We start from the raw sequence: 116,354 nt of genomic DNA on the forward strand, positions 1-116,354 counted from the left end.
TGCTCTCATTCGAGCCCGCAAAGTCAACCCAGTGGATTTTCACGATTACGTCATGTTGGATAGGGTCGATGATAGCACAGAAGCCACCCTTCACTCGGAGTCCACTTGTTTTGAGTAATGCATCTTTGTCATCCTTGCTTCGCATCTTCACCAGCCAAACGTGATTCATCTGGAAGGCTCCAATGCCAGTGATCGCCTTGATGAGTCCCACTTCTTCCAATGGGGCCCGAAAGTCTTCCAACCGATATGGTCTTTTTTCCAAATCCCCGTGCAGAAACACACACTCTTCCATACTGTCACCCGACGGCAATGTAGGCAACAAAAACCGGTAATCCGATGGTGCAGAAGGGAACCTAACACCGCGGCCAGCAGCGGCCGCCGAAGCACCTCGCACGGAGTGAGCCATCACACGTCCGTCTCCCACCGAAGCCGAACGCGGAGTCCTCGCCACTGAGTCCACTTAGTGTAGCCGTTCGCACACACGTGGTAGCATGTTTTGCTCGGCCTTCTGTCGATGCAGCACAAATAAAGAGACAAGTCATTGTAGACAGACAAATAAGTAGATAGACAGGTGAAAATATTAAAAAAGAAAATTTGACCCGGACGTGACTCGAACACGCAACCTTCTGATCTGGAGTCGGATGCGCTACCAGTTCGCCACCGAATTCGCTTAGGGTGGCTGTTCGCACACAAGTGGTAGCATGTTTTGCTCGGCCTTCTGTCGATGAAGCACAGGTAAAAAGACAAGTCATTGTAGACCGACAAATAAGTTGATAGACAGATAGTTGAAAATAAAAAAAAAGAGGATTTGACCCAAACGCGATTCGAACACGCAACCTTCAGATCTGGAGTCAGACGCGCTACCGTTGCGCCACCGAGTCCGCTTAGGGTAGCCGTTCGCACACACGTGGTAGAATGTTTTGGTAGGGCCTTCTATCGATGAAGCAAAGGTAAAGAGAGAAGTCATTGTAGACAGACAAATAAGTAGATAGACAGATAAAAATAACAAAAAAGAGAATTTGACCCGCACATGGTTCGAACACGCAAACTTCTGATCTGGAGTATGACGCGCTAAAGTTGCGCCACCGAGTCCCCTTAGGGTAGCCGTTCGCACACACGCAGTAGCATGTTTTGCTCGGCCTTCTGTCGATGAAGCACAGGTAAAGAGACAAGTCATTGTAGACAGACAAATAGGTAGATAGACAGATAGATGAAAATATTAAAAAAAAGAAATTAACACGGACGTGATTCAAACACGCGAACTTCTGATCTGGAGTCAGACGTGCTACTGTGTCGCCACCGAGTCCACTTAGCGCAGCCGTTCGCACACACGCGGTAGCATGTTTTGCTCGGCCTTCTGTCGATGAAGCACAGGTAAAGAGACTAGTCATTGTAGAATGACGAATAAGTAGATAGACAGTTAAAATAAAAAAAGAGAATTTGACCCGCACATGGTTCGAACACACAACCTTCTGATCTGGAGTATGACGCGCTAAAGTTTTGCCACTGAGTCCGCTTAGGGTAGCCGTTCGCACACCCGCGGTAGCATGTTTGCTCGGCCTTCTGTCGATGAAGCACAGGTAAAGAGACAGGTCATTGTAGACAGGCAAATAAGTAGATAGAGAGATAGTTGAAAATAATAAAAAGAGGATTTGACCCAGATGCGATTCGAACACGCAGCCTTCAGATGTGGAGTCAGACGCGCTACCGTTGCGCCACCGAGTCCGCTTAGAGTAGTTGTTCACACAAACGTGGTAGCATGTTTTGCTCGGCCTTCTGTCGACAAATCCCAATTAAAGAGACAAGTCATTGTAGACAGACAAATAAGTAGATATCCAGATAGATAAAAATAATAAAAAGAGCATTTGACCCAAACGTGATTCGAACACACAAACTTCTGATCTGGACTCAGACGTGGTACCGTTGCGCCACCAAGTCCGCTTATAGGGTTGCCCTTCGCACACACGCGGTAGCATGTTTTGCTCGGTCTTCTGTCGATGAAGCACAGGTGAAGAGACATGTCATTGTAGACAGACAAATAAGTTGATAGACAGATAGATGAAAATAATAAAGAAGAGAACTTGACCCGGACGTGGTTCGAACACGCAACCTTCTGATATGGAGTCAGACGTGCTACCGTGTCGCCACCGAGTACGCTTAGGGTAGCCGTTCGCACAAACGTGGTAGCATGTTTTGCTCGGCCTTCGGTCGATGAAGCACAGGTAAAGAGACAAAACATTGTAGACAGACAAATAAGTAGATAGACAGATAGATGAAAAATAATAAAAAAGAACTTACCATGGACGTGATTCGAACACGCTAACTTCGGATCTGGAGTCAGACGTGCTACCGTGTCGCCACCACGTCCGTTTAGGGTAGCCGTTGCACACACGTGGTAGCATGTTTTGATTGGCCTTCTGTCGATGAAGCACAGCTAAAGAGAAGAGTCACTGTAGACAAAGAAATAAGTAGATAGAAAGATAGATGAAAATAGTAAAAAAGAGAACTTGACCCGGACGTGATTCGAACACGAGACCTTCTGATTCGTAGTCAGACGTGCTACCGTGTCGCCACCAAGTCCACTTAGTGTAGCCGTTCGCACACACGTGGTAGCATGTTTTGCTCTTCTTTCTGTCGATGCAGCACAGATAAAGAGACAAGTCATTGTAGACAGACAAATAGGTAGATAGACAGATGAAAATATTAAAAAAGAGAATTTGACCCGGACGTGACTCGAACACGCAACCTTCTGATCTGGAGTCGGACGCGCTACCAGTTCGCCACCGAGTCCGCTTAGGGTGGCTGTTCGCACACACGTGGTAGCATGTTTTGCTCGGCCTTCTATCGAGGAAGCACAGATGAAGAGACAAGTCATTGTAGACAGACAAATAAGTAGATAGACAGATAGATGAAAATAACAAAAAAGAGAAGTTGACCCGGACGTGATTCGAACACGCAACCTTCTGATCTGGAGTCAGACGTCCTACCGTGTCGCCATCAAGTCCACTTAGAGTAGACGGTCGCACACACGCGGTAGCATGTTTTGCTCGGCCTTCTGTCGATGAAGCACAGGTAAAGAGACAAGTCATTGTAGAATGACAAATAAGTATATAGACGGATAAAAATAACAAAAAGAGAATTTGACCCAGACGTGATTCGAACACGCAGCCTTCAGATGTGGAGTCAGACGCGCTACCGTTGCGCCACCGAGTCCGCTTAGAGTAGTTGTTCACACAAACGTGGTAGCATGTTTTGCTCGTCCTTCTGTCGATGAAGCACAGGTAAAGAGACAAGTCATTGTAGACAGACAAATAGGTAGATAGACAGATAGATGAAAATATTATTAAAAAAGAAATTAACACGGACGTGATTCAAACACGCGAACTTCTGATCTGGAGTCAGACGTGCTACTGTGTCGCCACCGAGTCCACTTAGCGCAGCCGTTCGCACACACGCGGTAGCATGTTTTGCTCGGCCTTCTGTCGATGAAGCACAGGTAAAGAGACTAGTCATTGTAGAATGAAGAATAAGTAGATAGACAGTTAAAATAAAAAAAGAGAATTTGACCCGCACTTGGTTCGAACGCACAACCTTCTGATCTGGAGTATGACGCGCTAAAGTTTTGCCACTGAGTCCGCTTAGGGTAGCCGTTCGCACACCCGCGGTAGCATGTTTGCTCGGCCTTCTGTCGATGAAGCACAGGTAAAGAGACAGGTCATTGTAGACAGGCAAATAAGTAGATAGAGAGATAGTTGAAAATAATAAAAAGAGGATTTGACCCAGATGCGATTCGAACACGCAGCCTTCAGATGTGGAGTCAGACGCGCTACCGTTGCGCCACCGAGTCCGCTTAGAGTAGTTGTTCACACAAACGTGGTAGCATGTTTTGCTCGGCCTTCTGTCGACAAATCCCAAGTAAAGAGACAAGTCATTGTAGACAGACAAATAAGTAGATATCCAGATAGATAAAAATAATAAAAAGAGTATTTGACCTAAACGTGATTCGAACACACAAACTTCTGATCTGGACTCAGACGTGGTACCGTTGCGCCACCAAGTCCGCTTATAGGGTTGCCCTTCGCACACACGCGGTAGCATATTTTGCTCGGCCTTCTGTCGATGAAGCACAGGTGAAGAGACATGTCATTGTAGACAGACAAATAAGTTGATAGACAGATAGATGAAAATAATAAAGAAGAGAACTTGACCCGGACGTGGTTCGAACACGCAACCTTCTGATATGGAGTCAGACGTGCTACCGTGTCGCCACCGAGTCCGCTTAGGGTAGCCGTTCGCACAAACGTGGTAGCATGTTTTGCTCGGCCTTCGGTCGATGAAGCACAGGTAAAGAGACAAAACATTGTAGACAGACAAATAAGTAGATAGACAGATAGATGAAAAATAATAAAAAAGAACTTACCATGGACGCGATTCGAACACGCGAACTTCAGATCTGGAGTCAGACGTGCTACCGTGTCGCCACCACGTCCGTTTAGGGTAGCCGTTGCACACACGTGGTAGCATGTTTTGATTGGCCTTCTGTCGATGAAGCACAGCTAAAGAGAAGAGTCACTGTAGACAAACAAATAAGTAGATAGAAAGATAGATAAAAATAGTAAAAAAGAGAACTTGACCCGGACGTCATTCGAACACGAGACCTTCTGATTCGGAGTCAGACGTGCTACCGTGTCGCCACCGAGTCCACTTAGTGTAGCCGTTCGCACACACGTGGTAGCATGTTTTGCTCGGCTTTCTGTCGATGCAGCACAGATAAAGAGACAAGTCATTGTAGACAGACAAATAGGTAGATAGACAGATGAAAATATTAAAAAAGAGAATTTGACCCGGACGTGACTCGAACACGCAACCTTCTGATCTGGAGTCGGACGCGCTACCAGTTCGCCACCGAGTCCGCTTAGGGTGGCTGTTCGCACACACGTGGTAGCATGTTTTGCTCGGCCTTCTATCGAGGAAGCACAGATGAAGAGACAAGTCATTGTAGACAGACAAATAAGTAGATATACAGATAGATGAAAATAACAAAAAAAGAGAAGTTGACCCGGACGTGATTCGAACACGCAACCTTCTGATCTGGAGTCAGACGTCCTACCGTGTCGCCATCAAGTCCACTTAGAGTAGACGGTCGCACACACGCGGTAGCATGTTTTGCTCGGCCTTCTGTCGATGAAGCACAGGTAAAGAGATAAGTCATTGTAGAATGACAAATAAGTAGATAGACAGATAAAAATAACAAAAAACAGAATTTGACCCAGACGTGATTCGAACACGCAACCTTCCGATTAGGAGTCAGACGTGGTACCGTTGCGCAACCGAATCCGCCCATTGGGTAGCCCTTCGCACACACGCGGTAGCATGTTTTGCTCGGCCTTCTGTCGATGAAGCACAGGTAAAGAGACAAATTGTAGACAGACAAATAAGTAGATAGACAGATAGATGAAAATAATAGAAAAGAGAATTTGACCCGGACGTGATTCGAACACGCAACCTTCTGATCTGGAGTCAGACGTGCTACCGTTTCGCCATCAAGTACACTTAGTGTAGCCGTTCGCACACACGCCGTAGCATGTTTTGCTCGGCCTTCTGTCGACGAAGCACAGGTAAAGAGACAAGTCATTGTAGAATGACAAATAAGTAGATAGAGAGATAAAAATAACAAAAAGAGAATTTGACCCGCACATTGTTCGAACACGCAACCTTCTGATCTGGAGTATGACGCGCTAAAGTTGCGCCACCAAGTCCGCTTAGGGTAGCCGTTCGCACACATACGGTAGCATGTTTTGCTCGGCCTTCTGTCGATGAAGCACAGGTAAAGAGACAAGTTATTGTAGACCGAAAAATAAGTAGATAGACAGATTGTTGAAAATAATAAAGAAGAGAATTTGACCAAGACGTGATTCGAACACGCAACCTTCTGATCTGGAGTCAGACGCGCTACCGTTGCGCCACCGAGTCCGCTTAGGGTAGCCGTTTGCACAAACGTTTTAGCATGTTTTGCTCGGCCTTCTTTCGATGAATCCCAAATAAAGGGACAAGTCATTGTAGACAGACAAATAAGTAGATATTCAGATTGATAAAAATAATAAAAAGAAAATTTGACCCAAACGTGATCCGAACACACAACCTTCTGATCTGGAGTCTGACGTGGTACCATTGTGCCACCAAGTTCGCTTATAGGGTTTCCCTTCGCACACACGCGGAAGCATGTTTTTCTCAGCCTTGTGTCGATGAAGCACAGGTAAAGGGACAAGCCATTGTAGACAGACAAATAAGTAGGTAGACAGATAGATGGAAATATTAAAAAGAGAATTTTACCCGGACGTGATTCGAACACGCAACCTTCTGATCTGGAGTCAGACGCGCTACCGGTTCGCCACAGTCCGCTTAGGGTTGCCGTTTGCACACACGTGGTAGAACGTTTTGGTCGGCCTTCTGTCGACGAAGCACAGGTAAAGGGACAAGCCATTGTAGAAGGACAAATAAGTAGATAAACAGACAGATGAAAATAATAAAAAAAGAGAATTTGACCCGGACATGATTCGAACACGCAACCTTCTGTTCTGGAGTCAGACGTCCTACCGTGTCGCCATCAAGTCCACTTAGAGTAGACGGTCACACACACGTGGTAGCATGTTTTGCTCGGCCTTCTGTCGATGAAGCACAGGTAAAGAGACAAGTCATTGTAGACAGACAAATAAGTAGATAGACAGACAGAGGAAAATAATAAAAAAGAACTTAACGTGGACGTGATTCGAACACGCGAACCTCTGATCTGGAGTCAGACGTGCTACCACGTCGCCATCAAGTCCACTTAGGGTAGCCGTTCGCACACACGCCGTAGCATGTTTTGCTCGGCCTTCTGTCGATGAAGCACAGGTGAAGAGACAAGTCATGGTAGACAGACAAATAAGTAGATAGACAGATAGATGAAAATAATAAAAAAAGAGAATTTGACCCGGACGTGATTCAAACTCGCAACCTTCTGATCTGGAGTCTGACGTGCTACCGTGTCGCCACCACGTCCGTTTAGGGTGGCCGTTCGCACATACGCGGTAGCATGTTTTGCATGGCCTTCTGTCGACGAAGCAAAGGTAAAGGGACAAGTCATTGTAGAAGGACAAATAAGTAGATAAACAGATAGATGAAATTCATAAAAAGATAATTTGACCCAGACGGGATTAGAACACGCAACCTTCTGATCTGGAGTCAGACGTGCTAAAGTTGCACCACCGAGTCCGCTTAAGGTAGCCGTTCGCACACACGCGGTAGCATGTTTTGCTCGGCCTTCTGTCGATGCAGCACAAATAAAGAGACAAGTCATTGTAGACAGACAAATAAGTAGATAGACAGATGAAAATATTAAAAAAGAAAATTTGACCCGGACGTGACTCGAACACGCAACCTTCTGATCTGGAGTCGGATGCGCTACCAGTTCGCCACCGAATTCGCTTAGGGTGGCTGTTCGCACACAAGTGGTAGCATGTTTTGCTCGGCCTTCTGTCGATGAAGCACAGGTAAAGAGACAAGTCATTGTAGACCGACAAATAAGTTGATAGACAGATAGTTGAAAATAAAAAAAAAGAGGATTTGACCCAAACGCGATTCGAACACGCAACCTTCAGATCTGGAGTCAGACGCGCTACCGTTGCGCCACCGAGTCCGCTTAGGGTAGCCGTTCGCACACACGTGGTAGAATGTTTTGGTAGGGCCTTCTATCGATGAAGCAAAGGTAAAGAGAGAAGTCATTGTAGACAGACAAATAAGTAGATAGACAGATAAAAATAACAAAAAAGAGAATTTGACCCGCACATGGTTCGAACACGCAAACTTCTGATCTGGAGTATGACGCGCTAAAGTTGCGCCACCGAGTCCGCTTAGGGTAGCCGTTCGCACACACGCAGTAGCATGTTTTGCTCGGCCTTCTGTCGATGAAGCACAGGTAAAGAGACAAGTCATTGTAGACAGACAAATAGGTAGATAGACAGATAGATGAAAATATTAAAAAAAAGAAATTAACACGGACGTGATTCAAACACGCCAACTTCTGATCTGGAGTCAGACGTGCTACTGTGTCGCCACCGAGTCCACTTAGCGCAGCCGTTCGCACACACGCGGTAGCATGTTTTGCTCGGCCTTCTGTCGATGAAGCACAGGTAAAGAGACTAGTCATTGTAGAATGACGAATAAGTAGATAGACAGTTAAAATAAAAAAAAGAGAATTTGACCCGCACATGGTTCGAACACACAACCTTCTGATCTGGAGTATGACGCGCTAAAGTTTTGCCACTGAGTCCGCTTAGGGTAGCCGTTCGCACACCCGCGGTAGCATGTTTGCTCGGCCTTCTGTCGATGAAGCACAGGTAAAGAGACAGGTCATTGTAGACAGGCAAATAATTAGATAGAGAGATAGTTGAAAATAATAAAAAGAGGATTTGACCCAGATGCGATTCGAACACGCAGCCTTCATATGTGGAGTCAGACGCGCTACCGTTGCGCCACCGAGTCCGCTTAGAGTAGTTGTTCACACAAACGTGGTAGCATGTTTTGCTCGGCCTTCTGTCGACAAATCCCAAGTAAAGAGACAAGTCATTGTAGACAGACAAATAAGTAGATATCCAGATAGATAAAAATAATAAAAAGAGCATTTGACCCAAACGTGATTCGAACACACAAACTTCTGATCTGGACTCAGACGTGGTACCGTTGCGCCACCAAGTCCGCTTATAGGGTTGCCCTTCGCACACACGCGGTAGCATGTTTTGCTCGGCCTTCTGTCGATGAAGCACAGGTGAAGAGACATGTCATTGTATATCAGACAAATAAGTTGATAGACAGATAGATGAAAATAATAAAGAAGAGAACTTGACCCGGACGTGGTTCGAACACGCAACCTTCTGATATGGAGTCAGACGTGCTACCGTGTCGCCACCGAGTCCGCTTAGGGTAGCCGTTCGCACAAACGTGGTAGCATGTTTTGCTCGGCCTTCGGTCGATGAAGCACAGGTAAAGAGACAAAACATTGTAGACAGACAAATAAGTAGATAGACAGATAGATGAAAAATAATAAAAAAGAACTTACCATGGACGTGATTCGAACACGCGAACTTCGGATCTGGAGTCAGACGTGCTACCGTGTCGCCACCACGTCCGTTTAGGGTAGCCGTTGCACACACGTGGTAGCATGTTTTGATTGGCCTTCTGTCGATGAAGCACAGCTAAAGAGAAGAGTCACTGTAGACAAAGAAATAAGTAGATAGAAAGATAGATGAAAATAGTAAAAAAGAGAACTTGACCCGGACGTGATTCGAACACGAGACCTTCTGATTCGGAGTCAGACGTGCTACCGTGTCGCCACCAAGTCCACTTAGTGTAGCCGTTCGCACACACGTGGTAGCATGTTTTGCTCGGCTTTCTGTCGATGCAGCACAGATAAAGAGACAAGTCATTGTAGACAGACAAATAGGTAGATAGACAGATGAAAATATTAAAAAAGAGAATTTGACCCGGACGTGACTCGAACACGCAACCTTCTGATCTGGAGTCGGACGCGCTACCAGTTCGCCACCGACTCCGCTGAGGGTGACTGTTCGCACACACCTGGTAGCATGTTTTGCTCGGCCTTCTATCGAGGAAGCACAGATGAAGAGACAAGTCATTGTAGACAGACAAATAAGTAGATAGACAGATAGATGAAAATAACAAAAAAGACAAGTTGACCCGGACGTGATTCGAACACGCAACCTTCTGATCTGGAGTCAGACGTCCTACCGTGTCGCCATCAAGTCCACTTAGAGTAGACGGTCGCACACACGCGGTAGCATGTTTTGCTCGGCCTTCTGTCGATGAAGCACAGGTAAAGAGACAAGTCATTGTAGAATGACAAATAAGTATATAGACGGATAAAAATAACAAAAAGAGAATTTGACCCAGACGTGATTCGAACACGCAGCCTTCAGATGTGGAGTCAGACGCGCTACCGTTGCGCCACCGAGTCCGCTTAGAGTAGTTGTTCACACAAACGTGGTAGCATGTTTTGCTCGGCCTTCTGTCGATGAAGCACAGGTAAAGAGACAAGTCATTGTAGACAGACAAATAGGTAGATAGACAGATAGATGAAAATATTAAAAAAAAAGAAATTAACCCGGACGTGATTCAAACACGCGAACTTCTGATCTGGAGTCAGACGTGCTACTGTGTCGCCACCGAGTCCACTTAGCGCAGCCGTTCGCACACACGCGGTAGCATGTTTTGCTCGGCCTTCTGTCGATGAAGCACAGGTAAAGAGACTAGTCATTGTAGAATGACGAATAAGTAGATAGACAGTTAAAATAAAAAAAAGAGAATTTGACCCGCACATGGTTCGAACGCACAACCTTCTGATCTGGAGTATGACGCGCTAAAGTTGCGCCACTGAGTCCGCTTAGGGTAGCCGTTCGCACACCCGCGGTAGCATGTTTGCTCGGCCTTCTGTCGATGAAGCACAGGTAAAGAGACAGGTCATTGTAGACAGGCAAATAAGTAGATGGAGAGATAGTTGAAAATAATAAAAAGAGGATTTGACCCAGATGCGATTCGAACACGCAGCCTTCAGATGTGGAGTCAGACGCGATACCGTTGCGCCACCGAGTCCGCTTAGAGTAGTTGTTCACACAAACGTGGTAGCATGTTTTGCTCGGCCTTCTGTCGACAAATCCCAAGTAAAGAGACAAGTCATTGTAGACAGACAAATAAGAGATATCCAGATAGATAAAAATAATAAAAAGAGCATTTGACCCAAACGTGATTCGAACACACAAACTTCTGATCTGGACTCAGACGTGGTACCGTTGCGCCACCAAGTCCGCTTATAGGGTTGCCCTTCGCACACACGCGGTAGCATGTTTTGCTCGGCCTTCTGTCGATGAAGCACAGGTGAAGAGACATGTCATTGTAGACAGACAAATAAGTTGATAGACAGATACATGAAAATAATAAAGAAGAGAACTTGACCCGGACGTGGTTCGAACACGCAACCTTCTGATATGGAGTCAGACGTGCTACCGTGTCGCCACCGAGTCCGCTTAGGGTAGCCGTTCGCACAAACGTGGTAGCATGTTTTGCTCGGCCTTCGGTCGATGAAGCACAGGTAAAGAGACAAAACATTGTAGACAGACAAATAAGTAGATAGACAGATAGATGAAAAATAATAAAAAAGAACTTACCATGGACGTGATTCGAACACGCGAACTTCAGATCTGGAGTCAGACGTGCTACCGTGTCGCCACCACGTCCGTTTAGGGTAGCCGTTGCACACACGTGGTAGCATGTTTTGATTGGCCTTCTGTCGATGAAGCACAGCTAAAGAGAAGAGTCACTGTAGACAAACAAATAAGTAGATAGAAAGATAGATAAAAATAGTAAAAAAGAGAACTTGACCCGGACGTGATTCGAACACGAGACCTTCTGATTCGGAGTCAGACGTGCTACCGTGTCGCCACCGAGTCCACTTAGTGTAGCCGTTCGCACACACGTGGTAGCATGTTTTGCTCGGCTTTCTGTCGATGCAGCACAGATAAAGAGACAAGTCATTGTAGACAGACAAATAGGTAGATAGACAGATGAAAATATTAAAAAAGAGAATTTGACCCGGACGTGACTCGAACACGCAACCTTCTGATCTGGAGTCGGACGCGCTACCAGTTCGCCACCGAGTCCGCTTAGGGTGGCTGTTCGCACACACGTGGTAGCATGTTTTGCTCGGCCTTCTATCGAGGAAGCACAGATGAAGAGACATGTCATTGTAGACAGACAAATAAGTAGATAGACAGATAGATGAAAATAATAGAAAAGAGAATTTGACCCGGACGTGATTCGAACACGCAACCTTCTGATCTGGAGTCAGACGTGCTACCGTTTCGCCATCAAGTACACTTAGTGTAGCCGTTCGCACACACGCCGTAGCATGTTTTGCTCGGCCTTCTGTCGACGAAGCACAGGTAAAGAGACAAGTCATTGTAGAATGACAAATAAGTAGATAGAGAGATAAAAATAACAAAAAGAGAATTTGACCCGCACATTGTTCGAACACGCAACCTTCTGATCTGGAGTATGACGCGCTAAAGTTGCGCCACCAAGTCCGCTTAGGGTAGCCGTTCGCACACATGCGGTAGCATGTTTTGCTCGGCCTTCTGTCGATGAAGCACAGGTAAAGAGACAAGTTATTGTAGATCGAAAAATAAGTAGATAGACAGATTGTTGAAAATAATAAAGAAGAGAATTTGACCAAGACGTGATTCGAACACGCAACCTTCTGATCTGGAGTCAGACGCGCTACCGTTGCGCCACCGAGTCCGCTTAGGGTAGCCGTTTGCACAAACGTTTTAGCATGTTTTGCTCGGCCTTCTTTCGATGAATCCCAAATAAAGGGACAAGTCATTGTAGACAGACAAATAAGTAGATATTCAGATTGATAAAAATAATAAAAAGAAAATTTGACCCAAACGTGATCCGAACACACAACCTTCTGATCTGGAGTCTGACGTGGTACCATTCTGCCACCAAGTTCGCTTATAGGGTTTCCCTTCGCACACACGCGGTAGCAGGTTTTTCTCAGCCTTGTGTCGATGAAGCACAGGTAAAGGGACAAGCCATTGTAGACAGACAAATAAGTAGGTAGACAGATAGATGGAAATATTAAAAAGAGAATTTTACCCGGACGTGATTCGAACACGCAACCTTCTGATCTGGAGTCAGACGCGCTACCGGTTCGCCACAGAGTCCGCTTAGGGTTGCCGTTTGCACACACGTGGTAGAACGTTTTGGTCGGCCTTCTGTCGACGAAGCACAGGTAAAGGGACAAGCCATTGTAGAAGGACAAATAAGTAGATAAACAGACAGATGAAAATAATAAAAAAAGAGAATTTGACCCGGACATGATTCGAACACGCAACCTTCTGTTCTGGAGTCAGACGTCCTACCGTGTCGCCATCAAGTCCACTTAGAGTAGACGGTCACACACACGTGGTAGCATGTTTTGCTCGGCCTTCTGTCGATGAAGCACAGGTAAAGAGACAAGTCATTGTAGACAGACAAATAAGTAGATAGACAGACAGAGGAAAATAATAAAAAAGAACTTAACGTGGACGTGATTCGAACACGCGAACCTCTGATCTGGAGTCAGACGTGCTACCACGTCGCCATCAAGTCCACTTAGGGTAGCCGTTCGCACACACGCCGTAGCATGTTTTGCTCGGCCTTCTGTCGATGAAGCACAGGTGAAGAGACAAGTCATGGTAGACAGACAAATAAGTAGATAGACAGATAGATGAAAATAATAAAAAAAGAGAATTTGACCCGGACGTGATTCGAACACGACAGCTTCTGATCTGGAGTCAGACGTGCTACCGTGTGGCCATCAAGTCCACTTAGGGTATCCGTTCGCACACACGCGGTAGCATCTTTGGCTCGGCCTTCTGTCGATGAAGCACAGGTAAAGAGATAAGTCATTGTAGAATGACAAATAAGTAGATAGACCAATAAAAATAACAAAAAACAGAATTTGACCCAGACGTGATTCGAACACGCAACCTTCCGATTAGGAGTCAGACGTGGTACCGTTGCGCAACCGAGTCCGCCTATAGGGTTGCCCTTTGCACACACGTGGTAGCATGTTTTGCTCGGCCTTCTGTCGATGAAGCACAGGTAAAGAGACAAGTCATTGTAGACAGACAATTAGGTAGATAGACAGATAGATGAAAATAATAAAAAAAGAACTTAACACGGACATGATTCGAACACGCAAACTTCTGATCTGGAGTCAGACGTGCTACCGTGTCGCCACCGAGTCCACTGAGCGCAGCCGTTCGCACACACGCGGTAGCATGTTTTGCTCGGCCTTCTGTCGATGAAGCACAGGTAAAGAGACCAGTCATTGTAGAATGACAAATGGATAGATAGACAGATAAAAATAACAAAGAAGAGAATTTGACCCGCACATGGCTCGAACAAGCAACCTTCTGATCTGGAGTCAGACGCGCTACCGCTGCGCCACCGAGTCCGCTTAGGGTAGCCGTTCGCACAAACGTGGTAGCATGTTTTGCTCGGCCTTTGGTCGATGAAGCACAGGTAAAGAGACAAAACATTGTAGACAGACAAATAAGTAGATAGACAGATAGATGAAAAATAATAAAAAAGAACTTACCATGGACGTGATTCGAACACGCGAACTTCGGATCTGGAGTCAGACGTGCTACCGTGTCGCCACCACGTCCGTTTAGGGTAGCCGTTGCACACACGTGGTAGCATGTTTTGACTGGCCCTCTGTCGATGAAGCACAGCTAAAGAGAAGAGTCACTGTAGACAGACAAATAAGTAGATAGAAAGATAGATGAAAATAGTAAAAAAGAGAACTTGACCCGGACGTGATTCGAACACGAGACCTTCTGATTCGGAGTCAGACGTGCTACCGTGTCGCCACCGAGTCCACTTAGTGTAGCCGTTCGCACACACGTGGTAGCATGTTTTGCTCGGCTTTCTGTCGATGCAGCACAGATAAAGAGACAAGTCTTTGTAGACAGACAAATAGGTAGATAGACAGATGAAAATATTAAAAAAGAGAATTTGACCCGGACGTGACTCGAACACGCAACCTTCTGATCTGGAGTCAGACGTGCTACCGCGTCGCCATCAAGTCCACTTAGGGTAGCCGTTCGCACACACGCCATAGCATGTTTTGCTCGGCAATCTGTCGATGAAGCACAGGTGAAGAGACAAGTCATTGTAGACAGACAAATAAGTAGATAGACAGATAGATGAAAATAATAAAAAAAGATAATTTGACCAGGACGTGATTCAAACTCGCAATCTTCTGATCTGGAGTCGGATGTGCTACCGTGTCGCCACCACGTCCGTTTAGGGTGGCCGTTTGCACACACGTGGTAGCATGTTTTGCTCGGCCTTCTATCGATGAAGCACAGGTGAAGAGACAAGTGATTGTAGACAGACAAATAAGTAGACAGACAGATAGAAGAAAATAATAAAAAAATAACTTAACACGGACGTGATTCGAACACGCGAACTTCTGATCTGGAGTCAGATGTGCTACCGTGTCGCCACCGAGTCCGCTTAGGGTAGCCGTTCGCTCACACGTGGTAGCATGTTTTGCTCGGCCTTCTGTCGATGAAGCACAGGTAAAGAGATAAGTCATTGTAGAATGACAAATAAGTAGATAGACAGATAAAAATAACAAAAAACAGAATTTGACCCAGACGTGATTCGAACACGCAACCTTCTGATCTGGAGTCAGACGCGCTACCGTTGCGCCACCGAGTCCGCTTAGGGTAGCCGTTTGCACAAACGTTTTAGCATGTTTTGCTCGGCCTTCTTTCGATGAATCCCAAATAAAGGGACAAGTCATTGTAGACAGACAAATAAGTAGATATTCAGATTGATAAAAATAATAAAAAGAAAATTTGACCCAAACGTGATCCGAACACACAACCTTCTGATCTGGAGTCTGACGTGGTACCATTGCGCCACCAAGTCCGCTTATAGGGTTTCCCTTCGCACACACGCGGTAGCATGTTTTGCTCGGCCTTCTGTCGATGAAGCACAGGTAAAGAGACAAGTCATTGTAGACAGACAAACAAGCAGATATACAGATAGACTAAAATAATTAAAAAGAGAACTTAACCCGGACGTGATTCGAACACGCAACCTTCTGATATGGAGTCAGACGTGCTACCGTGTCGCCACCAAGTCCGCTTAGGGTAGCCGTTCGCACACACGCGGTAGCATGTTTTGCTCGGACTTCTGTCAATGAAGCACAGGTAAAAAGACAAGTCATTGTAGACAGACAAATAAGTAGACAGAAAGATGAAAATATTAAAAAAGAGAATTTGACCCGGACGTGACTCGAACACGCAACCTTCTGATCTGGAGCCGGACGCGCTACCGGTTCGCCACAGAGTCTGCTTAGGGTAGCCGTTCGCACACACGCGGTAGCATGTTTTGCTCGGCCTTCTGTCAATGAAGCACAGGTAAAGAGACAAGTCATTGTAGGCAGACAAATAAGTAGATAGACAGATGAAAATAATAAAAAAGAGAATTTGACCCGGACGTCATTCGAACACGGAACTTTCTCATCTGGAATCAGACGCGCTACCGGTTCGCCACAGAGTCTGCTTAGGGTAGCCGTTCGCACACACGTGGTAGCATGTTTTGCTTGGCCTTCTGTCGGTGAAGCACAGGTAAAGAGAAAAGTCATTGTAGACAGACAAAAGAGTAGATAGACAGATAGATGAAAATAGTAAAAAAGAGAACTTGACGCGGACGTGATTCGACCACGAGACCTTCTGATCTTGAGTCAGACGTGCTACCGTGTCGCCACCAAGTCCACTTAGTGCAGCCGTTCGGACACACGTGGTAGCATGTTTTGCTCTGCCTTCTGTCGTTGCAGCACAGATATAGAGACAAGTCATTGTAGACAGACAAATAAGTAGATAGACAGATAGATGAAAATAATAAGAATAGAGAATTTGACCCGGACGTGATTCGAACACGCAACCTTCTGATCTTGAGTCAGACGTGCTACCGTGTCGCCACCGAGTCCACATAGTGTACCCGTTTTCAGACACGCGGTAGCATGTTTTGCTCGGCCTTGTGTCGATGAAGCACAGGTAAAGGGACAAGTCATTGTAGACAGACATATAAGTGGGCAGACAGATAGATGAAAATATTAAAATAGAGATTTTTACCCGGACGTGATTCGAACACGCAACCTTCTGATCTGGAGTCAGACGCGCTACCGGTTCGCCACAGAGTCCGCTTAGGGTTGCCGTTCGCACACACGTGGTAGAATGTTTTCTCGGCCTTCTGTCGATGAAGCACAGGTAAAGAGACAAGTTATTGTAGACCGAAAAATAAGTAGATAGACAGATAGTTGAAAATAATAAAAAGAGAATTTGACCCAGACGTGATTCGAACACGCAACCTTCTGATCTGGAGTCAGACGCGCTACCGTTGCGCCACCGATTCTGCTTAGGGTAGCCGTTTGCACAAACGTGGTAGCATGTTTTGCTCGGCCTTCTGTCGATGAATCTCAAATGAAGGGACAAGTCATTGTAGACAGACAAATAAGTAGATATTCAGATTGATGAAATTAATAAAAAGAAAATTTGACCCAAACGTGATTCGATCACACAACCTTCTGATCTGGAGTCAGACATGGTACCATTGCGCCACCAAGTCCGCTTATAGGGTTTCCCTTCGCACACACGCGGTAGCATGTTTTGCTCGGCCTTCTGTCGATGAAGCACAGGTAAAGAGACAAGTCATTGTAGACAGACAAATAAGTAGATATACAGATAGACGAAAATAATTAAAAAGAGAACTTGACCCGGACGTGATTCGAACACGCAACCTTCTGATATGGAGTCAGACGCGCTACCGTGTCGCCACCGAGTCCACTTTGTGTAGCCGTTTTCAGACACGCGGTAGCATGTTTTTCTCAGCCTTGTGTCGATGAAGCACAGGTAAAGGGACAAGCCATTGTAGACAGACAAATAAGTAGGTAGACAGATAGATGAAAATATTAAAAAGAGAATTTTACCCGGACGTGATTCGAAAACGCAACCTTCTGATCTGGAGTCAGACGCGCTACCGGTTCGCCACAGAGTCCGCTTAGGGTTGCCGTTTGCACACACGTGGTAGAATGTTTTGGTCTGCCTTCTGTCGACAAAGCACAGGTAAAGGGACAAGCCATTGTAGAAGGACAAATAAGTAGACAGACAGATAGTTGAAAATAATAGAGAAGAGAATTTGACCCAGACGTGATTCGAACACGCAACCTTCTGATCTGGAGTCAGACGCGCTACCGTTGCGCCACCGAGTCCGCTTAGGGTAGCCGTTTTCACAAACGTGGTAGCATGTTTTGCTCGGCCTTCTGTCGATGAATCCCAAAAAAAGGGACAAGTCATTGTAGACAGACAAATAAGTAGATATTCAGATTGATGAAAATAATAAAAAGAAAATTTCACCCAAACGTGATTCGAACACACAACCTTCTGATCTGGAGTCAGACGTGGTACCATTGCGCCACTTAGTCCGCTTATAGGGTTTCCCTTTGCACACACGCGGTAGCATGTTTTGCTCGGCCTTCTGTCGATGAAGCACAGGTAAAGAGACAACTCATTGTAGACAGACAAGAAAGTAGATAAACAGATAGTTGAAAATAATAAAAAAGAGAATTTGACCCGGACGTGATTTGAACACGCAACCTTCTGATATGGAGTCAGACGTGCTACCGTGTCGCCACCGAGTCCACGTAGTGTAGCCGTTTGCAGACACGCGGTAGCATGTTTTGCTCGGCCTTGTGTCGATGAAGCACAGGTAAAGGGACAAGTCATTGTAGACAGACAAATAAGTAGGCAGACAGATAGATGAAAATATTAAAAAAGATAATTTTACCCGGACGTGATTCGAACACGCAACCTTCTGATCTGGAGTCAGACGCGCTACCGGTTCGCCACAGAGTCCGCTTAGGGTTGCCGTTCGCACACACGTGGTAGAATGTTTTGGTCGGCCTTCTATCGATGAAGCAAAGGTACAGAGACAAGTCATTGTAGACAGACAGATAAGTATATAGACAGATAGATAAAAATATTAAAAAGAAAATTTTACTCGGACGTGATTAGAAAACGCAACCTTCTGATCTGAAGTCAGACGTGCTAAAGTTGCGCCACCAAGTCCGCTTAGTGTAGCCCTTCGCAAACACGCGGTAGCATGTTTCTCCTGGCCTTCTGTCGATGAAGCACAGCTAAAGAGAAGAGTCATGTAGACAGACAAAGAAGAAGATCGGCAGATAGATGAAAATAATAAAAAAGAGAACTTGACCCGAACGTGATTCGAACACGCAACCTTCTGATATGGAGTCAGACGTGCTACCGTATCGCCACCGAGTCCACTTAGTGTAGCCGTTTTCAGACCCGCGGTAGCATGTTTTGCTCGGCCTTGTGTCGATGAAGCACAGGTAAAGGGAAAAGTCATTGTAGACAGACAAATAAGTAGGTAGACAGATAGATGAAAATAATAAAAAAGAGCATTTGACCCAGACGTGATTCGAACACGCAACCATGTGATCTGGAGTCAGACGTGCTACCGTATCGCCACCGAGTCCACTTAGTGTGGGCGTTCGCACACATGCGGTAGCATGTTTTGTTTGGCCTTCTGTCGACGAAGCACAGGTAAAGGGACAAGCCATTGTAGAAGGACAAATAAGTAGATAAACAGATAGACAAAAATAATTAAAAAGAGAACTTGATCCGGACGTGATTCGAACACGCAACCTTATGATATGGAGTCAGACGTGCTACCGTGTCGCCACCGAGTCCACTTTGTGTAGCCGTTTTCAGACACGCGGTAGCATGTTTTTCTCAGCCTTGTGTCGATGAAGCACAGGTAAAGGGACAAGCCATTGTAGACAGACAAATAAGTAGATAGACAGATGAAAATAATAAAAAAGAGAATTTGACTCGGACGTCATTCAAACACGCAACTTTCTGATCTGGAATCAGACGCGCTACCGGTTCGCCACAGAGTCTGCTTAGGGTAGCCGTTCGCACACACGCGGTAGCATGTTTTGCTCGGCCTTCTGTCAATGAAGCACAGGTAAAGAGACAAGTCATGGTAGGCAGACAAATAAGTAGATAGACAGATGAAAATAATAAAAAAGAGAATTTGACCCGGACGTCATTCGAACACGCAACTTTCTGATCTGGAATCAGACGCGCTACCGGTTCGCCACAGAGTCTGCTTAGGGTAGCCGTTGCACACACGTGGTAGCATGTTTTGCTTGGCCTTCTGTCGGTGAAGCACAGGTAAAGAGACAAGTCATTGTAGACAGACAGATAAGTATATAGACAGATAGATAAAAATATTAAAAAAAATTTACCCGGACGTGATTAGAACACGCAACCTTCTGATCTGGAGTCAGACGTGCTAAAGTTGCGCCACCGAGTCCGCTTAGGGTAGCCGTTCGCAACACACGGTAGCATGTTTTGCTCGGCCTTCTGTCGGTAAAGCACAGGTAAAGAGACAAGTCATTGTAGACAGACAAAAGAGTAGATAGACAGATAGATGAAAATAATAAAAAAGAGAATTTGACCCGCACCCGGTTCGAACACGCAACCTTCTGATCTGGAGATGGAGGCGCTACCAGTTCGCCACCGAGTCTGCTTAGGGTAGCCGTTGCACACACGTGGTAGCATGTTCTGCCTGACCTTCTGTCGATGAAGCACAGCTAAAGAGAAGAGTCACTGTAGAAAGACAAATAAGCAGATAGACAGATAGATGAAAATAGTAAAAAAGAAAACTTGACGCGGACGTGATTCGACCACGAGACCTTCTGATCTGGAGTCAGGCGTGTAACCGTGTCGTCACCGAGTCCACTTAGTGTAGCCGTTCGCACACACGTGGTAGCATGTTTTGCTCGGCCTTCTGTCGATGCAGCACAGATATAGAGACAAGTCATTGTAGACAGACAAATAAGTAGACAGACAGATGAAAATATTAAAAAAGAGAATTTGACCCGGACGTGGCTAGAACACGCAACCTTCTGATCTGGAGTCGGACGCGCTACCAGTTCGCCACCGAGTCCACTTAGGGTGGCTGTTCGCACACACGTTTTGGCATGTTTCGCTCGGCCTTCTATCGATGAAGCACAGGTGAAGAGATGAGTCATTGTAGACAGACAATTGAGTAGATAGACAGATAGATGAAAATAATAAAAATAGAGAATTTGACCCGGATGTGATTCGAACACGCAACCTTCTGATCTGGAGTCAGACGTGCTACCATGTCGCCATCAAGTCCACTTAGGGTAGCCATTAGCACACACGCGGTAGCATGTTTTGCTCGGCCTTCTGTCGATGAAGCACAGGTAAAGAGACCAGTTATTGTAGACTGACAAATAAGTAGATAGACAGATAGTTCAAAATAATAAAGAAGAGAATTTGACCCAGACGTGATTCGAACACGCAACCTTCTGATCTGGAGTCGGACGCGCTACCAGTTCGCCACCGAGTCCACTTAGGGTGGCTGTTCGCACACACGTGGTAGCATGTTTTGCTCGGCCTTCTATCGATGAAGCACAGGTTAAGAGATGAGTCATTGTAGACAGAGAAATAAGTAGATATTCAGATTGATGAAAATAATAAAAAGAATATTTGACCCAAACGTGATTTGAACACACAACCTTCTGATCTGGAGTATGACGCGCTAAAGTTGCACCACCGAGTCCGCTTAGGGTAGCCGTTCGCACACACGCGGTAGCATGTTTTGCTCGGCCTTCTGTCGATGAAGCACAGGTAAAGAGACAAGTTATTGTAGACCGACAAATAAGTAGATAGACAGATAGTTGAAAATAATAAAGAAGAGAATTTGACCCAGACGTGATTCGAACACACTACCTTCTGATCTGAAGTCTGACGCGCTACCGTTGCGCCTGAGAGTCTGCTTACGGTAGCCGTTCGCACACACGTGGTAGCATGTTTTGCTTGGCCTTCTGTCGGTGAAGCACAGGTAAAGAGACAAGTCATTGTAGACAGACAAAAGAGTAGATAGACAGATAGATGAAAATAATAAAAAAGAGAATTTGACCCGCACCCGGTTCGAACACGCAACCTTCTGATCTGGAGACGAAGCGCTACCAGTTCGCCACCGAGTCCACTTAGGGTGGCTGTTCGCACACACGTGGTAGCATGTTTTGCTCGGCCTTCTATCGATGAAGCACAGGTGAAGAGACAAGTCATTGTAGACAGACAAATAAGTAGATAGACAGATAGATGAAAATAATAAAAAAAGAGGATTTGACCAGGTCGTGATTCGAACACGCAACCTTCTGATCTGGAGTCAGACGTGCTACCGTTTCGCCATTAAGTCCACTTAGAGTAGCCGTTCGCACACACGCCGTAGCATCTTTTGCTCGGCCTTCGGTCAATGAAGCACAGGTAAAGAGACAAGTGATTGTAGAATGACAAATAAGTAGATAGAAAGATAAAAATAACAAAAAAGAGAATTTCACCCGCACATTGTTCGAACACGCCACCTTCTGATCTGGAGTATGACGCGCTAAAGTTGCGCCACCGAGTCCGCTTAGGGTAGCCGTTCGCACACACGCGGTAGCATGTTTTGCTCGGCCTTCTGTCGATGAAGCACAGGTAAAGAGACAAGTTATTGTAGACTGACAAATAAGTAGATAGACAGATAGTTGAAAATAATAAAGAAGAGAATTTGACCCAGACGTGATTCGAACACGCAACCTTCTGATCTGGAGTCAGACGCGCTACCGTTGCGCCACCGATTCTGCTTAGGGTAGCCGTTTGCACAAACGTGGTAGCATGTTTTGCTCGGCCTTCTGTCGATGAATCTCAAATGAAGGGACAAGTCATTGTAGACAGACAAATAAGTAGATATTCAGATTGATGAAAATAATAAAAAGAAAATTTGACCCAAACGTGATTCGATCACACAACCTTCTGATCTGGAGTCAGACATGGTACCATTGCGCCACCAAGTCCGCTTATTGGGTTTCCCTTCGCACACACGCGGTAGCATGTTTTGCTCGGCCTTCTGTCGATGAAGCACAGGTAAAGAGACAAGTCATTGTAGACAGACAAATAAGTAGATATACAGATAGACGAAAATAATTAAAAAGAGAACTTGATCCGGACGTGATTCGAACACGCAACCTTATGATATGGAGTCAGACGTGCTACCGTGTCGCCACCGAGTCCACTTTGTGTAGCCGTTTTCAGACACGCGGTAGCATGTTTTTCTCAGCCTTGTGTCGATGAAGCACAGGTAAAGGGACAAGCCATTGTAGACAGACAAATAAGTAGGTAGACAGATAGATGGAAATATTAAAAAGAGAATTTTACCCGGACGTGATTCGAACACGCAACCTTCTGATCTGGAGTCAGACGCGCTACCGGTTCGCCACAGAGTCCGCTTAGGGTTGCCATTTGCACACACGTGGTAGAATGTTTTGGTCGGCCTTCTGTCGACGAAGCACAGGTAAAGGGACAAGCCATTGTAGAAGGACAAATAAGTAGATAAACAGATAGATGAAAATCATAAAAAGAGAATTTGACCCGGATGTGATTAGAACACGCCACCATGTGATCTGGAGTCAGACGTGCTACCGTATCGCCACCGAGTCCACTTAGTGTAGGCGTTCGCACACACGCGGTAGCAAGTTTTGCCCGGATTTCTGTCAATGAAGCACAGGTAAAGAGACAAGTCATTGTAGACAGACAAATAAGTAGATAGACAGATGAAAATAATAAAAAAGAGAATTTGACTCGGACGTCATTCAAACACGCAACTTTCTGATCTGGAATCAGACGCGCTACCGGTTCGCCACAGAGTCTGCTTAGGGTAGCCGTTCGCACACACGCGGTAGCATGTTTTGCTCGGCCTTCTGTCAATGAAGCACAGGTAAAGAGACAAGTCATGGTAGGCAGACAAATAAGTAGATAGACAGATGAAAATAATAAAAAAGAGAATTTGACCCGGACGTCATTCGAACACGCAACTTTCTGATCTGGAATCAGACGCGCTACCGGTTCGCCACAGAGTCTGCTTAGGGTAGCCGTTGCACACACGTGGTAGCATGTTTTGCTTGGCCTTCTGTCGGTGAAGCACAGGTAAAGAGACAAGTCATTGTAGACAGACAGATAAGTATATAGACAGATAGATAAAAATATTAAAAAAAATTTACCCGGACGTGATTAGAACACGCAACCTTCTGATCTGGAGTCAGACGTGCTAAAGTTGCGCCACCGAGTCCGCTTAGGGTAGCCGTTCGCAACACACGGTAGCATGTTTTGCTCGGCCTTCTGTCGGTAAAGCACAGGTAAAGAGACAAGTCATTGTAGACAGACAAAAGAGTAGATAGACAGATAGATGAAAATAATAAAAAAGAGAATTTGACCCGCACCCGGTTCGAACACGCAACCTTCTGATCTGGAGATGGAGGCGCTACCAGTTTGCCACCGAGTCTGCTTAGGGTAGCCGTTGCACACACGTGGTAGCATGTTCTGCCTGACCTTCTGTCGATGAAGCACAGCTAAAGAGAAGAGTCACTGTAGAAAGACAAATAAGCAGATAGACAGATAGATGAAAATAGTAAAAAAGAAAACTTGACGCGGACGTGATTCGACCACGAGACCTTCTGATCTGGAGTCAGGCGTGTAACCGTGTCGTCACCGAGTCCACTTAGTGTAGCCGTTCGCACACACGTGGTAGCATGTTTTGCTCGGCCTTCTGTCGATGCAGCACAGATATAGAGACAAGTCATTGTAGACAGACAAATAAGTAGACAGACAGATGAAAATATTAAAAAAGAGAATTTGACCCGGACGTGGCTAGAACACGCAACCTTCTGATCTGGAGTCGGACGCGCTACCAGTTCGCCACCGAGTCCACTTAGGGTGGCTGTTCGCACACACGTTTTGGCATGTTTCGCTCGGCCTTCTATCGATGAAGCACAGGTGAAGAGATGAGTCATTGTAGACAGACAATTGAGTAGATAGACAGATAGATGAAAATAATAAAAATAGAGAATTTGACCCGGATGTGATTCGAACACGCAACCTTCTGATCTGGAGTCAGACGTGCTACCATGTCGCCATCAAGTCCACTTAGGGTAGCCATTAGCACACACGCGGTAGAATGTTTTGCTCGGCCTTCTGTCGATGAAGCACAGGTAAAGAGACCAGTTATTGTAGACTGACAAATAAGTAGATAGACAGATAGTTCAAAATAATAAACAAGAGAATTTGACCCAGACGTGATTCGAACACGCAACCTTCTGATCTGGAGTCGGACGCGCTACCAGTTCGCCACCGAGTCCACTTAGGGTGGCTGTTCGCACACACGTGGTAGCATGTTTTGCTCGGCCTTCTATCGATGAAGCACAGGTTAAGAGATGAGTCATTGTAGACAGACAAATAAGTAGATATTCAGATTGATGAAAATAATAAAAAGAATATTTGACCCAAACGTGATTTGAACACACAACCTTCTGATCTGGAGTATGACGCGCTAAAGTTGCACCACCGAGTCCGCTTAGGGTAGCCGTTCGCACACACGCGGTAGCATGTTTTGCTCGGCCTTCTGTCGATGAAGCACAGGTAAAGAGACAAGTTATTGTAGACCGACAAATAAGTAGATAGACAGATAGTTGAAAATAATAAAGAAGAGAATTTGACCCAGACGTGATTCGAACACACTACCTTCTGATCTGAAGTCTGACGCGCTACCGTTGCGCCTGAGAGTCTGCTTACGGTAGCCGTTCGCACACACGTGGTAGCATGTTTTGCTTGGCCTTCTGTCGGTGAAGCACAGGTAAAGAGACAAGTCATTGTAGACAGACAAAAGAGTAGATAGACAGATAGATGAAAATAATAAAAAAGAGAATTTGACCCGCACCCGGTTCGAACACGCAACCTTCTGATCTGGAGACGAAGCGCTACCAGTTCGCCACCGAGTCCACTTAGGGTGGCTGTTCGCACACACGTGGTAGCATGTTTTGCTCGGCCTTCTATCGATGAAGCACAGGTGAAGAGACAAGTCATTGTAGACAGACAAATAAGTAGATAGACAGATAGATGAAAATAATAAAAAAAGAGGATTTGACCAGGTCGTGATTCGAACACGCAACCTTCTGATCTGGAGTCAGACGTGCTACCGTTTCGCCATTAAGTCCACTTAGAGTAGCCGTTCGCACACACGCCGTAGCATCTTTTGCTCGGCCTTCGGTCAATGAAGCACAGGTAAAGAGACAAGTGATTGTAGAATGACAAATAAGTAGATAGAAAGATAAAAATAACAAAAAGAGAATTTCACCCGCACATTGTTCGAACACGCCACCTTCTGATCTGGAGTATGACGCGCTAAAGTTGCGCCACCGAGTCCGCTTAGGGTAGCCGTTCGCACACACGCGGTAGCATGTTTTGCTCGGCCTTCTGTCGATGAAGCACAGGTAAAGAGACAAGTTATTGTAGACTGAAAAATAAGTAGATAGACAGATAGTTGAAAATAATAAAGAAGAGAATTTGACCCAGACGTGATTCGAACACGAAACATTCTGATCTGGAGTCAGACGCGCTACCGTTCCGCCACCAAGTCCGCTTAGGGTGGCCGTTCGCACACACGTGGTAGCATGTTTTGCTCGGCCTTCTATCGATGAAGCACAGGTGAAGAGACAAGTCATTGTAGACAGACAAATAAGTAGATATTCAGATTGATCAAAATAATAAAAAGAAAATTTGACCCAAACGTGATTCGATCACACAACCTTCTGATCTGGAGTCAGACATGGTACCATTGCGCCACCAAGTCCGCTTATCGGGTTTCCCTTCGCACACACGCGGTAGCATGTTTTGCTCGGCCTTCTGTCGATGAAGCACAGGTAAAGAGACAAGTCATTGTAGACAGACAAATAAGTAGATATACAGATAGACGAAAATAATTAAAAAGAGAACTTGACCCAGACGTGATTCGAACACGCAACCTTCTGATATGGAGTCAGACGTGCTACCGTGTCGCCACCGAGTCCACTTTGTGTAGCCGTTTTCAGACACGCGGTAGCATGTTTTTCTCAGCCTTGTGTCGATGAAGCACAGGTAAAGGGACAAGCCATTGTAGACAGACAAATAAGTAGGTAGACAGATAGATGGAAATATTAAAAAGAGAATTTTACCCGGACGTGATTCGAACACGCAACCTTCTGATCTGGAGTCAGACGCGCTACCGGTTCGCCACAGAGTCCGCTTAGGGTTGCCGTTTGCACACACGTGGTAGAATGTTTTGGTCAGCCTTCTGTCGACGAAGCACAGGTAAAGGGACAAGCCATTGTAGAAGGACAAATAAGAAGATAAACAGAGAGATGAAAATCAAAAAAAGAGAATTTGACCCGGATGTGATTAGAACACGCCACCATGTGATCTGGAGTCAGACGTGCTACCGTATCGCCACCGAGTCCACTTAGTGTAGGCGTTCGCACACACGCGGTAGCAAGTTTTGCTCGGACTTCTGTCAATGAAGCACAGGTAAAGAGACAAGTCATTGTAGACAGACAAATAAGTAGATAGACAGATGAAAATAATAAAAAAGAGAATTTGACCCGGACGTCATTCAAACACGCAACTTCCTGATCTGGAATCAGACGCGCTACCGGTTCGCCACAGAGTCTGCTTAGGGTAGCCGTTCGCACACACGCGGTAGCATGTTTTGCTCGGCCTTCTGTCAATGAAGCACAGGTAAAGAGACAAGTCATGGTAGGCAGACAAATAAGTAGATAGACAGATGAAAATAATAAAAAAGAGAATTTGACCCGGACGTCATTCGAACACGCAACTTTCTGATCTGGAATCAGACGCGCTACCGGTTCGCCACACAGTCTGCTTAGGGTAGCCGTTCGCACACACGTGGTAGCATGTTTTGCTTGGCCTTCTGTCGGTGAAGCACAGGTAAAGAGACAAGTCATTGTAGACAGACAGATAAGTATATAGACAGATAGATAAAAATATTGAAAAAAAATTTACCCGGACGTGATTAGAACACGCAGCCTTCTGATCTGGAGTCAGACGTGCTAAAGTTGCGCCACCGAGTGCGCTTAGGGTAGCCGTTCGCAACACACGGTAGCATGTTTTGCTCGGCCTTTTCTCGATGAAGCAAAAGTAAAGAGACAAGTCATTGTAGACAGACAAATAGGTAGATAGACAGATAGTTCAAAATATTAGAAGAAATAATTTCAGCCAGACGTGATTCGAACACGCTACCTTCTGATCTGGAGTCTGACGCGCTACCGTTGCGCCTCAGAGTCTGCTTACGGTAGCCGGTCGCACACACGTGGTAGCATGTTTTTGCTCGGCCTTCTGTCGATGAAGCACAGGTAAAGAGACCAGTTATTGTAGACTGACAAATAAGTAGATAGACAGATAGTTCAAAATAGTAAAGAAGAGAATTTGACCCAGACGTGATTCGAACACGCAACCTTCTGATCTGGAGTCGGACGCGCTACCAGTTCGCCACCGAGTCCACTTAGGGTGGCTGTTCGCACACACGTGGTAGCATGTTTTGCTCGGCCTTCTATCGATGAAACACAGGTTAAGAGATGAGTCATTGTAGACAGACAAATAAGTAGATATTCAGATTGATGGAAATAATAAAAAGAATATTTGACCCAAACGAGATTTGAACACACAACCTTCTGATCTGGAGTATGACGCGCTAAAGTTGCGCCACCGAGTCCGCTTAGGGTAGCCGTTCGCACACACGCGGTAGCATGTTTTGCTCGGCCTTCTGTCGATGAAGCACAGGCAAAGAGACAAGTTATTGTAGACCGACAAATAAGTAGATAGACAGATAGTTGAAAATAATAAAGAAGAGAATTTGACCCAGACGTGATTCGAACACGCTACCTTCTGATCTGAAGTCTGACGCGCTACCGTTGCGCCTGAGAGTCTGCTTACGGTAGCCGTTCGCACACACGTGGTAGCATGTTTTGCTTGGCCTTCTGTCGGTGAAGCACAGGTAAAGAGACAAGTCATTGTAGACAGACAAAAGAGTAGATAGACAGATAGATGAAAATAATAAAAAAGAGAATTTGACCCGCACCCGGTTCGAACACGCAACCTTCTGATCTGGAGACGAAGCGCTACCAGTTCGCCACCGAGTCCACTTAGGGTGGCTGTTCGCACACACGTGGTAGCATGTTTTGCTCGGCCTTCTATCGATGAAGCGCAGGTGAAGAGACAAGTCATTGTAGACAGACAAATAAGTAGATAGACAGATAGATGAAAATAATAAAAAAAGAGAATTTGACCAGGACGTGATTCGAACACGCAACCTTCTGATCTGGAGTCAGACGTGCTACCGTTTCGCCATTAAGTCCACTTAGTGTAGCCGTTCGCACACACGCCGTAGCATCTTTTGCTCGGCCTTCGGTCGATGAAGCACAGGTAAAGAGACAAGTGATTGTAGAATGACAAATAAGTAGATAGAAAGATAAAAATAACAAAAAAGAGAATTTCACCCGCACATTGTTCGAACACGCCACCTTCTGATCTGGAGTATGACGCGCTAAAGTTGCGCCACCGAGTCCGCTTAGGGTAGCCGTTCGCACACACGCGGTAGCATGTTTTGCTCGGCCTTCTGTCGATGAAGCACAGGTAAAGAGACAAGTTATTGTAGACTGACAAATAAGTAGATAGACATAGTTGAAAATAATAAAGAAGAGAATTTGACCCAGACGTGATTCGAACACGAAACCTTCTGATCTGGAGTCAGACGCGCTACCGTTTCGCCACCGAGTCCGCTTAGGGTGGCCGTTCGCACACACGTGGTAGCATGTTTTGCTCGGCCTTCTATCGATGAAGCACAAGTGAAGAGACAAGTCATTGTAGACAGACAAATAAGTAGATATTCAGATTGATCAAAATAATAAAAAGAAAATTTGACCCAAACGTGATTTGAACACAACACCTTCTGATCTGGAGTCAGACGTGGTACCATTGCGCCACCAAGTCCGCTTATAGGGTTTCCCTTCGCACACACGCGGTAGCATGTTTTGCTCGGCCTTCTGTCGATGAAGCACAGGTAAGGAGACAAGTCATTGTAAACAGACAAGTAAGTAGATAGACAGATAGATGAAAATATTAAAAAAGAGAACTTGACTCGGACGTGATTTCAAAACGCAAGCTTCCGATATGGAGTCAGACGTGCTACCGTGTCGCCACCGAGTCCACTTAGTGTAGCCGTTTTCAGACACGTGGTAGCATGTTTTGCTCGGCATTGTGTCGATGAAGCACAGGTAAAGGGACAAGCCATTGTAGACAGACAAATAAGTAGGTAGACAGATAGATGGAAATATTAAAAGAGAATTTTACCCGGACGTGATTCGAACACGCAACCTTCTGATCTGGAGTCAGACGCGCTGCCGGTTCGCCACAGAGTCCGCTTAGGGTTGCTGTTCGCGCACACGTGGTAGAATGTTTTGGTCGGCCTTCTGTCGACGAAGCACACGTAAAGGCACAAGTCATTGTAGAAGGACAAATAAGTAGATAAACAGATAGATGAAAATCATAAAAAGAGAATTTGACCCGGGTATGATTAGAACACGCAACCTTCTGATCTGGAGTCAGACGTGCTAAAGTTGCACCACCGAGTCCGCTTAAGGTAGCCGTTCGCACCCACGCGGTAGCATGTTTTGCTCGGCCTTCTGTCGATGAAACACAGGTAAAGAGGCAAGTCATTGTAGACAGACAAATAAGTAGATAGACAAATAGTTGCAAATAGTAAAAAAGAGAATTTGACCCAGACGTGATTCGAACACGCTACCATGTGATCTGGGTCAGACGTGCTACCGTATCGCCACCGAGTCCACTTAGTGTAGGCGTTCGCACACACGCGGAAGCATGTTTTGCTCGGACATCTGTCGATGAAGCACAGGTAAAGAGACAAGTCATTGTAGACAGACAAATAAGTAGATAGACAGATGAAAATAATAAAAAAGAGAGTTTGACCCGGACTTCATTCGAACACGCAACTTCCTGATCTGGAATCAGACGCGCTACCGGTTCGCCACAGAGTCTGCTTAGGGTAGCCGTTCGCACACACGCGGTAGCATGTTTTGCTCGGCCTTCAGTCATTGAAGCACAGGTAAAGAGACAAGTCATTGTAGGCAGACAAATAAGTAGATAGACAGATGAAAATAATAAAAAAGAGAATTTGACCCGGACGTCATTCGAACACGCAACTTTCTGATCTGGAATCAGACGCGCTACCGGTTCGCCACCGAGTCCGCTTAGGGTAGCCGTTCGCACACACGCGGTAGCATGTTTTGCTCGGCCTTCTGTCGATGAAGCACAGGTAAAGAGACAAGTTATTGTAGACCGACAAATAAGTAGATAGACAGATAGTTGAAAATAATAAAGAAGAGAATTTGACCCAGACGTGATTCGAACACACTACCTTCTGATCTGAAGTCTGACGCGCTACCGTTGCGCCTGAGAGTCTGCTTACGGTAGCCGTTCGCACACACGTGGTAGCATGTTTTGCTTGGCCTTCTGTCGGTGAAGCACAGGTAAAGAGACAAGTCATTGTAGACAGACAAAAGAGTAGATAGACAGATAGATGAAAATAATAAAAAAGAGAATTTGACCCGCACCCGGTTCGAACACGCAACCTTCTGATCTGGAGACGAAGCGCTACCAGTTCGCCACCGAGTCCACTTAGGGTGGCTGTTCGCACACACGTGGTAGCATGTTTTGCTCGGCCTTCTATCGATGAAGCACAGGTGAAGAGACAAGTCATTGTAGACAGACAAATAAGTAGATAGACAGATAGATGAAAATAATAAAAAAAGAGGATTTGACCAGGTCGTGATTCGAACACGCAACCTTCTGATCTGGAGTCAGACGTGCTACCGTTTCGCCATTAAGTCCACTTAGAGTAGCCGTTCGCACACACGCCGTAGCATCTTTTGCTCGGCCTTCGGTCAATGAAGCACAGGTAAAGAGACAAGTGATTGTAGAATGACAAATAAGTAGATAGAAAGATAAAAATAACAAAAAGAGAATTTCACCCGCACATTGTTCGAACACGCCACCTTCTGATCTGGAGTATGACGCGCTAAAGTTGCGCCACCGAGTCCGCTTAGGGTAGCCGTTCGCACACACGCGGTAGCATGTTTTGCTCGGCCTTCTGTCGATGAAGCACAGGTAAAGAGACAAGTTATTGTAGACTGAAAAATAAGTAGATAGACAGATAGTTGAAAATAATAAAGAAGAGAATTTGACCCAGACGTGATTCGAACACGAAACATTCTGATCTGGAGTCAGACGCGCTACCGTTCCGCCACCAAGTCCGCTTAGGGTGGCCGTTCGCACACACGTGGTAGCATGTTTTGCTCGGCCTTCTATCGATGAAGCACAGGTGAAGAGACAAGTCATTGTAGACAGACAAATAAGTAGATATTCAGATTGATCAAAATAATAAAAAGAAAATTTGACCCAAACGTGATTCGATCACACAACCTTCTGATCTGGAGTCAGACATGGTACCATTGCGCCACCAAGTCCGCTTATCGGGTTTCCCTTCGCACACACGCGGTAGCATGTTTTGCTCGGCCTTCTGTCGATGAAGCACAGGTAAAGAGACAAGTCATTGTAGACAGACAAATAAGTAGATATACAGATAGACGAAAATAATTAAAAAGAGAACTTGACCCAGACGTGATTCGAACACGAAACCTTCTGATATGGAGTCAGACGTGCTACCGTGTCGCCACCGAGTCCACTTTGTGTAGCCGTTTTCAGACACGCGGTAGCATGTTTTTCTCAGCCTTGTGTCGATGAAGCACAGGTAAAGGGACAAGCCATTGTAGACAGACAAATAAGTAGGTAGACAGATAGATGGAAATATTAAAAAGAGAATTTTACCCGGACGTGATTCGAACACGCAACCTTCTGATCTGGAGTCAGACGCGCTACCGGTTCGCCACAGAGTCCGCTTAGGGTTGCCGTTTGCACACACGTGGTAGAATGTTTTGGTCAGCCTTCTGTCGACGAAGCACAGGTAAAGGGACAAGCCATTGTAGAAGGACAAATAAGAAGATAAACAGAGAGATGAAAATCAAAAAAAGAGAATTTGACCCGGATGTGATTAGAACACGCCACCATGTGATCTGGAGTCAGACGTGCTACCGTATCGCCACCGAGTCCACTTAGTGTAGGCGTTCGCACACACGCGGTAGCAAGTTTTGCTCGGACTTCTGTCAATGAAGCACAGGTAAAGAGACAAGTCATTGTAGACAGACAAATAAGTAGATAGACAGATGAAAATAATAAAAAAGAGAATTTGACCCGGACGTCATTCAAACACGCAACTTCCTGATCTGGAATCAGACGCGCTACCGGTTCGCCACAGAGTCTGCTTAGGGTAGCCGTTCGCACACACGCGGTAGCATGTTTTGCTCGGCCTTCTGTCAATGAAGCACAGGTAAAGAGACAAGTCATGGTAGGCAGACAAATAAGTAGATAGACAGATGAAAATAATAAAAAAGAGAATTTGACCCGGACGTCATTCGAACACGCAACTTTCTGATCTGGAATCAGACGCGCTACCGGTTCGCCACACAGTCTGCTTAGGGTAGCCGTTCGCACACACGTGGTAGCATGTTTTGCTTGGCCTTCTGTCGGTGAAGCACAGGTAAAGAGACAAGTCATTGTAGACAGACAGATAAGTATATAGACAGATAGATAAAAATATTGAAAAAAAATTTACCCGGACGTGATTAGAACACGCAGCCTTCTGATCTGGAGTCAGACGTGCTAAAGTTGCGCCACCGAGTGCGCTTAGGGTAGCCGTTCGCAACACACGGTAGCATGTTTTGCTCGGCCTTTTCTCGATGAAGCAAAAGTAAAGAGACAAGTCATTGTAGACAGACAAATAGGTAGATAGACAGATAGTTCAAAATATTAGAAGAAATAATTTCAGCCAGACGTGATTCGAACACGCTACCTTCTGATCTGGAGTCTGACGCGCTACCGTTGCGCCTCAGAGTCTGCTTACGGTAGCCGGTCGCACACACGTGGTAGCATGTTTTTGCTCGGCCTTCTGTCGATGAAGCACAGGTAAAGAGACCAGTTATTGTAGACTGACAAATAAGTAGATAGACAGATAGTTCAAAATAGTAAAGAAGAGAATTTGACCCAGACGTGATTCGAACACGCAACCTTCTGATCTGGAGTCGGACGCGCTACCAGTTCGCCACCGAGTCCACTTAGGGTGGCTGTTCGCACACACGTGGTAGCATGTTTTGCTCGGCCTTCTATCGATGAAACACAGGTTAAGAGATGAGTCATTGTAGACAGACAAATAAGTAGATATTCAGATTGATGGAAATAATAAAAAGAATATTTGACCCAAACGAGATTTGAACACACAACCTTCTGATCTGGAGTATGACGCGCTAAAGTTGCGCCACCGAGTCCGCTTAGGGTAGCCGTTCGCACACACGCGGTAGCATGTTTTGCTCGGCCTTCTGTCGATGAAGCACAGGTAAAGAGACAAGTTATTGTAGACCGACAAATAAGTAGATAGACAGATAGTTGAAAATAATAAAGAAGAGAATTTGACCCAGACGTGATTCGAACACGCTACCTTCTGATCTGAAGTCTGACGCGCTACCGTTGCGCCTGAGAGTCTGCTTACGGTAGCCGTTCGCACACACGTGGTAGCATGTTTTGCTTGGCCTTCTGTCGGTGAAGCACAGGTAAAGAGACAAGTCATTGTAGACAGACAAAAGAGTAGATAGACAGATAGATGAAAATAATAAAAAAGAGAATTTGACCCGCACCCGGTTCGAACACGCAACCTTCTGATCTGGAGACGAAGCGCTACCAGTTCGCCACCGAGTCCACTTAGGGTGGCTGTTCGCACACACGTGGTAGCATGTTTTGCTCGGCCTTCTATCGATGAAGCGCAGGTGAAGAGACAAGTCATTGTAGACAGACAAATAAGTAGATAGACAGATAGATGAAAATAATAAAAAAAGAGAATTTGACCAGGACGTGATTCGAACACGCAACCTTCTGATCTGGAGTCAGACGTGCTACCGTTTCGCCATTAAGTCCACTTAGTGTAGCCGTTCGCACACACGCCGTAGCATCTTTTGCTCGGCCTTCGGTCGATGAAGCACAGGTAAAGAGACAAGTGATTGTAGAATGACAAATAAGTAGATAGAAAGATAAAAATAACAAAAAAGAGAATTTCACCCGCACATTGTTCGAACACGCCACCTTCTGATCTGGAGTATGACGCGCTAAAGTTGCGCCACCGAGTCCGCTTAGGGTAGCCGTTCGCACACACGCGGTAGCATGTTTTGCTCGGCCTTCTGTCGATGAAGCACAGGTAAAGAGACAAGTTATTGTAGACTGACAAATAAGTAGATAGACATAGTTGAAAATAATAAAGAAGAGAATTTGACCCAGACGTGATTCGAACACGAAACCTTCTGATCTGGAGTCAGACGCGCTACCGTTTCGCCACCGAGTCCGCTTAGGGTGGCCGTTCGCACACACGTGGTAGCATGTTTTGCTCGGCCTTCTATCGATGAAGCACAAGTGAAGAGACAAGTCATTGTAGACAGACAAATAAGTAGATATTCAGATTGATCAAAATAATAAAAAGAAAATTTGACCCAAACGTGATTTGAACACAACACCTTCTGATCTGGAGTCAGACGTGGTACCATTGCGCCACCAAGTCCGCTTATAGGGTTTCCCTTCGCACACACGCGGTAGCATGTTTTGCTCGGCCTTCTGTCGATGAAGCACAGGTAAGGAGACAAGTCATTGTAAACAGACAAGTAAGTAGATAGACAGATAGATGAAAATATTAAAAAAGAGAACTTGACTCGGACGTGATTTCAAAACGCAAGCTTCCGATATGGAGTCAGACGTGCTACCGTGTCGCCACCGAGTCCACTTAGTGTAGCCGTTTTCAGACACGTGGTAGCATGTTTTGCTCGGCATTGTGTCGATGAAGCACAGGTAAAGGGACAAGCCATTGTAGACAGACAAATAAGTAGGTAGACAGATAGATGGAAATATTAAAAGAGAATTTTACCCGGACGTGATTCGAACACGCAACCTTCTGATCTGGAGTCAGACGCGCTGCCGGTTCGCCACAGAGTCCGCTTAGGGTTGCTGTTCGCGCACACGTGGTAGAATGTTTTGGTCGGCCTTCTGTCGACGAAGCACACGTAAAGGCACAAGTCATTGTAGAAGGACAAATAAGTAGATAAACAGATAGATGAAAATCATAAAAAGAGAATTTGACCCGGGTATGATTAGAACACGCAACCTTCTGATCTGGAGTCAGACGTGCTAAAGTTGCACCACCGAGTCCGCTTAAGGTAGCCGTTCGCACCCACGCGGTAGCATGTTTTGCTCGGCCTTCTGTCGATGAAACACAGGTAAAGAGGCAAGTCATTGTAGACAGACAAATAAGTAGATAGACAAATAGTTGCAAATAGTAAAAAAGAGAATTTGACCCAGACGTGATTCGAACACGCTACCATGTGATCTGGGTCAGACGTGCTACCGTATCGCCACCGAGTCCACTTAGTGTAGGCGTTCGCACACACGCGGAAGCATGTTTTGCTCGGACATCTGTCGATGAAGCACAGGTAAAGAGACAAGTCATTGTAGACAGACAAATAAGTAGATAGACAGATGAAAATAATAAAAAAGAGAGTTTGACCCGGACTTCATTCGAACACGCAACTTCCTGATCTGGAATCAGACGCGCTACCGGTTCGCCACAGAGTCTGCTTAGGGTAGCCGTTCGCACACACGCGGTAGCATGTTTTGCTCGGCCTTCAGTCATTGAAGCACAGGTAAAGAGACAAGTCATTGTAGGCAGACAAATAAGTAGATAGACAGATGAAAATAATAAAAAAGAGAATTTGACCCGGACGTCATTCGAACACGCAACTTTCTGATCTGGAATCAGACGCGCTACCGGTTCGCCACCGAGTCCGCTTTGGGTAGCCGTTCGCACACACGCGGTAGCATGTTTTGCTCGGCCTTCTGTCGATGAAGCACAGGTAAAGAGACAAGTTATTGTAGACCGACAAATAAGTAGATAGACAGATAGTTGAAAATAATAAAGAACAGAATTTGACCCAGACGTGATTCGAACACGCTACCTTCTGATCTGAAGTCTGACGCGCTACCGTTGCGCCTGAGAGTCTGCTTACGGTAGCCGTTCGCACACACGTGGTAGCATGTTTTGCTTGGCCTTCTGTCGGTGAAGCACAGGTAAAGAGACAAGTCATTGTAGACAGACAAAAGAGTAGATAGACAGATAGATGAAAATAATAAAAAAGAGAATTTGACCCGCACCCGGTTCGAACACGCAACCTTCTGATCTGGAGACGAAGCGCTACCAGTTCGCCACCGAGTCCACTTAGGGTGGCTGTTCGCACACACGTGGTAGCATGTTTTGCTCGGCCTTCTATCGATGAAGCACAGGTGAAGAGACAAGTCATTGTAGACAGACAAATAAGTAGATAGACAGATAGATGAAAATAATAAAAAAAGAGAATTTGACCAGGACGTGATTCGAACACGCAACCTTCTGATCTGGAGTCAGACGTGCTACCGTTTCGCCATTAAGTCCACTTAGTGTAGCCGTTCGCACACACGCCGTAGCATCTTTTGCTCGGCCTTCGGTCAATGAAGCACAGGTAAAGAGACAAGTGATTGTAGAATGACAAATAAGTAGATAGAAAGATTAAAATAACAAAAAAGAGAATTTCACCCGCACATTGTTCGAACACGCCACCTTCTGATCTGGAGTATGACGCGCTAAAGTTGCGCCACCGAGTCCGCTTAGGGTAGCCGTTCGCACACACGCGGTAGCATGTTTTGCTCGGCCTTCTGTCGATGAAGCACAGGTAAAGAGACAAGTTATTGTAGACTGACAAATAAGTAGATAGACATAGTTGAAAATAATAAAGAAGAGAATTTGACCCAGACGTGATTCGAACACGAAACCTTCTGATCTGGAGTCAGACGCGCTACCGTTTCGCCACCGAGTCCGCTTAGGGTGGCCGTTCGCACACACGTGGTAGCATGTTTTGCTCGGCCATCTATCGATGAAGCACAGGTGAAGAGACAAGTCATTGTAGACAGACAAATAGGTAGATATTCAGATTGATCAAAATAATAAACAGAAAATTTGACCCAAACGTGATTTGAACACAACACCTTCTGATCTGGAGTCAGACGTGGTACCGTTGCGCCACCAAGTCCGCTTATAGGGTTTTCCTTCACACACACGCGGTAGCATGTTTTGCTCGGCCTTCTGTCGATGAAGCACAGGTAAGGAGACAAGTCATTGTAAACAGACAAGTAAGTAGATAGACAGATAGATGAAAATAATAAAAAAGAGAACTTGACTCGGACGTGATTTCAAAACGCAAGCTTCTGATATGGAGTCAGACGTGCTACCGTGTCGCCACCGAGTCCACTTAGTGTAGCCGTTTTCAGACACGTGGTAGCATGTTTTGCTCGGCATTGTGTCGAAGAAGCACAGGTAAAAGGACAAGCCATTGTAGACAGACAAATAAGTAGGTAGACAGATAGATGGAAATATTAAAAGAGAATTTTACCCGGACGTGATTCGAACACGCAACCTTCTGATCTGGAGTCAGACGCGCTGCCGGTTCGCCACAGAGTCCGCTTAGGGTTGCTGTTCGCGCACACGTGGTAGAATGTTTTGGTCGGCCTTCTGTCGACGAAGCACACGTAAAGGCACAAGCCATTGTAGACGGACAAATAAGTAGATAAACAGATAGATGAAAATCATAAAAAGAGAATTTGACCCGGGTATGATTAGAACACGCAACCTTCTGATATGGAGTCAGACGTGCTAAAGTTGCACCACCGAGTCCGCTTAAGGTAGCCGTTCGCACCCACGCGGTAGCATGTTTTGCTCGGCCTTCTGTCGATGAAACACAGGTAAAGAGGCAAGTCATTGTAGACAGACAAATAAGTAGATAGACAAATAGTTGCAAATAGTAAAAAAGAGAATTTGACCCAGACGTGATTCGAACACGCTACCATGTGATCTGGGTCAGACGTGCTACCGTATCGCCACCGAGTCCACTTAGTGTAGGCGTTCGCACACACGCGGAAGCATGTTTTGCTCGGACATCTGTCGATGAAGCACAGGTAAAGAGACAAGTCATTGTAGACAGACAAATAAGTAGATAGACAGATGAAAATAATAAAAAAGAGAGTTTGACCCGGACTTCATTCGAACACGCAACTTCCTGATCTGGAATCAGACGCGCTACCGGTTCGCCACAGAGTCTGCTTAGGGTAGCCGTTCGCACACACGCGGTAACATGTTTTGCTCGGCCTTCAGTCAATGAAGCACAGGTAAAGAGACAAGTCATTGTAGACAGACAGATAAGTATATAGACAGATAGATAAAAATATTAAAAAAAAATTTACCCGGACGTGATTAGAACACGCAACCTTCTGATCTGGAGTCAGACGTGCTAAAGTTGCGCCACCGTGTCCGCTTAGGGTAGCCGTTCGCACACACACGGTAGCATGTTTTGCTCGGCCTTTTCTCGATGAAGCAAGAGTAAAGAGACAAGTCATTGTAGACAGACAAATAAGTAGATAGACAGATAGTTGAAAATATTAAAAGAAAGAATTTCAGCCAGACGTGATTCGAACACGCTACCTTCTGATCTGGAGTCTGACGCGCTACCGTTGCGCCTCAGAGTCTGCTTACGGTAGCCGTTTGCACACACGTGCTAGCAAGTTTTGCTCGGCCTTCTGTCGTTGAAGCACAGGTAAAGAGACAAGTCATTGTAGACAGACAAGTAAGTAGTTAGACAGATAGATCAAAATAATAAAAAAGAGAACTTGACCCGGACGTGATTCGAACACGCCACCTTCTGATCTGGAGTATGACGCGCTAAAGTTGCGCCACCGAGTCCGCTTAGGGTTGCCATTCGCACACACGTGGTAGAATGTTTTGATCGGCCTTCTATCGATGAAGCAAAGGTAAAGAGACAAGTCATTGTAGACAGACAGATAAGTATATAGACAGATAGATAAAAGAATTAAAAGGTAAATTTTACCCGAACGTGATTAGAACACGCAACTTTCTGATCTGGAGTCAGACGTGCTAAAGTTGCGCCACCGAGTCCGCTTAGGGTAGCCGTTCGCACACACGTGGTAGCATGTTTTGCTTGGCCTTCTGTCGGTGAAGCACAGGTAAAGAGACAAGTCATTGTAGACAGACAAATAGGTAGATATTCAGATTGATCAAAATAATAAACAGAAAATTTGACCCAAACGTGATTTGAACACAACACCTTCTGATCTGGAGTCAGACGTGGTACCGTTGCGCCACCAAGTCCGCTTATAGGGTTTCCCTTCACACACACGCGGTAGCATGTTTTGCTCGGCCTTCTGTCGATGAAGCACAGGTAAGGAGACAAGTCATTGTAAACAGACAAGTAAGTAGATAGACAGATAGATGAAAATAATAAAAAAGAGAACTTGACTCGGACGTGATTTCAAAACGCAAGCTTCTGATATGGAGTCAGACGTGCTACCGTGTCGCCACCGAGTCCACTTAGTGTAGCCGTTTTCAGACACGTGGTAGCATGTTTTGCTCGGCATTGTGTCGAAGAAGCACAGGTAAAAGGACAAGCCATTGTAGACAGACAAATAAGTAGGTAGACAGATAGATGGAAATATTAAAAGAGAATTTTACCCGGACGTGATTCGAACACGCAACCTTCTGATCTGGAGTCAGACGCGCTGCCGGTTCGCCACAGAGTCCGCTTAGGGTTGCTGTTCGCGCACACGTGGTAGAATGTTTTGGTCGGCCTTCTGTCGACGAAGCACACGTAAAGGCACAAGCCATTGTAGACGGACAAATAAGTAGATAAACAGATAGATGAAAATCATAAAAAGAGAATTTGACCCGGGTATGATTAGAACACGCAACCTTCTGATATGGAGTCAGACGTGCTAAAGTTGCACCACCGAGTCCGCTTAAGGTAGCCGTTCGCACCCACGCGGTAGCATGTTTTGCTCGGCCTTCTGTCGATGAAACACAGGTAAAGAGGCAAGTCATTGTAGACAGACAAATAAGTAGATAGACAAATAGTTGCAAATAGTAAAAAAGAGAATTTGACCCAGACGTGATTCGAACACGCTACCATGTGATCTGGGTCAGACGTGCTACCGTATCGCCACCGAGTCCACTTAGTGTAGGCGTTCGCACACACGCGGAAGCATGTTTTGCTCGGACATCTGTCGATGAAGCACAGGTAAAGAGACAAGTCATTGTAGACAGACAAATAAGTAGATAGACAGATGAAAATAATAAAAAAGAGAGTTTGACCCGGACTTCATTCGAACACGCAACTTCCTGATCTGGAATCAGACGCGCTACCGGTTCGCCACAGAGTCTGCTTAGGGTAGCCGTTCGCACACACGCGGTAACATGTTTTGCTCGGCCTTCAGTCAATGAAGCACAGGTAAAGAGACAAGTCATTGTAGACAGACAGATAAGTATATAGACAGATAGATAAAAATATTAAAAAAAAATTTACCCGGACGTGATTAGAACACGCAACCTTCTGATCTGGAGTCAGACGTGCTAAAGTTGCGCCACCGTGTCCGCTTAGGGTAGCCGTTCGCACACACACGGTAGCATGTTTTGCTCGGCCTTTTCTCGATGAAGCAAGAGTAAAGAGACAAGTCATTGTAGACAGACAAATAAGTAGATAGACAGATAGTTGAAAATATTAAAAGAAAGAATTTCAGCCAGACGTGATTCGAACACGCTACCTTCTGATCTGGAGTCTGACGCGCTACCGTTGCGCCTCAGAGTCTGCTTACGGTAGCCGTTTGCACACACGTGCTAGCAAGTTTTGCTCGGCCTTCTGTCGTTGAAGCACAGGTAAAGAGACAAGTCATTGTAGACAGACAAGTAAGTAGTTAGACAGATAGATCAAAATAATAAAAAAGAGAACTTGACCCGGACTTGATTCGAACACGCAACCTTCTGATATGGAGTCAGACGTGCTACCGTGTCGCCACAGAGTCCGCTTAGGGTTGCCATTCGCACACACGTGGTAGAATGTTTTGATCGGCCTTCTATCGATGAAGCAAAGGTAAAGAGACAAGTCATTGTAGACAGACAGATAAGTATATAGACAGATAGATAAAAGAATTAAAAGGTAAATTTTACCCGAACGTGATTAGAACACGCAACTTTCTGATCTGGAGTCAGACGTGCTAAAGTTGCGCCACCGAGTCCGCTTAGGGTAGCCGTTCGCACACACGTGGTAGCATGTTTTGCTTGGCCTTCTGTCGGTGAAGCACAGGTAAAGAGACAAGTCATTGTAGACAGACAAAAGAGTAGATAGACAGATAGATGAAAATAATAAAAAAGAGAATTTGACCCGCACGCGGTTCGAACACGCAACCTTCTGATCTGGAGTCGGACGCGCTACCAGTTCACCACCGAGTCCGCATGGGTAGCCGTTGCACACACGTGGTAGCATGTTTGGCCTGGCCTTCTGTCGATGAAGCACTGCTAAAGAGAAGAGTAACTCCAGACAGACAAATAAGTAGATAAACAGATAGATGAAAATAGTAAAAAAGAGAACTTGACGCAGACGTGATTCGACAATGAGACCTTGTGATCTGGAGTCAGACGTGCTACTGTGTCGCTACCGAGTCCACTTAGTCTAGCCGTTCGCACACACGCGGTAGCATGTTTTGCTCGGCCTTCTGTCGATGCAGCACAGATATAGAGACAAGTCATTGTAGACAGACAAATAAGTAGATAGACAGATGAAAATATTAAAAAAGAGAATTTGACCCGGACGTGGCTAGAACACGCAACCTTCTGATCTGGAGTCGGACGCGCTACCAGTTCGCCACCGAGTCCACTTAGGGTGGCTGTTCGCACACACGTGGTAGCATGTTTTGCTCGGCCTTCTATCGATGAAGCACAGGTGAAGAGATGAGTCATTGTAGACAGACAATTTAGTAGATAGACAGATAGATGAAAATAATAAATATAGAGAATTTGACTCGGACGTGATTCGAACACGCAACCTTCTGATCTGGAGTCAGACGTGCTACCATGTCGCCATCAAATCCACTTAGGGTAGCCATTCGCACACACGCGGTAGCATGTTTTGCTCGGCCTTCTGTCGATGAAGCACAGTTAAAGAGACAAGTTATTGTAGACTGACAAATAAGTAGATAGACAGATAGTTCAAAATAATAAAGAAGAGAATTTGGCCCAGACGTGATTCGAACACACAACCTTCTGATCTGGAGTCGGACGCGCTACCAGTTCGCCACCGAGTCCATAAGGGTGGCTGTTCGCACACACGTGGTAGCATGTTTTGCTCGGCCTTCTATCGATGAAGCACAGGTGAAGAGATGAGTCATTGTAGACAGACAAATAAGTAGATATTCAGATTGATGAAAATAATAAAAAGAAACTTTGACCCAAACGTGATTTGAACACACAACCTTCTTATCTGGAGTCAGACGTGGTACCGTTGCGCCACCAAGTCCGCTTATAGGGTTTCCCTTCGCACACACGCCGTAGCATGTTTTGCTCGGCCTTCAGTCGATGAAGCACAGGTAAAGAGACAAGTGATTGTAGAATGACAAATAAGTAGATAGACAGATAAATATAACAAAAAAGAAAATTTGACCCGCACATTGTTCGAACACGCAACCTTCTGAGCTGGAGTATGACGCGCTAAAGTTGCGCCACCGAGTCCGCTTAGGGTAGCCGTTCGCACACACGCTGTAGCATGTTTTGCTCAGCCTTCTGTCGATGAAGCACAGGTAAAGAGACAAGTTATTGTAGACCGGCAAATAAGTAGATAGACAGATAGTTGAAAATAATAAAGAAGAGAATTTGACCCAGACATGATTCGAACACGCAACCTTCTGATCTGGAGTCAGACGCGCTACCGTTCCGCCACCGAGTCCGCTTAGGGTAGCCGTTTGCACAAACGTGGTAGCAAGTTTTGCTCGGCTTTCTGTCGATGAAACCCAAATAAAAAGACAAGTCATTGTAGACAGACAAATAGGTAGATATTCAGATTGATGACAATAATAAAAAGAAAATTTGACCCAAACGAGATTCGAACACACAACCTTCTGATCGGGAGTCAGACGTGGTACCATTGCGCCACCAAGTCCGCTTATAGGGTTTCCCTTCGCATACACGCGGTAGCATGTTTTGCTCGGCCTTCTGTCGATGAAGCACAGGTAAAGAGACAAGTCATTGTAGACAGACAAGTAAGTAGATAGACAGATAGATCAAAATAATAAAAAAGAGAACTTGACCCGGACGTGATTCGAACACGCAACCTTCTGATATGGAGTCAGACGTGCTACCGTGTCGCCACCGAGTCCACTTATGTAGCCGTTTTCAGACACGCGGTAGCATGTTTTGCTCGGCATTGTGTCGATGAAGCACAGGTAAAGGGACAAGTCATTGTAGACAGACAAATGAGTAGGTAGACAGATAGATGGAAATATTAAAAAAGAGAATTTTACCCGGACGTGATTCGAACACGCCACTTTCTGATCTGGAGTCAGACGCGCTACCGGTTCGCCACAGAGTCCGCTTAGGGTTGCCGTTCGCACACACGTGGTAGAATGTTTTGATCGGCCTTCTATCGATGAAGCAAAGGTAAAGAGACAAGTCATTGTAGACAGACAAATAAGTAGATAGACAGATAGTCGAAAATAATGAAAAAGAGAATTTGACCCGCACGCGGTTAGAACACGCAACCTTCTGATCTGGAGTCGGACGCGCTACCAGTTCGCCACCGAGTCCGCATGGGTAGCCGTTGCACACACGTGGTAGCATGTATGGCCTGGCCTTCTGTCGATGAAGCACTGCTAAAGAGAAGAGTAACTCTAGACAGACAAATAAGTAGATAGACAGATAGATGAAAATAGTAAAAAAGAGAACTTGACGCAGACGTGATTCGACCATGAGACCTTGTGATCTGGAGTCAGACGTGCTACTGTGTCGCTACCGAGTCCATTAAGTGTAGCCGTTCGCACACACGTGGTAGCATGTTTTGCTCGGCCTTCTGTCGATGCAGCACAGATAAAGAGACAAGTCATTGTAGACAGACAAATAGGTAGATATACAGATGAAAATATTAAAAAAGAGAATTTGACCCGGACGTGACTCGAACACGCAACCTTCTGATCTGGAGTCGGACGCGCTACCAGTTCGCCACCGAGTCCACTTAGGGTGGCTATTCGCACACACATGGTAGCATGTTTTGCTCGGCCTTCTATCGATGAAGCACAGGTGAAGAGATGAGTCATTGTAGACAGACAAATGAGTAAATAGACAGATAGATGAAAGTAATAAAAAAGAGAATTTGACCCGGACGTGATTCGAACAAGCAACCTTCTGATCTGGAGTCAGACGTGCTACCGTGTCGCTATCAAGTCCACTTAGGGTAGCCGTTCGCACACACGCGGTAGCATGTTTTGCTCGGCCTTTTGTCGACGAAGCATACGTGAAGAGACAAGTCATTGTAGACAGACAAATAAGTAGATAGACAGATTTATAAAAATAATAAAAAAAGAGAATTTGACCCGGACGTGATTCGAACATGCAACCTTCTGATCTGGAGTCAGACGTTCTACGTTTTCGCCATCAAGTCCACTTAGTGTAGCCGTTCGCACACACGCCGTAGCATGTTTTGCTCGGCCTTCTGTCGATGAGGCACAGGTAAAGAGACAAGTCATTGTAGACAGACAAATAAGTAGATATTCAGATTGATGAAAATAATAAAAAGAAAATTTGACCCAAACGTGATTCGAACACACAAGCTTCTGATCTGGAGTCGGACGCGCTACCAGTTCGCCACCGAGTCTGCTTAGGGTAGCCGTTGCACACACGTTGTAGCATGTTTCGCCTGGCCTTCTGTCGATGAACCACAGCTAAGGAGAAGAGTCACTGTAGACAGACAAATAAGTAGATAGACAGATAGATGAAAATAGTAAAAAAGAGAACTTGACGCGGACGTGATTCGACCACGAGACCTTCTGATCTGGAGTCAGACGTGCTACCGTGTCGCCACCGAGTCCACTTAGTGTAGCCATTCGCAAACACGTGGTAGCATGTTTTGCTCGGCCTTCTGTCGATGCAGCACAGATAAAGAGACAAGTCCTTGTAGACAGACAAATGAGTAGATAGACAGATAGATGGAAATAATAAAAAAGAATTTGACCCAGACGTGATTCGAACACGCAACCTTCTGATCTGGAGTCAGACGTGCTACCGTGTCGCCATAAAGCCCACTTAGGGTAGCCGTTCGCACACACGCGGTAGAATGTTTTGCTCGGCCTTCTGTCGATGAAGCACAGGTAAAGAGACAAGTCATTGTAGAATGACAAATAAGTAGATAAACAGATAAAAATAACAAAAAAGAGAATTTGACCCGGACATTGTTCGAACACGCAACCTTCTGATCTGGAGAATGACGCGCTAAAGTTGCGCCACCGAGTCCGCTTAGGGTAGCCGTTCGCACACACGCGGTAGCATGTTTTGCTCAGCCTTCTGTCGATGAAGCACAGGTAAAGAGACAAGTTATTGTAGACCGACAAATAAGTAGATAGACAGATAGTTGAAAATAATAAAGAAGAGAATTTGACCCAGACGCGATTCGAACACGCAACCTTCTGATCTGGAGTCAGACGCGCTACCGTTCCGCCACCAAGTCCGCTTAGGGTAGCCGTTTGCACAAACGTGGTAGCAAGTTTTGCTCGGCTTTCTGTCGATGAAACCCAAATAAAAAGACAAGTCATTGTAGACAGACAAATAAGTAGATATTCAGATTGATGACAATAATAAAAAGAAAATTTGACCCAAACGAGATTCGAACACACAAGCTTCTGATCTGGAGTCGGACGCGCTACCAGTTCGCCACCGAGTCTGCTTAGGGTAGCTGTTGCACACACGTGGTAGCATGTTTCGCCTGGCCTTCTGTCGATGAACCACAGCTAAGGAGAAGAGTCACTGTAGACAGACAAATAAGTAGATAGACAGATAGATGAAAATAGTAAAAAAGAGAACTTGACGCGGACGTGATTCGACCACGAGACCTTCTGATCTGGAGTCAGACGTGCTACCGTGTCGCCACCGAGTCCACTTAGTGTAGCCATTCGCAAACACGTGGTAGCATGTTTTGCTCGGCCTTCTGTCGATGCAGCACAGATAAAGAGATGAGTCATTGTAGACAGACAAATAAGTAGATATTCAGATTGATGAAAATAATAAAAAGAAAATTTGACCCAAACGTGATTTGAACACACAACCTTCTGATCTGGAGTCAGACGTGGTACCGTTGCGCCACCAAGTCCGCTTATAGGGTTTCCCTTCGCACACACGCCGTAGCATGTTTTGCTCGGCCTTCAGTCGATGAAGCACAGGTAAAGAGACAAGTGATTGTAGAATGACAAATAAGTAGATAGACAGATAAATATAACAAAAAAGAGAATTTGACCCGCACATTGTTCGAACACGCAACCTTCTGATCTGGAGTATGACGCGCTAAAGTTGCGCCACCGAGTCCGCTTAGGGTAGCCGTTCGCACACACGCGGTAGCATGTTTTGCTCAGCCTTCTGTCGATGAAGCACAGGTAGAGAGACAAGTTATTGTAGACCGACAAATAAGTAGATAGACAGATAGTTGAAAATAATAAAGAAGAGAATTTGACCCAGACGTGATTCGAACACGCAACCTTCTGATCTGGAGTCAGACGCGCTACCGTGTCGCCACCGAGTCCACTTAGTGTAGCCGTTTTCAGACACGCGGTAGCATGTTTTGCTCGGCATTGTGTCGATGAAGCACAGCTAAAGGGACAAGTCATTGTAGACAGACAAATAAGTAGGTAGACAGATAGATGGAAATATTAAAAAAGAGAATTTTACCCGGACGTGATTCGAACACGCCACTTTCTGATCTGGAGTCAGACGCGCTACCGGTTCGCCACAGAGTCCGCTTAGGGTTGCCGTTCGCACACACGTGGTACAATGTTTTGATCGGCCTTCTATCGATGAAGCAAAGGTAAAGAGACAAGTCATTGTAGACAGACAGATAAGTATATAGACAGATAGATAAAAGTATTAAAAAGAAAATTTTACCCGAACGTGATTAGAACACGCAACTTTCTGATCTGGAGTCAGACGTGCTAAAGTTGCGCCACCGAGTCCGCTTAGGGTAGTCGTTCGCACACACGTGGTAGCATGTTTTGCTTGGCCTTCTGTCGCTGAAGCACAGGTAAAGAGACAAGTCATTGTAGACAGACAAATAAGTAGATAGACAGATAGTCGAAAATAATGAAAAAGAGAATTTGACCCGCACGCGGTTCGAACACGCAACCTTCTGATCTGGAGTCGGACGCGCTACCGTGTCGCTATCAAGTCCACTTAGGGTAGCCGTTCGCACACACGTGGTAGCATGTTTTGCTCGGCCTTCTGTCGATGAAGCACAGGTAAAGAGACAAGTCATTGTACACAGACAAATAAGTAGATAGACAGATAGATGAAAATAATAAAAAAAGAACTTAACACGGACGTGATTCGAACACGCGAACTTCTGATCTGGAGTCAGACGTTCTACCGTGTCGCCATCAAGTCCACTTAGGGTAGCCGTTCGCACACACGCCGTAGCATGTTTTGCTCGGACTTCTGTCGATGAAGCACAGGTGAAGAGACAAGTCATTGTAGACAGACAAATAAGTAGGTAGACAGATAGATGAAAATAGTGAAAAAGAGAACTTGACGTGGACGTGATTCGACCACGAGACCTTCTGATCTGGAGTCAGACGTGCTACCGTGTCGCCACCGAGTCCACTTAGTGTAGCTGTTCGCACACACGTGGTAGCATGTTTCGTTCGGCCTTCTGTCGATGAAGCACAGGTAAAGAGACAAGTCATTGTAGACAGACAAGTAAGTAGATATACAGATAGATCAAAATAATAAAAAAGAGAACTTGACCCGGACGTGATTCGAACACGCAACCTTCTGATATGGAGTCAGACGTGCTACCGTGTCGCCACAGAGTCCACTTAGTGTAGCCGTTTTCAGACACGCGGTAGCATGTTTTGCTCGGCATTGTGTCGATGAAGCACAGGTAAAGGGACAAGTCATTGTAGACAGACAAATAAGTAGGTAGACAGATAGATGGAAATATTAAAAAAGAGAATTTTGCCCGGACGTGATTCGAACACGCCACTTTCTGATCTGGAGTCAGACGCGCTACCGGTTCGCCACAGAGTCCGCTTAGGGTTGCCGTTCGCACACACGTGGTAGAATGTTTTGATCGGCTTTCTATCGATGAAGCAAAGGTAAAGAGACAAGTCATTGTAGACAGACAGATAAGTATATAGACAGATAGATAAAAGTATTAAAAAGAAAATTTTACCCGAACGTGATTAGAACACGCAACTTTCTGATCTGGAGTCAGACGTGCTAAAGTTGCGCCACCGAGTCCGCTTAGGGTAGTCGTTCGCACACACGTGGTAGCATGTTTTGCTTGGCCTTCTGTCGCTGAAGCACAGGTAAAGAGACAAGTCATTGTAGACAGACAAATAAGTAGATAGACAGATAGTCGAAAATAATGAAAAAGAGAATTTGACCCGCACGCGGTTCGAACACGCAACCTTCTTATCTGGAGTCGGACGCGCTACCATGTCGCTATCAAGTCCACTTAGGGTAGCCGTTCGCACACACGCGGTAGCATGTTTTACTCGGCCTTCTGTCGATGAAGCACAGGTAAAGAGACAAGTCATTGTACACAGACAAATAAGTAGATAGACAGATAGATGAAAATAATTAAAAAAGAACTTAACACGGACGTGATTCGAACACGCGAATTTCTGATCTGGAGTCAGACGTTCTACCGTGTCGCCATCAAGTCCACTTAGGGTAGCCGTTCGCACACACGCCGTAGCATGTTTTGCTCGGACTTCTGTCGATGAAGCACAGGTGAAGAGACAAGTCATTGTAGACAGACAAATAAGTAGGTAGACAGATAGATGAAAATAGTGAAAAAGAGAACTTGACGTGGACGTGATTCGACCACGAGACCTTCTGATCTGGAGTCAGACGTGCTACCGTGTCGCCACCGAGTCCACTTAGTGTAGCTGTTCGCACACACGTGGTAGCATGTTTTGCTTGGCCTTCTGTCGGTGAAGCACAGGTAAAGAGACAAGTCATTGTAGAATGACACATAAGTAGATAGATAAAAATTACAAAAAAGAGAATTTGACCCAGACGTGATTCGAACATGCAACCTTCTGTTCTGGAGTATGACGCGCTAAAGTTGCGCCACCGAGTCCGCTTAGGGTAGCCATTCGCACACACGCGGTAGCATGTTTTGCTCGGCCTTCTGTCGATGAAGCACAGGTAAAGAGACAAGTTATTGTAGACCGACAAATAAGTAGATAGGCAGATCGTTGAAAATAATAAAAAAGAGAACTTGACCCAGACGTGATTCGAACACGCGACCTTCTGATCTGGAGTCAGACGCGCTACCGTTGCGCCGCCGAGTCCGTTTAGGGTAGCCATTCACACACACGCGGTAGCATGTTTTGCACGGCCTTCAGTCGAGGAAGCACAGCTAAAGAGACAAGTCATTGTGAACAGACAAATAAGTAGATAGACAGGTAGTGGAAAATAATAAAAGAAAGAATTTCACCCACACGTGATTCGAACACGCAACCTTCTGAACTGGAGTCTGACGCGCTACCGTTGCGCCGCAGAGTCCGCTCAGGGTAGCCGTTCGCACACACGTGTTAGCATGTTTTGCTTGGCCTGCTGTCGATGAAGCACAGGTAAATAGACAAGTCATTGTAGACAGACAAAGGAGTAGATAGACAGATAGATGAAAATAATAAAAGAGAATTTGACTTGGACGTGATTCGAACACTTAACTTCTGATCTGGAGTCAGACGTGCTACCGTTGCGCCACCGAGTCCGCTTAGAGTAGCCGTTCGCACACACGCGGTAGCATGTTTTGCTCGGCCTTCTGTCGATGAAGCACAGGTAAAGAGACAAGTCATTGTAGACAGACAAATAGGTAGATAGACAGATAGATGAAAATAATAAAAAAAGAAATTCACACGGACGTGATTCGAACACGCGAACTTCTGATCTGGAGTCAGACGTGCTACTGTGTCGCCACCGAGTCCACTTAGCGCAGCCCTTCGCACACACGCGTTAGCATGTTTTGCTCGGCCTTCTGTCGATGAAGTACAGGTAAAGACACAAGTCATTGTAGAATGACGAATAAGTAGATAGACAGAGAAAAATAACAAAAAAGAGAATTTGACCCGTACATGATTCGAACACGCAACCTTCTGATCTGGAGTATGACGCGCTAAAGTTGCGCCACCGAGTCCGCTTAGGGTAGCCGTCCACACACACGTGGTAGCAAGTTTAGCTCACCCTTCTGTCGATGAAGCACAGGTAACGAGTCAAGTCATTGTAGACAGACAAATAAGTAGATAGACAGATAGGTGAAAATAATAAAAAAGAGGATTTGACCCAGACGCGATTCGAACAACGCAACCTTCAGATCTGGGGTCCGACGCGCTACCGTTGCGCCACCGAGTCCGCTTAGGGTAGCCGTTCGCACAAACGTGGTAGCATGTTTTGCTCGGCCTTCTGTCAATGAATCCCAAGTAAAGGAACAAGTCACTGTAGACAGACAAATAAGTAGATATCCAGATAGATAAAAATAATAAAAAGAGAATTTTACCCAAACGTGATTCGAACACACAACCTTCTGATCTGGAGTCAGACGTGGTACCGTTGCGCCACCAAGTCCGCTTATAGGGTTGCCCTTCGCACACACGCGGTAGCATGTTTTGCTCGGCCTTTTGTCGATGAAGCACAGGTGAAGAGACAAGTCATTGTAGACAGACAAATAAGTAGATAGACAGATAGATGAAAATAATAAAGAAGAGAACTTGACCCGGACGTAGTTCGAACACGCAACCTTCTGATATGGAGTCAGACGTGCTATCGTGTCGCCATCAAGTCCACTTAGTGTAGCCGTTCGCACACACGCCGTAGCATGTTTTGCTCGGCCTTCTGTCGATGAAGCACAGGTAAAGAGACAAGTCATTGTAGAATGACAAATAAGTAGATAAACAGATAAAAATAACAAAAAAGAGAATTTGACCCGCACATTGTTCGAACACGCAACCTTGTGATCTGGAGTATGACGCGCTAAAGTTGCGCCACCGAGTCCGCTTAGGGTAGCCGTTCGCACACACGCGGTAGCATGTTTTGCTCGGCCTTCTGTCGATGAAGCAAAGGTAAAGAGACAAGTTATTGTAGACCGACAAATAAGTAGATAGACAGATTGATGAAAATAATAAAAAAGAGAACTTGACGCGGACGTGATTCGACCACGAGACCTTCTGATCTGGAGTCAGGCGTGCTACCGTGTCGCCACCGAGTACACTTCGTGTAGCCGTTCGCACACACGTGGTAGCATGTTTTGCTCGGCCTTCTGTCGATGCAGCACAGATATAGAGACAAGTCATTGTAGACAGACAAATAAGTAGATAGACAGATAGTTCAAAATAATAAAGAAGAGAATTTGACCCAGACGTGATTCGAACACACAACCTTCTGATCTGGAGTCGGACGCGCTACCAGTTCGCCACCGAGTCCATTAGGGTGGCTGTTCGCACACACGTGGTAGCATGTTTTGCTCGGCCTTCTATCGATGAAGCACAGGAGAAGAGATGAGTCATTGTAGACAGACAAATAAGTAGATATTCAGATTGATGAAAATAAGAAAAAGAAAATTTGACCCAAACGTGATTTGAACACACAACCTTCTGATCTGGAGTCAGACGTGGTACCGTTGCGCCACCAAGTCCGCTTATAGGGTTTCCCTTCGCACACACGCCGTAGCATGTTTTGCTCGGCCTTCAGTCGATGAAGCACAGGTAAAGAGACAAGTGATTGTAGAATGACAAATAAGTAGATAGACAGATAAATTTAACAATAAAGAGAATTTGACCCGCACATTGTTCGAACACGCAACCTTCTGATCTGGAGTATGACGCGCTAAAGTTGCGCCACCGAGTCCGCTTAGGGTAGCCATTCGCACACACGCGGTAGCATGTTTTGCTCGGCCTTCTGTCGATGAAGCACAGGTAAAGAGACAAGTTATTGTAGACTGACAAATAAGTAGATAGACAGATAGTTCAAAATAATAAAGAAGAGAATTTGACCCAGACGTGATTCGAACACACAACCTTCTGATCTGGAGTCGGACGCGCTACCAGTTCACCACCGAGTCCATTAGTGTGGCTGTTCGCACACACGTGGTAGCATGTTTTGCTTGGCCTTCTATCGATGAAGCACAGGAGAAGAGATGAGTCATTGTAGACAGACAAATAAGTAGATATTCAGATTGATGACAATAATAAAAAGAAAATTTGACCCAAACGAGATTCGAACACACAACCTTCTGATCTGGAGTCAGACGTGGTACCATTGCGCCACCAAGTCCGCTTATAGGGTTTCCCTTCGCATACACGCGGTAGCATGTTTTGCTCAGCCTTCTGTCGATGAAGCACAGGTAAAGAGACATGTCATTGTAGACAGACAAGTAAGTAGATAGACAGATAGATCAAAATAATAAAAAAGAGAACTTGACCCGGACGTGATTCGAACACGCAACCTTCTGATATGGAGTCAGACGTGCTACCGTGTCGCCACCGAGTCCACTTAGTGTAGCCGTTTTCAGACACGCGGTAGCATGTTTTGCTCGGCATTGTGTCGATGAAGCACAGGTAAAGGGAGAAGTCATTGTAGACAGACAAATAAGTAGGTAGACAGATAGATGGAAATATTAAAAAAGAGAATTTTACCCGGACGTGATTCGAACACGCCACTTTCTGATCTGGAGTCAGACGCGCTACCGGTTCGCCACACAGTCCGCTTAGGGTTGCCGTTCGCACACACGTGGTAGAATGTTTTGATCGGCCTTCTATCGATGAAGCAAAGGTAAAGAGACAAGTCATTGTAGACAGACAGATAAGTATATAGACAGATAGATAAAAGTATTAACAAGAAAATTTTACCCGAACGTGATTAGAACACGCAACTTTCTGATCTGGAGTCAGACGTGCTAAAGTTGCGCCACCGAGTCCGCTTAGGGTAGCCGTTCGCACACACGTGGTAGCATGTTTTGCTTGGCCTTCTGTCGGTGAAGCACAGGTACAGAGACAAGTCATTGTAGACAGACAAAAGAGTAGATAGACAGATAGATGAAAATAATAAAAAAGAGAATTTGACCCGCACGCGGTTCGAACACGCCACCTTCTGATCTGGAGTCGGACGCGCTACCAGTTCGCCACCGAGTCCGCATGGGTAGCCGTTGCACACACGTGGTAGCATGTTTGGCCTGGCCTTCTGTCGATGAAGCACTGCTAAAGAGAAGAGTAACTCTAGACAGACAAATAAGTAGATAGACAGATAGATGAAAATAGTAAAAAAGAGAACTTGACGCAGACGTGATTCGACCATGAGACCTTGTGATCTGGAGTCAGACGTGCTACTGTGTCGCTACCGAGTCCACTTAGTGTAGCCGTTCGCACACACGTGGTAGCATGTTTTGCTCGGCCTTCTGTCGATGCAGCACAGATAAAGAGACAAGTCATTGTAGACAGACAAATAGGTAGATAGACAGATAGATGAAAATAATAAAAAAAGAGAATTTGACCCGGACGTGATTCGAACACGCAACCTTCTGATCTGGAGTCAGACGTTCTACCTTTTCGCCATCAAGTCCACTTAGTGTAGCCGTTCGCACACACGCCGTAGCATGTTTTGCTCGGCCTTCTGTCGATGAGGCACAGGTAAAGAGACAAGTCATTGTAGACAGACAAATAAGTAGATATTCAGATTGATGAAAATAATAAAAAGAAAATTTGACCCAAACGTGATTCGAACACACAAGTTTCTGATCTGGAGTCGGACGCGCTACCAGTTCGCCACCGAGTCTGCTTAGGGTAGCCGTTGCACACACGTGGTAGCATGTTTCGCCTGGCCTTCTGTCGATGAACCACAGCTAAGGAGAAGAGTCACTGTAGACAGACAAATAAGTAGATAGACAGATAGATGAAAATAGTAAAAAAGAGAACTTGACGCGGACGTGATTCGACCACGAGACCTTCTGATCTGGAGTCAGACGTGCTACCGTGTCGCCACCGAGTCCACTTAGTGTAGCCATTTGCAAACACGTGGTAGCATGTTTTGCTCGGCCTTCTGTCGATGCAGCACAGATAAAGAGACAAGTCCTTGTAGACAGACAAATAAGTAGATAGACAGATGAAAATATTAAAAAAGAGAATTGGACCCGGACGTGACTCGAACACGCAACCTTCTGATCTGGAGTCGGACGCGCTACCAGCTCGCCACCGAGTCCACTTAGGGTGGCTGTTTGCACACACGTGGTAGCATGTTTTGCTTGGCTTTCTGTCGATGAAGCACAGGTGAAGAGATGAGTCATTGTAGACAGACAAATGAGTAGATAGACAGATAGATGGAAATAATAAAAAAAGAGAATTTGACCAAGACGTGACTCAAACACGCAACCTTCTGATCTGGAGTCAGACGTGCTACCGTGTCGCCATAAAATCCACTTAGGGTAGCCGTTCGCACACACGCGGTAGAATGTTTTGCTCGGCCTTCTGTCGATGAAGCACAGGTAAAGAGACAAGTCATTGTAGAATGACAAATAAGTAGATAAACAGATAAAAATAACAAAAAAGAGAATTTGACCCGCACATTGTTCGAACACGCAACCTTCTGATCTGGAGTATGACGCGCTAAAGTTGCGCCACCGAGTCCGCTTCGGGTAGCCGTTCGCACACACGCGGTAGCATGTTTTGCTCGGCCTTCTGTCGATGAAGCACAGGTAAAGAGACAAGTTATTGTAGACCGACAAATAAGTACATACACAGATAGTTGAAAATAATAAAGAAGAGAATTTGACCCAGACGTGATTCGAGCACGCAACCTTCTGATCTGGAGTCAGACGCGCTACCGCTGCGCCACCAAGTCCGCTTAGGGTAGCCGTTTGCACAAACGTGGTAGCATGTTTTGCTCGGCCTTCTGTCGATGAATCCCGAATAAAGGGACAAGTCATTGTAGACAGACAAATAAGTAGATATTCAGATTGATGAAAATAATAAAAAAGAGAACTTGACCTGGACGTGATTCGAACACGCAACCTTCTGATATGGAGTCCGACGTGCTACAGTGTCGCCACCGAGTCCACTTAGTGTAGCCGTTTTCAGACACGCGGTAGCATGTTTTGCTCGGCCTTGTGTCGATGAAGCACAGCTAAAGGGACAAGTCATTGTAGACAGACAAATAAGTAGGTAGACAGATAGATGAAAATATTAAAAAAGAGAATTTTAACCGGACGTGATTCGAACACGCAACCTTCTGATCTGGAGTCAGACGTGCTAAGTTGCGCCACCGAGTCCGCTTAGGGTAGCCGTTCGCACAACGCGGTAGCATGTTTTGCTCGGCCTTCTGTCGATGAAGCACAGATAAAGAGACAAGTCATTGTAGACAGACAAATAAGTAGATAGACAGATGAAAATAATAGAAAAGAGAATTTGACCCGGACGTGACTCGAACACGCAACCTTCTGATCTGGAGTCGGACGCGCTACCAGTTCGTCACCGAGTCCACTTAGGGTGGCTGTTCGCACACACGTCGTAGCATGTTTTGCTCGGCCTTCTATCGATGAAGCACAGGTGAAGAGATGAGTCATTGTAGACAGACAATTAGGTAGGTACACAGATAGATGAAAATAGTGAAAAAAAGAACTTGGCGCGTACGTGATTCGACCACGAGACCTTCTGATCTTGAGTCAGACGTGCTACCGTGTCGCCACCGAGTCCACTTAGTGTAGCCGTTCGCACACACGTGGTAGCTTGTTTTGCTTGGCCTTATGTCGGTGAAGCACAGGTAAAGAAACAAGTCATTGTAGAATGACAAATGAGTAGATAGACAGATAAAAATTACAAAAAAGAGAATTTGACCCAGACGTGATTCGAACATACATCCTTCTCATCTGCAGTCAGACGTGGTGACGTTGCGCAACCGAGTCCGCCTATAGGGTAGCCCTTCGCACACACGCGGTAGCATGTTTTGCTCGGCCTTCTGTCGATGAAGCACAGGTAAAGAGACAAGTCATTGTAGACAGACAAATAAGTAGATAGACAGATAGATGAAAATATTAAAAAAGAACTTAACACGGAGGTGATTCGAACACGCGAACTTCTGATCTGGAGTCAGATGTGCTACCGTGTCGCCACCAAGTCCGCTTATAGGGTGTCGTTTCGCACACACGTGGTAGCATGTTTTGCTCGGCCTTCTGTCGATGAAGGACAGGTGAAGAGACAAGTCATTGTAGACAGACAAATAAGTAGATAGACAGATAGATGAAAATAATAAAGAAGAGAACTTGACCCGGACGTGGTTCGAACACGCAACCTTCTGATATGGAGTCAGACGTGCTACCGTGTCGCCACCGAGTCCACTTAGTGTAGCCGTTTTCACATACGCGGTAGCATGTTTTGCACGGCCTTCTGTCGACGAAGCAAAGGTAAAGGGACAAGTCATTGTAGAAGGACAAATAAGTAGATAAACAGATAGATGAAATTCATAAAAAGAGAATTTGACCCGGACGTGATTAGAACATGTAACCTTCTGATCTGGAGTCAGACGTGCTAAAGTTGCACCACCGAGTCCGCTTAAGGTAGCCGTTCGCACACACGTGTTAGCATGTTTTGCTTGGCCTGCTGTCGATGAAGCACAGGTAAAAAGACAGGTCATTGTAGACAGACAAATCGGTAGATAGACAGAGAGATGAAAATAATAAAAAAAGAAATTAACACGGACGTGATTCGAACACGCGAACTTCTGATCTGGAGTCAGACGTGCTACTGTGTCGCCACCGAGTCCACTTAGCGCAGCCGTTCGCACACACGTGGTAGCATGGTTTGCTCGGCCTTCTGTCGATGAAGCACAGGTAAAGAGACAAGTCACTGTAGAATGACGAATGAGTAGACAGACAGATAAAAATAACAAAAAAAAGAATTTGACCCGCACATGATTCGAACACGCAACCTTCTGATCTGGAGTATGACGCGCTAAAGTTGCGCAACCGAGTCAGCTTAGGGTAGCCGTCCGCACACACGTGGTAGCATGTTTTGCTCGGCCTTCTGTCGATGAAGCACAGGTAAAGAGACAAGCCATTGTAGACAGACAAATAAGTATATAGACAGATAGTTGAAAATAATAAAAGAAAGAATTTCATCCAGACGTGATTCGAACACGCTACCTCCTGATCTGGAGTCTGACGCGCTACTGTTGCGCTTCAGAATCTGCTTAGGGTAGCCGTTCGCATACACGTGGTAGCATGTTTTGCTTGGCCTTCATTCGGTGAAGCACAGGTAAAGAGACAAGTCATTGTAGACAGACAAAAGAGTAGATAGACAGATAGATGAAAATAATAAAAAAGAGAATTTGACCCGCACGCGGTTCGAACACGCCAGCTTCTGATCTGGAGTCGGACGCGCTACCAGTTCGCCACCGAGTCCGCTTAGGGTAGCCGTTACACACACGTGGTAGCATGTTTTGCCTGGCCTTCTGTCGATGAAGCACAGCTAAAGAGACAAGTCATTGTAGACAGACAAATAAGTAGATAGACAGATAGATGAAAATAATAAAAAAGAGAACTTGACCCGGACGTGATTCGAACACGCAACATTCTGATATGGAGTCAGACGTGCTACCGTGTCGCCACCGAGTCCGCTTAGTGTAGCCGTTTTCAGACACGCGGTAGCATGTTTTGCTCGGCCTTGTGTCGATATGGCACAGGTAAAGGGACAAGTCATTGTAGACAGACAAATAGGTAGGTACACAGATAGATAAAAATAGTGAAAAAAAGAACTTGGCGCGGACGTGATTCGACCACGAGACCTTCTGATCTTGAGTCAGACGTGCTACCGTGTCGCCACCGAGTCCACTTAGTGTAGCCGTTCGCACACACGTGGTAGCTTGTTTTGCTTGGCCTTATGTCGGTGAAGCACAGGTAAAGAGACAAGTCATTGTAGAATGACAAATAAGTAGATAGACAGATAAAAATTACAAAAAAGAGAATTTGACCCAGACGTGATTCGAACATGCATCCTTCTCATCTGGAGTCAGACGTGGTGACGTTGCGCAACCGAGTCCGCCTATAGGGTAGCCCTTCGCACACACGCGGTAGCATGTTTTGCTCGGCCTTCTGTCGAAGAAGCACAGGTAAAGAGACAAGTCATTGTAGACAGACAAATAAGTAGATAGACAGATAGATGAAAATAATAAAAAAAGAACTTAACACGGACGTGATTCGAACACGCGAACTTCTGATCTGGAGTCAGACGTTCTACCGTGTCACCATCAAGTCCACTTAGGGTAGCCGTTCGCACACACGCCGTAGCATGTTTTGCTCGGCCTTCTGTTGATGAAGCACAGGTGAAGTGACAAGTCATTAGACAGACAAATATGTAGGTAGACAGATAGATGAAAATAGTGAAAAAGAGAACTTGACGCGGACGTGATTCGACCACGAGACCTTCTGATCTGGAGTCAGACGTGCTACCGTGTCGCCACCGAGTCCACTTAGTGTAGCTGTTCGCACACACGTGGTAGCATGTTTTGCTTGGCCTTCTGTCGGTGAAGCACAAGTAAAGAGACAAGTCATTGTAGAATGACACATAAGTAGATAGACAGATAAAAATTACAAAAAAGAGAATTTGACCCAGACGTGATTCGAACATGCAACCTTCAGTTCTGGAGTATGACGCGCTAAAGTTGCGCCACCGAGTCCGCTTAGGGTAGCCATTCGCACACACGCGGTAGCATGTTTTGCTCGGCCTTCTGTCGATGAAGCACAGGTAAAGAGACAAGTTATTGTAGACCGACAAATAAGTAGATAGGCAGATCGTTGAAAATAATAAAAAAGAGAATTTGACCCAGACGTGATTCGAACACGCGACCTTCTGATCTGGAGTCAGACGCGCTACCGTTGCGCCACCGAGTCCGTTTAGGGTAGCCATTCACACACACGCGGTAGCATGTTTTGCACGGCCTTCAGTCGAGGAAGCACAGGTAAAGAGACAAGTCATTGTGAACAGACAAATAAGTAGATAGACAGGTAGTGGAAAATAATAAAAGAAAGAATTTCACCCACACGTGATTCGAACACGCAATCTTCTGAACTGGAGTCTGACGCGCTACCGTTGCGCCTCAGAGTCCGCTTAGGGTAGCCGTTCGCACACACGTGTTAGCATGTTTTGCTTGGCCTGCTGTCGATGAAGCACAGGTAAATAGACAAGTCATTGTAGACAGACAAAGGAGTAGATAGACAGATAGATGAAAATAATAAAAGAGAATTTGACCAAAACGTGATTCGAACACAAAACCTTCTGATCTGGAGTCAGACGTGGTACCGTTGCGCCACCAAGTCCGCTTATAGGGTTGCCCTTCGCACACACGCGGTAGCATGTTTTGCTCGGCCTTCTGTCGATGAAGCACAGGTGAAGAGACAAGTCATTGTAGAATGACGAAGAAGAAGATAGACAGATGAAAATAATAAAAAAAGAAATTAACACGGACGTGATTCGAACACGCGAACTTCTGATCTGGAGTCAGACGTGCTACTTTGTCGCCACCGAGTCCACTTAGCGCAGCCGTTCGCAAACACGCAGTAGCATGTTTTGCTCGGCTTTCTGTCGATGAAGCACAGGTAAAGAGACAAGTCATTGTAGAATGACGAAGAAGTAGATAGACAGATGAAAATAATAAAAAAAGAAATTCACACAGACGTGATTCGAACACGCGAACTTCTGATCTGGAGTCAGACGTGCTACTGTGTCGCCACCGAGTCCACTTAGCGCAGCCGTTCGCACACACGTGTTAGCATGGTTTGCTCGGCCTTCTGTCGATGAAGCACAGGTAAAGAAACAAGTCATTGTAAAATGACGAATAAGTAGATAGACAGATAAAAATAACAAAAAAGAGAATTTGACCCGCACATGATTCGAACACGCAACCTTCTGATCTGGAGTATGACGCGCTAAAGTTGCGCAACCGAGTTCCCTTAGGGTAGCCGTCCGCACACACGTGGTAGCATGTTTTGCTCGGCCTTCTGTCGATGAAGCACAGGTAAAGAGACAAGCCATTGTAGACAGACAAATAAGTATATAGACAGATAGTTGAAAATAATAAAAGAAAGAATTTCATCCAGACGTGATTCGAACACGCTACCTTCTGATCTGGAGTCTGACGCGCTACTGTTGCGCTTCAGAATCTGCTTAGGGTAGCCGTTCGCACACACGTGGTAGCATGTTTTGCTTGGCCTTCATTCGGTGAAGCACAGGTAAAGAGACAAGTCATTGTAGACAGACAAAAGAGTAGATAGACAGATAGATGAAAATAATAAAAAAGAGAATTTGACCCGCACGCGGTTCGAACACGCCAGCTTCTGATCTGGAGTCGGACGCGCTACCAGTTCGCCAACGAGTCCGCTTAGGGTAGCCGTTACACAAACGTGGTAGCATGTTTTGCCTGGCCTTCTGTCGATGAAGCACAGCTAAAGAGACAAGTCATTGTAGACAGACAAATAAGTAGATAGACAGATAGATGAAAATAATAAAAAAGAGAACTTGACCCGGACGTGATTCGAACACGCAAAATTCTGATATGGAGTCAGACGTGCTACCGTGTCGCCACCGAGTCCACTTAGTGTAGCCGTTTTCAGACACGCGGTAGCATGTTTTGCTCGGCCTTGTGTCGATATGGCACAGGTAAAGGGACAAGTCATTGTAGACAGACAAATAGGTAGGTACACAGATAGATGAAAATAGTGAAAGAAAGAACTTGGCGCGGACGTGATTCGACCACGAGACCTTCTGATCTTGAGTCAGACGTGCTACCGTGTCGCCACCGAGTCCACTTAGTGTAGCCGTTCGCACACACGTGGTAGCTTGTTTTGCTTGGCCTTATGTCGGTGAAGCACAGGTAAAGAGACAAGTCATTGTAGAATGACAAATAAGTAGATAGACAGATAAAAATTACAAAAAAGAGAATTTGACCCAGACGTGATTCGAACATGCATCCTTCTCATCTGGAGTCAGACGTGGTGACGTTGCGCAACCGAGTCCGCCTATAGGGTAGCCCTTCACACACACGCGGTAGCATGTTTTGCACGGCCTTCAGTCGAGGAAGCACAGGTAAAGAGACAAGTCATTGTGAACAGACAATTAAGTAGATAGACAGGTAGTGGAAAATAATAAAAGAAAGAATTTCACCCACACGTGATTCGAACACGCAACCTTCTGAACTGGAGTCTGACGCGCTACCGTTGCGCCTCAGAGCCGCTTAGGGTAGCCGTTCGCACACACGTGTTAGCATGTTTTGCTTGGCCTGCTGTCGATGAAGCACAGGTAAATAGACAAGTCATTGTAGACAGACAAAGGAGTAGATAGACAGATAGATGAAAATAATAAAAGAGAATTTGACTTGGACGTGATTCGAACACTTAACTTCTGATCTGGAGTCAGACGTGCTACCGTTGCGCCACCGAGTCCGCTTAGGGTAGCCGTTCGCACACACGCGGTAGCATGTGTTGCTCGGCCTTCTGTCGATGAAGCACAGGTAAAGAGACAAGTCATTGTAGACAGACAAATAGGTAGATAGACAGATAGATGAAAATAATAAAAGAGAATTTGACTTGGACGTGATTCGAACACTTAACCTTCTGATCTGGAGTCAGACGTGCTACCGTTGCGCCACCGAGTCCGCTTAGGGTAGCCGTTCGCACACACGCGGTAGCATGTTTTGCTCGGCCTTCTGTCGATGAAGCACAGGTAAAGAGACAAGTCATTGTAGACAGACAAATAGGTAGATAGACAGATAGATGAAAATAATAAAAAAAGAAATTCACACGGACGTGATTCGAACACGCGAACTTCTGATCTGGAGTCAGACGTGCTACTGTGTCGCCACCGAGTCCACTTAGCGCAGCCGTTCGCACACACGCGTTAGCATGTTTTGCTCGGCCTTCTGTCGATGAAGCACAGGTAAAGAGACAAGTCATTGTAGAATGACAAATAAGTAGATAGATAGATAAAAATAACAAAAAAGAGAATTTGACCCGTACATGATTCGAACACGCAACCTTCTGATCTGGAGTATGACGCGCTAAAGTTGCGCCACCGAGTCCGCTTAGGGTAGCCGTCCACACACACGTGGTAGCATGTTTTGCTTGGCCTTCATTCGGTGAAGCACAGGTAAAGAGACAAGTCATTGTAGACAGACAAAAGAGTAGATAGACAGATAGATGAAAATAATAAAAAAGAGAATTTGACCCGCACGCGGTTCGAACACGCCAGCTTCTGATCTGGAGTCGGACGCGCTACCAGTTCGCCACCGAGTCCGCTTAGGGTAGCCGTTACACACACGTGGTAGCATGTTTTGCCTGGCCTTCTGTCGATGAAGCACAGCTAAAGAGACAAGTCATTGTAGACAGACAAATAAGTAGATAGACAGATAGATGAAAATAATAAAAAAGAGAACTTGACCCGGACGTGATTCGAACACGCAACATTCTGATATGGAGTCAGACGTGCTACCGTGTCGCCACCGAGTCCGCTTAGTGTAGCCGTTTTCAGACACGCGGTAGCATGTTTTGCTCGGCCTTGTGTCGATATGGCACAGGTAAAGGGACAAGTCATTGTAGACAGACAAATAGGTAGGTACACAGATAGATGAAAATAGTGAAAAAAAGAACTTGGCGCGGACGTGATTCGACCACGAGACCTTCTGATCTTGAGTCAGACGTGCTACCGTGTCGCCACCGAGTCCACTTAGTGTAGCCGTTCGCACACACGTGGTAGCTTGTTTTGCTTGGCCTTATGTCGGTGAAGCACAGGTAAAGAGACAAGTCATTGTAGAATGACAAATAAGTAGATAGACAGATAAAAATTACAAAAAAGAGAATTTGACCCAGACGTGATTCGAACATGCATCCTTCTCATCTGGAGTCAGACGTGGTGACGTTGCGCAACCGAGTCCGCCTATAGGGTAGCCCTTCGCACACACGCGGTAGCATGTTTTGCTCGGCCTTCTGTCGAAGAAGCACAGGTAAAGAGACAAGTCATTGTAGACAGACAAATAAGTAGATAGACAGATAGATGAAAATAATAAAAAAAGAACTTAACACGGACGTGATTCCAACACGCGGACTTCTGATCTGGAGTCAGACGTTCTACCGTGTCACCATCAAGTCCACTTAGGGTAGCCGTTCGCACACACGCCGTAGCATGTTTTGCTCGGCCTTCTGTTGATGAAGAACAGGTGAAGTGACAAGTCATTAGACAGACAAATATGTAGGTAGACAGATAGATGAAAATAGTGAAAAAGAGAACTTGACGCGGACGTGATTCGACCACGAGACCTTCTGATCTGGAGTCAGACGTGCTACCGTGTCACCACCGAGTCCACTTAGTGTAGCTGTTCGCACACACGTGGTAGCATGTTTTGCTTGGCCTTCTGTCGGTGAAGCACAGGTAAAGAGACAAGTCATTGTAGAATGACACATAAGTAGATAGACAGATAAAAATTACAAAAAAGAGAATTTGACCCAGACGTGATTCGAACATGCAACCTTCTGTTCTGGAGTATGACGCGCTAAAGTTGCGCCACCGAGTCCGCTTAGGGTAGCCATTCGCCCACACGCGGTAGCATGTTTTGCTCGTCCTTCTGTCGATGAAGCACAGGTAAAGAGACAAGTTATTGTAGACCGACAAATAAGTAGATAGGCAGATCGTTGAAAATAATAAAAAAGAGAATTTGACCCAGACGTGATTCGAACACGCAACCTTCTGATCTGGAGTCAGACGCGCTACCGTTGCGCCACCGAGTCCGTTTAGGGTAGCCATTCACACACACGCGGTAGCATGTTTTGCACGGCCTTCAGTCGAGGAAGCACAGGTAAAGACACAAGTCATTGTAGAATGACGAATAAGTAGATAGACAGGTAGGGGAAAATAATAAAAGAAAGAATTTCAGCCACACGTGATTCGAACACGCAACCTTCTGAACTGGAGTCTGACGCGCTACCGTTGCGCCTCAGAGTCCGCTTAGGGTAGCCGTTCGCACACACGTGTTAGCATGTTTTGCTTGGCCTGCTGTCGATGAAGCACAGGTAAATAGACAAGTCATTGTAGACAGACAAAGGAGTAGATAGACAGATAGATGAAAATAATAAAAGAGAATTTGACCAAAACGTGATTCGAACACAAAACCTTCTGATCTGGAGTCAGACGTGGTACCGTTGCGCCACCAAGTCCGCTTATAGGGTTGCCCTTCGCACACACGCGGTAGCATGTTTTGCTCGGCCTTCTGTCGATGAAGCACAGGTGAAGAGACAAGTCATTGTAGAATGACGAAGAAGTAGATAGACAGATGAAAATAATAAAAAAAGAAATTAACACGGACGTGATTCGAACACGCGAACTTCTGATCTGGAGTCAGACGTGCTACTTTGTCGCCACCGAGTCCACTTAGCGCAGCCGTTCGCAAACACGCAGTAGCATGTTTTGCTCGGCTTTCTGTCGATGAAGCACAGGTAAAGAGACAAGTCATTGTAGAATGACGAAGAAGTAGATAGACAGATGAAAATAATAAAAAAAGAAATTCACACGGACGTGATTCGAACACGCGAACTTCTGACCTGGAGTCAGACGTGCTACTGTGTCGCCACCGAGTCCACTTAGCGCAGCCGTTCGCACACACGCGTTAGCATGTTTTGCTCGGCCTTCTGTCGATGAAGCACAGGTAAAGAGACAAGTCATTGTAGAATGACGAAGAAGTAGATAGACAGATGAAAATAATAAAAAAAGAAATTAACACGGACGTGATTCGAACACGCGAACTTCTGATCTGGAGTCAGACGTGCTACTGTGTCGCCACCGAGTACACTTAGCGCAGCCGTTCGCACACACGAGGTAGCATGGTTTGCTCGGCCTTCTGTCGATGAAGCACAGGTAAAGAGACAAGTCATTGTAAAATGACGAATAAGTAGATAGACAGATAAAAATAACAAAAAAGAGAATTTGACCCGCACATGATTCGAACACGCAACCTTCTGATCTGGAGTATGACGCGCTAAAGTTGCGCAACCGAGTTCCCTTAGGGTAGCCGTCCGCACACACGTGGTAGCATGTTTTGCTCGGCCTTCTGTCGATGAAGCACAGGTAAAGAGACAAGCCATTGTAGACAGACAAATAAGTATATAGACAGATAGTTGAAAATAATAAAAGAAAGAATTTCATCCAGACGTGATTCGAACACGCTACCTTCTGATCTGGAGTCTGACGCGCTACTGTTGCGCTTCAGAATCTGCTTAGGGTAGCCGTTCGCACACACGTGGTAGCATGTTTTGCTTGGCCTTCATTCGGTGAAGCACAGGTAAAGAGACAAGTCATTGTAGACAGACAAAAGAGTAGATAGACAGATAGATGAAAATAATAAAAAAGAGAATTTGACCCGCACGCGGTTCGAACACGCCAGCTTCTGATCTGGAGTCGGATGCGCTACCAGTTCGCCAACGAGTCCGCTTAGGGTAGCCGTTACACAAACGTGGTAGCATGTTTTGCCTGGCCTTCTGTCGATGAAGCACAGCTAAAGAGACAAGTCATTGTAGACAGACAAATAAGTAGATAGACAGATAGATGAAAATAATAAAAAAGAGAACTTGACCCGGACGTGATTCGAACACGCAAAATTCTGATATGGAGTCAGACGTGCTACCGTGTCGCCACCGAGTCCACTTAGTGTAGCCGTTTTCAGACACGCGGTAGCATGTTTTGCTCGGCCTTGTGTCGATATGGCACAGGTAAAGGGACAAGTCATTGTAGACAGACAAATAGGTAGGTACACAGATAGATGAAAATAGTGAAAAAAAGAACTTGGCGCGGACGTGATTCGACCACGAGACCTTCTGATCTTGAGTCAGACGTGCTACCGTGTCGCCACCGAGTCCACTTAGTGTTGCCGTTCGCACACACGTGGTAGCTTGTTTTGCTTGGCCTTATGTCGGTGAAGCACAGGTAAAGAGCAAGTCATTGTAGAATGACAAATAAGTAGATAGACAGATAAAAATTACAAAAAAGAGAATTTGACCCAGACGTGATTGGAACATGCATCCTTCTCATCTGGAGTCAGACGTGGTGACGTTGCGCAACCGAGTCCGCCTATAGGGTAGCCCTTCACACACACGCGGTAGCATGTTTTGCACGGCCTTCAGTCGAGGAAGCACAGGTAAAGAGACAAGTCATTGTGAACAGACAATTAAGTAGATAGACAGGTAGTGGAAAATAATAAAAGAAAGAATTTCACCCACACGTGATTCGAACACGCAACCTTCTGAACTGGAGTCTGACGCGCTACCGTTGCGCCTCAGAGTCCGCTTAGGGTAGCCATTCGCACACACGTGTTAGCATGTTTTGCTTGGCCTGCTGTCGATGAAGCACAGGTAAATAGACAAGTCATTGTAGACAGACAAAGGAGTAGATAGACAGATAGATGAAAATAATAAAAGAGAATTTGACTTGGACGTGATTCGAACACTTAACTTCTGATCTGGAGTCAGACGTGCTACCGTTGCGCCACCGAGTCCGCTTAGGGTAGCCGTTCGCACACACGCGGTAGCATGTTTTGCTCGGCCTTCTGTCGATGAAGCACAGGTAAAGAGACAAGTCATTGTAGACAGACAAATAGGTAGATAGACAGATAGATGAAAATAATAAAAGAGAATTTGACTTGGACGTGATTCGAACACTTAACCTTCTGATCTGGAGTCAGACGTGCTACCGTTGCGCCACCGAGTCCGCTTAGGGTAGCCGTTCGCACACACGCGGTAGCATGTTTTGCTCGGCCTTCTGTCGATGAAGCACAGGTAAAGAGACAAGTCATTGTAGACAGACAAATAGGTAGATAGACAGATAGATGAAAATAATAAAAAAAGAAATTCACACGGACGTGATTCGAACACGCGAACTTCTGATCTGGAGTCAGACGTGCTACTGTGTCGCCACCGAGTCCACTTAGCGCAGCCGTTCGCACACACGCGTTAGCATGTTTTGCTCGGCCTTCTGTCGATGAAGCACAGGTAAAGAGACAAGTCATTGTAGAATGACAAATAAGTAGATAGATAGATAAAAATAACAAAAAAGAGAATTTGACCCGTACATGATTCGAACACGCAACCTTCTGATCTGGAATATGACGCGCTAAAGTTGCGCCACCGAGTCCGCTTAGGGTAGCCGTCCACACACACGTGGTAGCACGTTTTGCTCGGCCTTCTGTCGATGAAGCACAGGTGAAGAGACAAGTCATTGTAGACAGACAAATAAGTAGATAGACAGATAGATGAAAATAATAAAGAAGAGAACTTGACCCGGACGTGGTTCGAACACGCAACCTTCTGATATGGAGTCAGACGTGCTACCGTGTCACCAGCGAGTCCACTTAGTGTAGCCGTTTTCACATACGCGGTAGCATGTTTTGCATGGCCTTCTGTCGACGAAGCAAAGGTAAAGAGACAAGTCATTGTAGAATGACAAATAGGTAGATAAACAGATAGATGACATTCATAAAAAGAGAATTTGACCCGGACGTGATTAGAACATGCAACCTTCTGATCTGGAGTCAGACGCGCTAAAGTTGCACCACCGAGTCCGCTTAAGGTAGCCGTTCGCACACACGCGGTAGCATGTTTTGCTCGGCCTTCTGTCGATGAAGCACAGGTAAAGAGACAAGTCATTGTAGAATGACGAAGAAGTAGATAGACAGATGAAAATAATAAAAAAAGAAATTAACACGGACGTGATTCGAACACGCGAACTTCTGATCTGGAGTCAGACGTGCTACTGTGTCGCCACCGAGTCCACTTAGCGCAGCCGTTCGCACACACGCGGTAGCATGTTTTGCTCGGCCTTCTGTCGATGAAGCACAGGTAAAGAGACAAGTCATTGTAGAATTACGAATAAGTAGATAGACAGATAGATAAAAATAATAAAAAGAGAATTTGACCCAAACGTGATTCGAACACACAACCTTCTAATTTGGAGCCAGACGAGGTACCGTTGCGCCACCAAGTCCGCTTGTAGGGTTGCCCTTCGCACACACGCGGTAGAATGTTTTGCTCGGCCTTCTGTCGATGAAGCACAGGTGAAGAGACAAGTCATTGTAGACAGACAAATAAGTAGATAGACAGATAGATGAAAATAATAAAGAAGAGAACTTGACCCGGACGTGGTTCGAACACGCAACCTTCTGATATGGAGTCAGACGTGCTACCGTGTCACCAGCGAGTCCACTTAGTGTAGCCGTTTTCACATACGCGGTAGCATGTTTTGCATGGCCTTCTGTCGACGAAGCAAAGGTAAAGAGACAAGTCATTGTAGAATGACAAATAGGTAGATAAACAGATAGATGACATTCATAAAAAGAGAATTTGACCCGGACGTGATTAGAACATGCAACCTTCTGATCTGGAGTCAGACGCGCTAAAGTTGCACCACCGAGTCCGCTTAAGGTAGCCGTTCGCACACACGCGGTAGCATGTTTTGCTCGGCCTTCTGTCGATGAAACACAGGTAAAGAGACAAGTCATTGTAGAGAGACAAATAGATAGACAGATAGATGAAAATAATAAAAAAGAGAATTTGACCCGAACGTGATTCGAACACGCAACCTTCTGATGTGCAGTCAGACGCGCTACCGTTGCGCCACCGAGTCCGCTTAGGGTAGCCGTTCGCACACACGTGTTAGCATGTTTTGCTTGGCCTGCTGTTGATGAAGCACAGGTAAAGAGACAAGTCATTGTAGACAGACAAATCGGTAGATAGACAGATAGATGAAAATAATAAAAAAAGAAATTAACACGGACATGATTCGAACACGCGAACTTCTGATCTGGAGTCAGACGTGCTACTGTGTCGCCACCGAGTCCACTTAGCGCAGCCGTTCGCACACACGCAGTAGCATGGTTTGCTCGGCCTTCTGTCGATGAAGCACAGGTAAAAAGACAAGTCATTGTAGAATGACGAAGAAGTAGATAGACAGATAAAAATAACAAAAAAGAGAATTCGACCCGCACATGGTTCGAACACGCAAGCTTCTGATTTGGAGTATGACGCGCTAAAGTTGCGCCACCGAGTCCGCTTAGGGTAGCCGTCCGCACACACGTGGTAGCATGTTTTGCTCGGCCTTCTGTCGATGAAGCACAGCTAAAGAGACAAGTCATTGTAGACAGACAAATAAGTAGATAGACAGATAGATGAAAATAATAAAGAAGAGAACTTGACCCGGACGTAGTTCGAACACGCAACCTTCTGATATGGAGTCAGACGTGCTATCGTGTCGCCATCAAGTCCGCTTAGGGTAGCCGTTCGCACACACGCGGTAGCATGTTTTGCTCGGCCTTCTGTCTATGAAGCACAGGTAAAGAGACAAGTTATTGTAGACCGACAAATAAGTAGATGGACAGATAGTTGAAAATCATAAAGAAGAGAATTTGACCCACACGTGATTCGAACACGCAACCTTCTGATCTGGAGTCAGACGCGCTACCGTTGCGCCACCGAGTCCGCTTAGGGTAGCCGTTTGCACAAAAGTGGTAGCATGTTTTGCTCGGCCTTCTGTCGATGAATCCCAAATAAAGGGACAAGTCATTGTAGACAGACAAATAAGTAGATATTCAGATTGATGAAAATAATAAAAAAGAGAACTTGACCCAGGCGTGATTGGAACACGCAACCTTCTGATATGGAGTCCGACGTGCTACCGTGTCGCCACCGAGTCCACTTAGTGTAGCCGTTTTCAGACGCGCGGTAGCATGTTTTGCTCGGCCTTGTGTCGATGAAGCACAGCTAAAGGGACAAGTCATTGTAGACAGATAAATAGGTAGGTAGACAGATAGATGAAAATAGTGAAAAAGAGAACTTGGCGCGGACGTGATTCGACCACGAGACCTTCTGATCTGGAGTCAGACGTGCTACCGTGTCGCCACCGAGTCCACTTAGTGTAGCCGTTCGCACACACGTGGTAGCTTGTTTTGCTTGGCCTTCTGTCGGTGAAGCACAGATAAAGAGACAAGTCATTGTAGAATGACAAATAAGTAGATAGACAGATAAAAATTACAAAAAAGAGAATTTGACCCAGACGTGATTCGAACATGCATCCTTCTCATCTGGAGTCAGACGTGGTGACGTTGCGCAACCGAGTCTGCCTATAGGGTAGCCCTTCGCACACACGCGGTAGCATGTTTTGCGCGGCCTTCTGTCGATGAAGCACAGGTAAAGAGACAAGTCATTGTAGACAGACGAATAAGTAGATAGACAGATAGATGAAAATAATAAAAAAAGAACTTAACATGGACGTGACTCGAACACGCGAACTTCTGATCTGGAGTCAGACGTTCTACCGTGTCGCCATCAAGTCCACTTAGGGTAGCCGTTCGCACACACGCCGTAGCATGTTTTGCTCGGCCTTCAGTCGATGAAGCACAGGTGAAGAGACAAGTCATTGTAGACAGACAAATAAGTAGGTAGACAGATAGATGAAAATAGTGAAAAAGAGAACTTGACGCGGACGTGATTAGAACATGCAACCTTCTGATCTGGAGTCAGACGTGCTAAAGTTGCACCACCGAGTCCGCTTAAGGTAGCCGTTCGCACACACGTGTTAGCATGTTTTGCTTGGCCTGCTGTCGATGAAGCACAGGTAAAAAGACAAGTCATTGTAGACAGACAAATCGGTAGATAGACAGATAGATGAAAATATTAAAAAAAGAAATTAACACGGACGTGATTCGAACACGCGAACTTCTGATCTGGAGTCAGACGTGCTACTGTGTCGCCACCGAGTCCACTTAGCGCAGCCGTTCGCACACACGCAGTAGCATGTTTTGCTCGGCCTTCTGTCGATGAAGCACAGGTAAATAGACAAGTCATTGCAGAATGACGAAGAAGTAGATAGACAGATGAAAATAATAAAAAAAGAAATTAACACGGACGTGATTCGAACACGCGAACTTCTGATCTGGAGTCAGACGTGCTACTGTGTCGCCAACGTGTCCACTTAGCGCAGCCGTTCGCACACACGCAGTAGCATGTTTTGCTCGGCTTTCTGTATATGAAGCACAGGTAAAGAGACAAGTCATTGTAGAATGACGAAGAAGTAGATAGACAGATGAAAATAATAAAAAAAGAAATTAACACGGACGTGATTCGAACACGCGAACTTCTGATCTGGAGTCAGACGTGTTACTGTGTCGCCACCGAGTCCACTTAGCGCAGCCGTTCGCACACACGTGGTAGCATGGTTTGCTCGACCTTCTGTCAATGAAGCACAGGTAAAGAGACAAGCCATTGTAGACAGACAAATAAGTATATATAAAGATAGTTGAAAATAATAAAAGAAAGAATTTCATCCAGACGTGATTCGAACACTCTACCTTCTAATCTGGAGTCTGACGCGCTACTGTTGCGCTTCAGAATCTGCTAAGGGTAGCCGTTCGCGCACACGTGGTAGCATGTTTTGCTTGGCCTTCATTCGGTGAAGCACAGGTAAGGAGACAAGTCATTGTAGACAGACAAAAGAGTAGATAGACAGATAGATGAAAATAATAAAAAAGAGAATTTGACCCGCACGCGGTTCGAACACGCCAGCGTCTGATCTGGAGTCGGACGCGCTACCAGTTCGCCACCAAGTCTGCTTAGGGTAGCCGTTACACACACGTGGTAGCATGTTTTGCCTGGCCTTCTGTCGATGAAGCACAGGTAAAGAGACAAGTCATTGTAGAATTACGAATAAATAGATAGACAGATAGATAAAAATAACAAAAAGAGAATTTGACCCAAACGTGATTCGAACACACAACCTTCTAATGTGGAGTCAGACGAGGTACCGTTGCGCCACCAAGTCCGCTTATAGGGTTGCCCTTCGCACACACGCGGTAGAATGTTTTGCTCGGCCTTCTGTTGATGAAGCACAGGTGAAGAGACAAGTCATTGTAGACAGACAAATAAGTAGATAGACAGATAGATGAAAATAATAAAGAAGAGAACTTGACCCGGACGTGGTTCGAACACGCAGCATTCTGATATGGAGTCAGACGTGCTACCGTGTCACCAGCGAGTCCACTTAGTGTAGCCGTTTTCACATACGCGGTAGCATGTTTTGCATGGCCTTCTGTCGACGAAGCAAAGGTAAAGAGACAAGTCATTGTAGAATGACAAATAGGTAGATAAACAGATAGATGAAATTCATAAAAAGAGAATTTGACCCGAACGTGATTCCAACACGCAACCTTCTGATGTGGAGTCAGACGCGCTACCGTTGCGCCACCGAGTCCGCTTAGGGTAGCCGTTCGCACACACGTGTTAGCATGTTTTGCTTGGCCTGCTGTTGATGAAGCACAGGTAAAGAGACAAGTCATTGTAGACAGACAAATCGGTAGATAGACAGATAGATGAAAATAATAAAAAAAGAAATTAACACGGACGTGATTCGAACACGCGAACTTCTGATCTGGAGTCAGACGTGCTACTGTGTCGCCACCGAGTCCACTTAGCGCAGCCGTTCGCACACACGCAGTAGCATGTTTTGCTCGGCCTTCTGTCGGTGAAGCACAGGTAAAAAGACAAGTCATTGTAGAATGACGAGAGAAGTAGATAGACAGATAAAAATAACAAAAAAGAGAATTCGACCCGCACATGGTTCGAACACGCAAGCTTCTGATCTGGAGTATCACGCGCTAAAGTTGCGCCACCGAGTCCGCTTAGGGTAGCCGTCCGCACACACGTGGTAGCATGTTTTGCTCGGCCTTCTGTCGATGAAGCACAGCTAAAGAGACAAGTCATTGTAGACAGACAGATAAGTAGATAGACAGATAGTTGAAAATAATAAAAAAGAGGATTTGACCCAGACGCGATTCGAACACGCAACCTTCAGATCTGGTGTCAGACGTGCTACCGTGGCGCCACCGAGTCCGCTTAGGGTAGCCGTTCGCACACACGCGGTAGCATGGTTTGCTCGGCCTTCTGTCAATGAAGCACAGGTAAAGAGACAAGCCATTGTAGAATGACGAATAAGCAGATAGACAGATAAAAATAACAAAAAGGAGAATTTGACCCGCACACGATTTGAACACGCAACCTTCTGATCTGGAGTATGACGCGCTAAAGTTGCGCCACCGAGTCCGCTTAGGGTGGCCGTTCGCACACATGCGGTAGCAGTTTTGCACGGCCTTCTGTCGACGAAGCACAGGTAAAGAACAAGTCATTGTAGACGGACAAATAGGTAGATAGATAGATGAAAATAACAAAAAGAGAATTTTACACGGACGTGATTAGAACACGCAACTTCTGATCTGGAGTCAGACGTGCTAAGGTTTCGCCACCGAGTCCGCTTAGGGTAGCCGTTCGCACACACGCGGTAGCATGTTTTGTTCGGCCTTCTGTCGATGAAGCACAGGTAAAGGGACAACTCATTGCAGACAGACAAATAAGTAGATAGACTGATAGATGAAAATAATAAAAAGAGAATTTGACCCGGACGTGATTAGAACACGCAACCTTCTGATCTGGAGTCAGACGTGCTAAAGTTACGCCAGCGAGTCCGCTTAGGGTAGCCGTTCGCACAAACGTGGTAGCATGTTTTGCACGGCCTTATGTCGATGAAGCACAGGTAAAGAGACAAGTCATTGTACGCAGACAAATAAGCGGACAGACAGATAGATGAAAATAATAAAAAGAGAATTTGACCCAGACGTGATTAGAACACGCAACCTTCTGATCGGGAGTCAGACGCGCTACAGTTGCGCCACCGAGTGCGCTTTGGGCAGACGTTCGCACACACGTGGTAGCATGTTTTGCACGGCCTTCTGTCGATGAAGCACAGGTAAAGAGACAAGTCATCGTGGACAGACAAATAAGTAGATAGATAGATTAAAATAATAGAAAAGAGAACTTGACCCGGATGTGATTCGAACACGCAACTTTCTGATCTGGAGTTAGACGTGCTACCGTGTCGCCACCGAGTCCACTTATAGTAGCCATTTGCACACACGCGGTAGCATGTTTTGCTCCCCCTTCTGTCGATGAAGCACAGGTAAAAAGACAATTCATTGTAGACAGACAAATAGGTACATAGACAGATAGATGAAAATAATCAAAAAGCGAATTTGACCCGGACGTGATTCAAACTCGCAACCTTCTGATATGGAGTCAGACGTGCTACCGTGTCGCCACCGAGTCCACTTAGAGTAGCCGTTTTCAGACACGCGGTAGCATGTTTTGCTCGGCCTTCTGTCGATGAAGCACAGGTAAAGAGACAAGTCATTGTAGAATGACAAATAAGTAGATAGACACATAGATAAAAACATTAAAAAGAAAATTTAACACGGAAGTGATTAGAACACGCAACCTTCTGATCTGGAGTCAGACGTGCTACCGGTTCGCTACAGAGTCCGCTTAGGGTAGCCGTTCGCACACACGCGGTAGCATGTTTTGCTCGGCCTTCTGTCGATGAAGCAAATGTAAAGAGACAAGTCATTGTAGACAGACAAATAAGTAGATAAACAGATAGTTGAAAAAAATAAAAGAAACAATTTCACCCAGACGTGATTCAAACACGCTACCTTCTGATCTGGAGTCAGACGTGCTAAAGTTGCGCCACCAAGTCCGCTTAGGGTAGCCGTTACACACACGTGGTAGCATGTTTTGCCTGGCCTTCTGTCGATGAAGCACAGCTAAAGAGACAAGTCATTGTAGACAGACAAATAAGTAGATAGACAGATAGATCAAAATAATAAAAAAAAGAACTCTACCCGGACGTGATTCGAACACGCTACCTTCTGATATGGAGTCAGACGTGCTACCGTGTCGCCGCCGAGTCCACTTAGTGTAGCCGTTTTCAGACACGCGGTAGCATGTTTTGCTCGGCCTTCTGTCGATGAAGCACAGGTAAAGAGACAAGTCATTGTAGAATGACAAATAAGTAGATAGACACATAGATAAAAATAATAAAAAGAAAATTTTACACGGAAGTGATTAGAACACGCAACCTTCTGATCTGGAGTCAGACGTGCTACCGGTTCGCTACAGAGTCCACTTAGTGTAGCCGTTCGCACACACGTGGTAGCATGTTTTGCTTGGCCTTTTGTCGGTGAAGCACAGGTAAAGAGACAAGTCATTGTAGAATGACAAATAAGTAGATAGACAGATAAAATTACAAAAAAGAGAATTTAACCCAGACGTGATTCGAACATGCATCCTTCTCATCTGGAGTCAGACGTTCTACCGTGTCGCCATCAAGTCCCTTAGGGTAGCCGTTCGCACACACGCCGTAGCATGTTTTGCTCGGCCTTCTGTCCATGAAGCACAGGTGAACAGACAAGTCATTGTAGACAGACAAATAGGTAGATAGACAGATAGATCAAAATAATAAAAAAGAGAACTTGACCCTGACGTGATTCGAACACGCAACCTTCTGATATGGAGTCAGACGAGCTACCGTGTCGCCACCGAGTCCACTTAGTGTAGCCGTTTTCATATACGCGGTAGCATGTTTTGCACGGCCTTCTGTCGACGAAGCAAAGGTAAAGGGACAAGTCATTGTAGAAGGACAAATAAGTAGATAAACAGATAGATGAAATTCATAAAAAGAGAATTTGACCCGGACGTGATTAGAACACGCAACCTTCTGATCTGGAGTCAGACCTGCTAAAGTTGCACCACCGAGTCCGCTTAAGGTAGCCGTTCGCACACACGCGGTAGCATGTTTTGCTCGGCCTTCTGTCGATGAAACACAGGTAAAAAGACAAGACATTGTAGACAGACAAATCAGTAGATAGACAGATAGTTGAAAATAATAAAAAAGAGAATTTTACCCGGACGTGATTCGAACACGCAACCTTCTGATCTGGAGTCAGACGCGCTACCGGTTCGCCACAGAGTCCGCTTAGGGTTCCCGTCCGCACACACGTTGTAGATTGTTTTGGTCGGCCTTCTATCGATGAAGCAAAAGTAAAGAGACAAGTCATTGTAGACAGACAGATAAGTATATAGACAGATAGATAAAAATATTAAAAAGAAAATTTTACACGGAAGTGATTAGAACACGCAACCTTCTGATCTGGAGTCAGACGTGCTAAAGTTGCGCCACCGAGTCCGCTTAGGGTAGCCGTTCGCACACACGCGGTAGCATGTTTTGCTCGGCCTTCTGTCGATGAAGCAAAGGTAAAGAGACAAGTCATTGTAGACAGACAAATAAGTAGATAGACAAATAGTTGAAAATAATAAAAGAAACAATTTCACCCAGACGTGATTCAAACACGCTACCTTCTGATCTGGAGTCTGACGCGCTACGGTTGCGCCTCAGAATCTGCTTAGGGTAGCCGTTACACACACGTGGTAGTATGTTTTGCCTGGCCTTCTGTCGATGAAGCACAGCTAAAGAGACAAGTCATTGTAGACAGACAAATAAGTAGATAGACAGATAGATCAAAATAATAAAAAAGAGAACTTGACCCGGACGTGATTCGAACACGCAACCTTCTGATATGGAGTCAGACGTGCTACCGTGTCGCCACCGAGTCCACTTAGTGTAGCCGTTTTCAGACACGCGGTAGCATGTTTTGCTCGGCCTTGTGTCGATGAAGCACAGGTAAAGCGACAAGTCATTGTAGACAGACAAATAAGTAGGTAGACAGATAGATGAAAATAGTAAAAACAGAGATTTTGACCCGGAAGTGATTCGAACACGCAACCTTCTGATCTTGAGTCAGACGTGCTACCGTTTCGCCATCAAGTCCACTTAGTGTAGCCGTTCGCACACACCCCGTAGCATGTTTTGCTCGGCCTTCTGTCGATGAAGCACAGGTAAAGAGACAAGTCATTGTAGAATGACAAATAAGTAGATAGACACATAGATAAAAATATTAAAAAGAGAATTTTACACGGAAGTGATTAGAACACGCAACCTTCTGATCTGGAGTCAGACGTGCTACCGTTGCGCCACCGAGTCCGCTTAGGGTAGCCGTTCGCACACACGCGGTAGCATGTTTTGCACGGCCTTCTGTCGATGAAGCACAGGTAAAGAGACAAGTCATCGTGGACAGACAAATAAGTAGATAGATAGATTAAAATAATAGAAAAGAGAACTTGACCCGGATGTGCTTCGAACACGCAACTTTCTGATCTAGAGTTAGACGTGCTACCGTGTCGCCACCGAGTCCACTTATAGTAGCCATTCGCACACACGCGGTAGCATGTTTTGCTCGCCCTTCTGTCGATGAAGCACAGGTAAAAAGACAATTCATTGTAGACAGACAAATAGGTACATAGACAGATAGATGAAAATAATCAAAAAGCGAATTTGACCCGGACGTGATTCAAACTCGCAACCTTCTGATCTGGAGTCAGACGTGCTACCGTGTCGCCACCGAGTCCACTTAGTGTAGCCGTTTTCAGACACGCGGTAGCATGTTTTGCTCGGCCTTCTGTCGATGAAGCACAGGTAAAGAGACAAGTCATTGTAGAATGACAAATAAGTAGATAGACACATAGATAAAAATAATAAAAAGAAAATTTTACACGGAAGTGATTAGAACACGCAACCTTCTGATCTGGAGTCAGACGTGCTACCGGTTCGCTACAGAGTCCGCTTAGGGTAGCCGTTCGCACACACGCGGTAGCATGTTTTGCTCGGCCTTCTGTCGGTGAAGCACAGGTAAAGAGACAAGTCATTGTAGACAGACAAATAAGTAGATAAACAGATAGTTGAAAATAATAAAAGAAACAATTTCACCCAGACGTGATTCAAACACGCAACCTTCTGATCTGGAGTCTGACGCGCTACGGTTGCGCCTCAGAATCTGCTTAGGGTAGCAGTTACACACACGTGGTAGCATGTTTTGCCTGGCCTTCTGTCGATGAAGCGCAGCTAAAGAGACAAGTCATTGTAGACAGACAAATAAGTAGATAGACAGATAGTTGAAAATAATAAAAGAAACAATTTCACCCAGACGTGATTCGAACACGCTACCTTCTGATTTGGAGTCAGACGTGCTAAAGTTGCGCCACCGAGTCCGCTTAGGGTAGCCGTTACACACACGTGGTAGCATGTTTTGCCTGGCCTTCTGTCGATGAAGCACAGCTAAAGAGACAAGTCATTGTAGACAGACAAATAAGTAGATAGACAGATAGATCAAAATAATAAAAAAAAGAACTCTACCCGGACGTGATTCGAACACGCTACCTTCTGATATGGAGTCAGACGTGCTACCGTGTCGCCGCCGAGTCCACTTAGTGTAGCCGTTTTCAGACACGCGGTAGCATGTTTTGCTCGGCCTTGTGTCGATGAAGCACAGGTAAAGGGACATGTCATTGTAGACAGACAAATAAGTAGGTAGACAGATAGATGAAAATTGTGAAAAAGAGAACTTGACACGGACGTGATTCGACAACGAGACCTTCTGATCTGGAGTCAGACGTGCTACCGTGTCGCCACCGAGTCCACTTAGTGTAGCCGTTCGCACACACGTGGTAGCATGTTTTGCTTGGCCTTTTGTCGGTGAAGCACAGGTAAAGAGACAAGTCATTGTAGAATGACAAATAAGTAGATAGACAGATAAAAATTACAAAAAAGAGAATTTAACCCAGACGTGATTCGAACATGCATCCTTCTCATCTGGAGTCAGACGTTCTACCGTGTCGCCATCAAGTCCACTTAGGGTAGCCGTTCGCACACACGCCGTAGCATGTTTTGCTCGGCCTTCTGTCCATGAAGCACAGGTGAACAGACAAGTCATTGTAGACAGACAAATAGGTAGATAGACAGATAGATCAAAATAATAAAAAAGAGAACTTGACCCTGACGTGATTCGAACACGCAACCTTCTGATATGGAGTCAGACGAGCTACCGTGTCGCCACCGAGTCCACTTAGTGTAGCCGTTTTCATATACGCGGTAGCATGTTTTGCCTGGCCTTCTGTCGATGAAGCACAGCTAAAGAGACAAGTCATTGTAGACAGACAAATAAGTGGATAGACAGATAGACCAAAATAATAAAAAAGAGAACTTGACCCGGACGTGATTCGAACACGCAACCTTCTGATATGGAGTCAGACGTGCTACCGTGTCGCCACCGAGTCCACTTAGTGTAGCCGTTTTCAGACACGTGGTAGCATGTTTTGCTCGGCCTTGTGTCGATGAAGCACAGGTAAAGCGACAAGTCATCGTAGACAGACAAATAAGTAGGTAGACAGATAGATGAAAATATTAAAAACAGAGAATTTGACCCGGAAGTGATTCGAACACGCAACCTTCTGATCTGGAGTCAGACGTGCTACCGTTTCGCCATCAAGTACACTTAGTGGAGCCGTTCGCACACACCCCGTAGCATGTTTTGCTCGGCCTTCTGTCGATGAAGCACAGGTAAAGAGACAAGTCATTGTAGAATGACAAATAAGTAGATAGACACATAGATAAAAAAATTAAAAAGAAAATTTTACACGGAAGTGATTAGAACACGCAACCTTCTGATCTGGAGTCAGACGTGCTACCGTTGCGCCACCGAGTCCGCTTATGGTAGCCGTTCGCACACACGAGGTAGCATGTTTTGCTCGACCTTCTGTCGATGAAGCAAATGTAAAGAGACAAGTCATTGTAGACAGACAAATAAGTAGATAAACAGATAGTTGAAATTGATAAAAGAAACAATTTCACCCAGACGTGATTCAAACACGCTACCTTCTGATCTGGAGTCTGACGCGCTACGGTTGCGCCTCAGAATCTGCTTAGGGTAGCCGTTTTACACACGTGGTAGCATGTTTTGCCTGGCCTTCTGTCGATGAAGCACAGCTAAAGAGACAAGTCATTGTAGACAGACAAATAAGTAGATAGACAGATAGTTGAAAATAATAAAAGAAACAATTTCAACCAGACGTGATTCGAACACGCTACCTTCTGATCTGCAGTCAGACGTGCTAAAGTTGCGCCACCGAGTCCGCTTAGGGAAGCCGTTCGCACACACGCGGTAGCATGTTTTGCTCGGCCTTCTGTCGATGAAGCACAGGTAAAGAGACAAGTTATTGTAGACCGACAAATAAGAAAATAGACAGATAGATGAAAATAATCAAAAAGCGAATTTGACCCGGACGTGATTCGAACACGCAACCTTCTGATCTGGAGTCAGACGCGCTACCGTTGCGCCACCGAGTCCGCTTGGGGTAGCCTTTCGCACAAACGTGGTAGCATGTTTTTCTCGGCCTTCTGTCGATGAATCCCAAATAAAGGGACAAGTCATTGTAGACAGACAAATAATTAGATATTCAGATAGATGAAAATATTAAAAAGAAAATTTGACCCAAAAGTGATTCGAACACACAACCTTCGGATCTGGAGTCAGGCGTGGTACCGTTGCGCCACCAAGTCCGCTTATAGGGTTGCCCTTCGCACACACGCGGTAGCATGTTTTGCTCGGCCTTGTATTGATAAAGCACAGGTAAAGGGACAAGTCATTGTAGACAGACAATCAAGTAGATAAACAGATAGTTGAAAATAATAAAAAAAATTATTTGACCCAGACGTGATTCGAACACGCAACCATGTGATCTGGAGTCAGATGTGCTACCGTATCGCCACCGACTACACTCAGTGTAAGCGTTCGCACCCACGCGGCAGCATGTTTTGCTCGGCCTTCTGTCGATGAAGCACAGGTAAAGAGACAAGTCATTGTAGACAGACAAATAAGTAGATAGACAGATGAAAATAATAAAAAAGAAAATTTGACCCGAACGTGATTCGAACACGCAACCTTCTGATCTGGAGTCAGACGCGCTACCGTTGCGCCACCGAGTCCGTTAAGGGTAGCCAATCACACACACGCGGTAGCAAGTTTTGAACGGCCTTCAGTCGGGGAAGCACAGGTAAAGAGACAAGTCATTGTAGATTGACAAATAAGTAGATAGACAGATAGTGGAAAATAATAAAAGAAAGAATTTTACCCAGACGTGATTCGAACACGCAACATTCTGAACTGGAGTCTGACGCGCTACCATTGCGCCTCAGAGTCCGGATAGGGTAGCCGTTCGCACACGCGTGTTAGCATGTTTTGCTTGGCCTGCTGTCGATGAAGCACAGGTAAATAGACAAGTCATTGTAGACAGACAAAAAAGTAGATTGACAGATAGATGAAAATAATAAAAGAGAATTTGACTTGGACGTGATTCGAACACTTAACCTTCTGATCTGGAGTCAGACGCGCTACCGGTGCGCCACCCAGTCCGCTTAGGGTAGCCGTTCGCACACACGCAGTAGCATGTTTTGCTCGGCCTTCTGCCGATGAAGCACAGGTAAATAGACAAGTCATTGTACACAGACAAATAGGTAGATAGACAGATAGATGAAAATAATAAAAAAAAGAAATTAACACGGACGTGATTCGAACACGCGAACTTCTGATCCGGAGTCAGACGTGCTACTGTGTCGCCACCGAGTCCACTTAGCGCAGCCGTTCGCACCCACGCGGTAGCATGTTTTGCTCGGCCTTCTGTCGATGAAGCTCAGGTAAAGAGACAAGTCATTGTAGAATGACTAATAAGTAGATAGACGGATAAAAATAACAAAAAAGAGAATTTGACCCGCACATGATTCGAACACGCAACCTTCTGATCTGGAGTATGAAGCGCTAAAGTTGCGCCACCGAGTCCGCTTAGGGTAGCCGTTCGCACACACGCAGTAGCATGTTTTGCTCGGCCTTCTGCCGATGAAGCACAGGTAAATAGACAAGTCATTGTACACAGACAAATAGGTAGATAGACAGATAGATGAAAATAACAAAAAGAGAATTTGACACGGACGTGATTAGAACACGCAACCTTCTGATCTGGAGTCAGACGCACTGCAGTTGCGCCACCGAGTGCGCTTTGGGCAGACGTTCGCACACACGTGGTAGCATGTTTTGCTCGGCCTTCTGTCGATGAAGCAAAGGTAAAGAGACAAGTCATTGTAGACAGACGAATAAGTAGATAGACAGATAGTTGAAAAAAATAAAAGAAACATTTTCACCCAGACGTGATTCAAACACGCTACCTTCTGATCTGGAGTCTGACGCGCTACGGTTGCGCCTCAGAATCTGCTTAGGGTAGCCGTTACACACACGTGGTAGCATGTTTTGCCTGGCCTTCTGTCGATGAAGCACAGGTAAAGAGACAAGTCATTGTAGACAGACAAAAGAGTAGATCGACAGATAAATGAAAATAATAAAAAGGAGTATTTGACTTGGACGTGATTCGAACACTTAACCTTCTGATCTGGAGTCAGACGTGCTACTGTGTCGCCACCGAGTCCACTTAGCGCAGCCGTTCACACACACGCGGTAGCATGTTTTGCTCGGCCTTCTGTCGATGAAGCACAGGTAAAGAGACAAGTCATTGTAGAATGACGAATGAGTAGATAGACAGATAAAATTAACAAAAAAGAGAATTTGACCCGCACATGGTTCGAACACGCAACCTTCTGATCTGGAGTATGACGCGCTAAAGTTGCGCCACCGAGTCCGCTTAGGGTAGCCGTTCGCACACGCGCGGTAGCATGTTTTGCTCGGCCTTCTGTCGATGAAGCACAGGTAAAGAGACAAGTCATTGTAGACAGACAAATAAGTAGATAGAGAGATAGTTGAAAATAATAAAAAGAGGATTTGAACCAGACGCGATTCGAACACGCAACCTTCAGATCTGGAGTCAGACGCGCTCCCGTTGCGCCACCGAGTCCGCTTAGGGTAGCCGTGCGCACAAACGTGGTAGCGTGTTTTGCTCGGCCTTCTGTCGATGAATCCCAAGTAAAGGGACAAGTCATTGAGGACAGACAAATACGTAGATATCCAGATAGATAAAAATAATAAAAAGAGAACTTGACCCGGTTGTGATTCAAACATGCAACTTTCTGATCTTGAGCCAGACGTGGTACCGTTGCACCACCAAGTCCGCTTATAGGGTTGCCCTTCGCACACACGCGGTAGCATGTTTTGCTCGGCCTTCTGTCGATGAAGCACAGGTGAAGAGACAAGTCATTGTGGACAGACACATAAGTAGATAGACACATAGATGAAAATAATAAAGAAGGGAACTTGACCCGGGCGTGGTTCGAACATGCAACCTTCTGATATGGAGTCAGACGTGCTACCGTGTCGCCACCGAGTCCACTTAGTGTAGCCGTTTTCATATACGCGGTAGCATGTTTTGCACGGCCTTCTGTCGACGGAGCAAAGGTAAAGGGACAAGTCATTGCAGAAGGACAAATAAGTAGATAAACAGATAGATGAAATTCATAAAAAGAGAATTTTACCCGGCCGTGATTAGAACACGCAACCTTCTGATCTGGAGTCAGACGGGCTAAAGTTGCACCACCGAGTCCGCTTAAGGTAGCCGTTCGCACACACGCGGTAGCATGTTTTGCTCGGCCTTCTGTCGATGAAGCACAGCTTAAGAGACAAGTCATTGTAGACCGACAGATAGGTAGATAGACAGATAGATGAAAATATTAAAAAAAGAAATTAACACGGACGTGATTCGAACACGCGAACTTCTGATCTGGAGTCAGACGTGCTACTGTGTCGCCACCGAGTCCACTTAGCGCAGCCGTTCGCACACACGCGGTAGCATGTTTTGCTCGGCCTTCTGTCGGTGAAGCACAGATAAAGAGACAAGTCATTGTAGAATGACGAATAAGTAGATAGACAGATAAAAATAACAAAAAAGAGAATTTGACCCGCACATGGTTCGAACACGCAACCTTCTGATCTGGGGTATGACGCGCTAAAGTTGCGCCACCGAGTCCACTTAGGGTAGCCATTCGCACACACGCGGTAGCATGTTTTGCTCGGCCTTCTGTCGATGAAGCACAGGCAAAGAGACAAGTCATTGTAGACAGACAAATAAGTAGATAGACAGATAGTTGAAAATAATAAGAAAGAGGATTTGACCCAGACGCGATTCGAACACGCAACCTTCAGATCTGGAGTCAGACGCGCTACCGTTGCGCCACCGAGTCCGCTTAGGGTAGCCGTTCGCACAAACGTGGTAGCATGTTTTGCTCGGCCTTCTGTCGATGAATCCTATGTAAAGGGACAAGTCATTGTAGATAGACAAATGACTAGATATCCAGATAGATAAAAATATTAAAAAGAGAATTTGACCCAAACGTGATTCAAACACACAACGTTCTGATCTGGAGTCCGACGTGGTACCGTTGCGCCACCGAGTCCACTTAGCGCAGCCGTTCGCACACACGCGGTAGCATGTTTTGCTCGGCCTTCTATCGATGAAGCACAGGTAAAGAGACAAGTTATTGTAGACAGACAAATAAGTAGATAGACAGATGGTTGAAAATAATAAAAAAGAGGATTTGACCCAGACGCGATTCGAACACGCAACCTTCAGATCTGGAGTCAGACGCGCTACCGTTGCGCCACCGAGTCCGCTTAAGGTAGCCGGTCGCACACACGCGGTAGCATGTTTTGCTCGGCCTTCTGTCGATGAAGCACAGCTTAAGAGACAACTCATTGTGGACAGACAAATAAGTAGATATCCAGATAGATAAAATTAATAAAAAGAGAACTTGACCCGGTTGTGATTCGAACATGCAACTTTCTGATCTGGAGTCAGACGTGCTACCGGGTCGCCACCGAGTCCACTTATAGTAGCCATTCACACACACGCGGTAGCATGTTTTGCTCGGCCTTCTGTCGATGAAGCACAGGTAAAGAGACAAGTCATTGTAGAATGACGAATAAGTAGATAGACGAATAAAAATAACAAAAAAGAGAATTTTACCCGCACATGATTCGAACACGCAACTTTCTGATCTGGAGTATGACGCGCTAAAGTTGCACCACCGAGTCCGCTTAGGGTAGCCGTCCGCACAAACGTGGTAGCATGTTTTGCTCGGCCTTCTGTCGATGAAGCACAGGTAAAGAGACAAGTCATTGTAGACAGACAAATAAGTAGGTAGACAGATAGATGAAAATATTAAAAAAGAGAATGTTACCCGGACGTGATTCGAACATGCAACCTTCTGATCTGGAGTCAGACGCGCTACCGGTTCGCCACAGAGTCCGCTTAGGGTTGCCGTTCGCACACACGTTGTAGAATGTTTTGGTCGGCTTTCTATCGATGAAGCAAAAGTAAAGAGACAAGTCATTGTAGACAGACAGATAAGTATATAGACAGATAGATAAAAATATTAAAAAGAAAATTTTACACGGAAGTGATTAGAACACGCAACCTTCTGATCTGGAGTCAGACGTGCTAAAGTTGCGCCACCGAGTCCGCTTAGGGTAGCCGTTCGCACACACGTGGTAGCATGTTTTGCTCGGCCTTCTGTCGATGAAGCACAGGTAAAGAGACAAGTTATTGTAGACCGACAAATAAGTAAATAGACAGATAGTTGAAAATAATAAAAAGAGAATTTGACCCAGACGTGATTCGAACACGCAACCTTCTGATCTGAAGTCAGACGCGCTACCGTTGCGCCACCGAGTCCGCTTGGGGTAGCCTTTCGCACAAACGTGGTAGCATGTTTTGCTCGGCCTTCTGTCGATGAATCCCAAATAAAGGGACAAGTCATTGTAGACAGACAAATAATTAGATATTCAGATAGATGAAAATAATAAAAAAGTTATTTGACCCAGACGTGATTCGAACACGCAACCATGTGATCTGGAGTCAGATGTGCTACCGTATCGCCACCGACTCCACTCAGTGTAGGCGTTCGCACCCACGCGGCAGCATGTTTTGCTCGGCCTTCTGTCGATGAAGCACAGGTAAAGAGACAAGTCATTGTAGACAGACAAATAAGTAGATAGACAGATGAAAATAATACAAAAGAGAATTTGACGCGGACGTCATTCGAAGGCGCAACTTTCTGATCTGGTGTCAGACGCGCTACCGGTTCGCCACAGAGTCCGCTCAGGGTTGGCGTTCGCACACACCTGGTAGAATGTTTTGATCGGCCTTCTATCGATGAAGCAAAGGTAAAGAGAGAAGTCATTGTAGACAGACAAATAAGTAGGTAGACCGATAGATGAAAATAATAAAAAATAAAATTTGACCCGAACGTGATTCGAACACGCAACCTTCTGATCTGGAGTCAGACGCGCTACCGTTGCGCCACCGAGTCCGTTTAGGGTAGCCAATCACACACACGCGGTAGCAAGTTTTGAACGGCCTTCAGTCGGGGAAGCACAGGTAAAGAGACAAGTCATTGTTAGACAGACAAATAGGTAGATAGACAGATAGTGGAAAATAATAAAAGAAAGAATTTCACCCAGACGTGATTCGAACACGCAACCTTCTGAACTGGAGTCAGACGCGCTACCGGTGCGCCACCCAGTCCGCTTAGGGTAGCCGTTCGCACACACGCAGTAGCATGTTTTGCTCGGCCTTCTGCCGATGAAGCACAGGTAAATAGACAAGTCATTGTACACAGACAAATAGGTAGATAGACAGATAGATGAAAATAATAAAAAAAAAGAAATTAACACTGACGTGATTCGAACACGCGAACTTCTGATCTAGAGTCAGACGTGCTACTGTGTCACCACCGAGTCCACTTAGCGCAGCCGTTCGCACCCACGCGGTAGCTTGTTTTGCTCGGCCTTCTGTCGATGAAGCTCAGGTAAGGAGACAAGTCATTATAGAATGACGAATAAGTAGATAGACGGATAAAAATAACAAAAAAGAGAATTTGACCCGCACATGATTCGAACACGCAACCTTCTGATCTGGAGTATGACGCGCTAAAGTTGCGCCACCGAGTCCGCTTAGGGTAGCCGTCCGCACACACGTGGTAGCATGTTTTGCTCGGCCTTCTGTCGATAAAGCACAGGTAAAGAGACAAGTTACTGTAGACAGACAAATAAGTATATAGACAGATGGTTGAAAATAATAAAAAAGAGGATTTGACCCAGACGCGATTCGAACACGCAACCTTCAGATCTGGAGTCAGACGCGCTACCGTTGCGCCACCGAGTCCGCTTGGGGTAGCTGTTCGCACAAACGTGGTAGCATGTTTTGCTCGGCCTTCTGTCGATGAATCCCAAGTAAAGGGACAAGTGATTGTAGACAGACAAATAAGTAGATATCCAGATAGATAAAAATAATAAAAAGAGAATTTGACCCAAACGTGATTCGAACACACAACCTTCTGATCTTGAGTCAGACGTGGTACCGTTGCACCACCAAGTCCGCTTATAGGGTTGCCCTTCGCACACACGCGGTAGCATGTTTTGCTCGGCCTTCTGTCGATGAAGCACAGGTGAAGAGACAAGTCATTGTAGACAGACAAATAAGTAAATAGACACATAGATGAAAATAATAAAGAAGGGAACTTGACCCGGACGTGGTTCGAACACGCAACCTTCTGATATGGAGTCAGACGTGCTACCGTGTCGCCACCGAGTCCACTTAGTGTAGCCGTTTTCATATACGCGGTAGCATGTTTTGCACGGCCTTCTGTCGACGGAGCAAAGGTAAAGGGACAAGTCATTGCAGAAGGACAAATAAGTAAATAAACAGATAGATGAAATTCATAAAAAGAGAATTTCACCCGGCCGTGATTAGAACACGCAACCTTCTGATCTGGAGTCAGACGGGCTAAAGTTGCACCACCGAGTCCGCTTAAGGTAGCCGTTCGCACAAACGCGGTAGCATGTTTTGCTCGGCCTTCTGTCGATGAAGCACAGCTTAAGAGACAAGTCATTGTAGACCGACAGATAGGTAGATAGACAGATAGATGAAAATATTAAAAAAAAATTAACATGGATGTGATTCGAACACGCGAACTTCTGATCTGGAGTCAGACGTGCTACTGTGTCGCCACCGAGTCCACTTAGCGCAGCCGTTCGCACACACGCGGTAGCATGTTTTGCTCGGCCTTCTGTCGATGAAGCACAGGTAAAGAGACAAGTCATTGTAGAATGACGAATAAGTAGATAGACAGATAAAAATAACAAAAAAGAGAATTTGACCCGCACATGGTTCGAACACGCAACCTTCTGATCTGGGGTATGACGCGCTAAAGTTGCGCCACCGAGTCCACTTAGGGTAGCCGTTCGCACACACGCGGTAGCATGTTTTGCTCGGCCTTCTATCGATGAAGCACAGGTAGAGAGACAATTTATTGTAGACAGACAAATAAGTAAATAGACAGATGGTTGAAAATAATAAAAAAGAGGATTTGACCCAGACGCGATTCGAACACGCAACCTTCAGATCTGGAGTCAGACGCGCTACCGTTGCGCCACCGAGTCCGCTTGGGGTAGCCGTTCGCACAAACGTGGTAGCATGTTTTGCTCGGCCTTCTGTCGATGAATCCCAAGTAAAGGGACAAGTCATTGTAGACAGACAAATAAGTAGATATCCAGATAGATAAAAATAATAAAAAGAGAATTTGACCCAAACGTGATTCGAACACACAACCTTCTGATCTTGAGTCAGACGTGGTACCGTTGCACCACCAAGTCCGCTTATAGGGTTGCCCTTCGCACACACGCGGTAGCATGTTTTGCTCGGCCTTCTGTCGATGAAGCACAGGTGAAGAGACAAGTCATTTTAGACAGACAAATAAGTAGATAGACACATAGATGAAAATAATAAAGAAGGGAACTTGACCCGGACGTGGTTCGAACACGCAACCTTCTAATATGGAGTCAGACGTGCTACCGTGTCGCCACCGAGTCCACTTAGTGTAGCTGTTTTCATATACGCGGTAGCATGTTTTGCACGGCCTTCTGTCGACGGAGCAAAGGTAAAGGGACAAGTCATTGCAGAAGGACAAATAAGTAGATAAACAGATAGATGAAATTCATAAAAAGAGAATTTCACCCGGCCGTGATTACAACACGCAACCTTCTGATCTGGAGTCAGACGGGCTAAAGTTGCACCACCGAGTCCGCTTAAGGTAGCCGTTCGCACACACGCGGTAGCATGTTTTGCTCGGCCTTCTGTCGATGAAGCACAGCTTAAGAGACAAGTCATTGTAGACCGACAGATAGGTAGATAGACAGATAGATGAAAATATTAAAAAAAGAAATTAACACGGACGTGATTCGAACACGCGAACTTCTGATCTGGAGTCAGACGTGCTACTGTGTCGCCACCGAGTCCACTTAGCGCAGCCGTTCGCACACACGCGGTAGCATGTTTTGCTCGGCCTTCTGTCGATGAAGCACAGGTAAAGAGACAAGTCATTGTAGAATGACGAATAAGTAGATAGACAGATAAAAATAACAAAAAAGAGAATTTGACCCGCACATGGTTCGAACACGCAACTTTCTGATCTGGGGTATGACGCGCTAAAGTTGCGCCACCGAGTCCACTTAGGGTAGCCGTTCGCACACACGCGGTAGCATGTTTTGCTCGGCCTTCTGTCGATGAAGCACAGGCAAAGAGACAAGTCATTGTAGACAGACAAATAAGTAGATAGACAGATAGTTGAAAATAATAAGAAAGAGGATTTGACCCAGACGCGATTCGAACACGCAACCTTCAGATCTGGAGTCAGACGCGCTACCGTTGCGCCACCGAGTACACTTAGGGTAGCCGTTCGCACAAACGTGGTAGCATGTTTTGCTCGGCCTTCTGTCGATGAATCCTAAGTAAAGGGACAAGTCATTGTAGATAGACAAATGAGTAGATATCCAGATATATAAAAATAATAAAAAGAGAATTTGACCCAAACGTGATTCAAACACACAACGTTCTGATCTGGAGTCAGACGTGGTACCGTTGCGCCACCGAGTCCACTTAGCGCAGCCGTTCGCACACACGCGGTAGCATGTTTTGCTCGGCCTTCTATCGATGAAGCACAGGTGAAGGGACAAGTCATTGTAGACAGACAAATAAGTAGATAGACAGATAAAAATAATGAAAAAGAGAATTTGACCCGGACGTCATTCGAACACGCTACTTTCTGATCTTTTGTCAGACGCGCTACCGGTTCGCCACAGAGTCCGCTTAGTCTAGCCGTTCGCACACACGCGGTAGCATGTTTTGCTCGGCCTTCTGTCAATGAAGCACAGGTAAAGAGACAAGTCATTGTAGACAGACAAATAAGTAGAGAGACAGATAAAAATAATAAAAAAGAGAATTCGACCCGGACGTGATTAGAACACGCAACCTTCTGAATGGAGTCAGACGTGGTACCGTTGCGCAACCGAGTCCGCCTAAAGGGTAGCCCTTCGCACACCAGCGGTAGCATGTTTTGCTCGGCCTTCTATCGATAAAGCACAGGTAAAGAGACAAGTCATTGTAGACACACAAATAAGTAGATAGACAGATAGTTGAAAAAATGCCGCCATATCCACGAAGTGAATGATGATGAGTGGGCGAAACTCCGGAGGTAAACCTGGTAAACCATGATTCCTCCGTACATTTTGCTCACTCGATTTTATTGCAACGCTCCCCCTAGCGTACGTCGCCGCACTATATCGAACGATGATACGCGCCATATGTGGCATCATTCCTATTTTATAACACCTCGCATCTTTCATAATCAACTACACGTACCGCCGTCTAGTTTATAACATCTTGCATCTTTTGGACGGACGGACGGACGGACGGACGGACAGATGGATGGACGGATGGATGGACGGATGGATGGACGGACGGACCGACGGATGGATGGACGGATGGATATGGCTGTACCCTTTAGATCGGGCGGTGCCTAGCGTAATACTTAGAACTGAACGAGAGGTGGCTACATACAGGGGACGAACAGCCCACGCCTTAAGGAGCTTCGCTCCTAATAATAAAAAATAGAACTTAACACGGACGTGATTCGAACACGCAAACTTCTGATCTGGAGTCAGACGTGCTACTGTGTCGCCACCGAGTCCACTGAGCGCAGCCGTTCGCACACACGCGGTAGCATGTTTTGCTCGGCCTTCTGTCGATGAGTCCCAAGTAAAGGGACAAGTCATTGTAGACAGACAAATAAGTAGATATTAAGATAGATGAAAATAATAAAAAGAGAATTTGACCCAAACGTGATTCGAACACACAACCTTCTGATCTGGAGTCAGACGTGGTACCGTTGCGCCACCGAGTCCGTTCAGGGTCACCGTTCACACACACGCGGTAGCATGTTTTGCACGGCCTTCTGTTGACGAAGCACAGGTAAAGGGACCAGTCATAGTAGAAGGACAAATAAGTAGATAAAGAGATAAATGAAATTCATAAAAAGAGAATTTGACCCGGATGTGATTCGAACACGCAACCATGTGATCTGGAGTCAGATGTGCTACCGTATCGCCACCGAGTCCACTTAGTGTAGGCGTTCACACACAGGCGGTAGCATGTTTTGCTCGGCCTTCTGTAGATGAAGCACAGGTAAACAGGCAAGTCATTGTAGACAGACAAATAGGTACATAGACAGTTGAAAATATAAAAAAGAGGATTTGACCCGGACGTCATTCGAACACGCAACGTTCTGATCTGGTGTCAGACGTGCTACCGGTTCGCCACAGAGGCCGCTTAGGGTTGCCGTTCGCACACACGTGGTAGAATGTTTTGGTCGGCCTTCTATCGATGAAGCAAAGGTAAAGAGACAAGTCAATGTAGACAGACAAATAGTAGATAGATAGATAGATGAAAATATTAAAAAGAGAATTTGACCCGGACGTGATTAGAACACGCAACTTTCTGATCTGGTTTCAGACGCGCTGCCGTGTCGCCACCACGTCCGTTTAGAGTACACGTTCACATACACGTGGTAGCATGTTTTGCTCAGCCTTCTGTCGATGAAGCACCGCTAAAGAGAAGAGTCATTGTAGACAGACAGATCGGTCAATAGACAGATACATGAAAATAATAAAAAGAGAATTTGACCCGGACGTGATTCGAACACACAACCTTCTGATCTGGAGTCAGCCGTGGTACCGTTGCACCACCGAGTTTGCTCAGGGCAGCCGTTCGCACACACGTGGTAGCATGTTTTGCACGGCCTTCTATCGACGAAGCACAGGTAAAGGAACAAGTCATTGTAGAATGACAAATAAGTAGATAGACAGATAAAAATAACAAAAAAGAGAATTTGACGCAGACGTGATTCAAACACGCAACCTTCTGAATGGAGTCAGACGTGGTACCGTTGCGCAACCGAGTCCGCCTAAAGAGTAGCCCTTCGCACACCAGCGGTAGCATGTTTTGCTCGGCCTTCTGTCGATGTAGCACAGGTAAAGAGACAAATCATTGTAGACAGACAAATAAATAGATAGACAGATAGATGAAAATAATAAAAAAAAACTTAACATGGACGTGATTCAAACACGCAAACTTCTGATCTGGAGTCAGACGTGCTACTGTGTCGCCACCGAGTCAACTGAGCGCAGCCATCCGCACACACGCGGTAGCATTTTTTACTCGGCCTTCTGTCGATGAAGCACAGGTAAAGAGACAAGTCATTGTAGACAGACAAATAAGTAGAGAGACAGATGAAAATAATAAAAAAGAGAATTTGACCCGGACATCATTCGAACACGCAACTTTTTGATCTGGTGTCAGACGCGCTACCGGTTCGCCACAGAGTCCGCTTAGGGTTGCCGTTCGCACACACGTGGTAGAATGTTTTGGTCGGCCTTCTATCGATGAAGCAAAGGTAAAGAGACAAGTCATTGTAGACAGACAAAAGAGTAGATAGACAGATAGATGAAAATAATAAAAAGAGAATTTGACCCGGACGTGATTCGAACACACAACCTTCTGATCTGTAGTCAGCCGTCGTACCGTTGCACCACCGAGTCCGTTTATAGGGTAGCCCTTCGCACACACGCGGTAGCATGTTTTGTTCGGCCTTCTGTCGATGAAGCACAGGTAAAGAGACAAGTCAAATGTAGACAGAGAAATAAGTAGATAGATGAAAAAAATAACAAATAGAACTTGACCCGGACGTGGTTCGAACACGCAACCTTCTGATCTGGAGTCATTACACGCTACCGTGTCGCCACCGAGTCCATTTAGTCTAGCCGTCCGCACCCACGCAGTAGCATGTTTTGCTCGGCCTTGAGTCGATGAAGCACAGGTAAAGAGACAAGTCAACGTAGAGAGACAAATAGGTAGATAAACAGATAGATGAAAATAATAAAAAAAAATTGACCCGAACGTAATTCGAACTCGCAACCTTCAGATCTGGAGTCAGACGTGCTAGCGTGTCGCCACCACGACCGTTTAGGGTAGCCGTTCGCACACACGTGGTAGCATGTTTTGCTCGGCCTTGTGTCGATGAAGCACAGCTAAAGAGAAGAGTCATTTTAGACAGACAAATAAGTATATAGACAGATAGTGGAAAATATGAAAAGAAAGAATTTCACCCAGACGTGATTCGAACACGCAATCTTCTGATCTGGAGTCTGACGCGCTACCGTTGCGCCTCAGAGTCCGCTTAGGGTAGCAGTTCGCACACACGTGTTAGCATGTTTTGCTTGGCCTGCTGTCGATGAAGCACAGGTAAAAAGACAAGTCATTGTAGACAGACAAAAGAGTAGATCGACAGATAGATGAAAATAATAAAAAAATACCCGCAGCTTCCCTCGGGGGAACACTGAGGAGGATGCGGAGCATATAATTGGTTAACGGGGTGTTAAAGTGCGACTTACTTGGGTCGATGGCTAAATTGGTTAACGTGGTTGTGAAATGGGGTGTTAAATTGCGACTTACTTGGGTCGATGGCTAAAGTGGTTAACGTGGTTGTAGGAGGGGGTGTTAAATGAGTGAACACGTACACACGTATGCGAAAGGGCGGCGCTGGTCGAAGGGACGTCGATCATTGTGTTTGTGGATTCGTTGGAATTCATTTCACCGCGACCTTGGACGTCGACGCGCCGTACAAACCAACCGACGAGCGGCAACTGAGCGAGCGAGCGCCGACCTTGAGTATATATACAGCTCGACGGCGCATGCACTGTCAGCTGTTGAATGTTCTCGAAGCGCGACGCCACATGCGCGTCCACTGGAGAATCAGGTGAATTGTAGATGTCGAACGCGGTGTGTAGAGGAGGAAGGGTGCACAGATAGTGGAGGAGTGAAGCACGCGCGGTGTGTAGAGGAGGAAGGGATGTACAGATGGTGGAAGAGTGGGCGACGGCGCGACGGCGCATGCGCGCGCGTCAGCTGTCGAATGTTCGAGAAACGGTGCGGACGGCGCGGACGGCGCGGACGGCGCACTACAAGGCGCGAGTATAAGATGCTCCGCATCTAAAAAAAGAATTTGACTTGGACGTGATTCGAACACTTGAACTTGTGATCTGGAGTCTGACGCGCTACCGTTGCGCCTCAGAGTCCGCTTAGGGTAGCCGTTCGCACACACGCGGTAGCATGTTTTGCTCGGCCTTCTGTCGATGAAAAACAGGTAAAGAGACAAGTAATTGTAGACAGACAAATAGGTAGATAGACAGATAGATGAAAATAATAAAAAAGATAATTTGACCCGAACGTGATTCGAACACGCAACCTTCAGATATGGAGTCAGACGCGCTACCGTTGCGCCACCGAGTCCGTTTGTGTAGCCATTCACACACACGCGGTAGCATGTTTTGCACGGCCTTCAGTCGAGGAAGCACTGGTAAAGAGACAAGTCATTGTAGACAGACAAATAAGTAGATAGACAGATAGTTGAAAATATTAAAAAAGAGAATTTGACCCAGACGTGATCCGAACACGCAACCTTCTGATCTGGAGTCAGACGCGCTACCGTTGCGCCACCTGTCCGCTCAGGGTAGCCGTTCGCACAAACGTGGTAGCATGTTTTGCTCGGCCTTCTCTCGATGAGTCCCAAGTAAATAGACAAGTCATTGTAGACAGACAAATAAGTAAATAGACAGATAGATGAAAATATTAAAAAAGCGAATTTGACTCGGACGTGATTCGAACACTCAACTTTCTGATCTGGAGTCAGACGCGCTGCCGATGCGCCACCGAGTGCGCTTAGGGTAGCCGTTCGCACACACGCGGTAGCATGTTTTGCTCGGCGGTCTGTCAATGAAGCACAGGTAAAGAGACAAGTCATTGTAGACAGACAAATAAGTAGATAGACAGATAGTTCAAAATATTAAAAAAGAGAATTTGACCCAAACGTGATTCGAAAACACAACCTTCTGATCTGGAGTCAGACGTGGTACCGTTGCGCCACCAAGTCCGCTTATATGGTTGCCCTTTGCACACACGCGGTAGCATGTTTTGCTCAGCCTTCTGTCGATGAAGCACAGGTAAAGAGACAAGTCAGTGTAGACAGACAAAAGAGTAGGTAGACAGATAGATGAAAATAATAAAAGAGAATTTGACTTGGACGTGATTCGAACACTTAACCTTCTGATCTGGTGTCAGACGTGCTACCGTTGCGCCACCGAGTTCGTTCAGGGTCGCCGTTCGCACATACGCGGTAGAATGTTTTGCACGGCCATTTGTCGACGAAGCAAAGGTAAAGGGACAAGTCATTGTAGAATGACAAATGAGTAGATAAACAGATAGATGAAATTCATAAAAAGAGAATTTGACCCGGTGTGATTAGAACACGCAACCTTTTGATTTGGAGTCAGACGTGCTAAAGATGCACCACCGAGTATGCTTAAGGTAGCCGTTCGCACACACGCGGTAGCATGTTTTGCTCGGCCTTCTGTCGATGAAGCACAGGTAAAGATACAAGTCATTGTAGAAAGACAAATAAGTAGAGAGGCAGATGAAAATATAAAAAAGAGAGTTTGACCCGGACGTCATTCGAACACGCAACTTTCTGATCTGGTGTCAGACGCGCTACCGGTTCGCCACAGAGTCCGCTTAGTCTAGCCGTTCGCACACACGCGGTAGCATGTTTTGCTCGGCCTTGAGTCGATGAAGCACAGGTAAAGAGACAAGTCAATGTAGACAGAAAACTAGGTAGATAAACAGATAGATGAAAATAATGAAAAAAATTTGACCCGAACGTAATTTGAACTCACAACCTTCTGATCTGGAGTCAGACGCGCTACCGTGTCGCCACCACGTCCGTTTAAGGTAGTCGTTCACACACACGTGGTAGCATGTTTTGCTCGGCCTTCTGTCGATGAGTCTCAAGTAAAGGGACAAGTCATTGTAGACGGACAAATAAGTAGCTAGGCAGATAGATGAAAATAACAAACAGAGAATTTGACGCGGACGTGATTAGAACACGCAACCTTCTGATCTGGAGTCAGAAGTGCTAAGGTTGCGCCACCGAGTCCGCTTAGGGTAGCCGTTCGCACACACGCGGTAGCATGTTTTGCACGGCCTTCTCTCGACGAAGCACAGGTAAAGGAACAAATCATTGTAGAAGGACAAATAGGTAGATAGACAGATAGATGAAAATATTAAAAAGAGAATTTGACACGGACGTGGTTAGAACACGCAACCTACTGATCTGGAGTCAGACGTGCTAAAGTTGCGCCACCGAGTCCGCTTAGGGTAGCCATTCGCACACACGCGGTAGCATGTTTTGCTCAACCTTCTGTCGATGAAGCCCAGGTAAAAGGACAAGTCATTGCAGAAAGACAAATAGGTAGATAGACAGATAGATGAAAATAATAAAAAGAAGATTTGACCCGGACTTTATTAGAACACGCAACCTTCTGATCTGGAGTCAGACGTGCTAAAGTTGCGCTAGGCGAGTCCGCTTAGGGTAGCCGTTCGCACAAACGGGGTAGCATGTTTTGCACGGCCTTATGTCGATAAAGCACAGGTAAAGAGACAAGTCATTGTAGACAGACAAATAGGTACATAGACAGACAGATAAAAATAAACAAAAAGCGAATTTGACCCTGACGTGATTCAAACTCGCAACCTTCTGATCTGGAGTCAGACGTGTTACCGTGTCGCCACCACGTCCGTTTAGGATAGCCGTTCGCACACACGTGGTAACATGTTTTGCTCGGCCTTGTGTCGATGAAGCACAGCTAAAGAGAAGAGTCGCTGTAGACAGACAAATAAGTAGATAGACAGATAGATGAAAATAGTAAAAAAGAGAACTTGACCCGGACGTGATTCGAACACGAGACCTTCTGATCTGGAGTCAGACCTGCTACCGTGTCGCCACCAAGTCTACTTAGTGTAGCCGTTCGCGCACACGCGGTAGCATGTTTTGCACGGCCTTCTATCGACGAAGCACAGGTAAAGAAACAAGTCATTGTATAATGACAAATAAGTAGATAGACAGATAAAAAAGACAAAAAAGAGAATTTGACGCAGACGTGATTCAAACACGCAACCTTCTGAATGGAGTCAGACGTGGTACCGTTGCGCAACCGAGTCCGCCTAAAGAGTAGCCCTTCGCACACCAGCGGTAGCATGTTTTGCTCGGCCTTCTGTCGATGTAGCACAGGTAAAGAGACAAATCATTGTAGACAGACAAATAAATAGATAGACAGATAGATGAAAATAATAAAAAAAACTTAACATGGACGTGATTCAAACACGCAAACTTCTGATCTGGAGTCAGACGTGCTACTGTGTCGCCACCGAGTCAACTGAGCGCAGCCATCCGCACACACGCGGTAGCATTTTTTACTCGGCCTTCTGTCGATGAAGCACAGGTAAAGAGACAAGTCATTGTAGACAGACAAATAAGTAGAGAGACAGATGAAAATAATAAAAAAGAGAATTTGACCCGGACATCATTCGAACACGCAACTTTTTGATCTGGTGTCAGACGCGCTACCGGTTCGCCACAGAGTCCGCTTAGGGTTGCCGTTCGCACACACGTGGTAGAATGTTTTGGTCGGCCTTCTATCGATGAAGCAAAGGTAAAGAGACAAGTCATTGTAGACAGACAAAAGAGTAGATAGACAGATAGATGAAAATAATAAAAAGAGAATTTGACCCGGACGTGATTCGAACACACAACCTTCTGATCTGTAGTCAGCCGTCGTACCGTTGCACCACCGAGTCCGTTTATAGGGTAGCCCTTCGCACACACGCGGTAGCATGTTTTGTTCGGCCTTCTGTCGATGAAGCACAGGTAAAGAGACAAGTCAAATGTAGACAGACAAATAAGTAGATAGATGAAAAAAATAACAAATAGAACTTGACCCGGACGTGGTTCGAACACGCAACCTTCTGATCTGGAGTCATTACACGCTACCGTGTCGCCACCGAGTCCATTTAGTCTAGCCGTCCGCACCCACGCAGTAGCATGTTTTGCTCGGCCTTGAGTCGATGAAGCACAGGTAAAGAGACAAGTCAACGTAGAGAGACAAATAGGTAGATAAACAGATAGATGAAAATAATAAAAAAAAATTGACCCGAACGTAATTCGAACTCGCAACCTTCAGATCTGGAGTCAGACGTGCTAGCGTGTCGCCACCACGACCGTTTAGGGTAGCCGTTCGCACACACGTGGTAGCATGTTTTGCTCGGCCTTGTGTCGATGAAGCACAGCTAAAGAGAAGAGTCATTTTAGACAGACAAATAAGTATATAGACAGATAGTGGAAAATATGAAAAGAAAGAATTTCACCCAGACGTGATTCGAACACGCAATCTTCTGATCTGGAGTCTGACGCGCTACCGTTGCGCCTCAGAGTCCGCTTAGGGTAGCAGTTCGCACACACGTGTTAGCATGTTTTGCTTGGCCTGCTGTCGATGAAGCACAGGTAAAAAGACAAGTCATTGTAGACAGACAAAAGAGTAGATCGACAGATAGATGAAAATAATAAAAAAATACCCGCAGCTTCCCTCGGGGGAACACTGAGGAGGATGCGGAGCATATAATTGGTTAACGGGGTGTTAAAGTGCGACTTACTTGGGTCGATGGCTAAATTGGTTAACGTGGTTGTGAAATGGGGTGTTAAATTGCGACTTACTTGGGTCGATGGCTAAAGTGGTTAACGTGGTTGTAGGAGGGGGTGTTAAATGAGTGAACACGTACACACGTATGCGAAAGGGCGGCGCTGGTCGAAGGGACGTCGATCATTGTGTTTGTGGATTCGTTGGAATTCATTTCACCGCGACCTTGGACGTCGACGCGCCGTACAAACCAACCGACGAGCGGCAACTGAGCGAGCGAGCGCCGACCTTGAGTATATATACAGCTCGACGGCGCATGCACTGTCAGCTGTTGAATGTTCTCGAAGCGCGACGCCACATGCGCGTCCACTGGAGAATCAGGTGAATTGTAGATGTCGAACGCGGTGTGTAGAGGAGGAAGGGTGCACAGATAGTGGAGGAGTGAAGCACGCGCGGTGTGTAGAGGAGGAAGGGATGTACAGATGGTGGAAGAGTGGGCGACGGCGCGACGGCGCATGCGCGCGCGTCAGCTGTCGAATGTTCGAGAAACGGTGCGGACGGCGCGGACGGCGCGGACGGCGCACTACAAGGCGCGAGTATAAGATGCTCCGCATCTAAAAAAAGAATTTGACTTGGACGTGATTCGAACACTTGAACTTGTGATCTGGAGTCTGACGCGCTACCGTTGCGCCTCAGAGTCCGCTTAGGGTAGCCGTTCGCACACACGCGGTAGCATGTTTTGCTCGGCCTTCTGTCGATGAAAAACAGGTAAAGAGACAAGTCATTGTAGACAGACAAATAGGTAGATAGACAGATAGATGAAAATAATAAAAAAGATAATTTGACCCGAACGTGATTCGAACACGCAACCTTCAGATATGGAGTCAGACGCGCTACCGTTGCGCCACCGAGTCCGTTTGTGTAGCCATTCACACACACGCGGTAGCATGTTTTGCACGGCCTTCAGTCGAGGAAGCACTGGTAAAGAGACAAGTCATTGTAGACAGACAAATAAGTAGATAGACAGATAGTTGAAAATATTAAAAAAGAGAATTTGACCCAGACGTGATCCGAACACGCAACCTTCTGATCTGGAGTCAGACGCGCTACCGTTGCGCCACCTGTCCGCTCAGGGTAGCCGTTCGCACAAACGTGGTAGCATGTTTTGCTCGGCCTTCTCTCGATGAGTCCCAAGTAAATAGACAAGTCATTGTAGACAGACAAATAAGTAAATAGACAGATAGATGAAAATATTAAAAAAGCGAATTTGACTCGGACGTGATTCGAACACTCAACTTTCTGATCTGGAGTCAGACGCGCTGCCGATGCGCCACCGAGTGCGCTTAGGGTAGCCGTTCGCACACACGCGGTAGCATGTTTTGCTCGGCGGTCTGTCAATGAAGCACAGGTAAAGAGACAAGTCATTGTAGACAGACAAATAAGTAGATAGACAGATAGTTCAAAATATTAAAAAAGAGAATTTGACCCAAACGTGATTCGAAAACACAACCTTCTGATCTGGAGTCAGACGTGGTACCGTTGCGCCACCAAGTCCGCTTATATGGTTGCCCTTTGCACACACGCGGTAGCATGTTTTGCTCAGCCTTCTGTCGATGAAGCACAGGTAAAGAGACAAGTCAGTGTAGACAGACAAAAGAGTAGGTAGACAGATAGATGAAAATAATAAAAGAGAATTTGACTTGGACGTGATTCGAACACTTAACCTTCTGATCTGGTGTCAGACGTGCTACCGTTGCGCCACCGAGTTCGTTCAGGGTCGCCGTTCGCACATACGCGGTAGAATGTTTTGCACGGCCATTTGTCGACGAAGCAAAGGTAAAGGGACAAGTCATTGTAGAATGACAAATGAGTAGATAAACAGATAGATGAAATTCATAAAAAGAGAATTTGACCCGGTGTGATTAGAACACGCAACCTTTTGATTTGGAGTCAGACGTGCTAAAGATGCACCACCGAGTATGCTTAAGGTAGCCGTTCGCACACACGCGGTAGCATGTTTTGCTCGGCCTTCTGTCGATGAAGCACAGGTAAAGATACAAGTCATTGTAGAAAGACAAATAAGTAGAGAGGCAGATGAAAATATAAAAAAGAGAGTTTGACCCGGACGTCATTCGAACACGCAACTTTCTGATCTGGTGTCAGACGCGCTACCGGTTCGCCACAGAGTCCGCTTAGTCTAGCCGTTCGCACACACGCGGTAGCATGTTTTGCTCGGCCTTGAGTCGATGAAGCACAGGTAAAGAGACAAGTCAATGTAGACAGAAAACTAGGTAGATAAACAGATAGATGAAAATAATGAAAAAAATTTGACCCGAACGTAATTTGAACTCACAACCTTCTGATCTGGAGTCAGACGCGCTACCGTGTCGCCACCACGTCCGTTTAAGGTAGTCGTTCACACACACGTGGTAGCATGTTTTGCTCGGCCTTCTGTCGATGAGTCTCAAGTAAAGGGACAAGTCATTGTAGACGGACAAATAAGTAGCTAGGCAGATAGATGAAAATAACAAACAGAGAATTTGACGCGGACGTGATTAGAACACGCAACCTTCTGATCTGGAGTCAGAAGTGCTAAGGTTGCGCCACCGAGTCCGCTTAGGGTAGCCGTTCGCACACACGCGGTAGCATGTTTTGCACTGCCTTCTCTCGACGAAGCACAGGTAAAGGAACAAATCATTGTAGAAGGACAAATAGGTAGATAGACAGATAGATGAAAATATTAAAAAGAGAATTTGACACGGACGTGGTTAGAACACGCAACCTACTGATCTGGAGTCAGACGTGCTAAAGTTGCGCCACCGAGTCCGCTTAGGGTAGCCATTCGCACACACGCGGTAGCATGTTTTGCTCAACCTTCTGTCGATGAAGCCCAGGTAAAAGGACAAGTCATTGCAGAAAGACAAATAGGTAGATAGACAGATAGATGAAAATAATAAAAAGAAGATTTGACCCGGACTTTATTAGAACACGCAACCTTCTGATCTGGAGTCAGACGTGCTAAAGTTGCGCTAGGCGAGTCCGCTTAGGGTAGCCGTTCGCACAAACGGGGTAGCATGTTTTGCACGGCCTTATGTCGATAAAGCACAGGTAAAGAGACAAGTCATTGTAGACAGACAAATAGGTACATAGACAGACAGATAAAAATAAACAAAAAGCGAATTTGACCCTGACGTGATTCAAACTCGCAACCTTCTGATCTGGAGTCAGACGTGTTACCGTGTCGCCACCACGTCCGTTTAGGATAGCCGTTCGCACACACGTGGTAACATGTTTTGCTCGGCCTTGTGTCGATGAAGCACAGCTAAAGAGAAGAGTCGCTGTAGACAGACAAATAAGTAGATAGACAGATAGATGAAAATAGTAAAAAAGAGAACTTGACCCGGACGTGATTCGAACACGAGACCTTCTGATCTGGAGTCAGACCTGCTACCGTGTCGCCACCAAGTCTACTTAGTGTAGCCGTTCGCGCACACGCGGTAGCATGTTTTGCACGGCCTTCTATCGACGAAGCACAGGTAAAGAAACAAGTCATTGTATAATGACAAATAAGTAGATAGACAGATAAAAAAGACAAAAAAGAGAATTTGACGCAGACGTGATTCAAACACGCAACCTTCTGAATGGAGTCAGACGTGGTACCGTTGCGCAACCGAGTCCGCCTAAAGAGTAGCCCTTCGCACACCAGCGGTAGCATGTTTTGCTCGGCCTTCTGTCGATGTAGCACAGGTAAAGAGACAAATCATTGTAGACAGACAAATAAATAGATAGACAGATAGATGAAAATAATAAAAAAAAACTTAACATGGACGTGATTCAAACACGCAAACTTCTGATCTGGAGTCAGACGTGCTACTGTGTCGCCACCGAGTCAACTGAGCGCAGCCATCCGCACACACGCGGTAGCATTTTTTACTCGGCCTTCTGTCGATGAAGCACAGGTAAAGAGACAAGTCATTGTAGACAGACAAATAAGTAGAGAGACAGATGAAAATAATAAAAAAGAGAATTTGACCCGGACATCATTCGAACACGCAACTTTTTGATCTGGTGTCAGACGCGCTACCGGTTCGCCACAGAGTCCGCTTAGGGTTGCCGTTCGCACACACGTGGTAGAATGTTTTGGTCGGCCTTCTATCGATGAAGCAAAGGTAAAGAGACAAGTCATTGTAGACAGACAAAAGAGTAGATAGACAGATAGATGAAAATAATAAAAAGAGAATTTGACCCGGACGTGATTCGAACACACAACCTTCTGATCTGTAGTCAGCCGTCGTACCGTTGCACCACCGAGTCCGTTTATAGGGTAGCCCTTCGCACACACGCGGTAGCATGTTTTGTTCGGCCTTCTGTCGATGAAGCACAGGTAAAGAGACAAGTCAAATGTAGACAGACAAATAAGTAGATAGATGAAAAAAATAACAAATAGAACTTGACCCGGACGTGGTTCGAACACGCAACCTTCTGATCTGGAGTCATTACACGCTACCGTGTCGCCACCGAGTCCATTTAGTCTAGCCGTCCGCACCCACGCAGTAGCATGTTTTGCTCGGCCTTGAGTCGATGAAGCACAGGTAAAGAGACAAGTCAACGTAGAGAGACAAATAGGTAGATAAACAGATAGATGAAAATAATAAAAAAAAATTGACCCGAACGTAATTCGAACACGCAACCTTCAGATCTGGAGTCAGACGTGCTAGCGTGTCGCCACCACGACCGTTTAGGGTAGCCGTTCGCACACACGTGGTAGCATGTTTTGCTCGGCCTTGTGTCGATGAAGCACAGCTAAAGAGAAGAGTCATTTTAGACAGACAAATAAGTATATAGACAGATAGTGGAAAATATGAAAAGAAAGAATTTCACCCAGACGTGATTCGAACACGCAATCTTCTGATCTGGAGTCTGACGCGCTACCGTTGCGCCTCAGAGTCCGCTTAGGGTAGCAGTTCGCACACACGTGTTAGCATGTTTTGCTTGGCCTGCTGTCGATGAAGCACAGGTAAAAAGACAAGTCATTGTAGACAGACAAAAGAGTAGATCGACAGATAGATGAAAATAATAAAAAAATACCCGCAGCTTCCCTCGGGGGAACACTGAGGAGGATGCGGAGCATATAATTGGTTAACGGGGTGTTAAAGTGCGACTTACTTGGGTCGATGGCTAAATTGGTTAACGTGGTTGTGAAATGGGGTGTTAAATTGCGACTTACTTGGGTCGATGGCTAAAGTGGTTAACGTGGTTGTAGGAGGGGGTGTTAAATGAGTGAACACGTACACACGTATGCGAAAGGGCGGCGCTGGTCGAAGGGACGTCGATCATTGTGTTTGTGGATTCGTTGGAATTCATTTCACCGCGACCTTGGACGTCGACGCGCCGTACAAACCAACCGACGAGCGGCAACTGAGCGAGCGAGCGCCGACCTTGAGTATATATACAGCTCGACGGCGCATGCACTGTCAGCTGTTGAATGTTCTCGAAGCGCGACGCCACATGCGCGTCCACTGGAGAATCAGGTGAATTGTAGATGTCGAACGCGGTGTGTAGAGGAGGAAGGGTGCACAGATAGTGGAGGAGTGAAGCACGCGCGGTGTGTAGAGGAGGAAGGGATGTACAGATGGTGGAAGAGTGGGCGACGGCGCGACGGCGCATGCGCGCGCGTCAGCTGTCGAATGTTCGAGAAACGGTGCGGACGGCGCGGACGGCGCGGACGGCGCACTACAAGGCGCGAGTATAAGATGCTCCGCATCTAAAAAAAGAATTTGACTTGGACGTGATTCGAACACTTGAACTTGTGATCTGGAGTCTGACGCGCTACCGTTGCGCCTCAGAGTCCGCTTAGGGTAGCCGTTCGCACACACGCGGTAGCATGTTTTGCTCGGCCTTCTGTCGATGAAAAACAGGTAAAGAGACAAGTCATTGTAGACAGACAAATAGGTAGATAGACAGATAGATGAAAATAATAAAAAAGATAATTTGACCCGAACGTGATTCGAACACGCAACCTTCAGATATGGAGTCAGACGCGCTACCGTTGCGCCACCGAGTCCGTTTGTGTAGCCATTCACACACACGCGGTAGCATGTTTTGCACGGCCTTCAGTCGAGGAAGCACTGGTAAAGAGACAAGTCATTGTAGACAGACAAATAAGTAGATAGACAGATAGTTGAAAATATTAAAAAAGAGAATTTGACCCAGACGTGATCCGAACACGCAACCTTCTGATCTGGAGTCAGACGCGCTACCGTTGCGCCACCTGTCCGCTCAGGGTAGCCGTTCGCACAAACGTGGTAGCATGTTTTGCTCGGCCTTCTCTCGATGAGTCCCAAGTAAATAGACAAGTCATTGTAGACAGACAAATAAGTAAATAGACAGATAGATGAAAATATTAAAAAAGCGAATTTGACTCGGACGTGATTCGAACACTCAACTTTCTGATCTGGAGTCAGACGCGCTGCCGATGCGCCACCGAGTGCGCTTAGGGTAGCCGTTCGCACACACGCGGTAGCATGTTTTGCTCGGCGGTCTGTCAATGAAGCACAGGTAAAGAGACAAGTCATTGTAGACAGACAAATAAGTAGATAGACAGATAGTTCAAAATATTAAAAAAGAGAATTTGACCCAAACGTGATTCGAAAACACAACCTTCTGATCTGGAGTCAGACGTGGTACCGTTGCGCCACCAAGTCCGCTTATATGGTTGCCCTTTGCACACACGCGGTAGCATGTTTTGCTCAGCCTTCTGTCGATGAAGCACAGGTAAAGAGACAAGTCAGTGTAGACAGACAAAAGAGTAGGTAGACAGATAGATGAAAATAATAAAAGAGAATTTGACTTGGACGTGATTCGAACACTTAACCTTCTGATCTGGTGTCAGACGTGCTACCGTTGCGCCACCGAGTTCGTTCAGGGTCGCCGTTCGCACATACGCGGTAGAATGTTTTGCACGGCCATTTGTCGACGAAGCAAAGGTAAAGGGACAAGTCATTGTAGAATGACAAATGAGTAGATAAACAGATAGATGAAATTCATAAAAAGAGAATTTGACCCGGTGTGATTAGAACACGCAACCTTTTGATTTGGAGTCAGACGTGCTAAAGATGCACCACCGAGTATGCTTAAGGTAGCCGTTCGCACACACGCGGTAGCATGTTTTGCTCGGCCTTCTGTCGATGAAGCACAGGTAAAGATACAAGTCATTGTAGAAAGACAAATAAGTAGAGAGGCAGATGAAAATATAAAAAAGAGAGTTTGACCCGGACGTCATTCGAACACGCAACTTTCTGATCTGGTGTCAGACGCGCTACCGGTTCGCCACAGAGTCCGCTTAGTCTAGCCGTTCGCACACACGCGGTAGCATGTTTTGCTCGGCCTTGAGTCGATGAAGCACAGGTAAAGAGACAAGTCAATGTAGACAGAAAACTAGGTAGATAAACAGATAGATGAAAATAATGAAAAAAATTTGACCCGAACGTAATTTGAACTCACAACCTTCTGATCTGGAGTCAGACGCGCTACCGTGTCGCCACCACGTCCGTTTAAGGTAGTCGTTCACACACACGTGGTAGCATGTTTTGCTCGGCCTTCTGTCGATGAGTCTCAAGTAAAGGGACAAGTCATTGTAGACGGACAAATAAGTAGCTAGGCAGATAGATGAAAATAACAAACAGAGAATTTGACGCGGACGTGATTAGAACACGCAACCTTCTGATCTGGAGTCAGAAGTGCTAAGGTTGCGCCACCGAGTCCGCTTAGGGTAGCCGTTCGCACACACGCGGTAGCATGTTTTGCACTGCCTTCTCTCGACGAAGCACAGGTAAAGGAACAAATCATTGTAGAAGGACAAATAGGTAGATAGACAGATAGATGAAAATATTAAAAAGAGAATTTGACACGGACGTGGTTAGAACACGCAACCTACTGATCTGGAGTCAGACGTGCTAAAGTTGCGCCACCGAGTCCGCTTAGGGTAGCCATTCGCACACACGCGGTAGCATGTTTTGCTCAACCTTCTGTCGATGAAGCCCAGGTAAAAGGACAAGTCATTGCAGAAAGACAAATAGGTAGATAGACAGATAGATGAAAATAATAAAAAGAAGATTTGACCCGGACTTTATTAGAACACGCAACCTTCTGATCTGGAGTCAGACGTGCTAAAGTTGCGCTAGGCGAGTCCGCTTAGGGTAGCCGTTCGCACAAACGGGGTAGCATGTTTTGCACGGCCTTATGTCGATAAAGCACAGGTAAAGAGACAAGTCATTGTAGACAGACAAATAGGTACATAGACAGACAGATAAAAATAAACAAAAAGCGAATTTGACCCTGACGTGATTCAAACTCGCAACCTTCTGATCTGGAGTCAGACGTGTTACCGTGTCGCCACCACGTCCGTTTAGGATAGCCGTTCGCACACACGTGGTAACATGTTTTGCTCGGCCTTGTGTCGATGAAGCACAGCTAAAGAGAAGAGTCGCTGTAGACAGACAAATAAGTAGATAGACAGATAGATGAAAATAGTAAAAAAGAGAACTTGACCCGGACGTGATTCGAACACGAGACCTTCTGATCTGGAGTCAGACCTGCTACCGTGTCGCCACCAAGTCTACTTAGTGTAGCCGTTCGCGCACACGCGGTAGCATGTTTTGCACGGCCTTCTATCGACGAAGCACAGGTAACGAAACAAGTCATTGTATAATGACAAATAAGTAGATAGACAGATAAAAAAGACAAAAAAGAGAATTTGACGCAGACGTGATTCGAACACGCAACCTTCTGAATGGAGTCAGACGTGGTACCGTTGCGCAACCGAGTCCGCCTAAAGGGTAGCCCTTCGCACACCAGCGGCAGCATGTTTTGCTCGGCCTTCTGTCGATGAAGCACAGGTAAAGAGACAAGTCATTGTAGACAGACAAATAAGTAGATAGACAGATAGATGAAAATAATAAAAAAAAGAACTTAACACGGACGTGATTCGAACACGCAAACTTCTGATCTGGAGTCAGACGTGCTACTGTGTCGCCACCGAGTCCACTGAGCGCAGCCGTTCGCACACACGCGGTAGCATGTTTTGCTCGGCCTTCTGTCGATAAGGCACAGGTAAAGAGACAAGTCATTGTAGACAGACAAATAAGTAGGTAGACAGATAGTTGAAAGTAATAAAAAAGAGAATTTGACCCAGACGTGATCCGAACAAGCAACGTTCTGATCTGGAGTCAGACGCGCTACCGTTGCGCCACCTGTCCGTTTAGGGTAGCCGTTCGCACAAACGTGGTAGCACGTTTTGCTCGGCCTTCTGTCGATGAGTCTCAAGTAAAGGGACAAGTCATTGAAGACAGACAAATAAGTAGATAGACAGATAGATGAAAATAATAAAAAAGCGAATTTGACCCGGACGTGATTCGAACACTCAACTTTCTGATCTGGAGTCAGACGCGCTGCCGATGCGCCACCGAGTCCGCTTAGGGTAGCCGTTCGCACACACGCGGTAGCATGTTTTGCTCGGCCTTCTGTCAATGAAGCACAGGTAAAGAGACAAGTCATTGTAGACAGACAAATAGGTAGATAGACAGATAGATGAAAATAATAAAAAAAGAAATTAACACGGACGTGATTCGAACACGAGAACTTCTTATCTGGAGTCAGACGTGCTACTGTGTCGCCACCGAATCCACTTAGCGCAGCCGTTCGCACACACGCGGTAGCATGTTTTGCTCGGCCTTCTGTCGATGAAGCACAGGTAAAGAGACAAGTCATTGTAGAATGACGAATAAGTAGATAGACAGATAAAAATAACAAAAAAGAGAATTTGACCCGCACATGGTTCGGACACGCAACCTTCTGATCTGGAGTATGACGCGCTAAAGTTTCGCCACCGAGTCCACTTAGGGTAGCCGTTCGCACACACGCGGTAGCATGTTTTGCTCGGCCTTCTGTCGATGAAGCACAGGTAAAGAGACAAGTCATTGTAGACAGACAAGAAGGTAGATAGACAGATAGATGAAAATAATAAAAAAAGAAATTAACACGGACGTGATTCGAACACGCGAACTTCTGATCTGGAGTCAGACGTGCTACTGTGTCGCCACCGAGTCCACTTAGCGCAGCCGTTCGCACACACGCGGTAGCATGTTTTGCTCGGCCTTCTGTCGATGAAGCACAGGTAAAGAGACAAGTCATTGTAGAATGACGAATAAGTAGATAGACAGATAAAAATAACAAAAAAGAGAATTTCACCCGCACATAGTTCGGACACGCAACCTTCTGATCTGGAGTGTGACGCGCTAAAGTTTCGACACCGAGTCCACTTAGGGTAGCCGTTCGCACACACGCGGTAGCATGTTTTGCTCGGCCTTCTGTCGATGAAGCACAGGCAAAGAGAGAAGTCATTGTAGACAGAGAAATAAGTAGATAGACAGATAGTTGAAAATAATAAGAAAGAGGATTTGACCCAGACGCGATTCGAACACGCGACCTTCAGATCTGGAGTCAGACGCGCTACCGTTGCGCCACCGAGTCCGCTTAGGGTAGCCGTTCACACAAACGTGGTAGCATCTTTTGCTCGGCCTTCTGTCAATGAATCCTAAGTAAAGGGACAAGTCATTGTAGACAGACAAATAGGTAGATAAACAGGTAGATGAAATTCATAAAAAGAGAATTTGACCCAGACGTGATTAGAAAACGCAACCTTCTGATCTGGAGTCTGGCGCGCTACCGTTGCGCCTCAGAGTCCGCTTAGGGTAGCCGTTCGCACACACGCGGTAGCATGTTTTGCTCGGCCTTCTGTCGACGAAACACAGGTAAAGAGACAAGTCATTGTAGACAGACAAATAAGTAGATAGACAGATAGTGGAAAATATGAAAAGAAAGAATTTCACCCAGACGTGATTCGAACACGCAATCTTCTGATCTGGAGTCTGACGCGCTACCGTTGCGCCTCAGAGTCCGCTTAGGGTAGCAGTTCGCACACACGTGTTAGCATGTTTTGCTTGGCCTGCTGTCGATGAAGCACAGGTAAAAAGACAAGTCATTGTAGACAGACAAAAGAGTAGATCGACAGATAGATGAAAATAATAAAAAAATACCCGCAGCTTCCCTCGGGGGAACACTGAGGAGGATGCGGAGCATATAATTGGTTAACGGGGTGTTAAAGTGCGACTTACTTGGGTCGATGGCTAAATTGGTTAACGTGGTTGTGAAATGGGGTGTTAAATTGCGACTTACTTGGGTCGATGGCTAAAGTGGTTAACGTGGTTGTAGGAGGGGGTGTTAAATGAGTGAACACGTACACACGTATGCGAAAGGGCGGCGCTGGTCGAAGGGACGTCGATCATTGTGTTTGTGGATTCGTTGGAATTCATTTCACCGCGACCTTGGACGTCGACGCGCCGTACAAACCAACCGACGAGCGGCAACTGAGCGAGCGAGCGCCGACATTGAGTATATATACAGCTCGACGGCGCATGCACTGTCAGCTGTTGAATGTTCTCGAAGCGCGACGCCACATGCGCGTCCACTGGAGAATCAGGTGAATTGTAGATGTCGAACGCGGTGTGTAGAGGAGGAAGGGATGTACAGATGGTGGAAGAGTGGGCGACGGCGCGACGGCGCATGCGCGCGCGTCAGCTGTCGAATGTTCGAGAAACGGTGCGGACGGCGCGGACGGCGCGGACGGCGCACTACAAGGCGCGAGTATAAGATGCTCCGCATCTAAAAAAAGAATTTGACTTGGACGTGATTCGAACACTTGACCTTGTGATCTGGAGTCTGACGCGCTACCGTTGCGCCTCAGAGTCCGCTTAGGGTAGCCGTTCGCACAGACGCGGTAGCATGTTTTGCTCGGCCTTCTGTCGATGAAAAACAGGTAAAGAGACAAGTCATTGTAGACAGACAAATAGGTAGATAGACAGATAGATGAAAATAATAAAAAAGATAATTTGACCCGAACGTGATTCGAACACGCAACCTTCAGATATGGAGTCAGACGCGCTACCGTTGCGCCACCGAGTCCGTTTGTGTAGCCATTCACACACACGCGGTAGCATGTTTTGCACGGCCTTCAGTCGAGGAAGCACTGGTAAAGAGACAAGTCATTGTAGACAGACAAATAAGTAGATAGACAGATAGTTGAAAATAATAAAAAAGAGAATTTGACCCAGACGTGATCCGAACACGCAACCTTCTGATCTGGAGTCAGACGCGCTACCGTTGCGCCACCTGTCCGCTTAGGGTAGCCGTTCGCACAAACGTGGTAGCATGTTTTGCTCGGCCTTCTCTCGATGAGTCCCAAGTAAAGGGACAAGTCATTGTAGACAGACAAATAAGTAGATAGACAGATAGATGAAAATATTAAAAAAGCGAATTTGACTCGGACGTGATTCGAACACTCAACTTTCTGATCTGGAGTCAGACGCGCTGCCGATGCGCCACCGAGTGCGTTTAGGGTAGCCGTTCGCACACACGCGGTAGCATGTTTTGCTCGGCCTTCTGTCAATGAAGCACAGGTAAAGAGACAAGTCATTGTAGACAGACAAATAAGTAGATAGACAGATAGTTCAAAATATTAAAAAAGAGAATTTGACCCAAACGTGATTCGAAAACACAACCTTCTGATCTGGAGTCAGACGTGGTACCGTTGCGCCACCAAGTCCGCTTATATGGTTGCCCTTCGCACACACGCGGTAGCATGTTTTGCTCAGCCTTCTGTCGATGAAGCACAGGTAAAGAGACAAGTCAGTGTAGACAGACAAAAGAGTAGGTAGACAGATAGATGAAAATAATAAAAGAGAATTTGACTTGGACGTGATTCGAACACTTAACCTTCTGATCTGGTGTCAGACGTGCTACCGTTGCGCCACCGAGTTCGTTCAGGGTCGCCGTTCGCACATACGCGGTAGCATGTTTTGCACGGCCTTCTGTCGACGAAGCAAAGGTAAAGGGACAAGTCATTGTAGAATGACAAATGAGTAGATAAACAGATAGATGAAATTCATAAAAAGAGAATTTGACCCGGTGTGATTAGAACACGCAACCTTTTGATTTGGAGTCAGACGTGCTAAAGATGCACCACCGAGTATGCTTAAGGTAGCCGTTCGCACACACGCGGTAGCATGTTTTGCTCGGCCTTCTGTCGATGAAGCACAGGTAAAGATACAAGTCATTGTAGACAGACAAATAAGTAGAGAGGCAGATGAAAATAAAAAAGAGAATTTGACCCGGACGTCATTCGAACACGCAACTTTCTGATCTGGTGTCAGACGCGCTACCGGTTCGCCACAGAGTCCGCTTAGTCTAGCCGTTCGCACACACGCGGTAGCATGTTTTGCTCGGCCTTGAGTCGATGAAGCACAGGTAAAGAGACAAGTCAATGTAGACAGAAAACTAGGTAGATAAACAGATAGATGAAAATAATGAAAAAAATTTGACCCGAACGTAATTTGAACTCACAACCTTCTGATCTGGAGTCAGACGTGCTACCGTGTCGCCACCACGTCCGTTTAAGGTAGACGTTCACACACACGTGGTAGCATGTTTTGCTCGGCCTTCTGTCGATGAAGCACAGCAAAAGAGAAGAGTCATTGTAGACAGACAAATAGGAAGATAGACAGATAGATGAATATAATAGAAAAGAGAACTTTACCCGGACGTGATTCGAACACGCAACTTTCTGATCTAGAGTCAGACGTGCTACCGGGTCGCCACCGAGTCCACTTATAGTAGCCATTCGCACACACGCGGTAGCATGTTTTGCTCGGGCTTCTGTCGATTAAGCACAGGTAAAAAGAAGAGTCATTGTAGACAGACAAGTAGGTAGATAGACAGATAGATGAAATTCATTAAAAAAGAATTTGACCCGGACGTGATTAGAACACGCAACCGTCTGATTTGGAGTCAGACGTGCTAAGGTTGCGCCACCGAGTCCGCTTAGGGTAGCCGTTCGCACTCACGCGGTAGCATGTTTTGCACGGCCTTCTCTCGACGAAGCACAGGTAAAGGAACAAATCATTGTAGAAGGACAAATAAGTAGATAGGCAGATAGATGAAAATAATAAAAAGATAATTTTACACGGACGTGATTAGAACACGCAACCTTCTGATCTGGAGTCAGGCGTGCTAAAGTTGCGCCACCGAGTCCGCTTAGGGCAGCCGTTCGCACACACGCGGTAGCATGTTTTGCTCGGCCTTCTGTCGATGAAGCACAGGTAAAGGAACAAGTCATTGCAGAAAGACAAATAGGTAGATAGACAGATAAAAATAACAAAAAAGAGAACTTGACGCAGACGTGATTCGAACACGCAACCTTCTGAATGGAGTCAGACGTGGTACCGTTGCGCAACCGAGTCCGCCTAAAGTGTAGCCCTTCGCACACCAGCGGTAGCATGTTTTGCTCGGCCTTCTGTCGATGAAGCACAGGTAAACAGACAAGTAATTGTAGACAGACAAATAAGTACATAGGCAGATGAAAATATAAAAAGGAGAATTTGACCCGGACGTCATTCGAACGCGCAACTTTCTGATCTGGTGTCAGACGCGCTACCGGTTCCCCACAGAGTCCGCTTAGGGTTGCCGTTCGCACACACGCGGTAGAATGTTTTGGTCGGCCTTCTATCGATGAAGCAAAGGTAAAGAGACAAGTCATTGTAGACAGATAGATGAAAATATTAAAGAGAGAATTTGACCCAGACGTGATTAGAACACGCAACCTTCCAATCTAGAGTCAGACGTGCTAAAGTTGCGCCACCGAGTCCACTTAGGGTAGCCGTTCGCACACACGCGGTAGCATGTTTTGCACGGCCTTCTCTCGGCGAAGCACAGGTAAAGGAACAAATCATTGTAGAAGGACAAATAAGTAGATAGACAGATAGATGAAAATAATAAAAAGAGAATTCGACACGGACGTGATTCGAAGACTTATACTTCTGATCTGGAGTCAGACGTGCTAAAGTTGCGCCACCGAGTCCGCTTAGTGTAGCCGTTCGTACACACGTGGTAGCATGTTTTTCTCGGCCTTCTGTCAATTATTCTCAGGTAAAGAGACAAGTCATTGTAGAGAGACAAAAGAGTAGATAGACAGATAGATGAAAATACTAAAAAGAGAATTTCAGCCGGACGTGATTCGAACACACAACCTTCTGATCTGGAGTAAGCCGTGGTACCGTTGCACCACCGAGTTTGCTCAGGGCAGCAGACACACACGTGGTAGAATGTATTGCTCGGCCTTCTGTTGATGAAGCACAGGTAAAGAGACAAGTCATTGTAGAAAGACAAATAAGTAGATAGACAGATAGATGAAAAAAATAAAAAAGAGAACTTGACCCGGACGTGATTGGAACACGCAACTATCTGATCTGGAGTCAGACATGCTACCGTGTCGCCACCGAGTCCACTTAGTCTAGCCGTTCGCACAAACGTGGTAGCATGTTTTGCACTGCCTTATGTCGATGAAGCACAGGTAAAGATACAAGTCATTGTAGACAGACAAATAAGTAGATAGACAGATAGATGAAAATAATAAAAAGAGAATTTGATCCGGACGTGATTAGAACACGCAACCTTCGGATCTGGAGTCAGACGTGCTAAAGTTGCGCCACCGAGTCCGCTTAGGGTAGCCGTTCGCACACACGTTGTAGCATGTTTTTTTCGGTCTTCTGTCGATGAATCCCAGGTAAAGAGACAAGTCATTGTAGACAGACAAATAAGTGCATAGACAGATGAAAATATAAAAAAGATAATTTGACCCGGACGTCATTCGAACACGCAACTTTCTGATCTGGTGTCAGACGCGCTACCGGTTTTCCACAGAGTCCGCATAGGGTTGCCGTTCGCACACACGCGGTAGAATGTTTTGGTCGGCCTTCTATCGATGAAGCAAAGGTAAAGAGACAAGTCATTGTAGACAGACAAATAAGTAGATAGACAGATGAAAATATTAAAAAGAGAATTTGACCCGCACAAGGTTCGAACACGCAACCTTCTGATCTGAAGTATGACGCGCTAAAGTTGCGCCACCAAGTCCACTTAGGGTAGCCGTTCGCACACACGCGGTAGCATGTTTTGCACGGCCTCCTCTCGATGAAGCACAGGTAAAGGAACAAATCATTGTAGAAGGACAAATAAGTAGATAGACAGATAAAAATAACAAAAAAGAGAATTTGACACGGACGTGATTAGAACACGCAACCTTCTGAATGGAGTCAGACGTGGTACCGTTGCGCAACCGAGTCCGCCTAAAGGGTAGCCCTTCGCACACCAGTGGTAGCATGATTTGCTCGGCCTTCTGTCGATGAAGCACAGGTAAACAGACAAGTCATTGTAGACAGACAAATAAGTACATAGGAAGATGAAAATATAAAAAAGAGAATTTGACCCGGACGTCATTCGAACACGCAACTTTCTGATCTGGTGTCAGACGCGCTACCGGTTCCCCACAGAGTCCGCTTAGGGTTGCCGTTCGCACACACGCGGTAGAGTGTTTTGGTCGGCCTTCTATTGATGAAGCAAAGGTAAAGAGACAAGTCATTGTAGACAGACAAATAGGTAGATAGACAGATAGATGAAATTCATAAAAAAAGAATTTGACCCGGACGTGATTAGAACACGCAACCGTTTGATTTGGAGTCAGACGTGCTAAGGTTGCGCCACCGAGTCCGCTTAGGGTAGCCGTTCGCACTCACGCGGTAGAGTGTTTTGGTCGGCCTTCTATTGATGAA

At 45.8% G+C, this 116,354-nt stretch overlaps 42 non-coding genes across 42 annotated transcripts; all 42 read right to left on the reverse strand.

Moving 5' to 3' along the window:
• Positions 1–809: 809 nt before the first annotated feature.
• TRNAW-CCA (transfer RNA tryptophan (anticodon CCA)) lies at positions 810–881 on the reverse strand. The gene has a single exon. It is a non-coding gene; the product is annotated as a tRNA-Trp (tRNA).
• A 2,260-nt stretch (positions 882–3,141) lies between these two features.
• On the reverse strand, positions 3,142–3,213 carry TRNAW-CCA (transfer RNA tryptophan (anticodon CCA)). The gene has a single exon. It is a non-coding gene; the product is annotated as a tRNA-Trp (tRNA).
• Positions 3,214–5,901: 2,688 nt separating this feature from the next.
• On the reverse strand, positions 5,902–5,973 carry TRNAW-CCA (transfer RNA tryptophan (anticodon CCA)). The gene has a single exon. It is a non-coding gene; the product is annotated as a tRNA-Trp (tRNA).
• A 1,633-nt stretch (positions 5,974–7,606) lies between these two features.
• Positions 7,607–7,678, reverse strand: TRNAW-CCA (transfer RNA tryptophan (anticodon CCA)). Its single transcript has one exon. It is a non-coding gene; the product is annotated as a tRNA-Trp (tRNA).
• Positions 7,679–9,940: 2,262 nt separating this feature from the next.
• On the reverse strand, positions 9,941–10,012 carry TRNAW-CCA (transfer RNA tryptophan (anticodon CCA)). Its single transcript has one exon. It is a non-coding gene; the product is annotated as a tRNA-Trp (tRNA).
• A 2,264-nt stretch (positions 10,013–12,276) lies between these two features.
• On the reverse strand, positions 12,277–12,348 carry TRNAW-CCA (transfer RNA tryptophan (anticodon CCA)). The gene has a single exon. It is a non-coding gene; the product is annotated as a tRNA-Trp (tRNA).
• A 1,633-nt stretch (positions 12,349–13,981) lies between these two features.
• Positions 13,982–14,053, reverse strand: TRNAW-CCA (transfer RNA tryptophan (anticodon CCA)). The gene has a single exon. It is a non-coding gene; the product is annotated as a tRNA-Trp (tRNA).
• Positions 14,054–15,255: 1,202 nt separating this feature from the next.
• On the reverse strand, positions 15,256–15,327 carry TRNAW-CCA (transfer RNA tryptophan (anticodon CCA)). The gene has a single exon. It is a non-coding gene; the product is annotated as a tRNA-Trp (tRNA).
• A 1,632-nt stretch (positions 15,328–16,959) lies between these two features.
• Positions 16,960–17,031, reverse strand: TRNAW-CCA (transfer RNA tryptophan (anticodon CCA)). The gene has a single exon. It is a non-coding gene; the product is annotated as a tRNA-Trp (tRNA).
• Positions 17,032–17,815: 784 nt separating this feature from the next.
• TRNAW-CCA (transfer RNA tryptophan (anticodon CCA)) lies at positions 17,816–17,887 on the reverse strand. Its single transcript has one exon. It is a non-coding gene; the product is annotated as a tRNA-Trp (tRNA).
• A 4,398-nt stretch (positions 17,888–22,285) lies between these two features.
• On the reverse strand, positions 22,286–22,357 carry TRNAW-CCA (transfer RNA tryptophan (anticodon CCA)). Its single transcript has one exon. It is a non-coding gene; the product is annotated as a tRNA-Trp (tRNA).
• A 6,946-nt stretch (positions 22,358–29,303) lies between these two features.
• On the reverse strand, positions 29,304–29,375 carry TRNAW-CCA (transfer RNA tryptophan (anticodon CCA)). The gene has a single exon. It is a non-coding gene; the product is annotated as a tRNA-Trp (tRNA).
• A 5,671-nt stretch (positions 29,376–35,046) lies between these two features.
• Positions 35,047–35,118, reverse strand: TRNAW-CCA (transfer RNA tryptophan (anticodon CCA)). The gene has a single exon. It is a non-coding gene; the product is annotated as a tRNA-Trp (tRNA).
• Positions 35,119–37,597: 2,479 nt separating this feature from the next.
• On the reverse strand, positions 37,598–37,669 carry TRNAW-CCA (transfer RNA tryptophan (anticodon CCA)). Its single transcript has one exon. It is a non-coding gene; the product is annotated as a tRNA-Trp (tRNA).
• Positions 37,670–43,558: 5,889 nt separating this feature from the next.
• On the reverse strand, positions 43,559–43,630 carry TRNAW-CCA (transfer RNA tryptophan (anticodon CCA)). Its single transcript has one exon. It is a non-coding gene; the product is annotated as a tRNA-Trp (tRNA).
• Positions 43,631–46,327: 2,697 nt separating this feature from the next.
• Positions 46,328–46,399, reverse strand: TRNAW-CCA (transfer RNA tryptophan (anticodon CCA)). Its single transcript has one exon. It is a non-coding gene; the product is annotated as a tRNA-Trp (tRNA).
• A 993-nt stretch (positions 46,400–47,392) lies between these two features.
• TRNAW-CCA (transfer RNA tryptophan (anticodon CCA)) lies at positions 47,393–47,464 on the reverse strand. Its single transcript has one exon. It is a non-coding gene; the product is annotated as a tRNA-Trp (tRNA).
• Positions 47,465–50,162: 2,698 nt separating this feature from the next.
• On the reverse strand, positions 50,163–50,234 carry TRNAW-CCA (transfer RNA tryptophan (anticodon CCA)). Its single transcript has one exon. It is a non-coding gene; the product is annotated as a tRNA-Trp (tRNA).
• A 5,467-nt stretch (positions 50,235–55,701) lies between these two features.
• TRNAW-CCA (transfer RNA tryptophan (anticodon CCA)) lies at positions 55,702–55,773 on the reverse strand. Its single transcript has one exon. It is a non-coding gene; the product is annotated as a tRNA-Trp (tRNA).
• Positions 55,774–59,743: 3,970 nt separating this feature from the next.
• TRNAW-CCA (transfer RNA tryptophan (anticodon CCA)) lies at positions 59,744–59,815 on the reverse strand. Its single transcript has one exon. It is a non-coding gene; the product is annotated as a tRNA-Trp (tRNA).
• Positions 59,816–62,502: 2,687 nt separating this feature from the next.
• On the reverse strand, positions 62,503–62,574 carry TRNAW-CCA (transfer RNA tryptophan (anticodon CCA)). Its single transcript has one exon. It is a non-coding gene; the product is annotated as a tRNA-Trp (tRNA).
• Positions 62,575–64,627: 2,053 nt separating this feature from the next.
• On the reverse strand, positions 64,628–64,699 carry TRNAW-CCA (transfer RNA tryptophan (anticodon CCA)). The gene has a single exon. It is a non-coding gene; the product is annotated as a tRNA-Trp (tRNA).
• A 2,896-nt stretch (positions 64,700–67,595) lies between these two features.
• Positions 67,596–67,667, reverse strand: TRNAW-CCA (transfer RNA tryptophan (anticodon CCA)). Its single transcript has one exon. It is a non-coding gene; the product is annotated as a tRNA-Trp (tRNA).
• A 1,839-nt stretch (positions 67,668–69,506) lies between these two features.
• TRNAC-GCA (transfer RNA cysteine (anticodon GCA)) lies at positions 69,507–69,578 on the reverse strand. The gene has a single exon. It is a non-coding gene; the product is annotated as a tRNA-Cys (tRNA).
• A 779-nt stretch (positions 69,579–70,357) lies between these two features.
• TRNAW-CCA (transfer RNA tryptophan (anticodon CCA)) lies at positions 70,358–70,429 on the reverse strand. The gene has a single exon. It is a non-coding gene; the product is annotated as a tRNA-Trp (tRNA).
• A 2,695-nt stretch (positions 70,430–73,124) lies between these two features.
• On the reverse strand, positions 73,125–73,196 carry TRNAW-CCA (transfer RNA tryptophan (anticodon CCA)). Its single transcript has one exon. It is a non-coding gene; the product is annotated as a tRNA-Trp (tRNA).
• A 7,800-nt stretch (positions 73,197–80,996) lies between these two features.
• TRNAW-CCA (transfer RNA tryptophan (anticodon CCA)) lies at positions 80,997–81,068 on the reverse strand. The gene has a single exon. It is a non-coding gene; the product is annotated as a tRNA-Trp (tRNA).
• A 567-nt stretch (positions 81,069–81,635) lies between these two features.
• TRNAW-CCA (transfer RNA tryptophan (anticodon CCA)) lies at positions 81,636–81,707 on the reverse strand. Its single transcript has one exon. It is a non-coding gene; the product is annotated as a tRNA-Trp (tRNA).
• Positions 81,708–82,061: 354 nt separating this feature from the next.
• On the reverse strand, positions 82,062–82,133 carry TRNAW-CCA (transfer RNA tryptophan (anticodon CCA)). The gene has a single exon. It is a non-coding gene; the product is annotated as a tRNA-Trp (tRNA).
• A 2,694-nt stretch (positions 82,134–84,827) lies between these two features.
• TRNAW-CCA (transfer RNA tryptophan (anticodon CCA)) lies at positions 84,828–84,899 on the reverse strand. Its single transcript has one exon. It is a non-coding gene; the product is annotated as a tRNA-Trp (tRNA).
• Positions 84,900–85,254: 355 nt separating this feature from the next.
• Positions 85,255–85,326, reverse strand: TRNAW-CCA (transfer RNA tryptophan (anticodon CCA)). Its single transcript has one exon. It is a non-coding gene; the product is annotated as a tRNA-Trp (tRNA).
• A 1,628-nt stretch (positions 85,327–86,954) lies between these two features.
• TRNAW-CCA (transfer RNA tryptophan (anticodon CCA)) lies at positions 86,955–87,026 on the reverse strand. The gene has a single exon. It is a non-coding gene; the product is annotated as a tRNA-Trp (tRNA).
• A 782-nt stretch (positions 87,027–87,808) lies between these two features.
• Positions 87,809–87,880, reverse strand: TRNAW-CCA (transfer RNA tryptophan (anticodon CCA)). Its single transcript has one exon. It is a non-coding gene; the product is annotated as a tRNA-Trp (tRNA).
• Positions 87,881–88,021: 141 nt separating this feature from the next.
• TRNAL-CAA (transfer RNA leucine (anticodon CAA)) lies at positions 88,022–88,093 on the reverse strand. Its single transcript has one exon. It is a non-coding gene; the product is annotated as a tRNA-Leu (tRNA).
• Positions 88,094–89,085: 992 nt separating this feature from the next.
• Positions 89,086–89,157, reverse strand: TRNAW-CCA (transfer RNA tryptophan (anticodon CCA)). The gene has a single exon. It is a non-coding gene; the product is annotated as a tRNA-Trp (tRNA).
• Positions 89,158–89,298: 141 nt separating this feature from the next.
• TRNAL-CAA (transfer RNA leucine (anticodon CAA)) lies at positions 89,299–89,370 on the reverse strand. Its single transcript has one exon. It is a non-coding gene; the product is annotated as a tRNA-Leu (tRNA).
• Positions 89,371–90,364: 994 nt separating this feature from the next.
• Positions 90,365–90,436, reverse strand: TRNAW-CCA (transfer RNA tryptophan (anticodon CCA)). The gene has a single exon. It is a non-coding gene; the product is annotated as a tRNA-Trp (tRNA).
• Positions 90,437–95,326: 4,890 nt separating this feature from the next.
• TRNAW-CCA (transfer RNA tryptophan (anticodon CCA)) lies at positions 95,327–95,398 on the reverse strand. The gene has a single exon. It is a non-coding gene; the product is annotated as a tRNA-Trp (tRNA).
• Positions 95,399–100,475: 5,077 nt separating this feature from the next.
• Positions 100,476–100,547, reverse strand: TRNAW-CCA (transfer RNA tryptophan (anticodon CCA)). The gene has a single exon. It is a non-coding gene; the product is annotated as a tRNA-Trp (tRNA).
• A 5,078-nt stretch (positions 100,548–105,625) lies between these two features.
• Positions 105,626–105,697, reverse strand: TRNAW-CCA (transfer RNA tryptophan (anticodon CCA)). The gene has a single exon. It is a non-coding gene; the product is annotated as a tRNA-Trp (tRNA).
• A 4,394-nt stretch (positions 105,698–110,091) lies between these two features.
• Positions 110,092–110,163, reverse strand: TRNAW-CCA (transfer RNA tryptophan (anticodon CCA)). The gene has a single exon. It is a non-coding gene; the product is annotated as a tRNA-Trp (tRNA).
• A 1,419-nt stretch (positions 110,164–111,582) lies between these two features.
• Positions 111,583–111,654, reverse strand: TRNAW-CCA (transfer RNA tryptophan (anticodon CCA)). Its single transcript has one exon. It is a non-coding gene; the product is annotated as a tRNA-Trp (tRNA).
• Positions 111,655–116,354: the final 4,700 nt, after the last annotated feature.

This window comes from Rhipicephalus microplus, chromosome 5, assembly GCF_043290135.1.
Source record: "Rhipicephalus microplus isolate Deutch F79 chromosome 5, USDA_Rmic, whole genome shotgun sequence".
NCBI lineage: Eukaryota > Metazoa > Arthropoda > Arachnida > Ixodida > Ixodidae > Rhipicephalus > Rhipicephalus microplus.